The sequence below is a fragment of the Chlorocebus sabaeus genome, chromosome 17 (assembly GCF_047675955.1).
Source record: "Chlorocebus sabaeus isolate Y175 chromosome 17, mChlSab1.0.hap1, whole genome shotgun sequence".
In the NCBI taxonomy this organism is placed as follows: domain Eukaryota; kingdom Metazoa; phylum Chordata; class Mammalia; order Primates; family Cercopithecidae; genus Chlorocebus; species Chlorocebus sabaeus.
Window position 1 is genome coordinate 29,984,148 of NC_132920.1, and position 144,017 is coordinate 30,128,164.

At 43.5% G+C, this 144,017-nt stretch overlaps 3 protein-coding genes, 1 long non-coding RNA gene and 1 pseudogene across 15 annotated transcripts; 3 read left to right on the top strand and 2 right to left on the bottom strand.

The window, feature by feature from the left end:
- Positions 1-899: 899 nt before the first annotated feature.
- On the bottom strand, positions 900-38,077 carry LOC119626727 (uncharacterized). Of its 4 annotated transcripts, none has more exons than XR_005242871.2 (3): positions 37,971-38,077; positions 6,062-6,177; positions 900-4,881 (listed from the first exon to the last, which is right to left on the bottom strand). It is a non-coding gene; the product is annotated as an uncharacterized lncRNA (long non-coding RNA). The 4 variants fall into 4 exon arrangements; XR_005242869.2 differs by lacking the exon at positions 37,971-38,077 and adding an exon at positions 36,903-37,217; XR_005242870.2 differs by lacking the exon at positions 37,971-38,077 and adding an exon at positions 32,890-33,004.
- TRIM39 (tripartite motif containing 39) lies at positions 36,956-54,461 on the top strand. Of its 8 annotated transcripts, none has more exons than XM_073005784.1 (8): positions 36,956-36,973; positions 39,680-39,813; positions 40,080-40,539; positions 41,581-41,676; positions 46,160-46,390; positions 50,639-50,661; positions 51,251-51,366; positions 52,445-54,461. In XM_073005784.1, the coding sequence occupies exons 3-8, from the start codon at positions 40,087-40,089 to the stop codon at positions 52,990-52,992; spliced, it is 1,467 nt and encodes a 488-aa protein (XP_072861885.1). In that variant the 5' UTR covers positions 36,956-36,973; positions 39,680-39,813; positions 40,080-40,086; the 3' UTR covers positions 52,993-54,461. The 8 variants fall into 8 exon arrangements, with proteins under 8 accessions (XP_072861885.1, XP_007971482.1, XP_007971481.1 ...); XM_007973291.3 differs by lacking the exon at positions 36,956-36,973 and adding an exon at positions 37,529-37,637; XM_007973290.3 differs by lacking the exon at positions 36,956-36,973 and adding an exon at positions 37,534-37,637 and having other exon boundaries at positions 39,660-39,813.
- A 1,336-nt stretch (positions 54,462-55,797) lies between these two features.
- Positions 55,798-57,537, top strand: RPP21 (ribonuclease P subunit p21). Of its 2 annotated transcripts, none has more exons than XM_007973293.3 (5): positions 55,798-55,923; positions 55,994-56,094; positions 56,187-56,269; positions 57,115-57,245; positions 57,394-57,537. In XM_007973293.3, the coding sequence occupies exons 1-5, from the start codon at positions 55,867-55,869 to the stop codon at positions 57,454-57,456; spliced, it is 435 nt and encodes a 144-aa protein (XP_007971484.2). In that variant the 5' UTR covers positions 55,798-55,866; the 3' UTR covers positions 57,457-57,537. The 2 variants fall into 2 exon arrangements, with proteins under 2 accessions (XP_007971484.2, XP_007971483.2); XM_007973292.3 differs by having other exon boundaries at positions 57,115-57,240; positions 57,396-57,537.
- Positions 57,538-130,253: 72,716 nt separating this feature from the next.
- Positions 130,254-131,313, top strand: LOC119623282 (farnesyl pyrophosphate synthase pseudogene; annotated as a pseudogene).
- A 5,993-nt stretch (positions 131,314-137,306) lies between these two features.
- LOC140708937 (uncharacterized) lies at positions 137,307-140,347 on the bottom strand. Its single transcript, XM_073006199.1, has 3 exons — positions 139,736-140,347; positions 138,869-138,979; positions 137,307-137,683 (listed from the first exon to the last, which is right to left on the bottom strand). The coding sequence occupies exons 1-3, from the start codon at positions 139,772-139,774 to the stop codon at positions 137,510-137,512; spliced, it is 324 nt and encodes a 107-aa protein (XP_072862300.1). The 5' UTR covers positions 139,775-140,347; the 3' UTR covers positions 137,307-137,509.
- Positions 140,348-144,017: the final 3,670 nt, after the last annotated feature.

The following is a 144,017-nucleotide window of genomic DNA, read 5'->3' on the forward strand; positions in this document are numbered from 1 at the left end:
CCTCAGGTTCCATGCAAAGTTCCATCTCATTCATGAAACTCCCTGACCACTGGGATATCTGGCCTATGAACTTCAGCAAACTATTTCTCTGCATTTCATTTGGCATTTGAGGAGGGACTGGTCTCTGACGTCTCTTGGTATGCCTCACAGAGTCAGTAAAGTGTTCCCAGACCTATGGGTACCACCCCATATTGTTAGCTCTTTGAGGATACACACTAGATTATACTTCTCTGGTTCTCCACCCTGAGCACCCAAAAGGCAGATGATAGGTACATCTCGGCTCCAAAAAGACTGCTGAACATGGAATGAATTAATGTCACACAGAAACTGACCTGGTGACCAGTCTGGGCCAGTTCACTCACATGACTGTAGGGGCTGGCAAGTACATAATTTTCAGGTTAGACTGGCAGGCTGGAGATCCAGGGAAGAGCTGACGCTGCAGCCTGAGGTCACAGGTAGCAGTGTTGCTGGGCTGCTGCACATTCTTTACTGTGAGATTTAGAAAAACTGTCAATTTATCATTATCCTAATATTGTCAAAAATTTAGATAGCCTATTTGCTTTTCTTTTGTTCTTATTGTTGGTGTGTTGTTATTCCTGTGAAAATCATAATTGTGCAGTGTTTTGATATCTATGAATTCAAAAACTTAATCAGAATATTAGGAACAGTAATAATAAAGTGACAAGCTTTGGATACCTTTTTGTTTCTGAATATTGTAAACATGAATCTTCTGGATCTCAGAGGGAACAAGGAAGCAATGACATTAATAATGAATCATAATCTGGAACACCTGATATTGTACAAAAAGCATAACAACTGGAAATGCCTTTGCAACTGCATAAGTTAGTTCAAGGAAACAATTAATTTGCATTTCTAAAATTTAAAAAATCCCCAATAACTTTTGACAAAACTCACAGATGGCTTTTTATTGCTAGCAATGTCAATACTGGATGCAAATCATGCTCAAAAGCTGTGTGAATAGCCAAAAGTGCTAAGCACATTCTGTCAGTGCTCATAATTCAAGGAAAACATTAGCAAAATTCAAAGAGAAAAACTTGAAAAATATTAAGAACAGCTTTGTACAATAAAGTATTTGAAAAAAGCAACACACTGGAAAAATGCCATCAGATGTTAGTATACAGTTTAGCCAAATGTGTAATTAAATACAGCATGTTACATCATTAAGTAGAAGCTTTTAAACAATTATACATGGTGCATTTTATCACAGTATAGATTAATGGTTCTGCTGGTTGCAAACCATATTCTACATAATAAGACAACTTTTGGAAAATTTATTAATCCAAGCAATAAATCATTATCAGTGAAGTGTCAACCATTTCACACAATGTATTTAAGTTTTAGTTCCTTAAATACTAAACATAAGACTTACAGGGAAATGGGTTTTTGTTGATCTGAGGAACTCAAACATACCAACCTTACTCATCAGTGCTCAAGAAAAATAGCTTTAATGTGAGATAGTTGTATGATGGTACAGATAGGGCCAGTATATGCAATGAAGAAAGTTCAGGGTTTCACCAAAATTTTAGCAAAATTTCAGGGTTTAAAAATCTAGAATATTATCACAGAAGTCACATGACTGTCTCACATTTACTCTTCCTCCTGTCCTGATCCTGCTGACTTGTCCACATGGGCAACTAGGAAGCTGGCACAACTGTACTTCTTTGTTCACTTTGGTCACCACCATTAGCTCTGCTCTTGGGCTGCCCATGTGTAGGCAGATTTCATGAAAATATCAGGTTCCCTAAGCAACATGAACTGGGAGGCTCAGAGAGGGGAGATTTCCTTAGTCACTGACTTACTGAGGGACTGACTCAAGATTCCCAGGCACTAGACAAAAGTAGTCGGGAAAGGAATCATTTCCTGATTGCCTGTTGGGGAAAAAAGAAACTATTCTTTGGATAGAACCGTCTGGATGGACTCTAACACAGTAAAGTGAAGGCAGTGCATTCTTCTTCTCAGAAGGACGGCCGATGGGGCACCACGCATCCCCACACAGGGGCTGTCCTGCGGTCCTTACAGGAGTTGCCAAGCTCCCAGAATCTCCTCCTGCTGCTATCCCCACCCTGCCTGAAAGAGGTGAGGAGGATGATGGGGAGGGAGGCAAACAGACTCGGGATAAGAGGAGTGAGTGCCCTGGTAAAACCAATTACTTAGTTAAACCTCTGGCCAAAACTCTAGGAAGGGAGGCACAAAATGGAACAGTGTTTTTTTGTTTGTTTGTTTGTTTTGCTTCTCTAGGTAAAGGTTTAACTTCAGCATGGGTAAAACTATTCTTTCCTTCTTTTTTCTCTCCCAGAGTTCTCACCACCTCCTCCCAGGCTAAACCCTTCATGTTGCAGGAGACAGAGAATCCCAGGTAAGACCTGGACTTTTTCTCCCCGCTCCCTTCCTTCCTTTTTTCACCGTGTGTGTTCAGGATAAATTATCTTGGTTTTGTTTCCGGAGGGAAAAGGGCAGAGGCCCTGACTTGAATCTCAATCACATTTCTGCACACAGTAACTGAAAAGACAGAATAGCAGAGGGGTGGGAACAATTAACACTGCTCCATGGGCTTTAGAATGGAGAAAACATAATGCCCACTCTTTTTTCTTTTACCCAAATCCAACTTCAGTTTTCTCTCCAACTCTCTAAAACCACCACCAATACTATTATCATATCATGTGTAGCTACTTGCGGGGTGGTGAAAGGCTGAGTGTGAATCATGTTCAGATAGCAGGGTGTTAAACGAAATAGTTCCTCACATCAATGCCCAAAGTCATCCTTGGTCACAATAAAAGAGAATAGAGAGAAAAAAGTATGATTATTGTATTAGATAGTGGGGTTGCAGGGTTTTTTTTTTTTTATTTTATTTTAAAAATTATTTTGTTATGATGATGTCAATTTTTTAAGAAATAAAAGAATGGAAAAAGTTGACTTGGGATTTCATAATGCAAAGAAAAAAGCAAAACAAAAAACAACAAAAAGCAAACAAAATAAAAATTTATATGTAATACCAAATTTAATCCCTTCGTAACTCTGTGAAGTGGGTCAGTACTGATGGGTCAGCTTAACTAACAGGTACTAGGAATAGATCCAATAACCAGCCATGATCGCATAGCTTGTGGAACCCAAGTTCTCTGACACTCAGCCCAGTATTCCACGTACAATGGCAACCTAAGCGAGGAGGGGGCCTCAGAGATGAGGTGGTCGACCCTTGCAATGTCGATATTCTCCAGCTTTCTCAGAGCAAGTGGCTGAATCTCTTTCATGACAGACAACTCACCACCTACCAAAGCAGCCCATTTTATTAAGTCTAATTTTTAAAAAAGATCCTTATGATGAGCACAATTCTGTGTCTCTCATACTCTATGGAAACGACCAATTTCTAACCTCTATGTCACCAAGAGTAAGTATAAATCTTCACATAATAGCCCTCCAAATATTTGAAATCTCCATAGTCGTAGCCAGGTATATTGCATCAAAATAAATGGCTATTTTCTGCAGGAGGGTTGGTCCAAATGTCCTAGCCCACCATTACTAGAAACAAGAAGTCCTCCCTATTTTTTGAATAACCATATTTATTTGCTCAAATCATACTTATTAGGGGCCTGCTATCTGCCATGCAGTGGGGATGCAGCAATACACACGTCAAATAGACATGCATTTGAAGTGTGGAAGTGGGTGCCCACCCTAGTCGGGGAGCATCTCAGGATGTCCTCCTTGAGGAGATGACATGTCAACTGAGCCCAGAGGACAACAGGAGTTGACAGGGAAGAGTATTTCCTAGAGGGAGAAGCTGGAGGCAGCTGTAGTGAGGTGCTGATGGGTTCTGGCCACCACCTGGACCACCTAGATTTGATGTTTCTCCACCCCCACTTAGTTGTGTGACCCTGGACAAGTTCCTCACCCACTGCGTGCTTTAGAACCCTCACTGTGAAACAGGAGATGTGACAGGAATGTTGTGAGGATTGTTTGAGTGAATACATATGAAGGACTTAGGACAAGCCTGGCACATTGTTAATGCTCAATCAATGTTTGCTCTCGCGACTGGAGGGAAACAAGGTAGGAGGCAGGAGCGGGCAGTGTGCAGACAGTTCCTGCTTAGCCTTTTAAGTCATTCACGGCCCAGCACTGTAACCAGAGAAGTGAGGATGAGACTTCCACTTTGAGAAAGGCCTCTCTGGCCACAGCATGTAGAGGAATGGGAGGGGATTAGAATGTGTGTGCATGGACTAGGTGGGAGGTAACTGCAGGGCCAGCATCTGTGGCACAGATTATCTCTCCTCATCCTGAACCCCTCCCTCTTCCCGTCTTAAATCCTTTTCCCGTTCCTGACCACATCCTCCACCTGTCAGAAAGTCACAGGTGTTAAGGAGGAGATTTCTGAGCACACCTTGGACAGAAGTCATGATGATGGGGCCCATGACTAGGAACCTGCTGGGAGAGGTGGCCTGCAGTGTGTCTGGAGTACACGGGGGACCCTGGGAGCATCTTCTGTGGCTGTGGCCCAGGCAGGCCTGCATCACTTGGTGCTGTACCACTATCAGATCCACCACGGGAGCCATGTGCTGTCCATTCCACAAGGAGCTCTTTCAACAGGGACACGTCAGGCCCAACTGGATTCTAGCCACCTTGGTCTCCAGTCTCCTACTCTCAAGCCCATGAGTGACAATCCAGCACAAGAAATTTGGTTCTGTGAGCAGCATCTATTGGCAGGATGACCAGCAATTCTTGTGTGTGGTTTGCAAAGATCTTACGGAGCACAAATGTCACTTAGTGCCGCAGAAGAACAAGGCCAGGTTCCACAGGTAGTCTGTCCTTTTGTTGTCTTGTCTACACCACAGAACCTTTGGTTGACTTGCCTTGTTATTGGTTTCAGTCCTATTACAAAACAACAACAACAACAAATTATTGTATTCTAAACACAGTTCCAAATGCAACAATAGTTTATCTTTTAATCCTGTATTATACAGTTTACAATTACTTGCAAATGCATAGTACCTCACTCCAAAAAACCTCAGGCATCCAGGCATCACAATTTCTCTCTCTGCATGACATAGAAACTTCCATGTCACTAGAGGATTTCACAATCCATATATAAATCCCCTGAAGACTTCTAGGTGTAAAGGAAGCATCACTGGACACAACACTGAAAATGGCAATAGGCCAGGCATGGTGGCTCATGCCTATAATCCCAGAACTTTGGGAGGCTGAGGTGGGAGGATCACCTGAGGTCAGGAGTTTGAGACTAGCCTGGCCAACATGGTGAAACCCCGTTTCTACTAAAAATACAAAAATTAGGTGTGGTGGTGCATGCCTATAGTCCCAGCTACCAGGGATGATGAGGCAGGAGAACTGCTTGAACCCTGGAGGCAGAGGTTGCAGTGAGCCAAGATCGCACCACTGCATTCCAGCCTGGGCAACAGAGTGAGACTCTGTCTCAAAAAAAAACAGGCAACAAAAGCCCTGGATAGATAGGGTTTTGGTTTTTTTTTTTTAGGTGAGCTATAACATCTGGGCAAATAAAAACACTATGTTATTCCTAGAAAAATGATATAAATCTAACTTAACCTTGTCAACATGGGGATTCATTATGTTATTCAGCAAACTAAAGGAACAGTAAGAATGTAACTGCATCTCAGGTACAACTGGAACCAGGGCTTTGAATGCAACTAAGACTCCCCACCTTTTATTTTCTCTTCTCTAGATTAGCCCAATTTTTTACACATTTCCTGTATGAACTATAACTATAGCCATTTCTAGATTAATATCTCTTGTCAGCAAAGCAAGACAGAGTTATTCTCTGGTCATGAAGAAGAGAATTCCAGAAAAGAGCTCTGAGTCAAAGGCCAAAATCCTGGCATATCTGGTGCTGTGCAGAGCTGAGAGACTGGCTGAAGAGTGTGTCAGCAGTAAGCTATCCTAGGCATAGGGCCTGACCTAGAAATCAAAAACCCTAATGTAGCAGTATTGCATCATCTGTAGCCTAGATTATGCTGCAATGATATACAACTCCCATATCTCACTGATATAAACCAAAAAGGTTTTTTTTTCATGCTACCTGTTCATCAGGAGTTGCTGAGGGGGTCACTTGGAGTCACTTGGAGATCCAGGCTTGCCAAGCAGCCACTGTTTTCAACACCAGCTATTGCCCTGCTAGTGGGCAAAGAGGGAGCTCTGGAAGAATATAAATCAGCAATTAAATTCCCAGTCCAGAAGAAATACACATCACCCCTGCTAATACCTCATTACAGGGCACAGATGATGACAATAATGACCTCTCAGGCTTAAGGACCCTTCAACTCTGAGAGAGGATATCTAGTGGTCACTCAGTTACTATCCTGTCTTTCCCTCAGGTGGAAGTGGGTGTGGTTTCCAACACCCCTAGCTATGTCCCCTGTCTGTGACAAAATCTTTGTAATCAAAAGTTTGAAGTATTTTGGAGTTCACAAGGGTATTTGTTTGCTGTTAAGACTCTTGCTCTCACTTCTACCTGACAAGAGAGAATTTGTATAGACTATTAGACATGTGACTATTTTTTTAAAGCACTAGGTATTTGGGGCAGGTCAACATGTTTCCCTATCAGAAATCACTCATAGATATGTTCTTTGAGGTCATGAATTCTATGAAATAAAAATAAAGAAGTTATTGAGCCTCTCTTGGATGCCAGCACCATGCTCAGTACTTTCCTTTTTTTCAGTATACTCACATTACTGATTATCCTTCATTTTAGTTATCATCAAAGCAAGAGTTGAAGGAATGTCCTTGGTTTAAGGCTACACCCTAGGAGGCAGAGTCAGAATTTAAATCCAGCTTTCTTTCATTTGAAAGACTGTGCTCTGTGCTGGACCACACTGTACAGTTTTTAAAGTGATCTAACAATGAGAGCATCCATCAGTGAACTTTGAGTTTACCAAACAGGAAATTGCTTTTAATGGGTTCATCTAATGGCAGGGCTAGCTCAAGGCGAAATTTTTTGCCTCCTCTCCCTCTTTTTCATTCCATACGATTCTGCTCTATCATCCAGGCTGGACTGCAGTGGCATGGTCACAGCTCACTGCAGCCTCAAACCCCTGGCTCAAGTGATCCTCCCTCCTCATCTTCCCGGGTACCTGGGACTATGGGCACATGCCAACACACCTGCTGTTTAAAATTTTTTGTAAGGATGGGGTCTATGTTCCCTAAGGTGGTCTCAAACTCCTGGCCTCAAGCAATCCTCCTGCCTCAATCTTCTGAAGTGCTGGGATTATAGGTATGAGCCACCATGCCCAGTCCCCTTCTCCCTCATTAAAAATATATTTTTAAATTTTTTTTCACTATTCAACTTCTATTTTAGGTTCAAGGGGTAGATGTGTAGGTTTGTTATATAGGTAAACTACAATGCCATGGGGGTTTTGTATACAGATAATTTTGTCGCCCAGGTCATCAGCATAATACCCAAAAGGTAGTTTTTCAGTCTTTACCCTCCTTTCGCCCTCCACCCTCAGGTAGGTCCTGGTGTCTGTTGCTCCCTTATGTCCATGTGTACTCAATGTTTAGCTCCCATTTAAAAGTGACAACATACAGTATTTGGTTTTCTGTTCCTGCATCGTCTTAAGATAATGGCCTCCAGCTCCATCCATGTTGCTGCAAAGGACATTATCTCATTCTTTATAGTTGTGTAGTATTCTATTCCATGGTGTATACACACATTTTCTTTCTTTTTTTCTTTTTTTTTTTTTTTTTTTGAGACGGAGTCTCACCCTGTCTCCCAGGCTGGAGTGCAATGGCATGATTTTGGCTAACTGCAACCTCTGCTTCCTAGGTTCAAACGATTATCTTGCCTTGAGTAGCTGGGATTATAGGCGCCCGTCACCATGCCCAGCTAATTTTTGTATTTTTAGTAGAGACAAGGTTTCACCATGTTGGCCAGGCTGGTCTCAAACTCCTGACCTCGCCGAACTCCACCCGCCTCGGTCTCTCGAAGTGCTAGGATTACAGGCGTGAGCCACCACCCTGGGCTTCTAGGTTGATTCCATATCTTTGCCATTGTGAATAGTGCCACAGTAAATGTATATGTGCATGTGTCTTTATGTAGAACTATTTATATTCCTTTGGGTATAGTAAAGGGATTGCTGGGTTAAACGGTAGTTTTAAGTTATCTGAGAAATTTCCAGACTGCTTTCCACAATGGCTGAACTAATTTACATTCCTGTTTGCAGTGTATAAGCATTCTCTTTTCTCCACAACCTCACCAGCATCAGTTAGTTTTTGACTTTTTTAATAATAGCCTTTCTGACTGGTGTGAGATGGTATCTCATTGTGGTTTTGGTTTGCATTCCCCTAATTAGTGATATTAAGCATTTTTTTTCTTATGTTTCTTTTGAAAAGTGTTCATGTCCTTTGCCCATTTTTTAATGGAGTTCCTTTTTGCTTACTAAGTTCCTTATAGATTCTGGTTATTAAACCTTTGTCAGATGCACAGTTTGCAGATTATTTTCTCTCATTCTGTAGGCTGTTTACTCTGTTGACAGTTTCATTTTCTGTGCAGAAGCTCTTTAGTTTAATTAAGGCTTACTTGGCAATTTTTGGTTTTGTTGCAGTTGCTTTTGGAGTCTTCATCATGAAGTCTTTGCCAGGGCTGATGTTCAAAATGGTACTTGCTAGGTTTTCTTCTAGTATTTTCATAGTTTTAGGTTTTACATTTAAGCCTTTAATCCACTTTGAGTTGATTTTTATATATGGTGAAAGATAGGGGTTCAGTTTCATTCTTCTGCCTATGGCTATCCAATTATCCCAGCACCATTTATTGAATAGGGAGTTCTTTCCCCATTGCTTGTTATTGTCAATTTTGTTGAACATCAGATGGTTTTAGGTATGTGGCTTTACTTCTGAGTTCTCTAACCTGTTCCATTAGTCTATGTGTCCGTTTCTGTACCAGTGCCATGCTGTCTTGCTTACTGTAACCTTATAATTTGAAGACAGGTAGTGTGATGCCTCCAGCTTTGTTCTTTTTGCTTAGGATTGCTTTGGCTATTTGAGCTCCTTCTTGGTTCCATATGAATTTTTGAATGTTTTTTTCCTGTGAAAAATGTCATTAGCAGTTTGAAAAGAGTAACACTGAATGTGTAAATTGCTTTGACCAGTATGGCGGTTTTAACGATATTAATTCTTCCTATCCAGAAGCATGGAATATTTTTTCCATTTGTTTGTGTAATCTGATTTCTTTGTGCAGTGTCTTATAAAATTCTCATTGTAGAGATCGTTCACCTCTTTGGTTAGCCGTATTCCTAGGTATTTTATTCTTCTTGAGGCTACTGTGAATGAAACTGCATTCTTCACATGGTTCTCTGTTTAGATGTTACTGGTGTATAGAAATGCTACAGATTTTTGTAAACTGATTTTGTATCCTGAAACTCTGCTGACGTTCTTTTTCAGATCTAGAAGCCCTCGGGAAGAGACCATGGAGTTTTCTAGGTATAGAAACATTATCTGTGAAGAGAGATAATTTGACTTCCTCCCCTCCTATCTGGATGCCTTTTCTTTCTTTCTCTCACCTGACTGCTCCGAATAGAACTTCCAGTACTATGTTGAATAGGAGTAGTGAGACTGGGCATCCTTGTCTTGTTCCAGTTCCTAAATAGAATGCTTCTAGCTTTTGCCAATTCAATATTATATTGGCTTTGGGTTTGTCAGAGATGGCTCTTATTATTTTGAGGACTGTAACTTCAAACCTAGTTTGTTGAGGGTTTTTAACATGAATGAATGTTGAATTTTACCAAAAGCTTTTTCTGCATCTACATGTGGTTTTTGTTTTTAGTTCTCTTTATGTGATGAATCACATTTATTGATTTGGGTAGGTTGAGCAACTCTGCATTCCAGGGATAAAGCCTACTTGATCATGATGGATTAGCTTTTTGGTGTGCTGCTGGATTTCATTTGGTAGTATTTTGTTGAGGATTTTTGCACATATGTTCATCAGGGTTATTGGTCTGAAGTTCTTTTCTTCTGTTGTGTCTCTGCCAGGTTCTGGTATCGGAATGATGCTGGCCTCATAGACTGAGTTAGGGAGGCGTCCCTCTTTCTCCATTTTTTTGGAATAGTTTCAGTAGGAATGATACCAGCTCCTCTTTACATGTCTGGTAGAATTTGGCTCTGAATCCATCTGGTCCAGGACTTTTTCTGGTTAGTAGGCTTTTTATTACTGACTCAATTTTTGGACCTTGTTATTGGTCTGTTCGGGGTTTCAATTTCTGGTTCAATCTTGGGAGGTTGTATGTTCCCAGGAATTTATCCATTCTTCTGGGTTTTCTAGTTTGTGTGCATAGAGGTGTTCATAATAGTCTCCAAGCGTTTTTTTGTATTTTTGTGTGGTCAGTGACAACGTCCCCTTTGTCATTCCTGATTGTGTTTATTTGGATCTTCTCCCTCCTCTGTTTATTAGTCTAGTTAGTGGCCTATCAACTTTATTTATTCTTTCAAAGAACCAACTTTTGCTTTCTTTGATCTTTTGTATGGTTTTTCTCATCTCCATTTTGTTCAGTTCAGCTCTGATTTTGGGTATTCTCTTCTGCTGGCTTTGGGGTTGGTTTGCTCTTGTTTACTTAGTTCCTCTACATGTGATGTTAGGTTGAGATCTATCTTTTTGATGTGGGCATTTAGCACTATTGTTTTCCCTTAACACTGCTTTAGCTGTGTCCCAAAGATTCTGGTATGTTTTTATCTTTGTTTTCATTAGTTGTTAACAATTACTTGATTTCTGCCTTAATTTCTCTTTGTTTACCCAAAAGTCATTCAGGAGTAGATTAATTTCCATTATATGGTTTTGAGATATCTTCTTGGTGTTTATTTTTATGGCACTGTGACTTTTATGGCACTGTGACCCAGGAGTGTGGTTGGTATTTCAGGTTTTGTTTTTGTTTTTTGAGATGAGTCTCACTCTGTCAACCAGACTGGAGTGCAATGGCATGATCTCAGCTCATTGCAACCTCCTCCTCCCAGGTTCAAGTAATTCTCGTGACTCAGCCTCCCGAGTAGCTGGGATTACAGGCACATGCCACCATGCTTGGCTAAGTTTTATATTTTTCAGTAGAGATGGGTTTTCACCATGTTGGCCAGGCTGGTCTCGAACTCTTGACCTCAAGTGATTTGCCCACCTCAGCCTTCCAAAGTGTTGGGATTACACGTGTGAGCCACCACACCCGGCTGGTATTTCAGGTTTCTTGAATTTGTTGAGAATTGCCTTCTGGCCAAGAAAGCAATTGTGGTCAGTTTTAAGAGTATGTACCACCATGAGCAGCTGAGAAGAATGTATATTCTGTTTTTGTTGGATACAGAGTGCTGTTTCTGGTTTTCCATTTGCTTGATAGATAGATCTTTCTCCATCCCCTTACTTTGAGGCTATTGGTGTCTCTGCACATGAGATGGGTCTCTTGAAGACATACAGTTGGGTCTTGCTGCTTTGTCCGACTTGCCACTCTCTGCCTATTAATTGAGGCATTTAGCTCATTTACATTCAAGGTTAATACTGATAGGTGCAGATGTGATCCTATCATCATGTTGTTAGTTGGCTGCTACGTAGACTTCATTGTTCATTTGCCTTATAGTGTCAGTGGTCTATGTACTCAAGTGTATTTTTATGATGGCCAGTATTGGTCTGTACATCTCAGGGTGGCTTAAAGCACTAGGAGAAAGCATGCAGAACAGCCCAAGGTGAAGCTCATTTGGCAGCTGAGAGTGAGTTCACACCTTGTACTCTAAAATGAGGAGGTGCTCTTTTCTTCCCACTCTAATTAAAGAAGACTGAGAAACCCTTCAGCACTTCACCGCCCCCTCCCCCCCACCCCCACCCCAGCTACCGCCACCAACTTTGTGGTAGGTTCCTGGCACTTGAGCTCTCCACAGGCCCAGGATAAAACAGCTTTCTTGAGGTCCTAAGGATACCTGATAATCATTCTCAGAGTTAATGGAATCTTCTGTATTTTCTGTGGATTTTGATTATCAACTTTTTTTTCTAACTTCTATGAGATTAGAGAATTGAAAGGCTGTCATATCACTGGAACTCAGCCAAAATGTGTCTTCTCCAATATTGTCCAACTAGAAGATGTGGGAATCCCACCTGATATAAGAACTAAGAAATATGACTACAAACAAACTAAAGGGAAAATAAGAGAAGAACTTAAAGGAGAATATTTGGGAGTTTTAGGGAAGTCATAACTGTATTGAGCTAATGTCATCCATATGTCCAAGGGAAAGTGAACCTAAATTTACAGGGCAACTTCTGTGGGCCAGGTTCCTTCACACATAATTTCAAGTCATGCTAAAATGAATGCATCCAAGGAAAATTTTATCATACACAACTTATGATAAGGAAACTTATGCTTAGGAAGATTAATTAGGAGGTTAAGGTCACCAAGCCTCTAGACTGTTTAGCCAGGACCCAACCCAGGTCTGGCTTCTGTTTGGTTTTGGAGTATGTGTTATCCCCACTCCATCATGCTGCCTCTCCAACCTGCAGCCCAGTGCCCAGGGAACAGGGGTCAGGCCAAGATCAGAACAGGCACTAGCACCAATAGGCCTGGCAAGGTGGGAAGTACAGGGAAGGGGTGACTCCAGCTTACTCTTCTCTCCCTCCCAGAGGGACCATCAGGGCCATTGGCATTGTGGGTGATAGAAGTTGTAAATAGGAGGTAAGGGACAGGGATGAGATCATCTCCATATGAGTATGTGATATGAGTGGCAGGCCAGAAGTTAACAGCCGCATCCAGGGAGCCAAGGATACAGTTCCCAGTAATGGGGCTTGTGTTCTGCTCTCAAGGCTGATGCAAGAAGATGGAAGTTGTACTCTCTGTTTCTTTACTTCAATAGAAAGTAAGCTAAAAAGAGAAACTGGGAGACAGAGGTTTACAGAAGGAAATTTATAATGGGGTCATATCAAGATAATTCAAGAGGGAAAATAAGACAAGGTGACTCCTTCCCCAAATTGGTGACACAACACTAATCACTGTCCCCACAGAGTGGCTGGGCCTGCCCCCAACTACAGGAGCTCAGCTGTCTCTACCCTCTGGGCGTAGACAGGAGGCAGTGGTCATGCTGCTGCAGCCTAATGATTTGAGATTAGAATTGCCCACTGCCCCGCTGCAGGGTGTGTGCTCAGCACACTTTGACAGCTTCATTCTCTCTTCAGTCTTGAGAAAAAAATAACACTAAATAAGGAAGGTGAAGCTACAGAAAGTCCTGACTGTCAGAAAATGTTAAGATATCAGGGCAAGGAAAGACTTTAGAAATCATTCCAAATTTCATAATAGGGGTAAATCAATTGTAAGGGCCATTAAGGTTGTCAAGTGGCAGAACATGGATGCAAACCTAGGGCCCTTCACTCCTCCTCCAGTGCACTTTCCACCATGCCAGGAGGAAGGGTAAAGAGTAAAGGTGCCAGGGGAAGGGCTGAGGCTTGTCTCCTTCCACTTCTTTTCCTCACTGAAAATGTAGGATACAAATGGAGCCAAAAATTTAGGTCACTGAAAGCTACGGGTCTGCTTCAGATGGATCTATTCTTTTTCCTGGGCTCAGTGAAGTTATTTGGCCATAAAGCCCTAAGCCATGTATAATCATAACATTTTAAGAAATAGGAGCCAGGTATTAGAAGGTTCCGTTTTCTCTAAAAATAGTTCAAAGTATCTCAATGAAGTTTAGGTATCAAAAAAATAAAAATACCCCAACTTTTAAGAGCATTATGAGTAGTAAAATAAATACTTATAGCAATGGGGGTTTCAGGACAATTAACCTCTTGAACATAAGTAGATATGCTCAAGAAGGCTATCCCAAGGACAGGGCTGCATGCACAAAGATAAGAGACCAAGTTAAGTTCCAGTCAAAACAGACAGCCCTATTTCCTTCCTAGTAGCATCTGTACAGCATAGTGAATGAAGTCATGAAAAGATCCTCAAAGATCTGTGTTAGAGCAACTGTGGTTAAAATAGGAGAGTAGGAAAAGTGAGATTCTCCCGTTAAGTTACTAATAATTCAGACTTAAGACTTTTTAGAAAGACGATCATCTTTTATTTCTTTCAGGAGCCATGGCTGTAGACCTGGAGAGAGGCCAAAAAACACCTAGGCTTTTTTCAAAGGTTGGGGTATCCACATCAGTCAGCAGTGGCTTCTGCAGCAGCAGCCACAGAAAGTCAGTAATGGAAAGAGATGTACAGAAAGTCCTCTCTCCTCACCCAGAGAAGGAAGAAAACAGCAAAAAAATAAAGTCAACCCCACAATCAAGGTAGAGCTGCTTTAAAATCTGAGGTAGCCAATGACCAACACAAACCACCTTGCCCTTCTGAGACTTAGCTCTCCTGTAAAGGAGAAACCACACTGACCCTGGATCAAAATCCCCAGACAGTAGAAGTGACCTTGGATTTCAAGAAGGAGCAAATTACCTCTGCTAATGCAGATAAAGAGGCCACCATTTTTGGTTTTCAGAATTTCACAGCGAAAATAGTCCCATTCTTTGGCCTCTATTAGCCAGAGGCCCAGATGACCCTGTGTCCCTGAGATTGGACATGGCTTTCCCATGGCCTCTTATGAGAACCTGCCCAGAAATAAGTGTTTTGTTGTTGTTGTTGTTGTTGTTTGTTTGTTTTTTAGACAGAGTTTCACTCTTGCTGCCCAGGCTGGAGTGCAATGATGCAATCTCGGCTCACTGCAACTTCCACCTCCTGGGTTCAAGTGATTCTGTCTTAGCCTCCTGAGTAGCTGGAATTATAGGTGCCCACCACCACGCCCAGCTAATTTTGTATTTTTAGTAGAGACGGGGGTTTCACCATGTTGGCCAGCCTGGTCTTGAACTCCTGACCTTAGGTGATCTGTCCACCTTGGCCTCCCAAAGTGCTGGGATTTCAGGCATGGGCCACTGTGCCTGGCTGCAGTAAGTTTTTAATTACCAGAGTCAGTGGTTCCTATCATTGATTGAGCTTACTGATTGGACAATAAGAGGGTCATATGTGGCTGTCTCCAGCCATCACATTAAGGTGACACTTGAGTATGACATGAGGTCTGCATTCTCTACAATCAACTGGATTTGTCCCACTGCTTCCCAGCAAGAGCAGAAGCATGCTTGTGCCAGTTCCTAAACACCATCATTTCATTTTCAGCCCACATCCCTCCCCTGCTCAGATTTCCCACCATCTAAAGCAGCAATCCTCAAATGCTAGTGTGCACAAGGATCTAAGGCACTTGCTGAAAATGTAGATTCCTGCACCAACCCCAGAGAACCAGAAGCAACCCCTCTAGGGTAGAGCTTGAGAATTTGCTTTGAAAAAAGATCTTACATGTTTTTGGATAACACTTAAAGATGGTCCTAGAACAGTGCTTCTGGAAATTTTAATATGTAAGCAAATTAAGAGCAGCTTGTTAAAATGCAGACCTTTAAAAACTTTGTGCGGGCTTGAAATTCTGCACTCATATGTTCTCCCAGAGAAGCTGAAGCTGCTGGTTCTTTTGGCCACACTTTGAGTCACCAAAACCCAAAGGATTTCCAGCCTGTATCTGGGTCTAAGAGAGCAAAAATGTCACAAACACACATAGTTTTAACCTTCCCTGATTATCTGTGGACTAGAATCTCCTCCCTTACCTCCAGTCAGACAGGTCCCCATGGATGAGGGGGTACTGCTCTGCCTTGTGTGTCCTCAGTTTCCCTCTATGGAACTCTGTTCTGATCTCAAGCTCCCACTAGACCTGCTATTAGAAGTGCTGAATACTGATTTTCTGTGAGTATAAAGTAGTTAAGAGAAAAAAGAAACATATGTGAGGCTGTAGAGTTTCCATCTGTAGACATCAAGAAATGAGTATGAACTGTTAGGCATTCCCCAAGATTGTTGTTCAAAGATCCTCCCAAGTTTGAGACCTCAGATTCTTTCAGGTGATATTCATATCATTTACTCTTTTTTTGTTTTTTGTTTTCTTTTAACTTAGAAAGTGAATTACAGCAAGCTTTCTCCTGAAAGAACTGCAAAGATGAACCATGACCTCTTTCTATATTCATAATTTTTGTCTTAGGGTTAAAAAGACTCCTCCAAGGACAGAAAATTGTACCTAATGATACAGCCTACGGCGCATGCTGTTCCTTTTGTCTACAGTACCTTCTACCTCTGGCTCACATGCATTCTGGTCACTGATGCACCTCCAGTTCTCACAGCTTAGTAAATTACGGTGTAGTGATCACGTCTATGTCCCTACTTCCCCAATCAAATTCTCTGAGCTATGCCAGGGTGAGGATCTGGCCCTTTTCATCTTGTAATTCCCAAAAGTCTGTGGTGGAGTGCAGAGATGACCACTAAATGAAGGAATCACTTGTACTGGTTGAAACAATATTAATAAATACCTTAGGCTCTGTGGTGAACACAGATCAGTAAATAAATGTTGGGCAATCTTCCAGACTCTCAGTGACCCACAGGATATTTGTTCCCCCATAGGGAGCACAGCTAGAGGTCCTTTACCTACCCTGCAGAGACACTGATTTGCATGGGGAGGCCTGGTGCAAGGCCTCTGCTGGGTATGAGAAGCAGTACATGCCTTTGAAGAAGCAGTACACGCCTTTGTGTGCTGTTCAGAACTTGGAGCTGGTTGGGGGCCTCCAATGCCCTGTGCTGACAAGCTGGCCTGGGGCTTCTCCTCGCTAGGGTCTTCTCTCAGTGTCTCAAGGTGTGCACATCTCTTTCTGGGCACACAGACAATGCGCTAGACAAGCGTCTCTCTCCTCTAAGGCTTGTCACCAAGCATTCCTTCCAGGGGGTGGGGTTTGGGAATTCCCACTTAATATAGCCCACCTTCTGTCATTTGGTATTTTCTAACACTGGAGTGGTGGTTCCCAATCTCTTCACCATCAAGGAGGCTTAATTTCTACCCTATTTTAATACGGTTTTAACTACCAAACAGAATCCTCTAAGTGATCATTTGTTTTCTTATACTGTTCATCAGACAGATGTAAAGAAATAAGTGAGATATTGAGATCCTAGTCTGGGCTAGCTGAGTTACGAGGGCTGCTAAAACTCTAGTAATAGGAACAGCTGTCTGCCTTCCATTCTCCTGCTATGGCAGACACTTATTTCCTTTAGAATCAGACCCCCGAGATACACGATTCATAACCTTATGGCTAGAAATAAGAGGACATGATCATTCTACAGGTCCCTTGCTCCCTTGAATTACCTCTCCTGGGCCCATTAAGAACAGGCACATGAAGAAAGAAATCCAGGGTTGAGCCACAATCACACAAAAATCTGTCCACAGATAACACCTCAAGGAGGTAGGGCCTGCCCACCTGAGTCACTGTTGTCAACATAATGCAACCTAACCATCCTGTTTTGCATTTAGCTATTCAAGACTTTTGTAACCAGTCCCTGTGGTATGGGTTCTGTTTTCCCAATTGTACCCTGACTGAATCACTGGGTATCATGTCAGAGACGTGGGACCTACTTAACCTCTTTTCCCTGGTGTCCTGGAGCCCAGGGGCTCCTATGTGGTGATGGGTGCCAGATACCTTTCCTCAACTAGGAAATAGGGGTCCAAATTTCCATAATATGTATAGATTGATTTCTTTAAAACTTATTTGTTGTCAAAATACAAATACCCTGGGCTTAGGAAGAAATTAATACTTACCAAGACTATGTCAAATAAAAACAACTACCACTAACTGAAACTGCTTAGTTATCAGATATATTATACATATTACTCTATGTAATCCTCCCAACAAAATGATATCAGCTAAGAGATGAGAAACTGGTGCCCACACCAGTGAAGCCCCATGGCATAAGTCACACAGGCAGGAAATGGTAAAGCAAAAATCCACACCTAGGTCTTCCTGGGCTTTGCCACAATGCACACTGGCTTCTTCACTGTGGATATTGCCTGACAGAATGAGTCTCAAGTAATTACAAGGATTCATCAGAAGGGAAAAGCTGACATGACCAGAACTAGAACACAGCCCAGGGAATGCAAATCTGGGTAGATCATGGTACTCGAAGCCCAAAGATCATTTGAAAGAGGTCAAAAAAAAAAAAAAAAAAAAAGGAGCAAAACGCACAAGTGAAATGGAGGTAAAACTTAACTATAGCTTAATTTTTACTTCAAAGACTGCTCAGCTCATTTTGGGAATGTGAGGGGAATTAAGAAGATTCTGGATAGGTTTGTAGAAGAGGCAAGGTGTGTGTGGTATATGTGGGGACAAGGGGAGCAATTATATCCTAGACCATATCCAGTAATTTTCTGGGACGAAAGAGAGCAAATGTAGACGTGAGGAAGTAGTAGCTTGAGTGGTGTCAGGTGCCATAAAGGAGACCAAGGGAAAAACCTCTGATGACCATGGGGATAGTGTAAATTGAGTAGTAAAAGAAAGGAGGACTACAGAAGTTCAAGAATGATGAGAATTGAGGAAATGAAGACAAACACAGACAACTTCACTGCAGCAAAAGAGAAGATGGTGTTACACAGGTAAACAGGATCAAGAAATGGCTTCTTTTTTTTTTTTTTTAATTCGGAGTCTCGCTCTGTCGCCAGGCTGGAGTGCAGTGGCGTGATCTCAGTTCATTGCAACCCCCGACTCCCTGGTTCAAGTCTCCTGCCTCAGCCTCCGGAGTAGCTGGGATTACAGGCACGCGCCACCATGCCTGGCTAATTTTTGTATTTTTAGTAGTGATAGGGTTTTGTCATGTTGGTTAGCATGGTCTTGATCTCCTGACCTCATGATCTGCCCGCCTCAGCCTCCCAAAGTGCTGGGATTACAGGCGTAAGCTACCACACCCGGCCTGGCTTTTTTTTTTTTTTTTTTTTTTTTTTTTAATGGAGTCTAGCTCTATTGCTTAGGCTGGAGTGCAGCAGTGCAATCTCAGCTCACTGCAATCTCTGCCTCTCAGGTTCAAGCAAGTCTCCTGCCTCAGCCTCCTGAGTAGCTGGGACTACTGGCATACACCACCGCACCAGCTAATTTTTGTATTTTTAGTAGAGATGGGGGTTTTGCCAATTGGCCAGGCTGGTATCAAACTCCTGACCTCAGGTGATCCACCCGCCTTGGCTTCCCAAAGTGCTGGGATTACAGACATCAGCCATCGTGCCTGGCCAAGAAATGACTTTTAAAAATGCTGATTTGAAAGCAAAAGAGAAGGAAATGGAGAGAGATTTATGATTTTAAGAAAAAAGAGGAATATGAAAATATCCAACTTTAAAAGAGTTATGATCAAAACTATAGTTGGTGTGGAATAGGCTGTTTTCCTAGAGAAATATTTTGGAATCATTTGTCTGTCTTCCCAGATATGGGCTCAGCTTCCTATAACAAGAGATCATGTTGGTCTTGATTACCCTATATCCATGGGAACTAGCACAATGTCTAACACAGAACCTTAATAAAACTTGTTTCTTAGGAACTCTTTCAATATTTGGAAAGTGAACTCTTAATGGGTATCTTCAATGCTCCACGCCCTTCCTCTATTGCAGAGATATAGGGTAATTTCCATGAGGAGTTTGTAAAGTTCTGGGTTTCTGAAGAAGGTGCTGTCTCAGGTCAACAAAACAGAAGGATCAACTTTGCTCTTTTCACCAGCCAAAGGGCAGATTCTAGAAAGATGGTTTTAAACCTTCTCTTTCTGCATTTGTAAGTGCGCAAAGATCCCATACCTTTATTTCTCTAGAACTGGTTTTTCTTCCTCACAAGTCTCTAATCTATAACCTTAGTCCAGTCCAATGGACAAGACCATGAGGAACCTCAAACGCCTTTCCAAAGAGATTTAGATTTTACTCAAAAGGTGAAGGGGAATCATTAAAGATGAGTAGGGGAATACTACAGTCAGAGTTTTTTGTTAGAATATCACTGAGGAGGCCAAAGACTGGCAGTGTGACAAGGGAGTGAGACCAAATGCTCAGATAAAGGTAGGGAGGCAATTGTTATAGTCCAGAACTGAAACAGGACAGTGGAAGTGGAAATGCAGGGAGGGGACAACAAAGACATGTTTAGAGATATCAGAAATTGACAATTAAAATAGGCATACAGGAAGGGAAAACATATCTCATTCATTAACAAAGCACTGGCATACTGGATACCAACAGCAAATAGCAAAGAAATTGCTGTGTGTGTGTGTGTGTTTTTCTTAAGGGAAAAAAATGAGGATAAAGGGAAAAGAAAGTGATGTTACTAGCCCTCCATGTAATCTCCAAATATCTCTTCCCAGTAGTTCCATAACTGAAGGGTCAGGATCTCCATTCACGGATCTTTCTGTGGTGCTCTAAAGGGGCAGACTGAGGACTTTAAGGGCTATCACTTTCAGGTGGCTTTCTAAGCACGAGAATTCGTGGGATGAGGAGGACATGGTTATTCTTTACAGATTTACTGAAGTGAATCTGGGGGCTGATTGATGACAACACCGTGTTGATCACAGAGATAACAAAGGGGCTGAGTGTAAGATAATGGAGTTCCTGAAACCCCTATGATGAATATGTCCACCCTTCCTTTTCATCAACTGCTGGTCCCTATCTTATCCTTCTCCTATCCCAACACCATTATTCCTAAATCTTAGCTCAGGCTTGCCAGCACCTCTAGGAGTAAATCACAAGACTGAGACCAGAGCAACAAGCAAAGCAGAGATAAATGACTCAATAAGACAGCCACAGGAGGCAGGGCAAGGTGGCTCACGCTTGTAATCCCAGCACTTTGGGAGGCCGAGGCAGGCAGATCACGTGGTCAAGAGATTGAAACCATCCTGGCCAACATGGTGAAACCCTAGCTCTACTAAAAATACTAAAATTAGCTGGGCATGGTGGCATGTGCCTGTAGTCCCAGTTACTGGGAGGCAGAGGCAGGAGAATCACTTGAACCTAGGACGTGGAGGATGCAGTGAGCTGAGATCATGCCACTGCACTATAGCCTGGTGACAGAGTAAGACTCCGTCTGAAAAAAAAAAAAAAAGCCAAAGGAAAGGGACTAGAAGAGAGAGAAATACAAAAGAATAGAAAATCTGGGCCAGGTGTGGTGGCTCATGCCTGTAATCCTAGCACTTTGGGAGGCTGAGGCAGACAGATTGCCTGAACTCAGGAGTTCGAGACCAACCCAGGCAACATGGCAAAACCCCATACAAATACAAATACAAAACATTAGCTGGGCATGGTGGTGCATACCTATAGTCCTAGCTACTTGGGAGGCTGAGGCATGAGAATCACTTGAACGTGGGAGGCGGCGGAGGTTGCAGTGAGCCGAGAATTCGCCACTGCACCACTGCATTCCAGTCTGGGCAACAGAACAAGGCTCTGTCTAAAAATCAAATCAAATCAAATCAAACTCTATCACCATCACCTGGGTAGTTCCTTCCATTCTCCTATGACTTCCAATAAGTCATTAGCAGGTCACCTATCATCTCTTTAATTTCTTCAAAAACAAAATCTCAAACTTGCATTTGGGAAACTGAGAAACTTTCAGGAAACACAGAAACACGTCTTCAGGACCTTGGACAGCAGGGGGAAAAAAAAAAGCGCCCCCAGCCCAAAGCAGGACACTCACACCAGCAAGACTGCTGAGGAAATGTGACATCTCAACATGCTGATGAGGGAAAGAACGAATAAAGGGCCATACAGTCATCAATGGAGAGTGTTCAGGGGAGGTATGAAGACTCAGGCTACAACAGTCAAGAGGACCCCTGGGCCCTACAGAATGCCTAGTCCGACTTCCTAATACTCTAAGCCAGAGAAGGACATTCTCTACACCTACATTACACAGCCAACTTCCCTCTTCAGACATTGATTTTTAAAAGAATATGCAGAATAGAATATTGAGACTTTTTCAAATTCCTTAGGGAAAAATGCATAAAAACAGACCTTGCAGTTCATGGATCTAGAAATAGCCTTACAAATGATAAAGAAAATTTCACAAAGGTAAAATATCTCACCAAGGTAGAGTAACACAAGAGCTGTTGACCCAGGATTAGTCCTTGGACGGTTTTTGTTAATTTATAGTTGGTGAGTGGCTACAGATCTGGATGATTCTTCTAGCTCTGCCACACACCAGATGTGTGACCTTTGGCAAATTACTCAATCATGCTGGGTTCCTTCTTTGAACTGAGCCCCCACCCCCACCCCATGTGTTAGGCACTGTTAGGGAATGAAAAACAAAATCAATCTCCATGCTGAAGTAGCTCTCCAGTGTAGCACAGTTCAGACATGAAAATATCAATAATCCAACAATACTAGTTAAACATATAAAAGTAGTATAGAGAAAAACATTAACAACCTGACGTTTAGAGCAAGATTAGGAGGGCTTCACAATATAAGCAAAGGGAAGTCCAGGAAGAAGAAAGTAAAAGCATCAAGCGGTGCAAAAGGGCATTAGATTTAGGAAACCATCAATAATTTAGTTTTGATGGATGGCAATGGTGGGGAGAGATACAGGGTAACGAAACCTATCATATACTGATGTTGTGGAAGTCAAATGAGACAAGTCATTATAGATAATCATTAGCTACTATTATGCCAACAGCTATCCCTATGAGAAAAAAATTGCTTAATTTAATATTTATAGAAAACCTATTTGCTCACTATACTAGGGGCAGCTCCTTTTGGTCCCTTCCTAAAGAAATAGAGCCAGTTTGAAAAACAGGGAAATCAAGTTCCATAATTTCCTAGTCTATGAAACACCAGTCAAGAGGTAAAAGTGCTTCCTCTATCCATATCCTGATTCTTCCACTGAAATGTCACTTAGTGGAGCACATCTTTTACTTGTGTGATTTGAAAACAAGGCTTTGCCTATAGACCAGGGTATGCAAGGGATCACCTCTGGGACGATCTCATGGCACTGAGCACTCAAGCAAGGTGGTAACGTAAGAGTCAGACTTGATAAAGTCCATTTCCCAGGACCACTTGACAATAACGGCACAGAAAAGTGGTCTGAGGAATAATCTTCACGCTATTACCATTTTCAGCCTCTTGTACTTAATACTAATTTTCTTAGTTTCCTATAATTAGGTATGTACACATGAGCTAGTAGCAGCCACAGTCCTATAATCTGACTAGTTCATGCCCAACTCCATGCCTGCATCAGGGACATGTGGCTATTGTAGTGTCACAGAAAGTCTCTTCTCTGGTGAAGAGTATCTAGAGACACCCATGAATTTTAATATCTATACCCTGTACTGGTTTGAACAGTGTCCCCCAAACTCAGGTCCACCCAGAACCTCAGAATGTAATCTTATTTGGAAATAGGGTCTTTGAAGATACAATCAAGTTAAGATGAGGTCATACTGAATTAAAGGTGGACCCTTAATTCAACAACTAGTTTCCCTGTAAGAGGGAAACTTGGATGCAGAGAGACACACCCATAGAGATGGAGGGAGAGATTGGAGTGATGAGTCTACAAGCCAAAGAATGCCAAAGATTGCCGGCAAATGCCAAAAGCTGGGAGAGAGGCATGAAACAGATGCTCCCTCAGACCCTCCAGGGGGAACCAACCTGGCTGACACTTGGATTTCAGACTTCTGGCCTCCAGAATTTTGAGAGAATACATTTCTGTTGTTTTAAACCACCCAGTTTTTGGTAGCTTGTTAAAGCAGCCCTAGGAAATGAATGTATACCACCACCACTCCACAGTACATCTATTTTCCTTCTATGTGCCCAACTTTTTTATCTTCTCAGAGGATGGTTATAAACCCTAGTTATTGTATCAACACACGGGAAGGGACACTGAGCAGAACAGCAGGAGAATGAACAATTAGTATCAGATTAGCAACTTCACAGGTAAAGTAAAGGGCATGAGAATTTACTTCTGAAGGCTCTATAATATGACACTCTTTAAAAACCTTGTGGTTTTTGTATATACGTCTACACGTTCTTTGATATGCTTCCTTTGAAAAGGCAGAGCCTAATTCCCCTCCCTTTGAGTGTGGTCAGTGCTCGATGACTTGCTTCTAACAAACAGAAGTGATAGATATGAATTAGGTCATTAAAAACACTGTAGCTTTCTCCCTGCTCTCGCTCTTAAATCACTTGCTCTGGAGGATGCTAGCAGCCATGCCATGAAGACACTCTAAAAGGAGATTTATGTGACAGGAAACACACCTTCTGCCTCAGGTACACCCAGCACACTGCCAGGCACATGAGTGAACCACCTTGGAAGAGGATCCTCCAGCCCTGCTCACACTTTCAGAACTGCAGCCCCAGCTGATATCGACTGGAACCACATTAGACTCTGAGCCAGAGCCACTCAGCTATGCCATTTCCAGATTCCTAACCACGCAAACTGTAACCACGCAAAACAATAGACGCAAAGTCTATTGTTTTCAACCGTTAATCTTTGGAGAAAAACAGGGCAACAGATAACTAACACAAGAACCTTTAACATAGTCTTCAAGTCCTTGTAAGTACTCTTCCTGCCTACAAGATACCCACTATGTGATTTCTTCCTGCCTCTAACATACCTCTGGAACAAGTGCAATTCCAAATCCCTTAAACCAATACAGCACAGAATTCACAGGACCTCTGCCTTTGTCCTCCTCCAGCTCAGACACTGACGTCCATATCATGAATGCACTAAGAAAGGGAGAATCATGAGTGGAATCCAGTATCAGTAGCTGGGAGCAAAGGACACTTGAGGTAAGGGTCCTCGGGTTTTTCACTGTGCCTGTGAAAAAAATTAAAGTAGGAAAGAAAATTTAATCATTTAAAACAAACATTCACTGAGTATATTCAGTGGCAAGCATAGTACCAGACAGCAGGCATAAAAATGGTCCCTGCTTAGAAATTCACAGGAATGACAAATAGGTTTTGTAACAGAAGCTACTGCTTAAATAGGTTTTGTAACAGAAGCTACCATTTATATTCCCTTAGACCAAGATCTAGCTACAGAATTTGTGAATCCCTGTGCAAAACAAAAACGTGGGGTCCCTTGTTCAAGAATTTCAAGAGGATAGCAGTAGACCAGTAAACCAACTCCACAGGTATATGCCCATGGAGCTAGCCCTGCCTCAGGCATTTACCTCTGTGTGAAGGCTACTAACTGCTCTTTCAGTAAACTTTTTTCTGGCTGACTGGGATGCTTAATTTGCACCAAAGGAAAGCTTAATATCCCTGAAAGCAGCACTCAACCAATGGCAAAATGGCAGTTGGCAAATAAATGCTCCAGCTTCTTCCCCACTTGGATGGTATAACTGAGAACTATTCCAGTGTTGAGTTTTTCAGTGGGATTGAGATACAAATGTCCACAGTGTAACTGGGAGATTTCTTAAAATCACCTCTAAAATAAACTATTTATACTCACATTCTTATCTCACAGTCTGCTTCTTGGTAAACCCAAACCATGACATCTTTCATCTTTTGAGCCAACTCTAACTTGGAATACAGTACAGTGAAAAAAATCTAAAGCTGCATCTCATTCAACAGGAATGAATGTAATATAGTAACACTGGTCCTCACCATGGCAAGGAAAGTGGTGGCTCTTCAAATCTGAATGATGAAAGACCTGTGTTTGGACTTTGAGACAAAAAGCTGTTAATGAAGGTTGTTAACCAGCAGTTACAGTGTCTTATTTGTTTTAGAGTTACTTCTTTCCATAATGTACAAGTGGATCAAAGGGTGGCAAGACTGAAGGTAGGAAAACCAATTAGGAAGTGAGAAACTCGCAACTGGTAAATAGGACAGGATATCTACCTGGATGACCACCCACATCATTGACCAAAATGGAGAAAGCGCACTAAGTTATCAAGAATAAATCAATCTGTGTTGCATAAGTGGCCACAAGTACCGGGATCACCTACCCATTGAGCCCCTAAATTTAACTAGCAAAGAGTGGGAAATAAAGAAGGCCAAGGGACCAATGATGAGCACCGGGAACTGATGGCTCTTTTTGATACTAAGACCAAATTAGGAACACGAAGCACTTACAATGCTGCCCCATCCACCACTGATTTTTACCAAGGAGTACTTAGCAAAATCAAAAGAAGAACTTGTATCCTAAAGATGGTATCACAATGGGCCTACTGAAAACTAAATCTTATGACTTCTTAGGAATTTAGAGATGATCACTCCACGAGACACTGAAATAGTGTCTAGCTTGGCAAGGTAGAAGTCTGTTTCTCTGACATGTGATGGTCTTGTTGTAAGTAGTCCTGGACTAAAATGCTGTTAGCAACATAGACTTCCTCAGTGTTCCTGCTCTGGAACTCCCAAGGCAGTGGTTCCCAAACTGCTGCACACTGAAATCACTTGATTTTTTAAAACAATGATATCTGGCTTCCACCCTGAGACATTCTCATTTGATTGGTACACATGGTGTGACCTGGGAACTGGGATTTTTAAAGTTCCCCAGGTAATTCTAACATGCAGCAAAGTCTGGAGATGACTACCCTAAGGAACTGGGCCCACCACATGGTCTGAGAGGGCTTACCGCCATACCTGCACTGCACTCCAAACAGTGGGACAAAGCAAGGGGCATGAACCAGAAGCTGCACACACCATCTCTGCTCACCCTCACTGGCCAGTCACATGGCCATACCTGGTTGCATGAGATTCTGAAAAATGTAACTTGTATTCATCCAGCCATGTGCCCAGCTAAAAATTTTTATTCAGCAAGAAAAGGAAGGCAGGTATTGGAAGATAACCAGCAATCTCTCCCACCCCGACACTTGTTTTTTTCAAACAGAAGCAGCCCAATGTGGCAAAAGTACTGATCCTTAGATTTGGAGACAAAACTCAACAACGGGCTTCTCTGACTTTTGTCAGACATCTTACACATCACATGTAGATATAGTCAGAGACTGTAACGAATCATTGTCAGTGGGAGGAAGATACAAGCTTGGAGATATGCATCAGAATGACTACCCATGCAAATTCCTGAATTTGAGTGAGGTGTTGGAGGAATAAATTGTTCTATGGGACAAAATCAGGTGCAATATCAAAATTCCATGTACCCACTCAGTTGACTGAATACAGTGAAACATTTCCAGTACAACAATATAGAAAAACTTCAAATAATGGGGTATTCTCGAAATTCCATTAAACACATCATCTCTGGCCTGAAACTATCTTGTTAAACTACTTGTTGAGACTCTTCACTCTAGATTTGCTTGGTGCTGCCTTTGCATTCAAGTCCTGTTTTCCAGAAGAAATACAGACATAATCCAATTGTAATTTCATCACCATGCATCTTGGATGCTGCAGTTAGCCTAAATAAAATATACTAATCATATGAGTGACAGTGATTTTTTTTTAATCATAAAAAGTATTATCAAGCTCTTTATAAATAACTTTCATATTATAAATATGGCATTAACTAAACCATTGCTTTACAGAAAATCACTTTTATGACACTAGTATTATACACTGTTTAAAAGTTTAAAAAGGTAATTTGTTTGAAGTCACATAACTAGTAAATTACTAGTTATAACAAGAATAAATTGAATTAAGTTATAACTAGTAAAGGACTAAACTTCTAGACTTGAACTTCTGATGGTCTGACTTCAAAAATCTCTTATTTTTAAAATTACAGCATGGAGCACCGTGTATATCATGATATAGCTATATTACTTTTCAGGGTTTTTATATCTAAGTAATTTTCTCCTCCTGTTCCACTTCCACCCTCCCATTCACTCTCTTCTCTCCTAGTAGACAAAGTCCTTACCTGTCTGCCAGTCCCCAGCCCCATGCATGCACTACCTCATGGAAGGACGGAAGGCAGGCAGGGAAGAGAGGACCTCCTAGCCCGCCACCTTCCAACACACCTCTGCAAAGCCCAGGCCCTTTCAGGCACCCCAGTCACAGCCACACCAAGCTTCTAGCTACTGCTGAGCACACACTTACACCTGGTTTCCCTGTACTTCTCATTTGTAGTTTTGGTTTTTAGTCTAGTTCAGACATTCCTTCAATTCACATTAAGTATCCATTTCCTCTCTGATAGTCTTGTCTCTGGTCCCTTTTTTTGTCTTATCCATTTGGACTTCTATTCCTAAGCAAAATATTCTAAATTCTATTTTCATACTCTTACTCCTTAGCCCAGATCACCAGAAGTTCCCTACTATCAATACAAATTGGAAAATCTCTGGTGTGATTATGAGGAGATCATTCAGTATTTTCTTTGACATTATTAAACAACATTGAGTTTGCCTAACGTCAGTACTAAAGGCCAGGTTGTAAAATAGTAAAACCTGCAGCAGTCTCTAAGGCAAGTAGCTGTTTATTATAGTAGTTATGCGTTGGGGAAAGGAAGATTTAAAAAATCTTCTAAGGAACATTTTCATAGATCTGTTTACTTAAGTAAAGCATATACAGGAAGATGCAGGAATCATAATAAATGCTTATGAAGCAAAACTAAATGCACTGTACTACTACATCCAGATTCACATACAAAGGACAAAGAGCTTATATCCAGACTGTATGTGTCTGTTTTCGCACTGCTATAAAGAAATACCTGAGACTGGGTAGTTCAGTTTATAAAGAAAACAGGTTTAATTGGCTCACGGTTCTATGACCTATACAGGAAGCACAGTAGCTTCTGCTTCTGAGGAGTCCTCAGGAAATTTACAATCATGGCCAAAGGTGAACAGAAAGCAGGCACATCTTAAATGACAGAAGTAGGACAGAGAGAGAGAGCGGGGAGGTGCTATACATTTAAGCAACCAGATCTCACAAGAACTCACTATCACAAGAACAGCACCAAGGGGAAAATCCACCCCCAAGATTCAATCACCTCCCACCAGGCCCCACTTCCAACATTGGGGATTTTAATTCGACAGGAGATTTGGGAAGGGACACAAATCCGTATTACAGACTGTATAAAGAATCCCTCCAGTCCAGGCGTAGTGGCTCATGCCTGTAATCCCAGGGCTCTGGGACGCCAAGGTAAGAAGAGTGCTTGAGGCCAGGGGTTTGACACCAGCCTGGGCAACACAGTAAGACTCTGTCTCTATAAAAGGAAAAAAAAAAAGGAACGCCTCCAGGTACAGGGGATGCTGGATACAGAGTCAAGGGTGATTATTTTTTTTTTTTTTTTTTTTTTTTTTTTTGAGACGGAGTCTCGCTCTGTCACCCAGGCTGGAGTGCAGTGGCCCGCTCTCTGCTCACTGCAAGCTCCGCCTCCCGGGTTCGCGCAATTCTCCTGCCTCAGCCTCCCGAGCAGCTGGGACTACAGGCGCCCGCCACCTCGCCCGGCTTATTTTTTGTATTTTTAGTAGAGACGGGGTTTCACCATGTTAGCCAGGATGGTCTCGATCTCCTGACCTCGTGATCCGCCCGTCTCGGCCTCCCAAAGTGCTGGGATTACAGGCTTGAGCCACCGCGCCCGGCCAAGGGGTGATTATTTCCCAGTTTTAAGATTTAATGTCTGTCCTCTTAGGCTTTGGACTTGCTTGGGGCTTGTTAACCCTTTCTTTTGGCTTACTTTTCCCTTTTCAAATGGGAATGTGTATCCTATGCCCATCCTGCCATTGTACCTTAGAAGTAGATAACTTGTTTTGATTTCACAGATGGAACTTTGGACTTCTGAGGTGATGCTGAAACAAGTTAGGACCTTGTGGACATGGGGATTAAATAAATGTAGTTGTATGTAAGAAGAACATGGGTTTGGGGGACCACAGGCAGAATGCAATGGTTTGAATGTCTGTCCCTTCCAAAACTCATGTTGAAACTTAACCTTCAATGTGGCAATATTGACAGGTGGGGTCTTTAAGAGATGTTCACGGATTAATGGGTTATCATGGGAGTTAGACCAGTGGCTTTATAAGAGGAAAAGAGACTTCAGCCAGCATGCTCTGCTCCTTTGCCATGTGATGCCCCATACCACCTCAGGATTCTGCAGAGTTCCCATGGGTAAGGAGGCTCTGACTAGATGCATCCCCTTGACCTTGGACTTCCCAGCCTCCGGAACTGTCAGAAATGAATGTTATTTTTTTTCTAAAAAATAAACAAAAAACTCCTTCATAAGAAAAAGGTTGATGACTCAATGGAAAAATGTGAGCAAAACAGATGTTTCAGAATACCAAATAGAGAATACCAAATGGCCTATAAACATAGGACAATATATACTATCTTATTTGTAATCATGGAAAATACTCAGTAAAAATGGCCAAAATTCAAGTCCGAAAACACCAAGAACTGAGAGAATGTGAAGCAATGGGGACTCTGCGCTGCTTGGAGGAGCTGCTGTGAGCTGACACTAGGGAGAATGAATGGATCTGGGAACAAAAATTAACATGTAAATAGTTCTCTTTGACAGTGAAAGGGTCTGTTCAGGTGTGGGTACGTTCTGAGTCTTACAAAGGAGGGCAAGAAAAAACAACAGTTCCCCTTGGTGGGTGTAGATCTCAGGCAGATAAAGAAACTTCAACTTATTTGAGAGAGGAGGTAGGGGATGGGGAGATCCCAGAGAACTTTGGGTTTCTTCAGTTCACTATGCCACAGTACCATATTTTTGAGTATGAGTTCTGAGCCCCACAAATAGCACTTAACCATAGACACAGTGATGTAAGTATAACATATACACTAGGTTTCAAAGACTTAGTATACAAAAGAACATAAAATATTTGTAATTGTTTAAAATTGATTACATGTTAAAATGATAATATTTTAAATATAATGGGTTAGCTTGGTAAAATAAAATATATTATTAAAGTTAATTTTACCTGTTTTTCTTTACCTTTTTAAACACAGCTATAATCAAAAACCTAAAATCACATAAGCAGCTTGCATTATATTTCCTTTTCTGAGACAGTCTCGCTGTCACCAAGGTTGGAGTACAGTCGCGCAATCTGGGCTTACTGCAACCTCTGCCTCCTGGGTTCAAGTGATTCTCCTGCCTCAGCCTCCCAAGTAGCTGGAATGAATTACAGGCTTAAGCCACCAGGCCTGGCTAATTTTTTTGTATTTTTAGTAGAGATGGGGTTTTGCCATGTTGGCCAGGCTGGTCTCAAACCCCAGACCTCAAGTGATCAACCTACCTTGGCCTCCCAAAGTGCTGGCATCACAGATGTGAGCCACCGCACCTGGCTCGCTTCCATTGTATTTCTATTGGACAGCACTGCTCTGGAGAAAAATTAAGATTCTCCTTTTATATGATATTTTTAAAAACAAATATTTAAATGTAAGGAATAAAAAATATTGTAAGAAAACCCAAGAAAGCAAATTAGAATCTGGAGGTCAGGGTGGATTTCTTAATGAGGACAGGTAGGGGTGTGTGTGTGTGTGTGTTTGCATGCACGGACACACGGATAGGGCAAGCACACATGCATGTGTGTAAATGTATGCAGACTGATAAAATCAACAATCCAACAGGAAAAATGGTCAAAGGATAGAATTGAAAATGCACAGAAAAACAAATCTGAATGGCAAACAGTAACATAATCAAAATTACTAAAGGAAGAGAAAACATAATTAAAAGTAACTAAGACTTCTCTTTACTGGCTGGAAAAAATAACACAAATAATATGTATCTTTGCTGGGCAAGTGGGAAGGGGACAGGATCATACATTGTTGTAAGGAAGTGTAAAGGTTAACAGCCTACTGAGAAAGCAATATGGCAACATCCATCAAATTAGAAATATGCCATATCCTTCAACCCAGAAACCTTTTTCACAAAAATCTACCAGCATATGACATGTCTTCAGAAAGTTATTATTGTAATACTGTGTAGCAGAAAAAAGAGGCAACTAAGTATCAATAGGAAATGAAGTAAATGCCTATCTACTGACAAAAGGTTAAAAAAATTACCTGCAAAACAAGATCTGCTATGGAATTATTAAGGATTATAAATAAAAATATTAGCAAATTTTTAAAAATATGAAAATATCAGCAATAGCACCACTGTAGGAAAACAGACTACAGTAGTTCCCTCTTATTCTTGGGAGATACGTTCCAAGATCCCTGGATGTCTGAAACCACTGATAGTACTGAACCCGACTGCTGTCAATAGGAACTTTTTTTGGTGATGTTTCCACCCACAATTTTAATGACTTTTCTATCTTAACTAAGTGCTTAACGTGCACTGTGGCTGCAACTTTTTCATTTTGAAGTGTGACAGCAAAACTAGCAAAAATTTCTTTTTTCCTTTATAATTTCGGGGATAGAAGATTTGTTCTGACCATGGATCTTAGCAAACTCAGCATTTAAAAAATTTCCTTATTAAGTCAAGAACCTTTTTACCTTTCACTTAAAAGAAGCACTTTATGGCTTCTCTTTTGTATATCCAAGTTGCCACCATTAGTACTCTTGCACTTTGGAGCCACTATCATGTAAAATAAGGGTTCCATGAATATAAGCACTGTGATACTTAGGCAGTAAAACTGATAACCAAGAAGGCTATTAAGTGACTAATAGGCAGGTTGTATATACAGTGTGGATACTGGGCAAAGGGATGATGCAAATCCTGGGGAGGGATGGAGTGGTATGGCATGAGATTTAATCATGTTCATCAGAATGGTGCAGTGTGCAATTTAAAACAGGAATTGTTTAGGTGCCCATTTAAAACTCAGGAATTATTTCTGATATTTTCCACTTAAAATGTTCAGATTGTGGTTGCCAAGAGTAATGAAACCTTAAGAAATGAAACCGAGGATAAGGGGAGGACTACTGTATTTCATGATATGCTGGTGTGGATCAAAATAGGTGCAACCTTACTGAGGCAAGGAAAATCACCTGTTGACCACTGAATAGGCCCCACAGACAAAAGCTCCTTATCTGAGGAATTTCGAGGGGAACAAAGACTACCTGGTGACCACCAAATGGGCCAGACCGAGGTGAAACTCCTTTTCTGGGAATTCAGAAGTAATTAAACTTTCCTAGTATCAAAAGTCTGGTTCCAGGCCTCTTTCAACTTTTACAAGTAACTAAAATTTCCATACATCTCTGAAATGCCGTGCCAAAACTCATTTTACTATCCTAAGCTCCTGCCTTAAGGTTCATAAATACCTCTAAAGAAAAATCCAACGCCGGGCGCGGTGGCTCACGCCTGTAATTCTAGCACTTTGGGAGGTGGAGGCGGGCGGATCACGAGGTCAGGAGATCGAGACCATCTTGGCGAACACGGTGAAACCCTGTCTCTACTAAAAACGCAAAAAAAAATTAGCCGAGTGTGGTGGCGGGCACCTGTAGTCCCAGCTACTCGGGAGGCTAAGGCAGGAGAATGGCGTGAACCCGGGAGGCGGAGCTTGCAGTGAGCCGAGATCGTGCCACTGCCTCCAGCCTGGGTGACAGGTCTCAAAAAAAAAAAAAAAGAAAAAAAGAAAAATCCATGGCAGCACACTCAGTCCTCTTGCTGAGACGCGCCACTACACTCTTCTGCAGTGTTCTGTTACCGCCTAAGGGGTTCACCTTGCCCCTGCCTAGACAGAGTCAATTCTTTGAGACAGGGGAATTGTGATAGAGAAAGAGTAATTCACGCAGAACCAGCAGTGTGGGAGATCAGACTCCCTGAGCATGGGGGAGCAGAGTTTTAAAAGATAACTTGGTGGGTGGGGGGAAGTCAGTGAGCCAGGAGTGCTGATTGGTCAGGGATGAAATCACAGAGAGTCAAAACAGTCTTCCTGCACTGAGTCAGTTCCTGGGTAGGGGCCACAACATCAGATGAGCCACTTTGGGCAGCCAAGCTGGGTGGATCACTGGAAGTCGGGAATTGGAGACAAGCCTGGTCAACATTGTGAAACCCTGTCTCTACTAAAAATACAAAAATAAAAATAAAAAAATAAAATTAGCCAGGCGTGGTAGCAGGTGCCTGTAATCCCAGCTACTCAAAATTTTGGCTGAGACAGGAGAATCACTTGAACCTGGGAGGTAGAGGTTGCAGTGAGCTGAGATCATGCCATTTACACTCCAGCCTGGGCGACAAGAGCAAGACTCCGTCTCAAAAAGGAAAAAAAAAAAAAAAAAAGATGAGCCAGTTTATTGATCTAGGTAGTGCCAGCTGACCCATCAAGTACAGGGTCTGCAAAATACCTCAAGCACTGATCACAGGAGCAGTTTAGGGAGGGTCAGAATCTTGTAGCCTCCAGCTGCATGATTCCTAAACCAAAAATTCTAATCTTGTGGCTAATGTTAGTCTAGTCCTCAGGTAAGAAGGAAGTCTGCTTTGGGAAAGGGCTGTTATCCTCTTTGTTTAAACTATAAACTAAGTTTCTCCCAAAGTTAGTTCGGCCTACGCCCAGGAATGAACAAAAACAGCTTGGAGGTTAGAAGCAAGATGGAGTTGGTTAAGTTAGAGCTCTTTCACTGTCTCAGTCATCATTTTGCAAAGGGAGTTTCAGTTCTTCCTCTCTAATAAACTTTCCTTTTTTCAAACCTATACTCTTTGTATGTATGGTAAATTCATTTTACCAACCTGTGAGTTGACCACTTCCCGGTGCCAAGGCTCTGACACCTTGCCAGGCACTTAGGGAAAGATAATTGGAAGAATCTAATAGAATTTTAAATTTCCATGCCTTCCAACCCAGCAAACTTCCAGGAATTGATCCTACTAATATAATGGCACGACGATCTAAAGATATATTTGCAAGGATGTTCTCCACAGCCTTTATTTAATAAAATGTGGAAAGAACCTTAAATGTCTACTCAAAATTGTTGAATAAATCATGTCTACAAAATGAATAATGCAGACTTGAAAAAGAGTGAGGTAGCTCTATGTCACCAAACTGGAACAATGAAAGATAGCCACTATAAAGTATAAAAAGCAAGCTGAAGACTGTCTCTATGTTTGAAATTTTTCATAATAAAAAAATGAAAAAAAAATGGAGGACGATTAGATATATTGCCTTTTCATGAGTAAGAATCTCACAAGTCTTGGACAATTAAACCCTGCCTTCATCCCTCCCATCTCATCATATCTGACTTCAACCAGTTTCCTACCTACACTGCTTATATGCCCATTTGCTCTATATGACTCAGTCATTTCAAGATTGCTTCTGTTTTCCCTTCTTGATATAAAAACAATATTAAAAATGTATATTTAAAATTTGTTTAATTACATCCCATTATTACAGTTCATTTTTGCATATTCCTGTGTTGAAAATCCTTTGGTATAAATCAACATCAAAACTCAGTGTTATTCCACTTTTCTTGAACTGTAATCCTTTCTAAACAAGGAATATAGCCTTTCTTGTTTAGAGAATGTAAGCACATTCATAAATCTTGGCAACTTTGAAAGGCCATAACAAATTTGTGGTAAGAACTCAGATCCCCTTTATTACTGTAGTAAATAGACAGATGAAATTAAGAGATTATAGTTTGTTTTCACTTTCCCAATTACTATCGCTTGAAAAATACTGGATATTTCATTATTATCCTGTTGGGAGTCGGCAAACTACGGTCTACTACCTGTGTTGGTATGAGTCAAAACCTAAGAACGGTTTTTACATTTTTAAATGATTGGGGAGAAAGGGCCAGAATCCAAGGGAAGTATTTCATGACATTTGAAAACGTTATTAAATTCAAATTTTAGCATCCATAATAAAGTTTTATTGGAACACAGCCATTCTCATTTGGCTTTTGTTTTTGGAGACAGAGTATGGCTGTTGCCCAGGCTGGAGGGCGGTGGCGCGATCTCGGCTCACTGCAACCTCTGCCTCCTGCGTTCAAGCGATTCTCACGCCTCAGCCTCCCAAGCAGCTGGGATTACAGGTGCGCGCCACACGCCCGGATAATTTTTGTATTTTTAGTAGAGACAGCGTTTCGCTATGTTGGCCAGGCTGGTCTCAAACTCCTGACCTCAGGTGATCCACCCACCTCGGCCTCCCAAAGTGCTAGGATTACAGGCGTGAGCCACCGCGACCAGCCTTCATTTAGTATTGTCTAATGATGTTTTCATACTGCAAGAAAAAAGTTCAGTATGGACCACAAAGCCAAAAAGATGTCCTCTCTGGCTCTACAGCAAAGATTTGCCAAGCCCTGTTATATGTCATACTATTTGCGCTTCATAATTTTTTAGTTTTACCTAGGCAGTCTCCATTTTTTCCTTCCATATTCAGCGTAAAATCCCCTTAAGATCAGTCTCTAGGCAAGCTCATTCTTCATAATCCTTAGAATTGGACCTCCTCTTGTTAATTTCCTTAGTCTAATCACAATCCTCCTGGTTATTTACAAACCGAACGCCAGAAAGGAGGGTTATCAACATCTTATGCGCCACAAATTAACAAATCAAAACCAAATCTCACTCTCCCTCCGAAGCCAAGGCTAAGGAGGCTCACCGCCCAGTTAGTGGCTTTCAAACTACTCTTACAAGTGAGGCATCTTGTGAATTAGAACAAGTGCTGCTGCTAAAATCCCTAATGGCTACATAGCAATGTGAAAAAAGGTATCAAATGTAATTTTCTCAAATTTAATCTTCTTCAATTGTTGGCACAAAAAAAGGAACAATAAAGGTAGACAACTGTAATTAGCATGTGGGATCCCAAATCTTTATACCTTAGATACTGGATATTTTCTACAAGTAAATAGTTTCTGGCTCCCAAGATGAGAGGTTAAATAATGCAGGGTGTTTGTAAACAGCAGCACAACTTACACCGGAAATTAGGGCACTTATCTCACCAAGGAGAGCACATCAAAATTTGCTCATCTCTTTCAATCAATGTTCTCCAGGACTAGTGCTCGGGGCGGGGAGGCGGAGCAAGCTATTTTTTCTACCAGCCGTGTCACACCCCTCCTAGCACTAACCCCTCCTCCTCAGCCTCTTCACACCTCTACCCACTACTAACCCCTCCCCAGCCCCATCACCTCTTCCCGGGCCCCTGACACCTCTCCCAGCATACTCTTCCCGGCCTCATCACCTCACCCACTTCCTCCAAAATCACACGACCTGCTAAGCTTCCAGCAGCAAGCGAGCAAAGCAGGGAGGCTGTAATGCAAAAGTCCGCAGTCCCTACACAAACACTATCTGCTCGGGCGGAGAAACTCAAGTCACGGCCCCAGAAGAAAGAACAGGCCTGGGCTCTCACCCAGTTAACCAGCGTTTATCCAGCGCACGTGTTGCGGTCGGACCCCATGCGAAGGAGCTAAGGACACAAAGGTGAGCAGCAGAGTCGCGGTTCCAGCTCTCTCCCGGCTCCCACTCCAGCGGGGTAGATAATTTCGGTAAACTTCGCCAAGCAGGGGCAGGACAAAGAGTATTTGAAGTCTACCCGGGGTAGAACTTACCTAATCCTTGAATGTTAAAAGGCTAAAACTCCACCAGTCGGAAGTGACGTGCCAGCTGAGCCCCGCAGGTCCGCCACGTAATTGGCCGCCGCCACAGCTAGCCACCCTCTCCCCGGACTGGCCCGAAGAGAGGAAAAGTGTGGAAGTCCACAAGCCGTCCTCGCCCCGCCCTCTTCGTCGACTTTCAGCTGCACCGGGGAGCGGCGGCGCCTGGCCAGAGCCGGGGCCTGGAGCCTGGACGGGACAGCCTCGCCGGCCGGGGCGCCCGTCCAGCGCCCTGCGGGCCATGGGCTTCAGCGCTCGAGCACGCGCATGCGCGGGCCTCTATCTCCAGAGGATTCCTCGGGTCACCTGGACGCCAGCATCTCAGCCACCTGTCCCTCTGGGTCCCTTCTTGTCCTTGATTCCTCCTGCTGGTTCTCATCGCCAGCCCTCCTCCACCTCCTCCTTCCGCAGCCACCGCTAGACCCGGCCGCTGCCGCCTGCCGACACCCCAGCTTCCACTGACACTAGCCTCGGCGCGGCTTCCGCTTCCGGCGAGTATTGTGTGTCGCGCCGCGGGGCGGGGGCGAGGGGAGGAGGAAGGAGGGAGGCAGCGCTCCGGCGGCTCCGCGCCCCGCACTCCCGGACCCGAAGCCGGGAAGGTAGGTGCTGTCCCGCCGCCGCGCCCGAGCCTGGGGCCTGCCCCCGCCGGCCGGCTCCGCAAGTCGCGTCCCAGCGCCCCGCGACTGCGTCACCGGCCCCCCGCACGTAACCACAGCTGCCTCCGCCCGCCTCGGGCCCGGGCGGACGTTTTGCCGCCCCGGCGACGTCAGCGCGTCCGGCGTTGCTTGGCTACCCCGCCGTTCCCCCGTCCCGCTGCTGCTCACCTCCCCGGGTGAAACTCTGACGCAGTCACCGCGGGTCTCGGCTGCGTCATAGCGGCGGGCATCCCACCTTCACGTCACACCTCTTCCTCACCTGGACACGCATCCCTCCCTACCCTGCCAGCCACGACGTTTCCTCTTTCCCCTCTCCAATCCCCCTGCCCCAGATCTGGCGGAAGAAGATGGAGACGGGGGTGGGACAGAGTTGTGGACAACCTCTCAGGAGAGGGTCGCAAGGTGGGACCCTAAACAGTGGTTGAAACAAAATGAGATCGTCTCTGAAGTTTGCCCTTCAGCTGAGACACAAGGAGTAGAGGGAGACGAAGGACTAACCCAGAGGCACTCAAGGTCTCACTATGACTGTAGTTTAGAGTCCTCTCCATTCTTCCCTAACCCTTTCCCCATTTCTTTCACCACTTCTTTGCCAGTCTAGATCTGTCCTGGTGCCTTACTGTGCATACAGTTCTACTCATCTCAGGTGAGGAGGCCACCTAATTTGTAAAAGACTGAGGAAGGGGTAGAGTCACCACAAGTCAAAGTTGGATTCCCACAGGTAGAGAGAAGTCATCTGACTGAACTTCTCTCCTATTGCTGACAGAAAAAATTCAAGTCCAAAGAAGTTATCAGCTCCTACTCCAAATCAAACACATTTGTGTGTGCCAACAATATATACAGGAACAATTGTTGTTAACCTACCTCATTACATGGCCACTTATCTCTCAGCACATAGATCTACCAAATTTCCTTCCTTCCAGTAGGTCCCTAGAGAAGGATGGGGGTCAGGAGGAGAAAGGGTTATGGGGATAGATACATCAACTTACCCATGGCTAAAAGTATCGACGTTTTAAGATGGAGTTGGGGACCAGCGTTGTGTTTTATACATCTCTCTTATGCATTTCCAGTTCTTCTGAGGCTGCACTTGAGGGAGATCTCATTGCCTCTTTTCTGTCTCTTAATTCCCAACCACTCCAGAACCTATTAGTTGGAGACACAGTATGCCCAGGATGTTAGTTATCAATAGCTGTATTGAAGGATTCCAGTCACTATAAATAGACTTGTTGTTCTCTTTACAAGAAGTTGTTGGCCTGAGCTCAGTAATGTACTATTTAATATAGTTGCCATAATTTATCAGTTTTCAGCAGTTCTGAGTGTCCACATGAACACAATAGAAATGGAATGTTGCATGAAATATGTCATTCCAAGAAGAGAGCAGACTTCCTTTAGGCTAGTCTGATGGATAAAAGGAAGACTAATTTCAGATTTTCCTGGAAAGAGAAGGTTGCCTTTGCTTCATTCATTCCATTTGTTAGCCTTTAGAACACCTGGTATCTAACCTTTTGAATGGGAGGACTCTTTTTACTTATCTGTGGTGGCTGATAAAACAAAAATTATGCATGGACCTTTTGTGGTGGCTGATGGAACAAAAGTTATGCATGGACTTTTTTTTTTTTTTAGCTTATCAGCTGTCATTAGTGTCAATGTATTTTATGTCTGGCCCAAGATACTTTTTTTTCCAATGGGCCCAGGGAAGCCAAAAGATTGGATACTATGATTTAGAAGAATGAGAGAACAGTGTCAGAGAATCAAGCTTAGACTCCAGTGGATTCATCATAAAGCCCTTATAACATTAAACTTTAAAATATGCTTAATTTAAGAAATGTTAATATTTTTATGACATTTTTTACTTCTCAGATTCCTTTCTTATCTATTAGAAACGTATGTCAAACGAGGATACAGTGGTCTGGAACTATTGGTTCTAAGATACAAGTGGAATGAACCTGGATCAGGAGAAGTATGCTGAGCTAGAGTTGAAGGAAGCTTCTCTTTCTAACAAGAGAAAGCAGAGGTAAGAGACAAGATAGATAAATTGGGGGTTGTGTGTCAGTTTACTAACAAGAAAAAAAGTTAATGGCTGGGAGTCACAAGTTTTGGCAATGGAGAAACAAAGAGATTGAATTGATTGAAAGAGAAGAGGGAGAATAACAAGATTGGGCAAATCTGGAGTTAGGACTTAACAGGGATAAATGTTGGGCCAGGGATGCAAAAAAAAAAAAAAAAAAAAAACCTCCAATTAATATTTTTATTTTTTCTGTCCTCTTCCCCACTTCCAAGTTAAATTATGGCAGAGACAAGTCTGTTAGAGGCTGGGGCCTCTGCAGCCTCTACAGCCGCGGCTTTGGAGAACTTACAGGTGGAGGCAAGCTGCTCTGTGTGCCTGGAGTATCTGAAGGAACCTGTCATCATTGAGTGTGGGCACAACTTCTGCAAAGCTTGCATCACCCGCTGGTGGGAAGACCTAGAGAGGGACTTCCCTTGTCCTGTCTGTCGAAAAACATCCCGCTACCGCAGTCTCCGACCTAATCGGCAACTAGGCAGTATGGTAGAAATTGCCAAGCAGCTCCAGGCCGTCAAGCGGAAGATCCGGGATGAAAGCCTCTGCCCCCAACACCATGAGGCCCTCAGCCTTTTCTGTTATGAGGACCAGGAGGCTGTATGCTTAATCTGTGCAATTTCCCACACCCACCGGGCCCACACCGTTGTGCCACTGGATGACGCTACACAGGAGTACAAGGTGGGGAAGCAGACGCATGATGTCAGTGTGGGTAAAAAAGGAGGAGTGGCAGAGGATGAAATACTCCCTAGGTAGAGATCATAAGCTCCTACTACTCACTTTGTATTCTCAGAGCTGCATATGCAGGGGCACACAGTATGTGTGATCAGTTGTCCTCTAGCCTGAAAAAGAACAATGGTGAGAAGTGTCCTAAAATTTCTATCTGACTTTTGCAATACATATGAGTCTTTTGGGTGAATATTACGAGTCTTATGGGTGAATATTGGTATGTGTGGTCTTGGAAAGTATCATATTTTTCATAAATGAATGAAACCACATGGAAAAGATTAAACTTAGGAGGAACTGAAAAGTCTCATTTCTTCATTCTGCCTGCCTGCTCAGAATGCTCCTTGTTTTCACATTGGTTATTGGGCATAGGTAATATCACTTGAGACTGATACCTGCCAGACTAAGCTGAACCATTCTGTTGTTTGTAGCTTCTCCAGGTAATGGTTAACATGGCATATCATTTAACTTACTGCTGAGACAAAGGAAAATGTTTGAATAAAGGGAACAGAGATTAATGTGTTGGCATTTTATCATATACTTTGCTTAATTATGTTACTCTTGAAAACAAGATTTCAGGTAACTTACAGTATAATAACCATGTTTTACAGTATAATGACCATGTTTTTATTTTAGGTGGATAGAGGTGGATGGGAGGACAGGTTTAAAGAAAAATATTAGGTTACAGAAGGTTGCTTTGATGGTAATAGGCAGTTGTCTCAGTAAGAAAGTGGAAAGAGTTGAGAAAGGACACAGAGTTGGTGACAGCTATCTCAAATTCAGTAAGAGGACAGTTGGGTGAGCAGAGAAGATGATGTGGACAGACTGTAGGAAATTGACATCCCAAATGACAGGCAAGGAAGGAAGTCAGATCAAGAGGCAGTAAGATGGCTAGGAAGCAAATAAATGGTTTAAAACAAACGGTTTAATCTCTGAATGAGAAATGTACCAGTCAACCCCAAATGTCACCTCTCCCACTTCTTCCCTACCCCTCAGGAAAAACTGCAGAAGTGTCTGGAGCCCCTGGAACAGAAGCTGCAGGAGATCACTCGCTGCAAGTCCTCTGAGGAGAAGAAGCCTGGTGAGCTCAAGGTAAAGGCAGGCAATCCCATGTAGGCTGCTCTGAAGGGTATTTGTCTATGAGGGTATTAACTATACACTATTTAATCCACCAGTTCCAGTTCATTAGTAAAATGCAGTTCTTGGCCAGGCATGCTGGCTCACACCTGTAATCCCAGCAATTCTGGAGGCCAAGGTGGACAGATTGCTTGAGCTCAGGAGTTTGAAACCACCCTGGGCAACATGATGAAACCCTGTCTTTACTAAAAACAAAAAATTAGCCAGGTCTGGTGGCACGTACCTGTGTAAAGGTCCCAGCTACTTGGGCGGCTGAGGCAGGAAAATTGCTTGAACCTGGGAAGTGGAGGTTGCAGTGAGCCGAGATCGTACCATTGCACTCCAGCCTGGGCAACAGAGCAAGATTCTGTCTCAAAAAAGAAAGAAAGAAAGAAAGAACAATGTAGTTCTCTCAAAAATGATGGTATTTTATTAGACTTGATTGTCATTAAACATTGTACTTAAATTACTTGTCATGAATTAAGTATTAAGAGGGATTTAAGAGATGAAGAACAGACAGAATATCTTACATCTGGTGAGCTGAGAGAGTTCGTGCCTCTTGGTCTCCTTTTTCTGTTAAAGCAGCAAAGGAGGCTTTCTGCTGAGAAGGCAGGGATGGGAGTTTCTTAGAGGACTTGAAGAGAGGAGAATGTGGAAGATTCACTGGGGAGAAAGGGAAAAGGAGCTGACCAAGAGTCTCAGAAGAACTATCCAATGACATTAGGACCACATTCTTAAAACTCAAGTAAGCTTAAGTATGCTAGATGATGTTGGTCCTAGAATGTTCTTCCCCTCCCCATCCTCCACCATAGGATCCTATTCTCTCAGACGGGATGAAAGCCACTTCCTATGCAGCCTTTCCTGACCCTTCAGAAATTAACGTTCTTAATTTTCATACAATTTTGCACCTCTTTTGTAGCATTGCCTTATTTTTAGCATGGTATTTTGGTGTCTTGTCTTTCTTCTATTGAACAGTGAATAATTATCATTTGTTGCAAAAATAACTAGAATTGAGTCCTATGCATTAATTCAGTAGATATCCATGACATTCCAGATTTATAGGGTTGTTAGGGTCTTGAAGTTCAGGCCAAATTGGGATAAGTGAGACATAGAAAAGCTACGAGAAAGAGACAGAAGGAACTCCTGCGGCCATCTTTAGTAAGATGTAGAAGTAAACTTAGATATTCTTTAAGGTAGGTATTATTACCTTCAGCTTACACAGAAGGAAATGGACCTTGAGTAAGTGACTAGTCCAAGATCATGAAGCCAGTAAGTGGCAAAACCAGGAATGCTAGTTCTTCGTGAATCAGTAAATATTTGTTAAGCTCCTGGTTTAGGCCAAACCCTGTATCACTGGGGAACAATGATGAGCCAAAACACAGTTCCTGCCCTCCTTGAGCTTAAAATTAAGTTGAGAAAATTAGTAATGGCACAAAATGCACAGGTGCAAGTTCATAAGAAGACAACATAGAAATTTGGCCTCCTTAAAGGTTTCCCAAAGAAGTGATGAGTTTTTAAGAGTTGACGTAGGGATCACCAGAAGCTAAATACAAGTTTTGATTCATAGAAACATGAATTTTTAAATGAATGACAACATTTCATCAGAAAGCAAGTATTATTACCTTAGTGCCTTACACATTTTAGCAAAGTAAACATTTGAAATTTTTAAAATTTGAACCAATTTTGGTTACAAATGTGAACTTTTAGTTTTTTGTTCTTTTAGAGGCCTTCTGAGAAATCTAAAAATATGAAAATGGTGCTTATTGCTAGTCATTAGCTTTCTTCTTCATGTTGGTCACCTTCTTGAAGGTAAAGAATAGAGATGGAAATATACTTTTTTAAAACCTTCTAAATGCTTAAACAGAAATGTCATGTTTTTTTTTTAAATTGTAAATTGTCATGTCAGTGATCTCCAAAACTACCACCAACATTCCTCTTGTGACCATTTGAATTCTCCCTCCTTCTCCCTCATCAGACTCAATGCCCCTTTTAAAAATAATTTGTAATTATGCTGAACTGAAAATTGCAGGTAAAATAACCTATGTGCATAATTTTAAATTTTAAAGAGTCTATCATGTCCAAATATAATGAAACATAATTGATGATAAAATGTGGTATGTAATATTTGGGCATGACTACCCTGAAAGACTTTACAGTGTAGCTGGTTATATGCTTGCACCTGTATGTGTCATTATCAGCAACACATAAATACAGATTCAGACTGAGATGGATGTGTGCCAGTGTGATTGAAACACTAAGTAGCTTAGCTCTTGGTGATATGATTTTTCATAATAATAACTTTTGGTAAAGTTCTAAGTATAACAGAATATAATCTTGTGTTTTATTTAGCTATTGCTGAAAACTTTATGTATGGTAAAACCATGTAAGAATTACTCTGTGTTTATACTACATAAAATGGTATTCAAGCCCAGGCCTATGTTTTTGAATATCCAGCAGAACATTAGAAAATGTTGCAGGTCAGTTCACTATGCCGGATTGTCATTGGAGGAGCGTCATTGTCAGGAACTTCCCAAACTATGGAAAACAAGAAGATGTGCCCATTTCCAGAATATCCTCAGAGGGTGATAACACCTTCATTAAGAACCACTGCCCTAAAATATAGAGTGAAAAAAAGAGAAGAGATTACTGGTTTATAAGAGGAAGAGCCTTTTTGCTTCCTATTTATCACAGTCATGAATGTTAAACTTGCACCCCTACCTAAACAAACACACATGTATACACACACACACACACACACACACAAAGGCTGTGTTTTATTGAGGGCAAATGTGAGAATATGTTTTGTTCAGATGTACACTGAGAAGGCAGTGGTGGAAAGTGAAGCAGCAAGTGGCCCTAAACTAGAAGAGCTAGTCAGCTTCTGCCAGGAACTAGCTTGAATCCACAAATGCCACGCTTGTCAGGCCCATCCTGGCTTTGCGTCCCCACCCTCTCTTCACCCTCAGGCCTGCCTTTGGTTCCCTATCCACTTCCTTCTAGAGTCCCAGTCTCTGCTTCTCGCTTTGCTTCACCATCAGTCACATGATGCTTGGGGAATTCTTTCTTTAGGGAGATCACTATTTGTTGTAGTGTAGATGCAGAAGAGAGAATGTACTGATAATTCTCAGAAAGTGTTATGGCTGGTGTTTGAATCCTATATTACCAAATTTCAGAAATGTTAGAGGCTCAAAAGTCTATGTGCTGGCTTAGAGAAAGCATGTTTCAAATTTCAAGAAACTAAATTACTAACAAACTTCTGTAACCTGTTCCTGGGGTAGGAATTGCCAGTTCTCTGAAGTGACTTGAAACAATTTTACAAGTTCAGCCCTGAAATCTACATATGTATATTTTATAATAACCCATAGAATTCTTACTGATTCTTGTATTTTCACAGTTCTCTGGTTTTTATCTGTGGATGTGTTGCAATATGCAAAAGATGACAATCTTATTTTTAACTTTTTAGTATTTGTACTTTCCTTTTCATTTGATTGTTTTTCATGTTTGTTTTGAGATAGAATCTCACCCAGGCTGGAGTGCAGTAGTAATCACAGCACACTAACTCAAACTCCAGGGTTCCAGCCATCCATCCTCTTGTCTCAGCTTTTTGAGTAGCTAGGACTGCAGATGTGCATTGCCACGCCCGACTAATTTTTTTTTCTTTTTAGTTGAAACAAGGTCTCACTATGTTTTCTAGGTTGGTCTTGGACTCTTGGCCTCAAGTGATCCCCTCACCTGGGCCTCCTAAGCACTAAGTTTACAGGCATGAGCCACCATGCTCAGCCTGTACTTTCCTTTTCTCGACCGATTGAATTAACTAGAACTTTACAGTTGATAATAACACAGATATCTCTGATATCTGTAATAGTGCATGTCATCATATTATTGAGCTTTTTATCTTAAGTTAAAATATATATATATATATATGTCCCCAGTGGTCTTCACTACCAAGTCATCAGTAGGGGAGTGATAGTGATGGAGCCATTCTTTACAGAAGGAAATTCCAGTGGAATAAAACATGAGTGTTCTGTTAAACCATTTTCTCTCATTTTCTTTCTTCCTTTCTGTCTGTCCGTCTTTCTGTCTTTCTGTCTTGTCATTCTTGTCTCTCTTGTCTTTGTCTTTCTTATCTTCCCTGTCTTGTTAAACCATTTTCTCTCGTTTTCTTTCTTTCTTTCTTTTTTCTTTCTTTCTTTCTGTCTTTCTGTCTGTCTGTCTGTCTTATCTATTTTTTGTAGAGTTGGGGTTTCACCATGTTGCCTAGGCTGGTCTCGAACTCCTGATCCCAAGCAATCCACCTCCCTTAGCCTGGAATTACAGGCATGCGTCACCACACCCAGCCCTTGTTAAACCATTTTCAATGAAACTGGAAGTCTGTGTTAATTCATACATATGGTGGGTGAGAGAAAGGCTTCCTTATACCACACTGACCCTGCTGATATAACATCTTCCCTCTTCTCAGAGACTAGTGGAAAGTCGCCGACAGCAGATCTTAAGGGAGTTTGAAGAGCTTCATAGGCGGCTGGATGAAGAGCAGCAGGTGTTGCTTTCACGACTAGAAGAAGAGGAACAGGACATTCTGCAGCGACTCCGAGAAAATGCTGCCCACCTTGGGGACAAGCGCCGGGACCTGGCCCACTTGGCTGCAGAGGTGGAGGGCAAGTGCTTACAGTCGGGCTTCGAGATGCTTAAGGTTCGACCTTTGCCCCTGCATAGCCCCCCAGGCCGAGTGCAGTGTAGCTTTGCATAGGCTGTTTTGTCAGCCTGGGATACTCATTCTTCTGCTCTGCTTCCCTAAATCCCGTTCTTTCTGCCAGGTGTACTTAAAGGGTCTTTGTTACAGAAAAGCTGATCTGATTTCTCCCATCCCCTTCTAATCATTTTTGTGTTCTTACCTCTTGTCAGCAATTATGTGCTTAATCTGTTCCAAAGAAAAGATTCATTCTTTTGAAAGGAGGGAAGTCTAGCCTGAGTTAGTGAAAAACTATGCATTAAAAATTTTGTAAATGCAGTTACCATTACTTTTAAGTCCTGAAATTTGATTTATGTACTGCTGAAAAGAACAGAAACATAGTTTAAAGGATACAGGCATGCCTCAGAGATATTGTGGGTTCAGTTCCAGACCACTTCAATAAAGCGAGTATCTTGATAAAGCAAGTCACATTAATTTGTTGGGTTTCCTAGTGGAATAATAATCTTTTTGCTGGTGGAGGGTCTTGTATCAGTATTGACTGATCAAGGTGGTGGTTGCTGAAGATTGGGGTGACTGTGATAATTTCTTAAAATAAGACAACAACGAAGTTTACTTTCGACTCTTCCTTTTATGAAAGATATCTCTGAGCATGTGATGCTGTTTAATAGCATTTTACTCACAGTAGAACTTCTTTGAAAATCTTTGAAAACCCACATTTGTAGTTACTTACACCACTGAAGTCTTGAACCCCTAAAAGTCATCCATAATGGTTGGAATAGACTTCTTCTAAATGCCTGTTAATATTGATATTTTGGCTTCCTTTCACAAATCACAAATGTTCTTAATGTCATCTAGAATGGTGAATCCTTACTAGAAAGCCTTCAGTTTACTTTGCCCAGTTCTATCAGAAAAATCACTATTTATAGCAGCTTTATGAAATATATTTATTAAGTAAGACTTGAAAGTCAAAATTACTTCTTGATCCATGGGCTGCCAACTGGATGTTGTATTAGCAGACATGAAAACAACTTGAGTCTCATTTTACATCTCTATCGGAACTTTTGGGTGATCAAGTGCCTTGTCAATGAGCAGTAATATTTTGAAAGGAATCTTTTTTCTGAGCAGTAGGTCTCAACTTAAAATTTTCAGTGAAGGGTTGAGCACAGTGGCTTATCCCTGTAATCCTAGCACTTTGGTAGACCAAGGCAGGTGGATTGCCTGAGGTCAGGAGTTTGAGACCAGCCTGGCCAACATGGTGAAACCCCATCTCTACTAAAAATACAAAAATTAGTTGGGCATGGTGGCGGGCGCCTGTAATCCCAGCTACTTGGGAGACTAAGGCAGGAGAATCACTTGAACCCGAGAGGCGGAGGTTGCAGTGAGGTAAGATCATGCCATTGCACTCCCGCCTGGGTGACAAGAGTGAAACTCCATCCCCCAAAAAAAAATTTTAGTAAAGGCTAGGCACAGTGGCTCACATCTGTAATCCCAGCACTCTGGGAGGTCGAGCCAGGAGGATTACTTAAGGCCAGGAATTTGAGACCAGTCTGGGCAATATAGCAGGACCCTATCTGTACAAAAAGTAATTTTTTTTAATTTAAAACATTCAGTATACCATGCTGTAAACAGGCTTTGTTGTTCCATTTCTAGAGCACAGGGGAAGTAGATTTAGCATAATTCTTTTTTTTTTTTTTTTTTTTGAGACGGAGTGTTGCTCTGTTGCCCAGGCTGGAGTGCAGTGGCTGGATCTCAGCTCACTGCAAGCTCCGCCTCCCGGGTTCACGCCATTCTCCTGCCTCAGCCTCCCAAGTAGCTGGGACTACAGGCGCCTGCCACCGCATCTGGTTAATTTTTTGTATTTTTAGTGAAGACTGGGTTTCACCATGTTAGCCAGGATGGTCTCGATCTCCTGACCTCGTGATCCACCCGTCTCGGCCTCCCAAAGTGCTGGGATTACAGGCTTGAGCCATTGCACCTGGCCAGCATAATTCTTAAGAGTCTTAGGATTTTTGAAATGGTAAGTGAGCACTGGTTTCAACTTAAACTCACCAGCTGCCCTTGCTTCTAATAAGAGAGTCATCCTGTCCTTTAAAGCTTTGAAGCCAGGCATTGACTTCTCTCTAACTGTGAAAGCCCTGGATAGCACCTCCTTCAATAGAAGGCTGTTTTGTTTACATTGAAAATGTGTTGTTTAGTGTAGCCACCTTCATCAATAATCTTGGCAAGATCTTCTAGATAACTTGCTGCAGCTTCTGCATCAGCACTTGCTGCTTCTCCTTGCACATTTTTGTTACAGAGATGGCTTCTTTTCTTGAACCTTTTGCCTTCAAACTAATACCTAACTTTAAACTTTTCTTCTGCAGCTTCCTTACCTCTCTCAGCTTTCATAGAACTGAAGAGAGTTAGAGCCTTGCTGTGGATTGGGCTTTGGCTTAAGAGAATCATGTGATCTTATATCCAGATCACTAAAATTTTCTCCATCTCAGCAATAAAGCTGTTTCACTTTATCACCATTCATGTGTTCACTGGAGTAGCACTTTTAAGTTTCTTCAGTAACTTTTCCTTAGCATTCACAGCCTGGCTTGCTGTTTGGCACAATAGGCCTAGCTTTTAGCCCATCTTGGCTTTCAATGTGCCTTTCTCACTAAGCTTAAACATTTCTAGGTTTTGATTTAAAGTGAGAGACATTTGACTCTTCTTTCACTTGAACACTTAGAGGCCATTGCAGGATTATTAATTGATATAATTTTAATATTGTTGTGTGTGTCTCAGGGAATAGGGAGGCCAGGGGAGATGGAGAAAGATGAGGGAATGGCTGGTAGTGGATCAGTTAGAACACATAAAATATCATATTTATCAATTAAGTTGTTTGTCTTATATGGATGCAGTTCACAGTGCCCCAAAACGATTACAATAGTAACATCAAAGATCACTGATCACAGATCATACTAGATATAATAATGAAAAAGTGTGAAATATTGTGGGAATTATCAAAATGTGACACAGAGACACGAAGTGAGCACATGCTGTTGGAAAACATGGTGCCAGTAGACTTGCTCAACACAGATTGCCACAAACCATCTAGCTGAAAAACACTCAGTGTCAACAAAACACAATAAAATGAAGTGCAATAAAATGAGGTATGCCTGAAATTATGTTTAAATAATATATTGCTTTTGTTATGTATATATCAATAATACCTCTAAAATATTTGAAATACTTTGTTCTCTTCAGTAAATGAATAGTGTTAGCAAAACTGTAGGGAGCATATTTTTTATCTTAGAGATTAGATTACCAGCATTTGAATCAGTGAGGCTTCATCGTACACTTATTTTTGTGTTACGTATTGCTTGGTGTTTGTTCCTGTGTCCTTTCATGTGTGTGTGTTCTGCCTTCCACATTAAACTGGGAAATCCTTGTGGGACAGAGATTTGTCTTCTTTGTCTTCTGGATCCCAAATATTCACAAATCAGTATTAGCACACCGTTATTAATGTGTTTATTCTTCCTTTTTTTTTTCTTTTTTTTGAGATGGAGTCTTGCTCTGTTGCTCAGGCTGGAGTGCAGTGGTGCGATCTTGGCTCACTGCAACCTTTGCCTCCCGGGTTCAAGCAATTCTTCTGCCTCAGCCTCCCGAGTAACTGGGATTACAGGCACACACCCCCACACCTGGCCAATTTTGTATTTTTAGTAGAGACAGGGTTTCACCATGTTGGCCATGACCTCAAGTGATCCACCCGCCTTGGCCTCCCAAAGTGCTCGGATTGCAGGCGTGAGCTACTGTGCCTGGCCAGTTATTAATGTTTATTAACCAATGCAAGACAGGGAATACCAAACCGTAACAGGAATGTGTGATTTGTTCCTATGCCACCAGTCTGGATCTCTATACTGATCCTCAAGGAGACTGAGATATGTGGTTGGTACTTGGGGGACCAGAGTAAAGAACTGGCACAATCCCTGTCCCCGGTAGGGAGCTCCCAGCATCCTTAAGGAGCAAAGAGAGCATAAAAGAAATCATTTGGAAGTGATATAAATGACCAGGCTTCATGATGACCGAAAGTTGAAAGTAGGGATTAGGTTGGGAGAAGTGCACTCAGGTCCCCCTGGAGCTCTTCTTGCATTGCGTGACCCTCAGTTTATCCTATGCCTGTTTTATAGCTGTGGAACTTTTGGGAGGAGGGGGAATCTTTTGCCTTCAGGACCACTGAATACCAGGACCAATACTGCTTTCTTTTCTCCTTCCTTCTAGGATGTCAAAAGTACCCTGGAAAAGTAAGTGATTGTTGTATCTCTTTGAGTGAGTTAGGTCTTGGCTTAGAGAGGAGGGGTACAGTCAGGAGTTTGGGTTGGGGGTTGGGTTGGGGGTAAGGTTGGGAAAGTCATGTAGTGTCTGAGCAGGGTATGGGAGAATGTTCATTGTGCCCATGATGCCAGGTAGAGAACAAATTATTGGGAAGAATAATCCCTTTTCCCCTTTGAACATCAGGACTTCTTGAGAAGGAGAATGATAAGGCAGAACCAGATTCTACTTGTGCCAGTGGGTGGAATTATGTCCGAACAAGATGGAAGGAGGAAGGGGTTGGGAGAACAGGGAGGGCAATCATCCATTTGCATGAAATATAGGAATATTCCTAGAAAGTTCAGAGGCTCACTCTCAAAATGAGGATCTGTCCACGGGATCATAAGGCTCTCCTTGGATTAGTAAAAGAAAGCAACAGGTGAGCTCTTCAGGGAGGAGGAAGAAAGTGGAAAGATGGAGAATTTTCATTTCTCCCTAAAGATGTTAACATCTGAATAGTCACTTGGCTGGAGCTTCTCCCTAACCCTGCCCTTTCTTCCCCTATCTCCCTATCCCTCCTAGATGTGAGAAGGTGAAGACCATGGAGGTGACTTCAGTATCCATAGAGCTGGAAAAGAACTTCAGCAATTTCCCCCGACAGTACTTTGCCCTGAGGAAAATCCTTAAACAGCTAATTGGTGAGTTGTTCCCAAAAGGAGACTAGAAGGAACCACTAGAGAGAAGAAAGCTTTTAGGTCCTGCCTTCTATGGCTTTCAGTTATCCCATCTCTCACTTTTCTTACTCCCACCCACACCTACCCCTTTATCTGGCTTTTAGTCTCACCCTGAGTCACAGAACTTGGAGTGAGAGGAAGCCTTAAGTGTTACCTACTCTTAGGTGCATACTTTTTCAAGGCCCAGAAAGGTTAAATAATTTGCCAAAGATCGGGTAGAGTGATTATATAATTTACCATGTAAACTTGCATAACCTTGAATGGCCGGGCGCGGTGGCTCACATCTGTAATCCCAGCACTTTGGGAGGCCAAGACTGGTGGGTCACTTGAGGTCAGGAGTTTGAGATCAGCCTGGCCAACATGGTGAAACCCCATCTCTGCTAAAAATATAAAAATTAGCCAGATGTGGTAGTGGGCGCCTGTAATCCCAACTCCTCTGGCGGCTAAGGCAGGAGGACTGCTTGAACCTCGGAAGCAGAGGTTGCAGTGAGCTGAGATCGCACCACTGCACTCCAGACTAGGGGATAGAGTGAGACTCCATCTCAAAAAAAAAAAAAGAAAAGAAAGAAAGAAACTGAAAGGGAGTGTCATATTAATGTGAATATGCAGGGATAAATAGTCATAAACCAGGCCAGTGACACGTGGTCACCCTATCCCTAGACCATATGCTGTCTTGCTCTGCATCCTTCTTAACACTTTCCGTTTTTTCTGCCTCTCAGACTACACCTTGTACTTCTCTATGTAGTTAGATAAATGATAATGTCAGAGGGAGATGAAGAGAGGACCAGGCGGGAACCTACATTACCAGCCACTGCAGACTCAAGAGATTATTATCTGTTTACTTTAGGGTCAGTGTGAGAAGTGAGCCATTGCTTTCTCCCCTCCCTTAGGTGACACCATGGATTGAGAAAGTTAACCAAACCGTGTTGTTTTGGGGACCTTTAAGGGACCAGGCTCTGTAAAGGCAGGCTGGAAGAGTGAGGCAGGGGCATTTAGCTATTCCCATCCTCATCTAGCTCCCCACTCTGGCTTCTCCCGCCAGCGGATGTGACCCTGGACCCTGAGACAGCTCATCCTAACCTAGTCCTGTCGGAGGATCGTAAGAGCGTCAAGTTCGTGGAGACAAGACTCCGGGATCTCCCTGACACACCAAGGCGTTTCACCTTCTACCCTTGCGTCCTGGCTACTGAGGGTTTCACCTCAGGTCGACACTACTGGGAGGTGGAGGTGGGCGACAAGACCCACTGGGCAGTGGGTGTATGCCGGGACTCCGTGAGCCGAAAGGGCGAGTTGACTCCACTCCCTGAGACTGGCTACTGGCGGGTGCGGCTATGGAATGGGGACAAATATGCGGCCACCACCACACCTTTTACCCCTTTGCACATCAAAGTGAAACCCAAGCGGGTAGGCATATTCCTGGACTATGAGGCCGGCACACTGTCTTTCTACAATGTCACAGACCGCTCTCATATCTACACGTTCACTGATACTTTTACTGAGAAACTTTGGCCCCTCTTCTACCCAGGCATCCGGGCTGGACGGAAGAATGCTGCACCACTTACCATCAGGCCCCCAACAGATTGGGAGTGACAGGTTGGGATGTGGGAATAATTGGGGTGAGGCAGGGTCAAGTGCTACGGGCCTCCTTCCTGTGTCCTGCTGGAACGTCTTCGTGTCCACCTGGTTCCAGTCCTGAATCATCGTGGAGAAACACCTCGGTTTCTAGGATGGTTTTGTGTGGAGGGGGAGGTAGGACTGGGCTGGATGAGACAGCACAGCTGTGACTCCCTCCTAACTGTCAGGGTGGGGAGCTGGTTCCCAGAGGATTGTCTACCCTGAAGTCCATCAGGTTTTCTGTTGCACAAGGACGGGTTGGAAAGGAAGGAGAGGCTTTTCCAGAAACAAAATCTGTGAGGGTCTGACTTGCTCAAACCAGAGGAGGAAACAGAAACCCCTGCACATCTTTTTAGGGAGTTCTTTGACCCAGGATAGTCTTGCTGCTTGAGGTAGATCACAGGGGTCTGTGTACCTCTAAATTCAAGAAAGATGAATGACAGATGCTCTCATGGGTCTAGATGTTGAGTTTTTTTGAGGGCAGAGATTGGACATCAACAAGGCTAGAAGGAAGGTCAGGGAAGTGGGCTAAAGGAACAGATTCCTAGAGATTAATGAAGGGGAGGGAGGTTTCTTTGGTCTTCTATTTTAAAGGTAAGATTGCCATTATGGGTAGGATTGACCAGAGGTAGGAATGTGGGGAGAAGGAGAGGTTGAAAGGAAAGCAGAGAACCCAGGTCCCTGCCTCAGCCTTCAGCAGAGTTGGCTTATTGCCTGCCTCTTTATACCAATAAGTCAGTCACTTTGCTCCTCTCCAGGGGCAAGGTGGAAGAGATCCTGCAAGACACATCTATCCTCTCACGGTGTTCCCAAGGGAACTTGGAAAGGAGAGTCAGGTATTAGAGGAAAGAGAAGGGTATTTGTATCCAAAGCCCTGGCCTTAAAGAATGTTACTAAGTAGCTACCCCCAAATTGTCAGCCTTGTTACCTGGCCAAGGTGTCCAAGCCAGAAAGGAAGAAAGGTAGTGGAGTCCTTCTCACTCTAAGACAGTGGGAGAGGGTGGTATATAGGGAAGGGCCAGAAAGGCAACTTCCTTTGGCCTGTGTGCATCTGGCCTGGAACTGGTGTTAACAAAAGCCAGGTTTTTGCTTGTTTGTTGCCATCCCTCACCCTTTGCCATTTCCCTTTTCAGAGAATGTAAATGATTTTCATGTTAGGCCAAAATAAACAACTTATAGGGTACATATGTTGTCATAAAAGGTAAAAGTGATGCATGCCAAACCAAACTAAACCAATTTGGATTATCTGCTGTTCGGGTAATCTTCACAGAAATGACTGAGAGAAGAATCTGCAGTTTATTGAGGGCATTTCAGTTCCTCCTACCACCTCAACAGGACTTTGTCCAGACTCTCCTCCTCTTACCTTTGTGCCTTGACTGTGGTTCTTTGTGGCAAGATACTTTGGTTGGTTAAAATAATATGGAACAAAGGATCCACTGAAGTGATCTCTGTGTTGTGTGGTAATTTGGTGACAGCCTTGTACTGATGTATAAGAATCACTGGGTGTTCACATGCATGTTCCTGGGTCTCACCCTTAGTGGTTAGTCAAGGTCTGGGGTGGGCCTGGGCATCTACATTTTATTTATTTATGAGACAGAGTCTCACTCTGTCGCCCAGGCTGGAGTGCAGTGGTGTGATCTCAGCTTACTGCAACCTCCGCCTCCCAGGTTCAAGCGACTCTCCTGTCTCAGCCTCCAGAGTAGCTGGGACTGTAGGCATGCAGTACCACACCCGACTAATTTTAGTAGAGACAGGGTTTTGCTATGTTGGCCAGACTGGTCTCGAACCCCTGAACTCAAGTAATCTGCCTGCCTCCACCACCCAAAGTGCTGGGATTACAGGTGTGAGCCACCGCACCCAGCCTACATCTACATTTTAAACACACCTCTCTCATTTGAGTCTGAGGACCCTTGTGAAACTAGTTCCAGAGGAGGTTTCAGCCTGTCCTTCCTCCCAGCTGGAGCCCTGCTTGTCTGCCCCCGCCTGGCACCAGGTCTGAGAGTGGAGAGAAGTCTTATCCTCTCCTGACTTATGCTGCCCTCCCCATCTCAGGGTTCATTCATCTTCTCCAATTCACGTCCCTCTGCTTCTCACTTCAGTAACTGATAGTCACTGTGAGTCACAGGACACCAGACAGAAGAAATGGAAGATAGAAGAGGTCAGAGGGAGGGGTGTGAGGTGAAGTTTCAGGGACAGGGGATGCTGTTGACAGTTTTCTGTGCTGTACCTAAGCCTAGGAAACCATTCACTCAGAAAGTGAAGATCACCTACTGTGTGTCCAGCACTGCATAACAGGAAGTGTGTTTCTTTGGTAGGTGGAATAGTAGGAGTAAACTGCTTTCTGAGGATCAGGAGTCCTTTTCCCTCCCTCCAGCACCCTTATGATCCTTCCCACTTTCACCCCCACTGGCACCAGTGCTTTTTTTTTAAATGTATTACCTCTGTGCTGTCCCTCTGTAGATCTTACAGGCATCTGCCTCTGACTTCAGGAGAGTAGAGCAGAAGTTCTAGCTGGGTATAAATTGCACATAACCATCTCCCTTACCTAGCTACATAAAGAGACCAGCCTTCTGTCCTGAAAATGTCTAGCCGATATAAGATCCTCACCTGCTGCACTAGGTCTCTACGTGATATAATTGGTCATGAGCTTGAGGAAGACAAAAGCACTGAAAACATAAAGGGACCCTGGGCATGGATTGCTGGGGATGGATTTCGGAACAGATGAGTCTGTGAGGCCTGGGGGAGGCGCCCGAGGGCGCGAGGACTACGCTTCCCAGGAGGCCTCGCGCGGACGCCCGGGTGGGGCTGTGCGAGGGGCGGGTCTGCGGGCGGCCCTGGAGCGCGGCGCTGATGGCGGGGCCGGTGAAGGACCGCGAGGCCTTCCAGAGGCTCAACTTCCTGTACCAGGTGAGTCTGCGACAAGCGCCCCAAAGGGGACGGTGCTTGGCGCCCCAGAGTGACCGCTCCCCTCCCGCAGGCCGCCCATTGTGTCCTTGCCCAGGACCCCGAGAACCAGGCGCTAGCGAGGTTTTACTGCCACACTGAGAGGACCATCGCGAAGCGGCTCGTACTCCGGCGGTGAGACATTCACGGGGTCGGCGGCGGGCGGGACGCGGGAGGAACGCGAGAGGGAGCGCGGACGCCGGACCACTGTCCTCCTCCGCCCCCAGGGACCCCTCGGTGAAGAGGACTCTCTGTCGAGGCTGCTCTTCCCTCCTCGTCCCGGGCCTCACCTGCACCCAGCGCCAGAGACGTGAGTGCTCCCGCCGAGGTGGACGATTGTGGAGCATTGGGGGCGGGGCGGGGGGAGAGGGCCCACTGGAGGCCAACAGCGCCTTTCTCGCTCTTGATGGATGTTGGGTGTGGGATTCGCAGGAGTCTTCCTTCTTCGGGTTTGAATTAAGTTGCTAACTCCACTTGCACAAAGTAGGATTTGGGCTTGGCTTTTTTTCTTTCCAATGTGGGCAGTAGAGAATAGCTGTTACTTTAAGAGGCATCCCCACCCATGCACAATAATAGATGTTATTTGGCTTTGTGGAGGACGTGATTCCCATCACCATTCATTTATTAAGCAAATACTTACTTTCTAAAATGTGTCAGGTACTGTGCTAGATTCATTATTCTCATTGAAATTATGGATTGATGGGACAGACTAAGAAACAAAATGGTGTAGAAAAAAATTAACTGGGGGAGTAGAATGCTCACTTATTCTTGCCAGTGGTGAAGTTCATGATAAGCAAAGGGAGTGAGAGATGGAAATTCTAGGCATGTGTGAAGACTCCGAGACCAGAGAGCTTGTGGTGCTGTCAAGGAAATGAGAGTTCAGGAGGCTGGACTTTGAGATAGGAGGGCAAGACATGAGACTGGAGAGGGGAACAGGCCGGTTCTTGAAGTCTAGTTAAGGAGTTTGAACTTTATCTTAAAGAGTTCCAGGAAATCGATGGAGCTTATGCCAGGGCCTGACACCATCAAATGTGCATTCAAATTGGGGGTGTGGTGGGGGAGCGGGGATACCTACTGAAAAACACTGGAGGCAAAACTGGCAGCAAGAGACCGTTACTTCTGAAATGGACACGCTTTTTCCCATGTTCACCCTAGGCTGCAGGGGACAGCGCTGGACAGTACAGACCTGCCTAACATGCCAGCGCAGCCAACGCTTCCTCAATGATCCCGGGCATTTACTCTGGGGAGACCGGCCTGAGGCCCAGCTCGGGAACCAAGCAGGTGAGAGATAAGGGAAAAAATGGAGGACACCTCAGAGGATCGGGACAACGGAGAACATAGAGTGAAGAGGACCCATGGACAGGTTTTGGGTTTGTGTGAGAGGTACCACAGTCAGAAAACTAATTCCACTCCTCTGATTCTGCTCATTTACCCAGATTCCAAACCACTACAGCCCTTGCCAAACACAGCACACTCCATTTCAGACCACCTTCCTGAGGAGAAAATGCAGATTCAGGGTTCCAGTGACCAGTGATGGATTCACTAGTCTCCCAAATAAAGTTTACTTGTTTTACATTCCATGATTCTGTTCTGTGGGAACTTCAACTCTTAATTCCCTTTTCTTCTGTTTCTGTCTGTGTTTCTTGGTCACCTTTGTAATCCCACCATGCGGGGAGATCATGATTTCCATAGACCACTTGGCCTCACTCAGCAGCTCGCATTTCCAAGGCCATGCCTCCAGTTCCCTATCCATGTCCTGAGCCACCTGAGGGCAGTCCCTGTTTGGGCAGCCATAACTGCTGACTGGAGAGCTGGAGAGAATGATGCCACTGCTGCTGTTTTTAAACAAGGGGAAAAATATGGGGCAGCAGAGAATGTTCATATCCTCTAGGCCCACTCAGAGTCAGAAAAGACTCAGGTCTTTTCCCAATCTCAAAGTTATCTTTAATAAAATTCTAACAAAGGAAATGGCACACACCTGAACTAACAAAGTCAAAGATGCTAACAAAGGACACCAACAGACATTTCGCAATTGTGTCCCATAGGTAAACTCTCAGAGTTTTCTTAAGAATAAGCAACTAAAATGTTTTCTTCCATATCCCTAGAAAGCCTACTGAAGTACAGAATTCCTAGACTGACCTTTTTGCTAATTGCCAGCTAATCAGGTTATGCCAAAAGTGTACAAACCAAATTTACTATTCCCAGAATGCAGTTTTATTTCTCTTATAAACCCTGTGTTTGCTTATCAATTGCTGTATAAAAAAATCACTTCATGTTGGAGCTTAAAACATAATGATTTATTTCCTCTGGTTCTGTGAACTAGGAATTCTGAAAGACTTTGACTGGGTGGTTTTTCTGTTCCATATGAAATCAGCTTACATACCTTCATTTAGCTGGTGTCTGGTAGGTGGTCTGGAAGACCCAAGAAATTTCACTCGCATGTTTAGCACCTCATTGCTTCTCCAGGTATCCTTGCTCCCTAGCTAGCTTTGATGTTCTCACAACGTGGTTGTCTCGGAGTAGTTGTATTTCTTACATCCCCTCTGGCTTCTACAAAAGCATCCCAATATGTAAGTGTTTGGGCGCAGTGGCTCATGCCTGTGATCCCAGCACTTTGTGAGGCCAAGGCAGGTGGATCACTTGAGTTCAGGAGTTTGAGACCAGCCTGGCCAACATGGTGGAACCCTGTCTCTACTAAAAATACCAAAAAATTAGCAGGTGCATGTAATTCCAGCTACTCGGGAGGCTGAGGCAGGAGAATCACTTGAACCCAGGAGGCAGAGTTGCTGTGAGCCAAGATCGCGCCGCTGACCCTTATCAGATACATGATTTGCAAACATTTTCTTTCATTCCATGGATTGTCTTTTTACTCTCTTGATAGTATATTTTGATGCATAAAAGTTTTTAATTTTCATGATCTTGCAGCTACTTCCTGAAGAACCGAACTGTCTCTCTCAGACCTTTTGCTTCCATCCTGATTCTTTTTGGAGCTCGTTCTAACCCTGGCCCTGCTCAGTGTGACCTTGACACTACTTAATTAGGACCCCCTCACCTTCTTTCAGACCTGGTGCCCACAACTATATCCTGCCTCACTCTGCTTTGAAAAAGGAAAATGTTCCCCCTGGACTCTTAGAGTAGATGTTGGTGTCTGGGTTTCTCTTCCTAAAATCCTTTCCTTCTTAGGGCAATCAGTGAGCCTTATTGAATGGCCTATGGAAGGAAAATGAATGTTCTAAATTTCCTCTGACCCTTTTCTTCAGATCCCCAAAGGTACTCCCCATCAGCACCCACTATGACCCCATCTCTGACTGTAATATCACCCTGAGGTGCTGGGCCCTGGGCTTCCACCCTGCAGAGATCACACTGATCTGGCAGCAGGATAGGAAGGACATGGAGCTTGCAGAGACCATTTTATCTTTTTGACAACATTTTTTAAGCTCCATGTACTATATATAAATCTAATTCAGTGTTTTGGACTGTCATAGATTATGCTTTTAAAATATTTTGTTTATCTCTTATGGATAGTCAACTAGTTTGCTTCCAATATATGTTACCATATATATCTCTGTAGTAGAATTCTAGACTGTGGACCTATGAGAGTGGGCCTCTGGAGTACTTATACACAATTACAAATTGGATTCTGGGTTTTTGTATATGGAAATTACCTGAGGAAAGACAAACTTTCCTTCAACTTCCACAGTCTACACTCCCCAGCAATATACCAAGTTCATCTTTCTTTACATGCTCAGTTGATTTTAACTGACTTCTTCATCTTTGTCACAATCTGATCAGTATCCAGTGTTGCCCTTTCTTGTTGTAACCTGAGTTTCTCTTATTGCCAGTGATACTGCATAGCTTCAAATAAGTCATCATCATTTATTTTTCTCTTTATTTGAACTGCCTATTCAAATGTTTTCCCCTATTTTTCTACTGGATTGCATGGTGTTCTTTTCTTTTTGATTCGAAGGGTGTTATGGGCTAAATGTTTGTGTTTCCCCAAAATTCATATGTTGAAGCCCTAACCCCCAGTGTGGTGGTATTTGGAGGGGGTACCCTGGGGAGGTAATTAAGTTTAGATGAGGTCAGGAGGGTGGGGCCTCCGTGATGGGATTAGTGCTCTTTTAAGAAGAGTGAGATTGGAGCTCTCTTTCCCTACCTTGTGAGGACACTGAAAGAAGGCAGTCATCTGTACGCCAGGAGGAGGGTCCTCACTGGAACTATATCTGCTGTAACCTCCAAAACTGTGAGAGATAAATGTCTTGTATAAGCCACCCAGTCTGTGGTATTTGTTACAGCAGCCAGAGCCGAGTAAGACCTAAGGTTTTTGTTTTTTGTTTTTTGTTTTTTCTTGTAATGGAAAAGAATTCTTTTAGAGTTTTACCTGGCACATTTGTGCCTTTAATACATTTTGAGTTGATTTCTACAGATTGTGTGAAGTAATTTGCTGGTTCACTAAGGCTTTAGTGAATGCCTTCTCTCCCAAGCTGTACTTGAGTCCTCCCAATTGCCTGGGCCTGGAGCTTCTTATGAAGCCTCATCTCCAAGCAGTGGTCAGTGGCAATTTCTTGCAGGAGAGAGCCTGCCTTCAGTCAGTCCTGACAAACAGCATGCTGGAAGTGTCACCCCTTCCCACTGCCTTTGCTTTCTGTTGATGACCCATTCTTCATGGAGAGTGGTGTTTCTCTTGTCCTTAACTAAACTATAACTTTTTTCTTTTTATGTTTTTCTTATTGCCGTGTAACTTGGGGCAGAGAGTCTTTGCCCAAGCGTGAACGTATTGTGCCATCCTGACCAAAGCCTGTCATTTAGGGATCCTGTCCTGCTTTGTGGTGGGTCATTCTGAAATTACCCCTGTTTTGGCCCAGTGGAATTTCACCAAAACTGTGGGATTGAAACTGTCTCTTGAAGAGGAACTGTGGGGAAAATGAACAAACCAACATTCAGTCTCAGTTGGAGTATGCTTTTAGGCTTTCCCAGATTATGGAGTATAAAGCTAATTGTTGATTCATTCCTTCTTCGCTTTACAGTTGTAGAAAGAGATCTGGCCTAAAATCCCTATAACTGGAATGGGCTGAGTCCAGGCTCTGACATTGGCTAGCTGTGCGACTGGGCAATATTTTGTTTCACTCTCTAGCCTCATTTTCAATAGGTAATACGTGCAAGTAGTAGGAAATTCAGAAAGTATGCAAATAGATAGGGGAATTAATTTTCCAGCTACCCATTTTATCTCCCAAAGGAGAATACTGTAAAAACATTCTGGATATTTTTGTAAATATATATAAACAAGTTGGTCTTGATTTAAATTTTTCTTTCATATAAATGGTAGAATACTATTATATGGGTCATATACTGCTTTTTATTTAGCAAAAAAGCTTAGTGCTCTTACCATTTTAGTATCTAACATCAGCTTCATTATTTTTCATCACTGCATAATATTCTATTATGTGGATATACCATAATTTATTTAGTCTGCTCCCTGTTGAGTATTTACATTCTTTCAAGTGTTCTGCCCATAAACAATATGTAAAGCTTAGGTATGGCTATACATCCAGCATGGGTGAGTCTTCAAAACATACTATTCAGTGACTGGGTGCGGTAGCTCACGCCTGTAATCCCAGCACTTTGGGAAGCTGAGGCTGGTGGATCACCTGAGGTCAGGAGTTCGAGACCCACCTGACCAACATGGAGAAACTTCGTCTCTACTAAAAATACAAAATTAGCCGGGTATGGTGGCACATGCCCGTAATCCCAGCTACTCAGGAGGCTGAGGCAGGAGAATTGCTTGAACCCGGGAGGCAGAGGTTGCGGTGAGCCGTGATCACGCCGTTGCTCTCCAGCCTGGGCAACAAGAGTGAAACTCTGTCTCAAAAAAAAAAAGAAAAGAAAAAACAAACAAACCAAAAAAAACATACTGTTCAGCAGAACTCCACATACAAAAGAACACATATTTTGTGAGTCCATTTATGTACTGTTCAAAAACAATAAAATATTAATATACATACAGACATATAATTTACTGTTTAGGAATCTCTACTTAGGTGGGAAAACTTTGAAAATAAAGCAAGAAAACATTGCCTGAAAATTCAGGGTAGTAGCCAATTGGGAGGGTATGTGATTGCTGGAGTAGAGGCATCTGGGCTGCCAGCAACATTTAATTTCTCAAGTAAGATAGTAGGTACATTGCATATATGCTTCATTTAGCTGTACTTTTTTGCATTTATGTTATTGTTCACGATAAAAACAACTTTAAAGTGAAGTGAAAAGAGTACTATGCTTAATATTTTTGCTCACATTTTATTTTACACCTGGATCTGTATCCACATGATAAATTCCTAAAGATTAAATTGCCAGATCAAATACTTTTGCAGTTACATTTTGATTGAAAATACCAGTTGCCTTTCACAGAAATTACATCAATTTACTCCCCATACAAAACAACACACAAAATATTGTCTGATTACGTTACCTTCACCAACACAATAAGGCATCATCAAATCTCTGGGTTTTGACCACTTGATAAATAACAGTTTCTATGTGTGTGTGTGTGAGTGTTTCTGTTATAGGGCCCTAATCATGATTTGTGTAAATGTGTACAGAAGTAACTCTTTCAAGTGGTCAGGCTCAAATGGGTGGGAAACACCTTTATAAAAAAATCAAGTAATTTGGTAGTCTTATTCCAGCCTAATGTAAAAAAAAAAAATCAAGAACTACACAAATGTGATTTATGGGTATTATATCCCAAACTGTCCCATCTCTAGTTAACAAATGGATTGACCCATCCTGATTTGTCTATTTTTTTATTTCCTAAAATAAACGAGGCTTAACTTCTCTGACCCAAATTGTCCTTGCTGTGCTTCAAGGGGACCCTAGGCGAGGATGTGGGTCAGGGATAGATGGACTGAAAATGTGTGCAGTGAGTGAGCAAATCATGTTTTAGGAAGATTAAAGTTCCTGAGACAGAGGACTCCTAGGCAGAGATGGCAGCGAGTTCCCTAGCTCAGGCTCTTAGCACCGCCGACTCTGGTAAAAGCAGCTGCACCTATCTCTTCCCTTCACTCTCACCTCCTATATTCTTGGGCATCAAATGTAATTTTGCTTCTTAGCTCAAGGGCAGTGCAGCCTAAGGAAAACTTGTAAGAATTCCTCAGTCTTGAAGTCCTTTGCCTGAGACCCAAGGAGAAGTCAAGGCCTAGGGAGAAGAAGGGGAACATTCTCTTTGGATTGCTGGGCATTTCTAAGCAGGAGTAGGGGACCCTGCCCTGAAGGGTAGGTTTGCCTTGAACTGCTCTGCCTGCGCCCTGCCCCAAACTGCACTCTCCAGGTCCTAATCCAAACAAGTAAACAGGAGGCTGAGTTTGCAGTGGAGAGTGAAACAGCATGATAGTTACAAAATTGTCAGGACTTGTATGTGGTGGGATGCTATTTTTATTTTCTTTCATTCACTGTTTTCTGCAGTTATCACTTTTGCCCAAATATATTTAAAGAATTGTATCTCTACTTTCAATTTAAAACTAGTATTTTTCTAACACATTAAAATAACTAAGGAACCAATTATATATTAATATAAACAAAAAACTAAATTAAAAACTAACTTGAGCCATGTGTGTCTATAATCCTAGCACTTTGGGGGGGCTGAGGCAAAAGAATCACTTGAGGCCAGGAGTTTAGGACCAATCTGGGCAACATATTGAGGCTCTATCTCTACAAAAATTAAAAAAAAAAAAATCAGCCGGTCCTGGTGGGTGCATAGTCCCGGCTACTTGGCAGGCTGAGGCAGGAGGATCGCTTGAACCCAGGAGTTCCAGGTTACAGTGAGGTATGATCTTGCCACTGCACTCCAGCCTGGGCAACAGAGTGAAATCCTGTCTTTAAAAATAAGAAAAACTAATCTGTCATTCTGCCAAATAAAGATGCCTCTGGGAAATCCAACTGTGAATGATGTCTCAGCTATCTTCTACACATTAGTTCTCAAGTGAACCCCCTTCCCTCAGGACATGTAGCAATGTCTGGATATATTTTGGGGTTGTCACAATCAGGAAGGTATTGTTGTTACAGGCATCTAGTGGATAGAAGCTAGGAATGTTGCTAAACATCCTACAATTTACAGGACAACCTCCACAATAAAGAGTTATCTGGCCTGAAACATCAAGTACTCACTATAATGCTGAGGTTGAGAATCCCTGCTGTACCCAGATCCTCTGAGCTTGATGCTCCAGGCAGGTTTCCTTCCCTGTAATACCCACAACACCTGCATAAATTGCTGTGTTAGCTCCTGTCACACTGCAATATCATTGCATTTATTTTCTCCTCTTTACAACTGTGGGTTTCTGGAAAGCGGGAGCTGTTTCTGATAGCTATGTTTTGTAACTGTGTGTTTTATGCCTTATATTTTTCTCAGCACTTGAACATAGCCTGGCACATAATATTTGCTCCATAAATGACTGCTAGAGGCATGAGTTTAGTTTTGAGACACCTAGGAAACAGCAGAAATTAACAATGATTAGTGAGATAAAGAGGTTATTAATAAAGCCCTCCCTTTATTACATCGGTCCTTCCTAAAACCCCAGTGTGGATGGTAACATGATTACATCCATTTTATACATAAGTTAATTAACGCTTAGATAATTTACATGACGTGTCCAAGATCTCATGACTGGACAGCGGACTAGTTGAGACTCTCACACAACTTATCTGACTTTAAAAGTTCAATTCTCCTATTACTATTGCAAAGATTGCCCCTTAAATATACTGCTACTAAAAGACTATGAGTGGCCGCGTGCGGTGATTTGCACCTGTAATCCCAGCAGTTTGGGAGGCCGAGGAGGGCGGATCACTTGAGGTCAGGAGTTCGAGACTAGCCTGGCCAACATGATGAAACCCCGTCTCTACTAAAAACACAAAAATTAGCCGGGCATGGTGGCGTGTACCTGTAGTCCCAGTTACCTGGAAGGCTGAGGTGGGAGAATCGCTTGAACCCGGGAGGCGGAGGTTGCAGTGAGCCCAGAGGGCACCACTGCACTCCAGCCTGGGCGACAGAGCAAGACCCTTTCTCAAAAAAAAAAAAAAAAAAAAAGAAGAAAAAGAAAGACCATGACAGACGCCTCTGGCTTCCAGGTGGCCAACTGGACACAAAAGCTTTCCTCCTTGCCGCTTAAGATATTGTTAAAAACGTTATTAGGGGAACTGAAATCCAAATTGTAAAGAAGGATGAGTCCAGTGGTGAAAAATTTCCACAAATATTAGAAAAAAACCCTTACTGATCTATGAAAGAAAGCAGAAGTCCCAGCGCATAAGAAACGCTAGAGGGGGCTAGGCCGGGCGCGGTGGCTCACTCTTGTAATCCCAGCACTTTGGGAGGCCGAGGCGGGCGGATCACGAAGTCAGGAGATCGAGACCATCCTGGCTAACACGGTGAAACTCCGTCTCTATTAAACATACAAAAAAACTAGCTGGGCATGGTGGCAGGCGCCTGTAGTCCCAGCTACTTGGGAGGCTTGAGGCAGGAGAATGGCGTGAACCCGGCAAGCGGAGCTTGCAGTGAGCCGTGATCGCGCCACTGCACTCCAGCCTGGGCAACAGAGCGAGACTCCGTCTCCCAAAAAGAAGAAAGAAGGGGAGGGGAGGAAAGGGGAGGTGAGGAGGGGAAGGGAGGGGAGGGGAGGGAAGGGAAAAAGAGAGGGGAAGGGAAGGGAAAAAGGGAGGGAGGGAGGGAAAGAAAGAGGAGAGAGAGAGAGAAGGAAAGAAAGAAAAAAAGGAAAGAAAGAAAAGAAAGAAAAAGACAGAAAGAAGAAAGAAAGAAAAGAAAATAAGAGAAAAAGAGAAAGAGGAAGAAAGACACAAACGCTAGAGGGGGCTGTAGCCCAGAGAAAAGCAATCAGCCTGCTAAATACAGCCCCAGAAAGAAACCTCACCCCTCCGCCTTCCTCTCTGTTCCTGCCGCTCTTCCCTTCCTTCTTTGGAAGACACCGCCCTTCATCGAGGCTACCTACCAAATCCGCTATGGGGTGTGGTCCAGGGTCGAGTGGGTCGAGTTATCACAGACCTGTCTCCCCAAGGTCCCCGCGTCGCGTATCTAGGCAGAAGCGCTGACCTCACATCCCTCCCTCGGGACCCCACGCGCTGCCCCAGTGAAATGAAATCCTGGTGCTTGTGGCGTGCGCTGTGCGGTTCTGCTCCGCTGTGCCTCCCTTTCCGCCCGCCCCCGACGGCTGGACGCTCCTCTGTCGCTTGGAGCGGTCCTCAGTGCTACGTGTCCTGGGATCCCCAAAGTTGACCGCCCCCACAGGGTGTGCCAAAGCTTATCAAGCGCCATTCCAGTCTCAACCTTTATCTTTTACAATTTAAAATTTATTTATTATCCGTGTAGGGAAAATAACTGATACACTCAGCTCAGTTCTGCATATACATAAGCCATAACAGGAAATGAAGCTTGCGTGACACTTTCGGTGAAAGCACTAGCACCGAATTGCAAGTCAAACTATATCTTAGCCGATCTCCTGAAGAAGAGGAAACGCCTTGCCAAATGCGTCTTCCCAGCAGGATGCAAACCTACTTCAGCAAACACCGAGTCAATCTGGGAGTGCTGAGACATAGTACAATGCGAGTTTTCAGTATAATTGAAAAAAAAAACCAAATTAAGATTTTCTACTATGTTTTCAAGGACAGTATCGAGGCAGGACTTTTGCAGAGTGATATTTTTCAAAAATGCTGTAAGAAACTATAAAATCAGCGGGAGATAATTCTGTTGAAATGTGTTTTCCTACAAAGCAGAGTCACAAAAACACAAGCTATGTAGTACACAAAGTGGAAGCTGTTGATACAGGTACAAATATAAAAGATTTTGCTTACACAAAAAATATTCCAATATCTCAATATGCAACATTGCTGAACAAATATGGAGCTAAACAACTGGCTTCCAATTAATTATTCTAATAAATTTTACTCCGATAAATTACATACTTAAAATATTATATTTAAAAACAAACTAGAGAGCTGTAGAAGAAACCCTATTTATCCTCATGTGAAGTTTAAGATTTGTTTGTAATTTTTTTTTTTAATAAATGCAGGAGAGAAGTGCGTGATTAGAACAACCACCCCGAGTAAAACAGCATTTCTTCTCACCATACAACAAAACAAAAACCCCACTTGCTGCACTTCAGTTTAGAATTTATTGTGTTCGCTTTAAGCAGGAAATGCATGAAAACTCAAAATTTAGCAGACATTTTAATGATTTAAGAACTATTATAGAAAATATTTTTTTCCAGGAATAAGTTGCTATATCTTTATTACTAAGTAATCCCAATTCCTATTGCTTTTAGAACTTCCCAGTTTGCTTCAGAGTTCAACAGCCCAGTGTGCAAAACTGACTTGTGAATTTTGTAGGTGAGGTGGATTCACCTGTCCAGCAGCAGTCTGCAGCACTGGCTGAAAAAACTGTTTCTGTGGTGCCTGATGAGAGACTTACGCTTTTGACAACTTTGTACCTAGATACATCACCCTGTAGAGACTTCACTGCTTCCCAATCCACACCTCACTCCCACCTAATCCCTGACCAGGAGTAAACCCCAAGATGAGCTTAGAGGCTCCTGTGGCTAAGGGCAGTGAAATCCACCAAAGTGTGTCAGGGCTGAGAGAATATCAGAATTCTGCAACTGTGCCCCGAATTCAGGATTCTCTATTCTCAGTGCATCGTGGCTCTTGTGGAGCAGGGGCTACATACTGTGGGTAATCTGTGGGGTTTCAGTTACCTATTGCAAGACGTTGTTTACTCTGCTCACTCCATGTCCTTTATATGATGCAGTAAGACTCTAGTGGGGGCTGCTGGTGTTGGGGGCGCCTCCTACCCAGCTGCTGCTGCTGCTACAGCTGAGCTGTGGAAGTTTGCTGTGGGCCGTGGATTGGGTAATGTGTGTCTAGGTTCTATGTAGGAAGGCTGACCACTTCCACCTGGAGCCATAGCTCAGGAAGGAGGCAGATGAAGCAGATGAATAATCACCAGTGTGTCTGGAAAGAGTGGGACGGACTCAAGGGACAGTGTTGGTGATTTATTGGAGGTTTGCAGTATCACAGTAGGAGGGTTTCTCAATAGGAGGAAAACACGATCCAACTGAAGAAAGGGCCAGAAGGAAGAAAAGAGGAAGACGGGCTCCAGTGCTGGAAAAGAGAGACCAAATACAGTCAAAAAAGCAGAGGAATGTATTTTCCCTCAAGTTCTTCTGCTGTCACTTTCACCACAGATCTCAGCTTTGCTTTCCCAGAGTCCCTCCTTTGGCACTGCACTGCAGCCCGCTAGCCGATGGAGGGCAGCTCCTGTTCTCTCTGCAGACTGCACATCCCTGTCCTCGCTCAGTGCTCCCCATCTGCTGTCGCTCCTTCCAAGTGCACGAATACTTAGAGCTTAATCCCTGCAAACCTAGTTTGCGTTGACAGTGCCCCAAGCCGGGAGACCGGCCTCTCCTTTCCCTCTGTACCTCTCACTGACCTGCAGCAGTGGGCTTGGTACTCAGCTCAGCGCCCTCCTGGTCTCTGGTTCAGCCTTCTCTCCCACCTAGGCCTGTGGAGCAACTCCATCTCAGGCTTCTGCTCTTGTCTAGGGTGCGAATCACAGAGTGCGGCCACTTCCCTAGCTCAGATCATCATTGCCTGTCCCTGGGATTTCTGCCAACATTTCCCAACACATTTCTTTGCCTTAGTCTTGCTCTCCTCCAAAGACTGCCTGCAACCAGAGAGATCTTTGTAAAGGAAAATGTCATCTGTCTCTCCCCTACTTCAAAACTTTCATGGTCTACATAATCATCTCGATTGACACAGAGAAGCATTTAACAGAATTCAACATGCTTTCTGCTAAAAACATTCAACAACCTAGGAATAGAAGGAAACTACCTCAACACAATCAAGGCCATATATGAGAAGCCCATCGCTAACATCACACTCAAGGTGAAAGAATAAGGAAGACTACTTTTTTTCTACCATCAGAAACAAGACAAAGATACCTACTCACCACATGTGTTCAACTTAGTATTGGAAGTTCTAGCCAGAGAACTAGGCAAGGAAAATAAAGTAAAACATCCAAAATGGAAAGGAAGAAGTAAAATTATCTTTGTTAGCAGATAGCATGATCATCTATGCAGAAAACCCTAAGGATTACACACACACACACACACACACAGAGAGAGAGCGCGCTAATAAACCAATTCAGCAAAGTTGCAGGATATAAAATCAACATGTAGCAGTCAGTTGTATTTGTATACCATGCCTTGCAACATGGTATTTCTTCTAGTCCTAAAGAGGCAAGTTGACCCAGTCCAGGTAGAGCACCGACTTAGAAAGAGAAAGAAGAAAACAGCTGAAAAAATCTGAGAAGGCATATCAACTTGTGAGACAAATATAAATCATAATGTGTGTTAGATTAATGAAGTGTACTTTCTCATAGTAATACAGTATTTCTAAGTTCTGCTCAGATACTCTGTTACTGTGTAGGTTTCTAGAAAACACAGCCCCAAATCTGCATAGTCTTGAATACAAAAGAATCAAAAGCCATCAATATGTAGTATAAATCCTCAAAGCATTTTAATTGCTAAAAATACATGCCAAAGTCACAGTAAACAACATTGCTCTTCTAACTGTAGGATATAAATAATTTGCCTCTCTATAATAATTTTACCCACAAACTACTACCTGAGTAATCTCGTTAATGGCCCCTAATCTCATCCTAATTCCCAGAAACTGTGAGTGTTGCCTTATTTGGGAAAAAGGACTTTGTAAATGTGATTAAGAATTTTGAGGCCGGGCGCGGTGGCTCAAGCCTGTAATCCCAGCACTTTGGGAGGCCGAGACGGGCGGATCACGAGATCAGGAGATCGAGACCATCCTGGCTAACACGGTGAAACCTGTTTCTACTAAAAAATACAAAAAACTAGCCGGGCGAGGTGGCGGGCGCCTCTAGTCCCAGCTACTTGGGAGGCTGAGGCAGGAGAATGGCGTAAACCCGGGAGGCGGAGCTTGCAGTGAGCTGAGATCCGGCCACTGCACTCCAGCCTGGGCGACCCAGCGAGACTCCGTCTCAAAAAAAAAAAAAAAAAAAAAAAAAAGAATTTTGAGACAGAGAGATTATCTTGGATTTGCTGGGTGGGCCTAATATAATCACAGTGGTCCTTATCAGAGGAGGCAGGAAGTGTCAGAGTCAGAGAAGAAGGGGATGTGATGATGCCAGGAGAGACTGAGTGATTCATTTTGAAGGTGGAGGAAGGGCTTATCAGCCAAGGAACATAAACAGTCTTCGAAACTGGACAGGGTTAGGGAATGGGTTCTCCCCTACAGCCTACAGAAGGAACCAGCCCATCTGACATCTTGATTTTAGTCCACTGAAAGTAATTTTGAGTGCACTAAAGTCCACTCAAAATTATTTTAATTTGCTGATTTCAAGAGCAGTAAGTGAATAAATATGTTTTATATTAAGTCACCAAATTTGTGGTAATTTGTCATAACAGACAAAGGAAACTAATATACTACTTTGGTAGTCTGGAAGATGACCCTTCCAAGGATATCCATGTCAAATTCCTGGAACATTTAACTATTACTTTGTATGGCAAAAGATATGATGAATTTAAGGATGTTGAGAGGATGAGCTAGCCTGGAGTATCTGGGTGAGCCCCAAATGCAATCACATGTATTTTTATAAAAGAAAAGGAGAGAGAATTTTTAAAAAGTTTTATTTTAGGTTTGAGGGTACACGTTGAAGGTTTGTTACATAGGTGAACCTGTGTCATGGGGGTTTGTTGTACAGATTATTTCATCACCCAGGTATTAAACCCAGTACCAATACAGAGTTTGAGGTTCACAGACACACAGAGGAGAAGGTGATGTGAAGATAGAGACAGAGATTGGAGTGATGCAGCCACAAGCCAAGGAATGCCTGCAGCCACCAGAATCTGAAAGTCACAAGGAACTGATTCTCCCCTAGATCCTCTGGAAGGAGCACAGCCCTACTGAGACCTTGATTTGGGGCTCCTGGCCTCCAAGGTTGTGAGAAGATAGATTTTCTGTTGTTTAAACCATCAAATTTGTGGCAATTTGTTGCAGCAACCACAGGAAACTAATACAACTATCACAATCTAATGTTTAAAAAGCAATTATTTGGATGGTTGCAAGGCAAAATTATGTATCTCAAATTTAAAAGTTGATACCTGTTTGCAAGAATCTCATTAAATGCCAAAGAAGTACTTGATTCAAACAAGTTCCTTGAATGCAAAATCAATTATTTGCATCTAAAAGTATAAATTGCATTCTATCTGCATCACCATATGTTAACAAGACAATGCAAAGCTCAAAATGTAACACTGTATTATTTTAAGTATTTGTGAAACATTATACAAATTAAATAACTTTGTTTTTAAAAAACAGAAACATTGCTATGGTGCAGTATTCCAAAACTTCCACAGATCCTACTGACCCACTTATGTTGTTATTAGACATTATAAATTTGCTTTTTGATTCAAAAATTTCACTGTAGTAAACAGATCTATTTGTTCCTGAAAACTAACTTTTAGAGTTTGTACAAGTGAGAACTTTCTCTTTCAGGAACCTGTAGTATGTGTTGACAAAATCACATTCTGTGATGCCTGGTCTGGAACTTCTGTTTCCTCCAGGGTGACAGATGGTCACATTGTTCTCTGCAGAGCTCCAATGCGTCCCTATCTCCAATCCCTCCAGGCCAAAAGCAATCCCTAAGTCTGGGTCTTTGTGGCTGATGTTTGTAAACTATGTTGAACCTGTAATGAGACCTCTGTTTCCGTTTAGGCTTTGACATGGTTCAAAGTGTATCACAATTGTGGATCAATGATTAAGTTAAACTTCTCATTAAGTGGATTATAAGCAGATTATATGCTGTGCCTGGTGGTGAGGTTTCAGGTTCCTGCTGCTAAAGCTCTGCATCCCTTCCACTGCAGGCCCTTACTTGGGGGCAACAGTACTTGTCCTGTGAGGACCTGTCAGTGTCACCCCCAGTGCTGGTGGTGCTCAATGGTTGTTATGGAAACCAGGGATTAGGTAATGTTCTCTAGTTTCTACATAGGAAAACTGACCACCTTCAACTGAGGAAACATTGTTCATTAAGGAAACGGATGGATCCCCACCAAACTTTTCTTGAACGGCACTCAACATTGGTCCCTCAATGTTAGAGTACATGTTCAACAGGGTAAAATATGCCCCTGGGATTCTCTCAAAATTGCTCAAGGCTTTACTTTGGTATGTCATCATTTTACACATCATTGTTAGATGCAAGAAAAGTTTTAACAATTGTCATATTATATCCAGAGTATAAAGCTGAATCTAATATCTAGATTTCTATGTATCAACTGGCAGTGTTTGGGAACCAGCAGTACTTAAGAACCTTATAAAGTCAGGACTTTGAAGTGTGCTTTAAAATAGATTTCCCATCCTCTGAAGCACACAAAGATCTTTCCAAAGGCACCTAACCCGCAAGGATTCCTCTTGATAGAACCAGATGTGAAGTTGCTACAAAGAAATGATGGTGTATGAGAAACCATGACTTCCCAGGGTCTGTGTTTGCTGAAGTCACCGATCATGAAATCATTTTCTCTTTGGGTTTGGGTGATAGGAAGAATCCACTGTGACTCCACTGTGGATCCATGCTCACTCAAGATTCAGAAAATCAGCAGCACAATTTGGTCAACATGGTATCTTTCCCTTGCACTGCTGGTTGGAGCTAGACCAGGCAACATGAACTTCCTTTTCTCTCTCTCTCTCTCTCTCTTTTTTTTTTTTTAAGACAGAGTCTCGCTCTGTTGCCAGGCTGGAGTGCAGTGGCTCAATCTTGGCTTACTGCAACCTCCGCCTCCCAGGTTCAAGCGATTCTCCTGCCTCAGCCTTCTGAGTAGCCCAGATAATTTTGTATTTTTAGTAGAGATGGGGTTTCACCATGCTGGCCAGGATGGTCTCAATCGCCTGACCTCGTGATCTGCCTTCCTCGCCCTCCCAAAGTGCTGGCCTTTTCTCTTTTGTAGTCTTCACAGTGTCTTTTGATCTTGGGCTCCACAGAGTGGCATCTACAGGGCATAGTTGTCAGTGACTCAGGGAGACCATGAGGCGGTAGGCAAGTGAGGGGAACCCAGAAGTAGCCAGTACCTGTTCAATGCCAGAAAAACCTGGGCCAGGACATGCTCTTCAGTATTGAGGGACACGATGGCAGCTCCAGTGCGAACTGTGGAAACCAGTATAAAGCTATATTATGAATCAGTATATGTGGTCCAGTACACACTGCTTCCAGGCTCTCTGTGGTCACAATCCCAATCAGAATTGGATTATAATTAAATCCAAGTCTCTTTGAGCATTACATTGTCACAGTCTATCACTGTCTCTAGAGGAAATTAAATAAATATTACACCATATACAAAAATTAACTCGAGATGGATTAAAGACTTAAATGTAAAACCCCAAACTATAAAAACACTAAAAGACAACATAGGCAATACCATTCAGGGCAAAGAATGAGAAGAGATTTCATGATGAAGACACCAAAAGCAATTACCACAAAAGCAAAAATTGACAAATGGGATCTAGTTAATCTAAAGAGCTGGTGTCTGGCCATCTTGGACTCTAGGCTGCAGTTTCTCTCCTACGTAAATGCAGTCATTTCTGAGTCTCCAAGAGTTTTTTGTAAGATTCATGTCCACTTCTTGGATCTATGATCTTCTTTCCACCTTGTCTTATAGTTCTGCACTTACCTTTTCTTCTCACCTGCTGCTGTAGTCCTGCCTTGATTCTTCCGCCATTGTCCTCTTTTCACCCTGTGTATGCTTAAGCCAATTCTCCAAGAAGAATTTCCAGATGGCTCTTTATTGCTTGTTTGTTTGTTACTATTTTTTATTTGACTGCAGAGCTTTCAAGATTCTTAACTTTCTATTTTTAAATTTTTAGTGTAAAAATAATACATGCTTAGAGTTAGAAATGAAATCATCACAATATGTATAAATACATTTTAAAATATCTTCTATCTCTAAATCTATGCCCACTTTACTAAGGTAATTTATGTTATCAATCTACCCTCTATGTGTCTACTTTCTCCATTTTCATACAAACATAGGCACCTATATTGAATGTTGAGTGTTTTTACCTTGTAGCTTTTTTATTTTAGCAAAAGTCCTCAAATTTTACTTGTAGTTTAATCATTTTACAACAACTTGAAATATAATTTACATACCATAAAATTCACACATTCATTACATACAAGTCAGTGGTTTTTAGTATATTCACAGAGTTGTGCCAACATTACCATAATCAATCCCAGAATATTTTCATCACCCCACAAAAAACCCCGTACCCATTGGCAGTCGCTCCTCATTTCCTCTCAACTCCCCCAGCCCTAGGCAGCCACTAACCTGTGTTCCACATCTACAGATTTGCCTATTCTGGAAATTTCACGTAAGTGAAATTATACAACATGTGGCCTTTTGTGTCTGGCTTCTTTCACTTACCACAACATTTTCAAGATTCATCTGGGTTGTAGCATGTGGCAAAACTTCACGTCTTTTTTATTACTGAATAATATTTCATTGTATGGATATATCACAATTTGCCTATTCATTTACTAGTTGATGGACATTTGGGTTCTTTCTGTTTTGTACTATTATTAATAATGCAGCTATAAGCATTTGTGTATAGGTGTTTGTGTGGACAGATGTTTTTGTTTCTCTTGGGTATGCTGTATACCTAGGAGGGGACTGCTGGGTCATATGCTAACTTAGCATTTGACATTTTGAGGAACTGCTGGCCTGTTTTCTAAAGAAGCTACACCTCTTTATATTCCCACCAGCAGTGTGTGAAGGTTCTAGTTTCTCTGCATCCTCACCCATGTTCACTATTATCTTTTTATGGTAGCCATTCTAGTGCGTGGTTACAACTAAGGGGAAAAAAACAAACTTTAAAGAATTAACTTAGTTTTATTTGGAAATCTTACTGAGGACTATAGACTGAAGGCTACAACCCAACAGCAGCCCTTTAGAGAGGCCCTATCAGACTGTACCAGCTCAGTATTTCAGCCCATTGCTTATATTATAGGTGTTCTGTATTGCAATATCACATCACACTTGGTGAGAAGTTACATTGAAGCAGAATCACACCAAAGTTTGGAAGCAGGAATTCATCCAGTGTAGATAACAGAAGCATGATCACTATGCCTGTCAGACATTATGTTATGTGCAGGGAAAGGCAAGGGCATTCATCTTTTAAGGAATGTAGTGGCTTAGGCAAGAGGCGTTGGGAGCTATGTGCTCTATCCTGTTTTGTCCTCAAAGCATCTTTCCAGAGAGGTGCACATCCTCACAGTCAGGGACTTTGTGAAATTATGCTGGCAAGTAAAAATCAGCTTCTGACATTTACTACTTTGTCTCACAGTGTGAAATACTATCTCATTGTAGGGTTGATTTGCATTTCCCTGATGGTTAATGATGTTGAACATGTTTCCATGTGCTTATTGGCCTTTTGTATTGGAGAGCTGTAAATCAAAATCCTTTATTTCAAAATTTGATTATTTGACTTTTTATTATTGAGTTATAACCAGTTTTATATATTATAGACATAAGTTTCTCTTTTACCATATGTATGATTTGCAAAAATGTTCTCCCATTTTGTGGGTTTTTTTTTTTTTTCCACTTTCTTGATGGCATCTGTAAACACACAAAAGTTTTTAAATGTGATGATATCCAATTTATCTTTTTCTTCTTTTTTTCGCTTATGCTTTTGGTGTCACATTTAAGATTAGGTGTCTTTACTTAATCTAAAGCCATGAAGATTTATGCCTATGTTTTATTTTCTTTCTTTCTTTCCTTCCTTCTTTCCTTCTTCCTTTCTTTTTTCTTTCTCTCTTTCTCTTTCTCTTTTTCTTTCTTTCTCCCTCTCTCTCTCTCTCTCTCTCTCTCTCTCTCTCTCTCTCTCTCTCTGTCTTTCTTTCTTTCTTTCCTTCCTACCAGCACATCAAACATGTGCTCACCACATCTCATCGAAGCAAAGTGTAAAACATTCTCAGGGACCTATAAAGCTAAAATGTCACCTTCTATGTTCAAGATATATGTTGAATTATATGTCCAATTCTCTTCTCATTATTGTACTTAATTCTGTAAAACTTGAGGCTCGAACTTTTCATGAACTGATTGGTGTATCCTCTGCTTAATTGATTTTCTTCCCATTTGACTTGGAGGATGGTGCTGGCCAGAGGCCCTTTCTTGCAGAGGCCTTTAAAGATATTTATTGGGAAGAGTGTACTACATGGGGCATTTGACTAAAAAAAAACACTGTTATTAACACTGACAATAAGCAAACACATATTTCTTTAGCTGCCTTGCAATTGGTACATTCTCCTGTTTCCATTGAGGAAGTATCTGCTCTACCCTTGCTTCAGAGATTAAACATTTTGAAACTCTCAGTTTTAATATTATTAAGCCATATTATTATTGAAATAATTCTTTTCCCAAAGAACCAGGACTACACTAAAACTCCAGAAGATGCCCCTAACCAAGACTAATATTCTGACATCAAAGGAAATCTGTGGATAAGATATTGGGAACTTCTGAAAAATGTTAGTAGGGCTATGACTGGAGAATTTTCACAATCTTAACAAATCTTGCTCATTCAACAAGCCCTTGGAGAGCCTTCATGGGAACCTGTGAAAAAGAAACTCCTCAATGTATTACATGGAAAATAACAATAGCAACAACTATAATAATAATAGTGGCTGCATTTAAAGGGCACTGGCTGTATTCTAGGCATTGGCTTAAGTACCTACATAGGTTATTTTGTTCAGTATTTATCACAACCATATGAAAAGAATGTTCTTATCCACAATAAAGAAATGAAGTTTAGGCTGGGTGTGGTGGCTCACACATGTAATTCCAGCACTTTGGGAGGTTGAGAAGGGCAGATCACCTGAGGTCAGGAGTTCAAGACAAGCCTGGCCAACATGATGAAACCCCGTCTCTACTAAAAATACAAAATTAGCCAGGCGTGGTAGCACACACCTGTAATTCCAGCTACTCAGGAGGCTGAGGCGAGAGAATCACTGGAACCCGGGAGGCGGAGGTTGCAGTGAGCTGAGATTGCACCATTGCACTCCAGGCTAGGCAAAAAGAGCAAAACTCTGAAAGAAACAAGAAAGACAGACAGACAGAAAGAAAGAAAGAAAGAAAGAAAGAAAGAAAGAAAGAAAGAAAGAAAGAAAGAAAGAAAGAAAGAAAGAAGAGAGAGAGAGAGAGAGAGGAGAGAGGGAGAGAGGGAGAAAGAGAAAGAAAGAAAGAAAGAAAGAAAGAAAGAAAGAAAGAAAGAAAGAAAGAAAGAAAGAAAGAAAGAAAGAAAGAGAAGGCGGGAAGGAAGGAAGGAAGGAAGGAAGGAAGGAAGGAAGGAAGGAAGGAAGGAAGGAAGGAAGGAAGGAAGGGAGGAAGGAAAGAAGGAAGGAAGGAAGTCTATAAGGTATAGGTAACTTGCTCAAGAAAATTGGGTTCAGAAAGGTTAAGTAACTCGCCCATGGTAACACAATTATGAAGATCTGAGGCCAGAATTGAGTTCCAGGCAGTTTTGTTCTAGATCTATTGCTCTTCAGCCACTATAGTGTCATGCCAAAACTGGCCTAAACTCGTCTCTTCTGCTCAAACAGGCCCTTCTATGGTCATGATCATGAAATACATGGCTAATAAAGTATTAGGGGCAGGAAGAGGGGCGAGAAGAATGCAGTATTTGAGACTATGGTCACTGACCATATTTAAAATCACAATTTCATGACTATTAAGATTCCTCTTAAACTTTTCTCCCTCATGTTTCAGGGTATCCAGGTGAAAGAAGATCTGGCTCTCTACATCCCAGGACGTGTGGAACTGTCCATGGTTCTGAAAGACAAACAGGCAGGTTCCACCACCTTCACAAATGGCATTCTTACTGTGGAAAACTGCACTGGTGAAAACTCTACATATGACTTTGTACGTGCATCACTTACAAGGATTCAGCAACCCTTGGAAAGATGACACAGAAAGACCCACAGAATATTCCCTTTATATGCCCTATACTAAAATGTGCAAAACAAAATCAAATTAGACGACACTATGAGTTAGAAGTTTATCTTGAAATTTTAGATCAGAATGTAAAGAAAAGAAATCCAGCATTATTCTATGGACAAGAGAGAATGGATATAGATTTTAACTAACTATATATTCCCTCAAAACACATATGCTATCCTTTTTAACCTCACCTTAATTTAAATTTAACCACACATTTACTTTCATTTTTGTTTTTTATTTGTTTTGTATTTATATTTTCTTTTATCTTGTATCTTCCAACCAAGATTTCCCCTTTTGCCTGAAGCATATTCTTTAGAACTCTCTTCAGTAAAGGCGTGTTTGTGCCAAATTGTCTTTGGAAAAAATCCACTGAGACTTGATTTTTATATTATTATATTTTCATTTCTAAATGTTGTATATTTGTCTTTTCAAATTTTCCTGAACATTATTTGTAGTTTCTGATTAACTGAAAGTCTTTTAAATCATGTTTTTTAATCACAGTAAGCAGAGCTATTTTATATCTTACTCTTATTATTCTGCTGTATAGTGTTTCTGCTTAGTCTTTCATAGTGACTTGTATCTTGTGAACAGTTTTGTTGTTGTTTTCGTAGTAAGTGCTCATTTTGCTTATGGAATAATTTTAGGAAATTTTGAAAGTGTGGATTATGGGATCTTCCTCCAGAGAGGGTTTGTGTTTGTTTCGCGTATTATTTGCATTTGTTTTCTGACAGGTTCCTTGGAGCCTGGCCCACTATAAACTGAATTCACAACTTGATGATTGTCAGACAATCCAGGTAGTGAGAACTTGGGCTGCAAGTACATGTGCAGGGCCACTGTGTTTACTCCCAGTTCCACTCAGCACCAAGGCAGCTGTCCCTGCAGTCCTTTGAGCATGGGGCATTTCCCTTACACTGAGGAAATGACCTCAGGGGTCCCAGCAAAATGGAGGAGCTCATCCTAGGAGATTTCCCACTTTGAGTGCTATTTGAGCTTTGCCTCCTATTCCAAATGCCCTATGAGGCCGTGGAAACTAAAGCTTAACTTGTCTACATTGAGCAAATGAGCTCAGGACAAAAGTAAATTCAGAGCTCCCTGATATTTATTAGACAGTTTTCACTGACGTGAAAGCCTCTCAGTGCTTTTATGATGTATTTTATCTTTTGATAACCCATTTTTTGTTAGCATGAGAGTAGATGTGGATACCTAATATGCCACATTAGTGGTTCACACCTTATTCTTAAAGCTCCTTATCACAAACCTTCCCATCTTGTTCCTTTGAAGTCTGAATATCTGAGCAAACTATTAGCCACTACCCATGCATTGATAAGGATCTAGCAATAAGACATTTCTTTAGGCAAAATGAACTTCCAGATGGTCTGATTGAAAATCTTCCTGCTGGAAGTACTTTCCTTTCCACTCTTCTTTATGACAATTCCTGAAAAGGGCTGTAATGCTGCAAAGGACACTTTTGGGTATTCAAAGTATATTCAAATTTCTTCTTCTATAGTCAACAGTCCTTAGGGAACTCCTCAGGACTTCAAGGATGAGACAAGGGAGAATGGATTTACCAGTGGTAATAATACTAGGAATATAGTACACATTATGAGGCAACTTAGCTGGCCTTGCTAAGGATAAGATCAAGTCTGATACTGTATGTATATACAGTATATTTATCCACTGCCTTCTGATGACTGAGTGCTGGTGACCGACCATAAGAGAATAAATAAAATCCAGGTCATGATGGACATCTCAAGTCACTTGGTAACTTGCTGTATCATGATCATGGCATTCAGAATCTACCAGGGCCCAATAGCAAGCCAAGAACAGTTATTTAGTGGAAGAATAAAGAATAAAGCTTTTCTTCAAAGCTTTGAAGTAGTAGTGAACTTGAGTAGTGAGCTTCTATGCCTGTTTCTCACACACGCACACACATACACACACACATCCAAGGAAGCATTTAGGCCAAATGGCAGATATGTTTGATGCCTGCCTGGATCAGAATGACATTTCCATTTCTTATGGAACATTTTGCACTTGTACTAACTTACCAGATTTTGGTTTAGAGAAATCCCCTCACAAGATAAGAAATCACAATTTTTCTTTGTTGAAATTATTTATCTTCATTAACGTTTAATAACACCGGTGCGGTTATTTTTCAAAGAGCTTGTACTCCAATCTTGGAGGAATTCCTTAAGTTGAAAAGCCCAGGACCTGAATAATGAGGAAGTCTCATTTCCAACAGCTTCCAATCAGCTTAGGATTGAATGAAGACACGTGATTGCATGGTTTTAAGAGAGGGTAGGGGACATGGGCAGTGCTTGTTTCATACTTAACTGAACTACTTCCTTGGCCTCCATTCAAATTTAACTGCAGCGTTGGTGACTTGATTTACAGAGTCAGAAATTTCTCAGGTATGGAATGTGCTGTCTTAAATAGTAATGAGGCCAATCTATATAGACTGTCCTTCTTTATCATTGGGGGTCATATAAAGTCAGTGATTCCTTTAGAAATTTGGGGTTACAAACACAAGGCCTCAACTCACTTCAATTTGAAAAACCCAAACAAGGAATATCTGGTGCCTGGATCCTTATTTGTCTCACAAAACTGAATTGTGAGCTGTGACATTTTCTCCCAAAAGTATCTTTTGGGACAGAACTTCTGGTAATGGCAACATGAAAAGATAGATCAGCAAGTATTCCTCTAAATAGCAATATGAAAACTGGACAAAATACTAAAAATAATTATTTGAAGTCACTGGAAAACAAGAAAAGGCAAGCAGAAATGTAATAGCGCTTTGATCTTGAGAGACTACTCTATTGGGTAAAAGCTGTAAATTGGTGGCCTTTCCTCCTTACCTATGAGTTCACTCCAACCTCATAGCAGGTAACTGCAGCCCTAATGGCTCAAGAGGGCAGTTTATAGAGTTAAAAGTCAAAATAAGCTAAAAATGTAAAAGACAATTTTGAAAGAGATCTGCTGAAGAATTCAGATTCAAAATCTGAATACAAACTATGCTCACATCCATGTGTTCTCATCATTCAGCTCCCACTTATAAGTGAGAACAAGTGGTATTTGGTTTTCTCCTCCTGCATTAATTTGCTAAGGATAATGGCCTCCAACTCCATCCATGCTCCTGCAAAGGACATGATCTCATTCTTTTTTATGGCCACATAGTATTCCATGATGTATATGCACTACATTTTCTTAAAAGCGAGCAGGAGTAGCTGTTCTTATATAAAACAAAAACAGGCTTTAAAACAACAACAGTAAAAAAAAAAAAAAAAAAAAAAAAAAAAAAAAGACAAAGGACATTATATAATGATAGAATGATCATTTCAACAATAAGATATCACAATCGTAAATTTATATGCACTTAATAGTGGAGCTCCCAACTTTATAAAACAATTACTACCAGACTTAAGAAATGAGATAGACAGCAAGACAATAATAGCAGGGGACATCAATACTCCACTGACAGCTCTAGATAGATCATCAAGACACAAAGTCGACAAAGAAACAACGATCTTAAACCGTATCCTATAACAAATGGACTTAACAGATATTTACAGAACATTTCTTCCCAACAACTGTAGAATATGCATTCTTCTCAACAGCACATGGAACATTCTCCAAGATAGACCATATAATAGGCCTCAATACAAGTCTCAATAAATTTAAGAAAATTGAAATCCTATCAAGTATCTTCACAGACCAGAGTGGAATAAAACTGGAAATCAACTCCAAAAGGAAACTTAAAAAACTATATGAGTACATGGAAATTAAATAATCTATTCTTGGGTGATTTTTCAGTTATCAATGTAATCAAAACCTCTGGGATATAGCCAAAGCAGTGAAAATAGGAAAGTTCATAGCATTAAGTGCTGACATCAAAAAATCTGAAAGAGGCTGGGTGCAGTGGCTCACGCCTGTAATCCCAGCACTTTGGAAGGCTGAGGTTGGTGGATCACTTAAAGTCAGGAGTTTGAGACCAGCCTGACCAACATGGTGAAACCCCATCTCTACTAAAAATACAAAAATTAGCCGGGCTTGGTGGCACACACCTTTAATCCCAGCTACTCAGGAGGCTGAGGCAGGAGAATCGCTTGAACCTGGGAGGTGGAGGTTGCAGTGAGCCGAGATCGCACCACTGCACTCCAGCCTGGGCGACAGAGCAAGACTCCATCTTAAAAAAAAAAAAAAAAAAAAAAAAAAAAAAAAAAAAAAAAAAGTCTGAAAGAGCACAAACTGAAAACCTAATGTCACACCTCAAGGAACTGGAGAAATATGAACAAATAAAACCCAAAGCCAGCATAAAAAAAGAAATAACAGGCTGGGTGCAGTGGTTCACGCCTGTAATCCCAGCACTTTGGGAGGCCGAGGCGGGCACATCACGAAGTCAGGAGATCAAGACCATCCTGGCTAACACGGTGAAACCCCGTCTCCACTAAAAAATACAAAAAATTATCCGGGCGTGGTGGCGGGCGCCTGTAGTCCCAGCTACTCAGGAGGCTGAGGCAGGAGAATGGCGTGAACCCGGGAGGCGGAGCTTGCAGTAAGCGGAGATGGTGCCACTGCACTCCAGTCTGGGCGACAGAGTGAGACTCTGTCTCAAAAAAAAAAAAAAAGAAAGAAAAAAAAAAAGAAATAGCAAAGATCAGAGCAGAACAAAATGAAACTGAAACAAAAATAATATAAGAGATAAATGAAACAAAAAACTGGGTGTTTGTAAAGGAAAACAAAATTGATAGACCATTGGTGAGGTTAACCAAGAAAAGCAGAGAAGATCCAAATAAGCTCAATTAGAAAATAAACTGGAGATATTACAACTAATACCACAGAAACACAAAAGATAATTTAAGGCCACTATGAACACCTTTACACACACCAGCTAGAAAATCTAGAGAAAATGGATAAATTCCTGGAAACATACAACCCTCCTAGACTAAATCAGGAAGAAACAGAAATCTTGAACAGACCAATAAATAACAAGCAGTGAGACTGAAACAGTAATAAAAAAATTGTCAACAATAACAACAAAAAGAGTCCAGGACCAGATGGGTTCACAGACAAATTCCATTAGACATTCAAAAAATTGGTACCAATCCTACTGAAACTATTCCAAAAGATAGAAAAAAGGGAATCCTCCATAAATCATTCAATGAAGCCAGTATCACCCTAATGCCAAAAGTAGGAAAGGACATAACAAAAAAAAAGAAAAATACAGACCAATATCCTCAATGAGCATAGATGCAAAAATCTTCAACAAAATACTAGCTAACCAAATCCAGTAGCCTATCAAAAAAATAATACATCATGATGAAGTAGGTTTCATCCCAAGGATGCAGGGATGGTTTAATATATGCAAGTTAATAAATGTGATACACCACATAAACAGAATTAAAAACAAATATCATATGATTATCTCAACAGATGCAGAAAAAGCATTTGATAAAATCCAGCATGCTTTATGATAAAAAACCTTCAACAAAATAGGCATAGAAGGGACTTACCTCAAAGTCATGAAAGTCATATATGATAAACTCACAGCCAACATCATAGTGAATGGGGAAAAGTTGAAAGCATTCCTCCGAGGACTGAAACAAGACAAGGATGTCCATGTGCACCACTTCTATTCAACATAGTACTGAAAGTCCTAGCCAGAACATCAGGCAAGAGAACGAAATAATGGGCATCCAAATTAGAAAAGAGGAAGTCAAAATGTACCTGTTCACTGAGGATATGATCGTATAACTAGAAAATACTAAGACTCATCCAAAAGGCCCCTAGAACTGATAAACAAATTTGGTAAAGTCTCAGGTTACAAAATCAATATACACAAATCAGGAGCATTGCTATACACCAACGACGACCAAGTGAGAATCAAATCAAGACCTCAATCCCTTTTACAACAGCTGCAAAACCAAAAAGCAACAACAAAAAAACCTCCGAAAAAACAACATCCCCCAAAACCTAGGAATACACTTAACCAAGGAGGTGAAAGATGCCTACAAGGAAAATTAAAATCATAGATGACACAAACACATGGAAACACATCCCATGCTCATAGATGAATAGAATCAATATTGTGAAAATGACCATACTGCCCAAAGCAAGCTATACATTCAGTGCAATGTTCATCAAAATACCATTGTCATTCTTCACAGAACTGGAACAAACAACCCCAAAATTCATATGGAACCAAAAAAGAGTCCACATATCCAAAGCAATACTAAGCAAAAGTAACAAATCTGGAAGCGTCACATTAACGGACTTCAAGTTATACTACAAGACTATTGTTACCAAAGCAGCATCGTACTGGTATAAAATAGGCACTTCAGCTGGGCACGGTGGCTCACGCCTGTAATCCCAGCACTTTGGGAGGTAGAGGCGGACAAATCACTTGAGGTCAAGAGTTCAAGACTAGCCTGGCCAACATGATGAAACACCATCTCTACTAAAAATACAGAAAATTAGCTAGGCATGGTGATGGACGCCTGTAATCACAGCTACTCGGGAGGCTGAGGCAGGAGAATCACTTGAACCTGGGAGGCAGAGGTTGCAGTGAGTCGAGATGGTGCCATTGCACTCCAGTCTGGGCAACGAGAGCAAAACTCCATCTCAAAATAAAACAAAATAGGCACTTAGACCAATGGAATGGAATAGACAATCCAGAAATAAAGCCAGATGCTAACAGCTAACTGATCTCTGACAAAGCATACAAAAAAAACAAATTGGGAAAAGCACATCCTATTTAATAGATGGTGCAGGGAAAACTGGCAAGCCACATGTAGAATGAAACTGTATCTCCATCTCTCACTTTGTATAAATGTCAACTCAAAATGGATCAAAGACTTAAACCTAAGACTTAAACCATAAAAATCCTAGAAGATAACATTTAAAAACCCTTCTGGACATTTGCTTAGGCAAAGAATTCATGACTAAGAACCCAAAAGCAAACACAACAAAAATAAAAATAAATAAATGAGACCTGGTTGAATGATAAAGCTTCTGCACAGCAAAAGAAATAATTAGCAGAGTAAACAGACAACCCACACAGTAGGGGAAAATATTCACAGTCCATACATCCAATGAAGGACTAATATCCAGAATCCACAAGGAATGCAAAGAAATCAGCGAGAAAAAAAACAAATAATCCCATCAAAAAGTGGGCAAAAGACATGAATTGACATTTCTCAAAAGAAGATATACAAACAGCCAACAAACATGAAGTGCATCACAGAGGTCTGTTACTGTTCTGACCCCAAAGCTCAGCACCCCATGCAGCACGTGGCAAGACCTCAGCAAATACATCAGTTGGCTGGATGAAGGAGGACAGGTGTGAGCTGACAAGGAAAATCTTGTGATTTTTGTTGGCGGATGAATGTAAAAGTGTTGATGTACCTCCCTTGTAAGGAGATAGAAAGGTAGAGAGCAGACAGACGCAAGCATGGATGAATGCACGTATGGATGGAAGGATGGATGGACAGACGGACGGACGGACGGATGCATGGATGGATGGATGGATGGATGGATGTTCATTTTCTGTGTGTGTTTCTATCACTGTTCTGCCTTTCTGTTTTGTCTCTGGCTCTGTGTCTGCCATTGTCCCTTCACAATCGTGCCTTCATTATTTCAGTAACATCTTTTACCTGGTCTTACAGGATCTTGCCTGTGTTGTATTAGTAGTCACAGGACAGAAAAAGGAAAGAAGTCTGTGGAAAACAAAATAAGGGAAACAGATGCTTCGGACATAGGGCAGTGGGAGGCTGTGTGGACCTGAGGCCCCCAGGGAGACAGGGGCTGCACCTCACTGCAGAGTCAATCCTGCTGAACACAGAGGGGAAAAGCGCTCAGACAGCCGTGCCCGTGCTGATCAGAAGAGAGGGCTGCGCCTCCAGATCCTTCTCCTTGTGTTCTTCAGGGCCCAGCCCTGGGAGTTCCAGGGTCCCACTTTCTGAGTTAGGACCTCAAGGCCCTATCAGAGTCCAGCCCCAGGAAGCCTGCAGTCATAGCACTGGGCTAGTCCGAGTTACTGCCATGAAAAGGGATTTGATAATTCCCAGAGGAGCCTTTCAGCCTCTTTCCATGGCTGTTTCTGCCCTTTCAAAGGCACAGCCAGAGACATCAGAAATGAAATTGTGTATAATTATATGGACTTTTCGACAATCATTGAAATTTCTGTAAGCCCCAGTTACATTTTGGCAACCCCATCAAAGCCAGGTGTGCCCAGGGCAGTCAACTCAGGCCCTGGACTCTCATTCAGATTGGATTCTATGAGAACCGTATTCGCGGTGAGAATTCTAGAGCCAGATCTTGCTTCTCCACAATTGCCTCACGTTGCAAGACAAGCAAATCTAGCCTGAGTCTGCGGATTCCAGAGCTGCTTAGGAGGAACCTCCATTCCCGCGTGGATGACCTCAGGCTCCGACCCCCCTGCCCCACTCAGCCCTCACCCAATACCCGAGAGCGCTCAGTCAGAATCCGAGAGCAGCGCGGCGGCGCCCCCGTGTGGCCACAGGGCCGAGGACAGAGGACCCCGCTCCCCTTTCTCACCAGCCGGGACCTCCAAGGCTCTCCCTCTGCTCCCAGCACCTGGACAGGGCTCTGCACATAAGGGGCCTCCGGGTCTCAAGTCAGGCTCTGAGTCCATTCAGCTTCCCAAAATCCATGTTGACGATGACATTTCCTCTCACCACTGAGTGAATGGACTTTTGCCTCAGGGAAGAGAGAGGCCTCCAGGGCAAAACAGTGGGATCAGATTTGGGGATGACCCACCCCAAACCCTTGCTACCACAGGACCCAGTCTCTCAGCCACCAGATGGGGCCTTGGCCTCCCGTCCCCTCGTTTGTTCCTGCTGCTGTTCCTGCAGGTGGAGGCTGCTCATCCCAGGGATCAGCCTGTGAGCCTCCAACCCTGGGGTCCGGGGACAGCAGCTCCTGGTGCCTCCGTCCAGGAAGAAAGGAGCCTCCAGAGAGCAGAAGGGAGAAAAAAATGGATCACAGGAGAAGAGGGCAGGGGGGAAGGAAGAGAGTGAAAGGAGCCAGGGAGGGGAGAAAAATGGAAAACATTCTATTAGGAGTGTGTGTGTGTGTGTTTGTGTGTGTGTGTGTGTGTGTGTGTGTAGACCAGGAGAGTTTCTAGGGTTCTGAGGAAAAGAGAGCTGCTATACAGATGCTAAGGGCCCAGCCCTGGGAGTTTCAGGGTCCCACTTTCTTAGCTAGGATCTTAAGGCCCTATCAGAGTCCACCCTCAGGAAGCCTGCAGTCATAGCACTGGGCTAGCTGGACGGCTGCCTCTTCTTTGCCTTTGACAGCAGGAGCTGCCATGCCAGGCCCAGGGGCCCTGGGGTCATGGGCAGAGAGCAGGTCCCTCTGCTGGCAGCCAAGGAGACGTTGTTCTTGGAGGGTGCGTCAAAGACTTACTTAGCTGGGAGTCTGAAGGTGGTCATGGGTTACAAAGAGCTCAGGGGTGAGCCTGGCCCAAGCTTCTGACCTCTTTCTTTGGATCTCAAGGGCTCATCATTCCCTATTCCCAATGGATCTCAAGAATGCGCCTATTTACCTCCTGCCCCAGACTCTCCCCACTTTGATACCTTGGGACGCAGGCATCTTCTTTCCTTCTCCTCCAGCTACCCAAGCACCTCCAGGCCCTACTCTCTGCCAACCTGAACTCCAGGACCCTGCAGCCCCACCCCCAAATTGCTAGATAATATAGTGATTCTATTTTTAGTGTTTTGAATAGTCTCTATACTGTTTTCTATAGTTGCTGTACTAATTTTACACACTGTGTGTAAGAGTGCCCTTTTCTCCAGATCCTCACAAGCATCTGTTTTTGCTTTTGTTTTTGTTTCTGTTTTGTCTTTTTAGTTGTACCCATTCTATCTGGGGTAAGATGATATTTCATTGTGGTTTTGATTTGCATTTCCCTGAAGATCAGTGATGTTGAGCATTTTTCAGGTACCTGTTGGCTATTTGTATGTCTTCTTTTGAGAAATGTCTATTCCTGTCCTTTGTCTACTTCTCAATAGAATTTTTTGGGTTTTTTCTTTTAACCCTTGAGTTGATTCCTTATATATTCTGGATATCAGTCCCTTGTCAGATAAATTGTTTGAAAATATTTTCTCCCATTCAAGATGTTGTCTCTCTACTCTTTTGATGGTTTTCTTTGCTGTGCAGAAGTATTTTAGTTTATTATAGTCCCATTTGTCTGTTTTGTTTGGGTTGTCTGTGCTTTTGAAGTCTTAGCCAAAAAATCTTTGCCCAGACCAATGTCCTAGAATGTTTCTCATAAGTTTTCTTCCAGTTGTTTTATAGTTTTGGATCTTATATCTAAGTGTTTAATCCATCTTGAGTTGATATTTATATAGGATGAGAGACAGGGATCTAATTTCATTCTTCTACATATGGATATCCCATTTCCCCAGCACCATTTATTTAAGAAGGTGTCCTTTCCCCAAATGTATGTTCTTGGCACCTTTGTCAAGAATCAGTTGGCTGTAAATATGTGGATTTATTTCCAGATTCTCTATTATGTTGCATTGATTGACATGTGTTTGTAGAGACGAAGTCTCAGTATGTTTCCCAGACTGGTCTAAAACATCTGGGCTCAAGTGGTTCACTCTCCTCAGCCTCCCAAAGTGCTGGGATTACAGGAGTGAGCCACAGTACCTGGCCTCTATGCTGTGTTTTGATTAATCATTATCTCCTAAGCCCTTTCCCCACATTGATATTCTAGTAAACATCCCATGTTTAAATTATATCTCTACACCTTGAGATAAACAAAAAATTATTTAAGCAGTAAAGAAAAATATGAAAAAATAAAACTACTACCAATGTTATTAGGAGGATAACCTTAAAACATTTCAGTAAGAAAATTTTTCTTTCATTTTTTTTAGCTACACCTGCTGGAATGGAAAATGTTTCTTAAATGAGACAAATATATGAAATTGAAAATGCTTAAACTTCAAAGGACTTACATTACATATATAGTCATTTTTTCTTAATGATGAGATAGGTTCTGAGAAATGTGTCCTTAGGTGATTTGGTCTTATGTGAACATCATAGAGTGTCCTTACACAAAGCCAGATGGTATAGCCTACTGCACACCTAGGCTACATGATAAAGCCTATTGCTCCTAGGATACAAACTTGGATAGCATGTTACTGTAGTGAGTACTGTAGGCAACTGTAACACAATGGTAGGTATTTGTGGATCTAAACATATGTAAACAGAAAAAATACAGTAAAAATGTGGTAAAAAGATTTTTTAAATGGTACACCTGTATAACTTACTTACCATGAATGGAGCTTACAGGATGGGAAGTTGCTCTGGGTGAGTCAGAAAGTGAGTGGTGAGTGAATGTGAGGGTCTAGGCCATTACTGTGCACTACTGTAGATTTTATAAATGCTGTACACTTAGGTTACACTAAATTGATTTTAAAAGTCATTTTCTTTCTTTAATAATAAATTAACCTTAATTTAGTGTAACTTTTTTAACTTTGTAAACTTTAATTTTTTAAACTTTTCAGCTTTTGTAATAGCACTTAGCTTAAAAGACCAACATGTTACAAAGCTGTACAAAAATATTGTACAAAAATATTGTTCCTTATATTTTCATTCTAGAAACTTATTTCTATTCAATTTTTTTTACTTTTAAATCTTTTCTGTTAAAAACAAAGACATACATTAGCCTAGGCTGACAAAGGGTCAGGATCAACAATATCACCATCTTCAGCCTTCACATCTTATCCCACTGGAAGATTTTCAGGAATAACATACATGGAGCTGCCATCTCCTGTGATAACAATGCCTTCTGGAATACCTCCTAAAGGACCTGCATGAGGCTGTTTTAAGTTAACATTTTTTAATAATTAGAAGGAGCACACTCTAAAATAACAATTAAAAAGTATAGTAAATACATAAACAAGTAACAGTCATTTATTATTATCAAGGATTATGTATTGTACATAACTGTATGTGCTAGACTTTTATAGGATTGATAGTGCAGTAGGTTTGTTTACACCAGCATTACCACAAACATATGATTAATGCATTGTACTATGACATACAATGTCACCTACAATGTCACTACAGAGAAGAAACCCCCAAAATCTGCGCTCCTAAGTTGCATATGCTTCAGGTGATACTCTAGGAGGCCCACCAGAGAACAGTTGCTTGGAGATTGCATGCTAAGTAGAAATGCCAAAGGCTTTGGAGTATGACGAGATGTTGGAATTCTAGCCCAGCCAAACCTGGGCTGAGCCAACAGGGTGGTGAAGCACTATGAGTGAGGACCCTTGCCTTGGAGGAAGGACCACACTGAACTAGACTCATGTTAACAAAGGCTAAAATCAAGCCTAAGTAGAATCAAAGTGGGTCTGATTTTTATTATAATTAATGAACTGTCAAGCAGTTAGCAGTCTTAGGAGGAAGGTAGCAAAATCCAGAACCTTTATAACGCATCACCCAGAATATGTGGCATGCCAAGCAGCAGAAAAATGCAACAAGTACAGATAAAATAATCAACAGAAGCACACGCAGATGATCTGGATACTGAAGCCAGTGAGCAAGGACATTCTTTAAAATATTTATTATTAATATGTTAAGGATAATAAAGGAAAAGATGAGCAAACTATTTCACAATCCCCAGAAAGATCAATCACAAAAAGAGAAAACATGAATGAACACTGTGAGAAGGGACAACTTATAAAACCACAGATTTTATTAAAATAAAAATAAGAGAATATTAGACACAACTTCATGACAATACCTTTTAAAATTTAGGTGCAATAAAATGAATTCTTGAATAACACAACTGAATAAAGCCAACAGAAAACTAGATAGAAAATATAAATAGTCCTCTATCCATTAAGAAATTGAATTCTAATTAAATTCCTTCCCACCAGAAAAACTTATTGACCACATTTCTTCCCGTCAATTCTTTCAAAAACTTAAAAAAAGAAGGTCAGTCTTATATAGTCATCCCTTGGTATCCTTTTGGGATGGGTTCTAGGACCCCTGTGGATACCAAAATCTATGGATGCTCTGGTCTCATGTATAAAATAGCCTAGTATTTGCCTACTACCTATGTGCATCATCCTATATACTTTAAATCATCTTAGATTACTTACAACACCTAGTGCAATGTACATGATTGTAAACAATAGTTACACTATAATGTTTAGGAAATGATGACAAGAAAATGTCTGTACATCTTCAGTACAGATGTAACCACTGTAGGTAGCCCTAACTACATAGTACACATCAGCGGCAACACAACCTTTCCAATCCTCAGGCAGCTGAATTCACAGATGTGGAACACACAGACATAGAGGACAGACTGTCTTATATTTTACATAATAAAGAGTGGCCAGGCGCGGTGGCTCATGCCTGTAATCCCCGCGCTTTGGGGGAGGCCAAGGTGGGCAGATCACCTGAGGTCAGGAGTTCGAGACCAGCCTAGCCAACATGGTGAAATCTCATCTCTACTAAAAATACAAAAAAATTAGCTGGGTGTGATGACAGGTGCCTGTAATCCCAGCTACTCACGAGACTAAGGCAGGAGAATCGCTTGAACCTGATAATTGCTAGGCTTTGAGTAAAGTAGATTGACCTCTATAATGTGACCCTCCCCAAACAAGATAGAACTCTGCAGCAGACATCCTGGGATTTGAACTGCAATATCAGTCACCTGACCCACAAAGAGTTGGTTGGTTTGTGTACAGCATTTGCAAGATGAGTGGACAACATCCTGTTTGGAAGTCCACCCCTTTGATCAAAAAAGTTAAAAACAGGACAGTTTTTTTTTGGTTTTTTTTTTTGTTTTTTTTTTGGTTGAATTGCATGATGTTTTCTGAGAAGTGATGAAAGAATTGAACAATGACAGAAGTGCCTATGTTTTAGTTTTTCTGACTTATGGGCAGTGACTGATGGCCTGGCCATATAATTAAGAGAGCAATGAAAAACTGGCCTATGAAAAGAAAACCCACATAGGACACAGTCCTATGGAAATCACTATGGTAATTTGAGGGGTGCATTAATGTAAGACATGTTGATGTCTGATATAAATTGGATGTTGTCCCCACCCAAATCGCATGTTGAGATATAATCCCCAGTGTTGGAGGTGAGGCCTGGATGGAGGTGATTGGATCATGGAGGTGGCTTCTCATGAATGGTTTAGTACCATCCCCTCAGTGCTGTTCAATGCCCCTCAGAATAACTTCCCTCCAGGTTTGGAAGGTGATTGAAATCAACAAGCATTTATTTCTAAGTGCTTTCCGGGTGTACCTGTAATTCCGGCTACAAGAAGAGCTGAGGCAGAAGGATCTCTTGAGCCCAGGAGTTTCAGTTTTGCCTCAGCAACTTTTGAGTCCAACCAGGGAAAATATCAATACCACATCTCAAAAAAAATCCACGTTTGCTTGTGGTGATCACCTGATTCCATGAAATAAGTAGACACTGAGGGCTGCAGCAATGCAGAGATGGGCTGAATCAAGACATATTCCTTTTACATCCTCCACCTCACAGGCACGAAATACCCCTAAGGACTGTTCTGTTTAAGAAGAGAGAGAGACAGCATATGGCTATGTGGCAGATTCTCTCATGGGAAGGGCTTGGAAATAGATAGCTGGCAAATTAGACTGATACCAGTATCCCTAGGAGGCAGCAAATGGGTCTTGGCAGGAATAGATACTGACCCTGGAGTGAGCATTGATCAGCTGGTGGTAGATATGTTATCAAACTGAACTGGGGCCACTCGCCTGGTGCAACAAAGGTAAACATCCACACTGAGATTTTGTAGTGGGAGAAAGGAAGGCATTTATTTGCAAGGCACCAAGCAAGGAGAATTGGGCAGCTCACACTTAAGAGCTTACAAGTAAGAGTTTTTAAGACAGGGGCAAAGTTCAGGAAAGTAGAGTTACAGGCAATATCAAAAATCAATGCATAGAAATTACACACTGGTTTGGCCTAAAAAGGTGGGGTACCCTGATGAGGGATCTTACAGGTCATAGGTGGATTGAAAGATTCTCTGATTTGTGATTGGATAAGGAGCTAAAGCTTTGTCTACACACTTGAGGGCAGAAGGGAGGAATGTTCAGGTATGGTCTGTGGACCTGATTCTCTCCAGGCCCTTCAGGAACAAATTTAGAACAAAGAATCACAGTCAGCATTGAGTCCTCATTTTCCCCTTTTCTGAGGTCTCCTCATCCCTGGCTCTGTTTGGTGAGAGGTTGGATTCTTGAAAAACTACTCAAGATGTTAAGATGTTCTCTTTAGTTTCTATAAAGAATCAAACATCTTGTAACTCTAGCTCCCTTGGCTATTGTTTTAAGCTATTTTTACCTGCTTGCTTATAAGTTCACTCACTTGCTTTTTAGGGCTGGCTAGATGCCTGGAATTTCTCTTGAAGGAACTCAACATTTTCCTTTATTTCCATGTTAGGGAAGCCTGGCAGGCTTCTAAGAGAAATCCCTACTTCATCTCAGATGCAAATGCTTCGAGTACTATTATAGAACCTGGATGGGAGATACTGCAACCATTTGCATCACTGAGTCACATTTCTTCACAGCAGGAAACACACTTGCCCAAAATGTCCAACAGTGTTCAGAAAAATATTTTGCTCAGAGGAATAGTTTCATAGAGAATAAAAATGGTCAGTTGACCCATTGCTTTTATAAAGCAGGAGTGGGGAGACATAAGCATGAAGGGCGGGCTTACACACCTTCATGAGTGTGCTCACACTGGACACAAGTGTGGACAAAGGAGTGTCCCCACTAGAGAGTGTCCTCTTTTTTCCTGCTGGATCAGGGAAAGGTGCTGGTGTGACTCTACATACAATTTTTCCCATGGCAAGAGGACACTGGAGTGATGACTATACTTCACCTCAACTCTCCTTTCTCATACCTGATGCAGTGGTCTTACAACTAGGGATGCAAATAAAAGTTCCAGAAACAGGAATTATTCCTAAGCAAGAAACTGTAAATATATTTTAAAACCATTATGCAAGAATTCCTAAGGGCCTGGAGGAGTAGGTTGTACATTCACTGCATCTGGCAAAGTTGGGGATAACACTGAGTGCAGCTGTATTGCCCGGGGTCAGATAGCCGCTCAGTTCTCCACCTGCATAACCCTAACCTCTACAAACTGGAATGGACTGACAGGAGACACTTGCTAGAACAGTATTGCTCCCTTCAGTCTAGGCCAGCACAGTAGCAGAACCTAATGTTCCTTCCAAAACTAGAAATGTTTGGTATAAATGAAGAGGAGGAGGATTAGTAGCTGAGGGTAAATGAATGAATAAACTGGTTGTGTAATAAGGAAAATCCAATGTTACATGAACTCCTAAAAAAAAAGAGGTATAAGCAAGAGATGATACTGTCTCTTGACAGTGATGGTGCACCCCATCTCCGTGGGGACAGAGGGTTCTGTGCTCAGGGTGCTTCCAGACGTCACCCCCTGCACTTCATCTGGCTGCTCATTTGTATCCTTTAAAACTGCTATTGTTTGAATGTTTCCCCAGAAAAGCATCTGTTGGAAACTTAATCCCCAATGCAACAATGTTAAGAGATGGGACCTTTGAGAGGTGATTGGACTATCGGAGCTCTGCCTTCATTAATGAACTGACTAAGGCTGCCCTCATTAAGGCTGATCATAAAGGACCTGAGCCTGTGAGTTCGACCTCTTACTCCCTTTAGCGCTCACCATCTCTTGCACCTCTCCCTTCTGCCAGATACAGTCCCTTGATGCTGGAATTCCCATCCTCGACAACCATGAGCCAATTAAATTTTTGTTCGTTGTAAGTTATCCAGTCTCAGGTGTTCTGTTATAGTGGCATAATTTAAACCAGGGGTCCCTAACTCCCCTGCAGTGGACCGGTACAAGTTTGTGGCCTGTTAGGATCCAGACTACACAGCAGGAGGTGAGGGGTGGGGGAGAGAGCATAAGCATGACAGCCTGAGCTCCGCCTCCAGTCAGATCAGTGGTGGCATTAAGTTCTCATGGGAGCACGAACCCTACTGTAAACTGTGCATGCGAGGGATCTAGGCTGCACGCTCCTTTATAAGATTCTAATGCCTGGGGTGGAATTCTGAGGTGGAACAGTTTCATTCCAAAACCAATCCCTCCCCACTTGCGCCACCTGCCCTGGTCAGTGGAAAAAGTTTGTTCCATGAATCCAGTCCTTGGTGCCAAAATAGGTTGAGGTAAGCTATGATTACTGCTGATTTAAGCTATGACAATAATAAACTGCAATACTGAGTGTGAAAGAAAAATAAAATCTTGGGACCCCAAACTCACAATGCCAAAGGGAAAAGTTAAGTTTGGGAGCTGAGTCATGGAAAAATTGCCTTTCTTTTGTTCCTAAACAAATACCTGCAAAGACAGAAGACCACATATCTCCCCAGGTGGCCTCCCTCACAAATTGCTCACAAGGTAATTCCTTGTGGGCCCCAACATCTTTACCCTAAAACAGAGTTTTGTTGAATTTCCCCCAACAATGTAAATTGACAGCTTATCTTCACAGGTACAGGACAAAGACAAGACTAGAAACCATCCCTCCACCCACCTGGAGACAAGTGCGTATTTGACTACTGTGTATTTACTTTAGCTTATGTAAAATGCAGATTTACTGAGCACAAGATGAATGCATAGTTGACCGATTTTTCCCCTTCTGCCTGCTCTTTCCCCTGTAAGTATTGAAGTCCGCAAAACCCTCTCAGGAAAAAGCATGGGCCACAGATGGTAGTGGTTTGTGTCTTTTTTTCCAAGGTGTATCTTGAAACGGGAGACTGGAGGCACCCATGGATCCCAGCCCTGGACCTGGTTCCCTCAGTACGAGCCATGAGCCAGTTGAATCTGAATGCGAAGATGGAATGAGGACTGACCGGAGTCACACTGACATCAACCCCCATAACATGGGGACAGATCAAGAAAACCACACAGGAAGCTGAGAAACTGCTGGGGCGCCAGGGTTTCACCTTTTGCTGGAACTCAGAAGTACCATCGATGCTTAATGAACTGATGCTTTCTGACTGAGCTCCTCTCTACCCTGAATACAAGAGACCCTAATAGTTAGGCAGGATTATCATTGCCCTTATTCAGTATGAAGAAGTTGCAGAAAACAGACCTTCATCCTTCTGCAACCCTTAGGATTAAGGGGCCTCTTGTAAAAGGGAAGGGGGAAATATGTAAGAAGCATTCAAACCCCAGCGACTCCATTTTGAATAAGGGCTAAGAAAAATGAAGCTGGATCACCAACCGGCAATTAAAAGCTGCACAGCCTGCAATTGCGTTGCTCAATTAATTTAAAAACAAAAAGGAGATGTTGGAGGCCACACGAATGTTTCGTATGATTAGGCACAACTGAAGCCTGCCAGTAACGATATGAACCTGTGATCAATTAAGCAGCTCAATTTTGCATCCTCCTCCTTGCTCTTGTTACCCAATAAATATGAAGGGCTGAGAAGCTCGGGCGGCAGTCTTCGCTCACTAGAAACAGGGAGCTCTTCTCTTCTCTTCTCTCTTCTTCCCCATGCTAGCTTTTCTTTAAAATGACTTAGGGTATCTGGCAGATAAAATTTCTAAGCAGCAAAGCATTCAAAGAGTGACTTGGGTGCTCTTAAAAGCATTCCATTTTAAAAGGGAAACAGAGTATAAAAGTTCAGAAAATTTACAGCCCTGCAATGCAGTAGAAAAGAAAAACCCATTTTTTGAGGAGAAACTCAAGCTAGCTGCAGAAATTTGCATAAGTAACAATGAGCCAAGTGTTGATCCCCAAGACAATGGGGAAAATATCTCTAGGGCATGCCATAGGTCTTCATGGCAGCCCCTCCCATCACAGATCCAGAAGCATAGGAGGAAAAAATGGTTTTGTGGGTCCCGCCCAGGGTCCTCATGCTGTGTTCAGCTTAGGGACTTGGTGCCCTGCGTCCCAGATGCTCCCACTCCTGCCAAAAGGGGCCAAGGTACAGCTTGGCCCATGGCTCCAGAGGATGCAAGCTTTAAACCTTGGCAGTTTCCACATGGTTTTGAGCCTGCAAGTGCACAGAAGTCAAGAATGGAAGTTTGGGAACCTCCACCTAGATTTCAGAAGATGTATGGAAATGCTAGGATGCCCAGGCAAAGTTTGCTGCAGGGGTAGGGCCCTCATGGAGAACCTCTGCTAGGGCAGCGTGAAAGGGAAATGTGGGGCTGGAGCCCCCACACAGAGTCCCTACCAGGGCACTGCCTAGTGGAGCTACGAGAAGACGGCTACCGTGTTCCAGACCCCAAAATGGTAGATCCACCAACAGCTTGCACTGTGCATCTGGAAAAGACACAGACACTCAGGCCACACTGTGAAAGCAGCCAGGAGGGAGCATATACCCTGCAAAGCCACAGGGGCAGAGCTGCCCAAGATACGGGGACCTACCTTTTGCATCAGCGTGACCTGGATGTGAGACACGGAGTCAAAAGAGATCATCTTGGAGCTTTAGAATTTGACTGCCCCACTGGATTTAGGACTTGCATGGGCCCTGTAACTCCTTCGTTTTGGCCAATTTCTCCCATTTGCAATGGCTGTATTTACCCAATACCTGTACCTGCATTGTGTCTAAGAAGTAACTAGCCTGAGTTTGATTTTACACGCTAATAGGTGGAAGGGACTTGGCTTGTCTCAGATGAGATTTTGGACTGTGGACTTTTGGGTTAATACTGAGATGAGGAAAGACTTTGGGGGATTGTTGGGAAGACATGATTGGTTTTGAAATGCAAGGACATGAGATTCGGAGGGGCCAGGGGCAGAATGATATGATTGGGCTCTGTGTCCCCACCCAAATCTCATCTTGAATTGTACTCCTATAATTCTTACATGTTGTAGGAGGGACCCAGTGGGAGATCATTTGAATCATGGGGGCAGTTTCCCCCACACGGTTCTTGTGGTATCGAATCAGGCTCACAAGATCTGATGATTTTATCAGGGGTTTCTGCTTTTGTATCTTACTCATTTTCTCTTGCCACTGCCATGTAAAAAGTGCCTTTCACCTTCTGCCATGATTCTGAGGCCTCCCCAGCCATGTGGAATTGTAAGTCCAATTAAACTTCTTTTTCTTCCTAGTCTTCAGTATGTCTTTATCAGCAGCGAGAAATTGGACTAATACAGCTGGCTTCATAGATTGAATTGAAAAAAGCTGCCTCCTTTAATTTCTAAAAGGTATGTGTAAAATTGATGTTATTTCTGAATTTTATGTTTGATACAATTCATCAGTGAAGCCTCCTGGAGTTTCCTATATGAGAAGGATTTTGATTACAAATTCAATTTCTACAATCAATATATGGCTGACCACATTATCTATCTCTTCTCAGGTCAGTTTTCATAAGTTTTCCCTCTAAAGGAAATTGTTCATTTCATTTGCTTGTCAAACTTATTGACATGAGATTATCAATATTTCTTTTTGAGATCTAGAGTGTGTACTGATGTTCTCTCTACAGAGAAAGGAGACTCGAGTTCAGAACATGTCTGTATCTCAACTAAGAAATGTTTTTGTGACCACAAAGGGGAGGAAACAGGAAGATGTGGTCAACTGTGGCAGAAGTTAAGGCTAAAAAAAAGAGAGAAACCGTGAATTTAAAGATACTAAACAGACATAATGACAAAAATTAATAAATGCATCCCTTTGGATTGTGATTTAAACACATCCATTTTTAGAAATGGTCATTTATTGTAATTATGAAGTTCATAAAGTTCTCTTAGAGCCACATTTAAAAATATTTACTGATGAAGTATGTCTGAAATTTTCTTCAAAATATCCAACATGTATTGGGGGCGGGAACCAGGTGAAGGTATAAATGATGCAAGATTTGCTATGAGTTGATGATTATTGAAGGTAATTCATGGTCGATACATATGTGATGGTTCATTGTACTATTTTCCCTACTTATGTCATACTTGAAGTCTCAATAATAATATTTTTCCAAAGAAAGACGCTGAAAGCCAAGATCCTTGAAAATCATTTACCTTTTTCCAGGGGCAAGCTCTGTGAGGAAATATGATGGGATCATTCCTGAGGAGGTCTACTAAGGAGGTCTACTGAGATGAGGGGAACCTCTGCTGAGGGCCCCAGAGGTATAATTTGCCCACCTGATTGGACAGTTTCACTCCTCTTGTACCCTGATGACATTTTCACAACTGTGTGCTCAGAAAAGCATCCTTGCAGGAGGAAGGTTCAGTCACATGGAGGGAGAAGGGAGAAATAATAGACAAGGAGAGCAGAAACTCCCATGTAAGATTTCCCAGCAACCTCTGAGAAAGAAGGTCAGGAACGAAAGGTCAGCCTGGGCCTTCCCCCAGGCTCCCCAGCCTTGGTTCCCTGATTAGTGCTCCTGATTCAAGGAAGCAAGCTGCAGGGCCTGGCACTGTCTTCTATTTGGAGCTGATTATGGCAATGTACCACAGTGTACTATTGCTCAGACTAAAAGTGGTTTCTTATGTTTTTTAATTCCCCTTGAAAATCTCTTGTGACAAAAAAAAAAAAAAAAAAAAAAGTCTCTGGGTATACAGAAAATAGATTGATAGATTGTGTCATAAACTGTAACTAATGTGAACTTCCAAGATACAAATGTATTCACAACTTTATTTTTCCAGTGATTCATTCTAATGCCTCTTGAGGCTTCCTGTGAAATGTCTAAGCACCCTACAGCCAAAGGCGATACTCACAGTCTTCTTTAGTCCTAAGAACCGAAAAGAAGAAAGGAAGCTGTTGCCCTTCTCTGCTATAGGTGTTGCTGTTGAAAACTCATCCCACACAACTGATGTTGATAATTTTTCACTGCCTTAGTCACCTAAAAAGGCCTTGCTGATCCACATTCCTGTCCAGCTTACTACGATTCTCTAAGGGAGGGACGATTGTTGCAACTGAGTGATGGAAACACTTTGCTATTCTTTCTAATTTTTTATGTTTAAAGTTTTCCATAATAAAAAGTTAAAAACCAAAAATTGAAAGAATCTGACAGGCTGGGCACAGTGGCTCACGTCTATAATTCCAGCATTTTGGGAGGCCAAGGCAGATAGATCACTTGAGCCTTGGCATTCAAGACCAGCCTGGGCAACATGGAGAAACCCCATCTTCACAAAAAACAAATACAAAAATTAGCTGAGTATGGTGGCAGGCTCCTGTAGTTCCAGCTACTCAGGGGGCTGAGGCAGGAGGATCACTTAAGCCCAGGAGGCAGAGGCTGCATTGAGCTGAGATAGCACCATTGCACTCCAGCCTGGGCAACAGAGTGAGACCCTGTCTCAAAACAAAACGAAAACTAAACACAAACCACTAAAATTCCATAAAATAAAGAAAGTAGAAAAAATTAATAGGACCCAGTCAGAGTCCACAGGAGATGTGGCTAAAGGAAAAATTTTGGGTTGGGTGAACTCTCCCATGGGCTCTCGAACACAATATCCCAAGGATCTCAGGGATTAGCGCCCTTCATATTTACCTGCAGCCTGAGAGTAGCTCCCTCCTTTTCCACCTGTTGGAAGAAAATGTCCTGTGAGAGGCCAGGGAAGAGGCAGGGCCATGACGTCCTAGGCCATGAGTCCTAGACTTGGATCCCAGAGAACTTTGCAAAACTGTGACTGCAGACCCAGGGCAATGTCAGGAAACATCAAGAAAGGTGATGTGGGTCCTGGACCAACTGCCTTCCTGAGGTCTGTCCTCAGCAGGAACCTTTCTCTAACTTGTGACTGCTGAGATCAGGTCGCCATCACTACAATCATCAAGGTAATAAATTTGTCCTTCATTTTCACAGGTGCTTTACAAAAGAGTAAATGCTGGCACACAGGGTCCCAGGCTGGTACTTCCAAGTTACGAGGTAGGGCACACCTCTACCTGGCGCTGTTAGAAGGAGTAAATGTGGTTTTTCCATTTTCCGTGTGTTTTGCTTGTTTGTTTATTTGTTTGTTGAGACAAAGTTTCACTCTTGTTGCCCAGGCTGGAGTACAGTGGTGTAATCTCGGCTCACTGCAACCTCTGCCTCCCAGGTTCAAGTGATTCTTCTGCCTCAGCTCCCCGAGTAGCTCAGATTACGGATGCCTGCCACCATGCCTGGCTAATTTTTGTATTTTTAGTAGAGATGAGGTTTCACCATGTTGACCAGGAGCATCTGGAACTCCTGACCTCAGGTGATCCTAAGTGCCTCCCAAAGTGCTGGGATTACAGATGTGAGCCACCGCATCTGGCCAGATTAAATGTGTTTTAATGCATCAAAAGCACCTAGAACAGTGCCTGAGACATAGTAAGTTCTAGAGCTTCTATTAAATAAATAAAATATATACAAAAGTGATGCTAAATTCAAGGTCCTGATCCTTTGAAACACCCAACATGTTTAGAATTGTGTTCAACTTCCACTTACACATTCACAGTGAAATGTTTCTGGATAACTGAATGATCTGTGTGAGGTGTCCATCTTTTACATTAAACTTGGTACAGCATACAACAATATTCTCTTATATCATAATAAATAATTTGCCAAGCTAACACAAGCTTGCTTTTTTGAATTCTTTTTTTCCACACAGCATAGAATTACACTGCTATATTTTTAAATTACAGATAATTTGAAAATATTTACACTGTAGTGCCCAAATATGATAATTATGATATATATTTATGTATATAAATAAATTTTATTTACATACATTTATTTAACATAAATATGTTTATTTAATTATAAATAAGATAATTGTAATTATAAATATTATAATTATAAAATTGGGTTAAATGTTTGCAAATTAAAAATTATACTTAGAATAAATTTCTCACTTTACATCTTGAAATATGCTAGTAGTTGCAGTGTCTTTTCCTTGATATATGTTTTATTTTATCATGGGAAGTAAAGGGAAAAGAAGGGAAACTTCATAAGTGAAAACAGGCGCCTGTCAGCCCAGGTACCTGAATTTTCAAAACCCTTTACCCAGGTGTGAGCCTTCTGACTTCCTGGATTCTCCACACTCCAGCACCGAGTTCCCTCTCCTATGATGAACTGGGATCAGGAGAGGAGACGGACAGATGGGCCCATGCTGAAGGGCAGTCAGTCACCTGTGCCTGCAGATGAGAAACCGCAGCCGAACCTGACGGGACCTCATGCGGAAATGAGTTTCCACAGACGGCCTCCAGCTCAGGGTTTCCATCCCAACTCGAGATCCCTAAATACCGAGGGCTCTGCCCAGTGTGGTTTGATCATGCCCCTCCTTCCCCACACTGTGGCTTTCCCTCCCAACTCCACACCCCCGGATGCTGGTACCAGGCTGGTACCAGGTGTTCATCGTGGACACCGCTCCCTCCGACATGGGAACACTTTTGATCCAGCCGCTTTGACAACCTCGTCCAGTCTCCTCTGGAGAGAGCCACCGAGCCCTTTACTGAGGAGCTGGGACTGACAGGGAACAGGGTTGCGATCTCGGATGGGGTTGGGGATGGACACCAAAGTCGTCTTCTAACCACCAAGCAGGCTCTAACCACGGAATTCGTCTCTAACCACTGACTCCTCCAGAAGAGGAAGAAAGAAGCCTCTCTACACTAAACTGAAACACTTAACACACTAAGTGTTACAGTACTAAGTGTTAAACTTAGTACTAAGTGGTACACGAAGCTGAAACAGCAAACTGCAGCCATGGCAGAGGAACCTCAACTTAAATAGTGCGGAGTTGCCACTTGGTTTCAGCGGCTTGTAGTCGAGGAGGAAGCGCGAGGCTTTAGCGGCTGCAAGATCCAAGCGCGCTCCCTCCCAGCGGTGCCCCGGGCTCAGGGAACCAGGGCTGCTTCTCTCCGAGGCTCGCCGCCTGAGAAACCCTCCGCTCCGAATCCGGGCTGGCCTCTCCGGGAAGCGTTGAAACTCAACTCCCGGGTGGGCCAGGAAGGCTGTCCAAGTTGGGCAGCGCCGAGCTGGGGCCTCCCTCAGAGCCGAGCTGCTCGCAGCCCTCCAAGGCCCAGCCGAGCCTGGAGGAGAGACCAGGTCTACGCGGGTGGGGCCCTTGGTGACTGGCGACCCCATGAGCCCCCACCCTCCAGCTTGGGGCGGGATAGCCCAATCGGATGCTGGGGGTGGGGGTCCGTTTGGAAACCACTCTCTGCTTTGAGGACACGCGGGGAGCTTCCCCGGGAGGAGGAGGCTCTGAAGGAAGAGTGGATGAACACTGGGCAGGCCGAGACCATTCTGCCCCAAGAAAACCTGGAGGTGAGGATGCCTTTGAGAGAATAATAAAATGAAAAAGTCAATTTGGATTGTGCCATCCCCTAAAAAGTCCAGCTTGTCAGTTAAACTTGCCCCCGGAGGATGGTGCCTGAACTAGAACGGGCCTCCTCAGATCTTATCTAGCTCCTCTCCTCTAAAAGCAAGTCTCTCCTCCTCTTGAAAAATAGCAAACACCCAGCAGAGGATCCCAGCTCCCAAGCCACTAATTGAGCTGCCAGTGTCCTGCCACTCTGACTGATGAAACACTGCCCAGGAGTTTATAACAGCTGGAGAGGGTCTTAAAGTTAGAGCCAGGAAAGGTGTCCTGGGGAAAGGTGAGTGAGTAGAGAGACACCGGAAGCTGGGTTGTTCCCTGGGGCTGACAGGCATGCAGGCTGTCCAGCAGGTCCCCACCAGACAGAGTCAGGAGGTGAAAAGATTTGTCCTGCAGAGGATGAAGAGGCATCGGAGGGGAAAGGCATGTTTGGGGTCACCTGGATTCTGCTGAACCAGAGAGGGAGGTGGAGATAGAAAGACACCCCAAACTACCAAGTAAAAAGAGATTATGTGTTTTAGTCACTCAAGGTTTTCTCAGTCATGACAGGAGCCCAAGAGGTAGCTTCCCCGTAGTTTGTGGTGGGAAGAATGACAAGATGGGAAGAATATCACCAGGGAAAGGGGTCAGTGGTTGGGAGTGAGGAGACAGGAAGGGAGTAAAGAAAGAACTAGGGGCTGGATGACAGCACCAGTCTCAGAACCAGGTGCTGGGTTCTGCTTCATCAGGTTATAATCACGTTGGTGAGAGACTCCAGCAAGTGGAGAAATCGAAGCTATGAGACCAGCCAAATGTGGGCTCATGATGGTATTCCCTGGCCCCATTCCTCTGCCACACTTGCTAGGAAGGAATCCGGAATCCTGAATCCTGGGATCCCTCTGTGTGCTGACACCAACCTGCCCTCCCTCCTCTTCTCCTCTCACCCTTTCCCTCCCTCCTCTGTTCTCCTGGCCTGGAGCCCCACTCACAATGCCTCTCCCTTCTCTTTCCCTCTGATAGCTTAGGAAGAACCAGATGCAGGCTGAGGTCAGGTGTTTTAATAATTTACTCAGTACTCTCTGAAAGTGTATTTGAGGACAATGACATTGTCCTTGGTCTCAAAGCATTTTCCCCACATCTGATCCTCAGCTATGAGAAGGCCATCAGATTGACTCAATGCCTGGGGAAGGAAATGCCTGAGTTCATCCAACCCTTCAGCTGAACCTCCAGAACAACATCTTACAAGAGCCCTCACAGTAGAAAGCCCAACTTTTAGCTCAAAACAGGAGACTCCAGCCCCTGGTGTTTTATTCTGCTGCCTGCTGGGGAAATTGGATAGGAACGATTTAGATATTTTGTGCATCAAAGAGGCCACCTACGCCCTTGGAGGAGCTTCTCCTGTGGCCCCAGTTGCTCCGGCCAAAGATGACCTCATCTCTACAATCCATCTCTGTAAAATGGGAAGAAATTCAAACATGCAATACATCAAGAATTGAATCCTTTTTCAGGAAATGTTGGGATATGTTCCAGAAAGGAAGACCTATACCCAAAGAGGAAGATTTTGGATCTGGGGAACTGCGGCACTGGTAAGAGGGGATGAAACTCACCAGGGAAGTAGGTGGGGGTAGGAGAAGAGTTGACAAGGCAGCAGGCCCAGAAAGTGACAAGGAGGCCGGGCGGGTGGGAAGGCAGAGAGAGTCTTCCCCAAGAAAATGACCTTGACAACAACCTCCATGAGTGTGAAGATACCGAGAAGAGATTTACTCAACTAGGGTAGACTTGGGGGATACATTTATTAAAGTAGCAGAACATGGTAAGAAAGAAAATGAAAACACCAGGTAATTATTAAATCCCTGGAAAACATCAGTATGTGTGCATGGAAAAGACAAGTGAAGGGAGTTTAACATGCAGCTCAGGTTTGGCTAATATTCACATGCATAAATAATTGTATCTCTGACTCCCAATCAAGTAAAAATTACCATATATTCACTGGAAGGATGAAATTGTATATGTTGGGGCCAGATACCAAGGGTGAAAGCAATATTGAAAAATCAGTACAGAGTGCCTGAAACTGAAATGTTTTCAGTCACTCCAATGTATGCGGTTAAGAGACATGGAGAGAAAGAAGAAAACAAACATAAGCCAGAAATCTTGAAAGGGGCTGTCTACTTGAAAGGCAATGGGTGGGAATGGTTGAGAGGGAGTAGAGGGGAACTAGTATTTTGCAACTGGTAAAAAAAAAAAAAAAAAAAAAAAAAAGCACGCAGCCTCTGGAGCCAGTTCGACTCAGAAAACAGACGGTTCCAGGAAGTGCTGGCAGGTCCCTGAGATCCCAAATTCTCTTCATTTAATCTGAGCAGCTGGGCTTAGTCTAGTCTCCCTCACGGCTCCTTTTCCAAGCATTATGTGACAAATTCTCTCTAAATTCATTTCCCCTTGAGTGGAATTCCTCCCCTCATTTCCCGTACCCACACCACCAACATTTCATCAAAACATTGTTCTGCACATACTCTGGGGTTTGTTTTTACCTGTTGGTGACAAGGGCGCCTGGCCCAGCCAGAGCAGGAGTGAATCAGGGACTGCCCCAGGGACCAGAGCTCACCATGTCCGGGGCTCCAGGTCCACAGTGAGGGTGTCAGCTCCTAGGAAAAATTTTTCTGTGGGTGGAAAGGAAAAGCCAGAATGACAAAGCTATCCCTTGTTTCATAGAGAGTGCAAACATCATGGGAAAACACAGAGAAACATGAAGAAATTACCTCTAAACAGAAGCAGGCTTAGTCAGGATGGTTCCGGGGCAAGGAAGAAGGTGGTGATGGGGGAGAGACATGACTTCTGGGCCCTGGCAGGGTGGGCATGGGCGAGGGGTGGGGGTAGCAGGTATAACTCTTGACTATGAGATGGATAATAGAGGGTTCAGAATAATTACTAAATGAAGTTTACATACATGTTTTAAGGAGCTTGATTATGTAAATATAATAACACTGATTTTCCTCTTCCAACTCCAGACCGGCAGATCCATATGCCAGTCAAGCTCCGTGCACACCGCTGTCTTGAACTTGGCAAAACCTCGGGTCCAGTGGTTCTCCAAGATCTCCTCCAGACTCCACTGGAGACCCCCTTCTCCCTACTGTTGTGCTCTTTGCTAATAAGCTTGAACTGATTGGGGGAATTGAGCTGAGACCTCAGAAAAAATTGAGAATAAACACCAAAGTCCTTTTCTAACCACAGATGCCTCCAGAACAAGAAGAAACCTGTAGGTTTTTCCTTTTACCTGCAGTGTCTTTCTCCTCTTCTCTCATGCACAGACTCATAAACACTCAAATACCACTGAAGTTTCATTCCATGTCTTTGCTGTCCTTTGATCTCTTCATTCCTTCATCCCTATTGTAATGAAAAAAAGTAGTCCTCCCTCAGTGGTTTTCCCTTGGCAAACACTGGATGTACTGTACATTGCAGTTTGGAGGCCCCAGGCCCAACTGCAGCCATCTGCTGAGGAACCAAAAGCTCAACACCTGTAAAGCTGCCCACTTGGCTTCTGCAGCTGGTAGCTGAGGAAGAGTGGGTGACAATTTAGCAGACCCAGGATCTGAGGGCCTCTCTAGCAGCATTTGGACCTGGGCTCAGGGAACCAGGGCTCCTTCTCTCTCGGGCTGAGTGGGGCTTGCAGCATAGGCAACACTTCCACTCCAAATTCACGCTGGCCTCTCCAGGAAGCCTTGGAACAGCGAGACCAGGTGGACAGAGTTGGGCTGGGTGGGCTGGGATCTCCTGCAGGGCCCAGCTGCTTGTGGCTCACGGAAACAGAGGAGAATCTAAAGAAAGATGCAGTCGGTGTCCAGGTGTGAAGGGCGGTGCAGCTCCCAGGGGCCTGGAGACCCCATCATCCTCACACTTTGCCTGTGGACCAGGTACAATCGGGTGCCTAGGGTACTGGATCCGTATTCCAAGGGTTTGAGAACCAATCTCTTTTCCAGGACAAACACTGGGCTTCCCTGGGAGAAGCCTGTAAAGCCTCCAGCACTGTGAAGAAGGAGTGGGAGACCTGTGGCCTCTGGTCAGCCCCGCGTCAAGGCCAGGCTTCCCTATTTCTATTTCTGGTCTCCAGGTTTGTCACAACAGTGAACTTGAAAGGACTTTCATTCTGCTGCTCTGTCCAGTCCCCTCTTTCCCCTTTGGTGATCAAGGGAGCAGACCTCACTGTTGGCTTCAGGGTGTGGGTGTCAGTGTGGGCCACGAGAAAGAAGTGGGAAACCTCTCTCGGTTGGCTCTGGGGTTTGGATCTCCGATCCTGCGGGCAATCTCTGAAGAACACTCCATTGCCCAGATGAAAAAAGGCAAGGTCAGGCCACCCCCATGCCCAAGGAAAGAAGCCTGGGGGTGACAGTGTCTTTGAGAATAGTTTTTTTATTTGTGTGTGTGTGTGTGTGTGTGTGTGTGTTGGTTTGGTTTGGTTTTTTTGAGACGGAGTTTCACTCTTGTTGCCCAGGCTGGAGTGCAATGGCGTGATCTCAGCTCACTGCAACCTCCGCCTCCTGAATTCAAGTGATTCTCCTGCCTCAGCCTCCCGAGTAGCTGGGATTACAGGCACGTGCTACCACGTCCGGCTAATTTTTGTATTTTTATTAGAGACAGGGTTTCATAATAGTCAGGCCGGTCTTGGACTCCTCACCTCAGGTGATCTGCCCACCTCGGCCCTCCCAAAGTGCTAGGATTACAGGCATGAGCCACCGTGCCCGGCCAAGAATGTTTTTTTTTTAAAGTCCAAGGTGGTTTTTGCTTTCTTCTATTGAATGCAATTGGTATATTAACTATTTCCAGGGGGAACAGTGCTTAGACTATACCTGGTCTCCTGGGTTCCCATCAAGGGCCTTCAACATAAAGCATTAATCATAAAAATGATTAGGAGATGGATATGTTTGGGGGCCATTATTTAGCTATCACACTGGCCTTGTGGGCTAGCATTCTCCTAGCAAAAAAAAAAAAAAAATGCTCTCCTAGAAGTACATCCAGGGCTGGGCACGGTGGCTCATGCCTGTAATCCTAGTACTTTGGGGGGCCGAGGCAGGCGGATCACAAGGTCAGGAGGTTGAGACCATCCTGGCTAACGCAGTGAAACCCTGTCTCCACTAAAATTATAAAAAGTTAGCCAGGCGTGGTGGCGGGCGCCTGTAGTCCCAGCTACTCGGAAGGCTGAGGTAGGAGAATTGCATGAACCCGGGAGACCGAGCTTTCAGTGAGCCGAGATCACGCCACAGCACTCCAGCCTGGGGAACAAAAAAAAAAAGAAAAAAAGAAAGAAAAAAAGTACACCCAATGTTTGCTAAGGGGAAACCACTGAGGGAGGTCTAAATTTTGTCATTACAATAGGGATGCAGGGATTAGGAGGTCAAAGGAAAGCAAAGACATGGAATGAAACTTCAGTGGTCTTTGAGTGTTTATGAGTCTGTGCATGGCAGAAGAGAAGAAAGATATTCTAGGTGAAAGGAAAAAGCTGAGTTAATGGCCCAGGTGCCAGAAAGTATATAATGTGCTTTGAGGACAGATTAATTAACAGAATAGAACACTTGCCTGTAGAGTTGATGGTGCATTTGGAACCTAAGGCAGCTTTATGTAAGTATTTATTTATTTAGAGACAGGGTCTCCCTCTGTCACCCAGGCTGGAGTGCAGTGGCATGATCATAGCTCACTGCAGCCCGGACCTACTGGGTCCAAGAGATCCTCCCACCTCAGCCTGCTGAGTATTTGTGACTACAGACATGTGCCACCAAGAACAGCTTGTTTATTTATTTATTTATTTTTATTGCAGAGCTGAGGAGTTACTATTTTTCATTTTTGTTGGGGTGTGGGAGTTGGAGAGAATCTCACCATGTTGCCCGGGCTGATCTCGAATCAAAGTCTCAGCTGGGATTATAAGACTGAGCCATCTTACCAGGCCCTAAGGTACCTTTTAAAGCACCTAAGGAAGGAATCTGGTTTTAACCATTAAACAATAGAAGTGGATTATGACTGAATCCCACCAAGGCAGAATGCAGCCACAGCAGGGAGCCTTGTTTGGACTTGGATATCCCATCCCCGTCTCCATGATTGTTCAGGAGCCAATTCAGTGCAAAAACCCCTCATCCTGAGACACAAGGCTAGACCAGAAAGGTGGCCTCTCCCTTGCCCATCGGGCAATTTGCACTTTGGTGGGGAAACCTGATCCTGAACCTTTGTAGAGGACCTGCTTCTGGGTCAGGGCTCTCAGGAAGCAAAGCAGCTCCCTTGCTGCGGTCTATGGAAAGTCAGCCCTCCGCACCAGGGATTGTCTGACTGCACCTGTCCATTCCATCATTCCTCCACTCCGGAGCAGGCTTCTCCCATCGCCCCCTCCCTGCTCGGCCTGGAGCAGGTGTCAGACCTTCCGAGCGCTCACATACTTGCCCGATCATGCTGTCAGGAGGCGCCCCTTTCGGCCCATGGGCTGCTTGAGGGGACAAGGGATGTATTTGGTAGAAACATTTCTCTCTTGGGAATTTTACCAAGCCCAAGTTGCAGTGATAGAAAACAATTTTTAAAGAAAGTCATAGGTGTGCACTATGCACAATAGCCAAGATTTGGAAGCAATACAAGTGTTCATCGGTAGACAAATGGATAAAGAAAATGTGGTACATATGCACAATGGAATATTATTCAGTCATGAAAAAGAATGAGGTCCTATCATTTGCAACAACATGGATGGAACTGGAGGTTTTTACGTTAAGTGAAATGAGCCAGACACAGAAAGACAAACTTCACACACTCTCACTTATTTGTGGGGCTAAAAATTAAAACAATTGAACTCATGGAGATGGAGAGTAGAAAGATTTTCTATTTTCTCTATTGCTACCTGGTTTCTCTATTTATTTGATTTCTTTTCTCATATTTATGATTTCCTTCCTTTGCTTACTTTTGGTTTGTTTTTGCTTTTCCGTTTCTAGTTTCCTAGAGTGGAAGTGATATTAGATCTTTCCTCCCTTCCAATGTAAGCACTTAAAGTTTCACATTTGCCTCAGAGCACTGCTTCAACTGTGCTCCACACATTTGGATATGTTGTTTTTGTGATTATTCAATTCAAAATATTTTCTTAATCCCTGGTGATTTTGTCTTTGGTCATTCATTTATATAGAAATATGTGGTTTCATTCCACATATTTGGAGTTTCCAAAATATCTCATTGGTATTAGTTTCTAATTTAATATTATCAACATCAGAGAACACACTCTGATGACTGTTATGCTGTTAAATTCATTGAGACCTGTTTTCCAGCTCAGCACATTGCCCTGGAATTGCAGTGAATCTACCTCATACACCGGGGAGAAATAAAGGTTTGTTCTCCCATTCCAGGAAGTAATGGTGCAGAAATGAAAATTAGATCCGGGTGGTTAAGATTATCTGTCTCTCCTGACACTTTGTTTAACTTAATTGCAGAGAGGGGTGATATCTCTTCTACTGATTGTGGAAATGGAGAGGCAGTCCTTGTTTATCTATATCAGACCACAAAGCATCTGTAACCCTCTCTGGGTTAGGTTCGGGCTGCTTCCTGAGAAGACACAGCCTAGGAGACTTCTCAGTTTCCCCAGATGAACCCCGTGCCAGGGAGGCCCTCTCTGAGCCCTGGGAAGCTTAGGGGTAAGCGTGTCTTTCCAGGGAATTGTACAAAGAAAAAACGACTCGTTCCCTTTCGCTGGTTCTACCGAACAGAAGGTATCCATAAGCCAGACCCAGGGAATCCGTCTGTAGACCAGGACCGACACAGGGCTCTTGTGCAGCTCCTCCCCAGTGATGTGAGGTTCCTCCGCTCTGCAGAGAGCAAGTTCCCCGCACAGGAACTGTGCCCGCGAGCAGATGAGGGCAGATGACTCCTTTGGAGCCCAGAAGGCTCCTGCACTGTCCTGCAAGTCCCGGTCTGTCTGTGAGTAGAAAAAGCCTTCCTGGCGGGGCACCGCGGTATCTGGGAGCTCACTGAGCCCGGAGCATCCACTGTAGAATGTTCTGTCGAGGGGGGAGGTAGAGACAGGTGACAAGCTGAGGTGGGAACTCTTGACCACCATATGAAGAGGCGTCACGCGACGTAGTGACTCGCTGTTTTAGGAGCCAAGGAAGCTAAAGAAGTGGCAGCCCAGCCCACCTTGACGAATAAGGAGGAATAGGTTGGGGAGGAGAGACAAAGAAACGAGACAGAGAGAGAGAGAGAGAGAGAGAGAGAGAGAGAGAGAGAGAGGTGGGGTGAAGGAACAGCCTGGGAACCTGGTGCCAGGTGCGTGTTACTGGGTCTCTGCCAACTTGGGGAGGAGACCAGGCCGCAGGTGCGCAGCCTGGAGGCGTGGGTGAGCCCCGCCCCGAGTGAGTCACCGGCCACTCACCGCCGCGCTCTGCTCCCCACGTGGCTCTCTTCTTCCCAGCCCCTTCCTCCGCCTGCTCCACTCATCCCGACTCAGGTTTCTTTCCCTTAGGAATTCCGGAAGGGACAGAACTAAGGATGAAGTGTGGCATTTGAACAGAGTTTTACGGCTAGATCCTAGGGGGGTCATTCTAAGGGTTTACATTGCATCTCCGTCTCTGGTTACAAAGAGCTTTCCGGGAGAACTTTCCATTTGGAGGTTTGGTCAGGGAGACCCTGTGATCGCCCCAGTGCCCAGGGAAGGAAACTGAGGCCCAGATTTCTGAAGAGGCTTGCCCAGGCTACAAAGATCTTCAGCTAGATTCGAATAGAGTTAAAAATCTAGGTGATCGGGCCGGGCGCGGTGGCTCACACCTGTAATCCCAGCACTTTGGGAGGCCGAGGCGGGGGGATCACGGGTTAGGAGATCAAGACCACGGTGAAACCCCGTCTCTACTAAAAATACAAAAAAAAAAAAAAAAAAAAAAATTATCCTGGCGTAGTGGCGGGCACCTGTAGTCCCAGCTACTCGGGAGTCTGAGGCAGGAGAATGGCGTGAACCTAGGGGGCGGAGCTTGCAGTGAGCCGAGATCTCGACACTGCACTCCAGCCTGGGAGACAGAGCAAAACTCTGTCTCAAAAAAAAAAAAAAAATTCCAGATGATTAAAGATGGAGAAGTGTCTTCCAAGAGCCCCTAGAGAGAGAGGACACTCCATTCCTGGACGTTATATTCTGCAGCCAGCTGCTGGGAAATCCCAAGGGCAATGCCACCAGGTTGGGGTATTCTGGGCCCAGGGCACACAAAAATGGCTTCCACTGTTGGAGAAGATCTTGAATCCAGAATCTGTCCCCCAAAAAGAGAAAGAAAAGCAGATTTGGGTGACCTCAAAAGTTTCACATATCAAAAAAACAAACAAACAAAAACCCCTTCATTTTTAATATATAAAGACACTGAAAATTCAACAGTCTAAAAAATCAATAAAATAGGAAAGTGGACAAAGCACATGACAAATATTTCCTTTAAAAGGATATGCAGATGGGAAGTAAGGACGTAAAAATACGGTCCATATGTGGAGCTTGCAGTGAGCTGAGATCGGGCCACTGCACTCCAGCCTGGGCGACAAAGTGAGACTCTGTCTCAAAAAAAAAAAATGTGGTCCACATGATTCATTATTGTGGAAATGCAATTAAAACCATTATGAGATATTACTACACCCCTGTCAGATTGAATAAAATAAGAAATAGAAACAACACCACATGCTGGATGTGGAGAAAATGACTGAATCACTCATTGCTGGTGGGAATGTAAAATTGTACAGGCACTCTAGAAACTAGAGTATGACACACACACACACACACAAAAAAACTAAACATGCCATTGCACTCTAGAGCATTTATCCCAGGGAAATGAACACTTAAGTTCACACAGAAATCAACGTACAGCATATAAAGGTTCGTAGCAGAGCAGAGACCTGAGTGGAAAAAACAAAACAAAACAAAACAAAACCAAAAACCCTCACTGGCACAGTCAGACAGAATCAGTTCTGAACTAGAAGCCACCAAGACCAGCAGCCCACCTTGGGGAGTGACAGTTTCTGCTCAAGGGAGACACAACCTGAAGAAGGAAAACAAAACTGAGAAGCAATCTTTTAATCACAGCGATTGCAAACACATTGGGGGACGGGGGAGAATGTTAGCACAGAGGTCAGAAATGTGGTCACTCCTGGAGCTAGGAAACGGAAGGGGTGTGATGGGAGAGGGGTAAGCAAGGCATTTGTGGGACACTGGACAATCTTGCTTCCTGATCTGGGTGGTACTTGCGTGGTCATAGTCACTAAATATTGCATATGTTTGTAAGTAACTTTTCTGCATATATTTTATATCCCACAATGTAAAAAAAGAAAAGAAAGAGATCAGACTTCTCCCAGAAAAACAATGAAAGAAGGAGGTGTCATACTAAGATCAGTCAAACCTGCTTCTTGCATTTACAAATCCATCCAAGCACTAGCTCTGTGACCCTCAGTTTCCTCATCTGTATTGAGACCCAGCATCTGCAAGGGTTTAAAAACAAGACCATGAGTAGATCATACAATCATAAAATAGAATCTGTTTCTTGTGATTCAACATGAGAGACCCCACCTCATCCCCCAAAATAGGTACTGAACAAAGGTTCCTATCCCCAGAACCCCCTCCTCTGTCTTTAGATTCATCCCTGAGATTGCAGAATGCTTCTTGCTGAAGGCAAAGCCCCATCTTTACGATTCCTCTCCTCCTTCCTCCACCTATCCAAGATCCAGGCTTCTTCCTCATGCGTCAGATTCCAGGGCCTGCTCCAGGGTCAGGATCATCAGTTCCCTTCTTCAGAGAGGAACTCTTAATGAAGCTGACCCAATTTCCTCTGGAGATCACTGGAGGCACCCTCTAAGCCTCTCCCTTCAGTGGAGAGAAATTTCAGTGGAATCCCAGAGACTCTTGGCAAACCCACTGCAGACTACGCTGCTGAACCCATCTTCACACTCACCACTGAAAGGAAACTTCAAACTGAGTTCTACTAAAAAGCAATTCGGCTCTTACACTTCCTCTTTAGTGTTCTTCTAGCTTACTAGGCAAGTAACCACACTGTGCCTCCATTAATTAATAAATCCCCAAAACACTGGTGTTATGAACAGTGTATTGATCAAGGCTCTCCAAAGAAGCAGAATGAATAGGAGACATATATCTCCAATTGATCTGATGAGGCCCACTGACATTATGGAGGGCAATGTACATTAGTCAATTCCACTGATTTAAATGTAAATCATTTTTCGAACACACTCACAGGAATACCTAGAATAATGTTTGGCCAAATATCTGGGCTCCCTTGTGACCCAGTCACATTGAGAAATCAAATTAATCATCACAAGGAACAAATCAGATAACATTTACTTGGATATTAGACTAGAGTATTGGACATACTGAGTGCTCTGTAAATGTTAGCCTTACAAATGTAAAGCGGTGTTTTAGATTTACAGAACACAGTAGATCCTAAGGTATCACAGGCTTGTTGATTAACTCTGTTGGGAAAAGTAATACATCGGAAATTTAGTTGTGGAGATTGAATTTTGTTACTTTGTTTTTGTCTTTGCTTTTCTGTGTGAGTGAAGGAGTATCAGACAAATTTCTGAGTACATGGGGCATGCACTAAACCGGTTTCATTTGGCATTTGGAGCCAGTTTTGTCACACTATAGGAAAAATAAACCGTTATTTAAGAACTTCCCTGCCAGCTCTCACGTTGGGGACTGGCTGGTCCATCTAACCTGGTTGATTGATTCCAAAAATATGTGTAGGGAGGTGCAGTGACTAAACGTGAAGAATTGGGAACTCTGGAAGTGCAGAATTGAAGCCCACAAGGAAACAGAAGCCTCCCTCTACTTCACAGAAGATGAGAGGAGATGCTCATCCCTGGGATAGAAAATCCATTGGACTCAGAGACTCAGTGAGTTGTGTTCCGGATCTCACCACTGGAGGGAGGTGGGAGAGGGGTATGAGTGAGTGTGGAGGGGCTCAGAAGCCCAGCCAGCTAGTGTGCAGGCTGCCCTGCAGATTCTCACCAGGGCTGTTTGAAGCCCAGAGGGCACCCCAGAGGAAGAAGGGAAGGACAAAGCCTGCCTGGGGTCACAGGAAAAGAGGAGAGAGGCAGACTGAAGGAAGCCCAAGACTACAAAGTAAAAGAAAATGCCTCTTTTAGTCACTCAAGACTTTGTCAGACACAGACTGGGAGGAGTGGCTCACACCTATAATATTAGCACTATGGGAGGCTGAGGTGAGGCCAGGAGTTCAAGACCAGCCTGGACAACAATGCAAGACCCTATCTCTATGAGAAATAAATTAATAAAAGACTTTGTTGAACATGACTAGAACCCAAGAGGTGGGCACCTGGAAGAGTCATATAGGAAGAATGGAGCGATGGGTTTGGCAGTTGGGGTGGGGAAACAGGGAGGAAGGGAATGAAAAAAAACTCTTGAGGGTAGATGATGGTGCCAGTCTGAGAATCAAGTGCCAGTTCCATTCTACTGTGCGTCTAGTCAGATTGGCGTAGACGTCCAGGCAGGAGGAGGAGCAAGCTGTGGGATCAGCTACGTGTGGGCTTCCAAAGGTAATCCCAGGTGCCACCTCTCCTCCATACTTACTAGGAATCCCAGGCCCTTCCCTAAAGTGACACCATCCTGCATCCTTTGTACCTCTCTTTCCACTTCTTATCACAGCCTTTCCTTCCTTCCTACATTCTCCTGGCCAGAACCCACACTTACCCCACCTCACATCTCTTTTTTGATCAGTCCCATAGTTCAGAAAGGAACAGAAATGCCTGCTGAATAAAAATTTATTTAGTGCTCTCTGGGCATGTATTTGAGAACAATAACATTGTTTCCAGTCTCACTGCACTTTCACCACATCTGATTTTTAGCTATGTGAGGAAGGCCATCTATATGATCAACCCATTACCCAGTGAAGGAAACTGAGGCCCAGAGCCCTGAGGATGCTTGCCCAAATCACCCTGCCCTTCAGCTAAATCACCCAGAACAGGACCTTGCAAGGGAAGGGCCCTAAGAGTCAGAGAAGACCGCAGTCCCTCGTGTTGGATTCTGCTGCCTGCCCAGGAAACTGGATGGGAACCATTCAGATTCTTCCTGTATGAGAAGGGTGACCTGTGCCTTCGGGGATCCTCCAGTGGCCCCAGTTGTTCCTGCTGGGGATGACCTCGACTCCCAAATCCAACCCTGTAAAATGAGAAGAAATTCAGACATTGCAAGGCATGGAACATTTTCTCCAGTAGCAAAGTTGAAGGATGTACTCAGAGAGGAGGGAACATAGCAAGAAGAGAAGGAAGGAATATATATTAAAAGAATACAAAACAAAAATAAGCAGACTAAGACGCGGAATGTATAGAATCAGGCATCAACCCATGGAAAGGTGAAAGGGCAACAGGACCAGAAAGGAAGAGGGTCACCTGGGTGGGTGAATGGCAGAGGGGAAGCCATCTCCAAGAAGATGACCTTGACAACAGCCACCATAAGTTTAAACGTATTGAGAAGACATTTACTCATCTAAGGGACAGTTGGTGAATTCATTTATTAAGGTTCATGGAAAGTCAGAAAATGAAAATGCCAGGCAATTATCAATTCTCTGAAAACATCAACAAGTATAGAAAGAAAGACTAAGAGAGTTTAACATGTGGCTCAGGTCTGAGTAGCATTCACATAAGTCAGTAATTTTAACTTTGGCTTTCAATGCACTCAAAATCTCCACCTGCCTACACGAGGAGGATGAAAATGTCTGTGCTGGGGAAGGTACTATGGATTGAAGGGATATTGAAAAGTCAATACATAATATCTAAAATTGAAACATTTGAAGTGGCATAAATGTATATTATCAAAAGACATAAAGATAAAGAACAACATATGAACAAAAAGGCTTCTGTGTGGTTGTTTGCCAGGAAGCTGGTGGCTAGGAAGGATTGAGAGGGAGTAGAGGGGAGACCATGTTTTGGAATAGGGGAAATTAAAGGGAAGCAGGTAGCACCTGGAGCCTGCCTCATGCAGAGAACAGGGTTCCACGCAGTGGTCCAGGATCTCAGGGCTTACTGTGGCTGAGGCCACCTGCCCCCAGGACAAGCCCTTGGCACTGAGTCTACTGAAATGTAAGGAGGGACAAGAGGAGGCCTTCGAACCTTTGACCTGAGCAGCCTGGCTTACTCTAGGCTGTCTTGGCTTCTGTCCAGAGATTAATGTAACAAATTGTCTCCAAATTCATCCAAGGGAGTGGAGTTCCTTCCCCTACTCCCTATCCCCCTCAACATCACCCTTTCTGGAAGTGTTATTCTGAACATGTTCTCGGATTTGTTTTTATCAGTGGAGAAAGAGAGGATAGAAGAGCACTCACCCAGCAAAGCCAGAGGGAGGCAGCTCCAAGGACTCCAGTGGCCACCAGAGTCCACCATGATCCAGGGCTGGAGGTGCACAGTGAGATCCTCAGCACAGAGGGAGAAATCTCCTGGGGTAGGAAAGAAAAACAGAATTGGGGAGCATTTCCTTACTTCACAGCAAGTGTAAACATGATGGGAAGGCACAGAGAAAAAGGAAGAAATTATAGAGAAAGGTGCTTGTTTAGGGGGAGGTGATACTGCGGGAGGGGTACACCAGACCCAGCACTGGTGGGGGGTAGGAGAAATAGGTATAACCCTTGACTAGAGAATGGATACTTGAGGTCAGAATAGTTACTAAATGAAGAGGATTGCATACGTTTTAAGGACGTTGATTTATGTTATAGTTTGTCATTGGAATTTAAGGGAGAAGAAAGGAAACTCATAAATAAAAACAGGCTGCATGTGATAAAATCAACAGTCAGCCCTGGGACTTGTGTTTGCAAAATGCTTTATCCAGGTGCGACCCCCTCTGACTTCCTGGATTCCCCACCCTCTAGCACCCAGTTCCCTCTCCTGTAATGAGACCGGGTCAGGAGGAGAGATGGACACATGGGCCCATGCTGAAGGCAGTCAGTCACCTGTGCCCGCAGATGAGAAACTGCAGCCTAACCTCATGGAACCTCATGTGGAAAAAGAATTTGAACCACTAGCCTCCAGCACAGAGAATCCATCCCAGCTCAGTATTTAGTATTTAGAGATGTAGTGTTTAGTATTTAGAAATTCCTAAACACTGAGGGCTCTGCCCAGTCTGGTTTGACCATGCGCCTCCTTCCTCACACTGTGGGGCCTTGGCTTTCCCTCCCAATTCCACACCCCCAGATGCTGGTACCATGCTCAGGTTCATCGTGGACACCGCTCCATCCGACATGGCAACACTTCTGATCCAGCTGCTTTGACAACCTCGTCCAGTCTCCTCTGGAGAGAGCCACCGAGCCCTTTGCTGATGAGTTGACACTGACGACGGGGAACAGGGTTGCGATATCGGATGCGGTTGGGGATCAACACCAAAGTCGTCTCCTAACGACCAAGTAGGCTCTAACCACGGAAGTCGTCTCCAACCACTGATTCCCCCAGAAGAGGAAGAAGCCTTTTCTCTAAGTACACTAAGCCGAAAAACTAAGCGGAAATACTAAGCTGAAATAATAAGTACATTAAGCTTACAAAATAAGTTGAAACAGCAAACCGCTGAAAGAGCAAACCTCAGACATGACTGAAAAACCTCAACTTAAATAGTGCGGAGCTGCCACTTGTTTTCCGCGGCTTGTGGTCGAGGAGGAGCCCGCCAGGCTTTAGCGGCTGCAAGATCCAAGCGCGCTCCCTCCCAGCGGTGGCCCCGGGCTCAGGGAACCGGGGCTGCTTCTCTCCGAGGCTCGTCGCCTGAGAAATCCTTCGCTCCGAATCCGAATCCGGGCTGGCCTCTCCGGGAAGCCTTGAAACTCAACTCACGGGTGGGCCAGGAAGGCTGTCCAAGTTGGGCAGCGCCGGCCGGCCGGGGCCTCCCTCAGAGCCGAGCTGCTCGCCGCCCTCAAGGCCCAGCTGAGCCTGGAGGAGAGACTGGGTCCGCGCGGGTGGGGCCCTTGGTGCCGGGCGACCCCATGAGCACCCACCCTCCAGCCTGGGGCGGGATGGCTCAATTGGATGCTGGGGGGTGATCTGTTTGGAAACCACTCTCCGCTTTGAGGAGACGCGCAGAGGTTCCCTGGGAGGAGGAGGCTCTGAAGGAAGAGGGGCAGAGGTGAGGCCTCTCGCCAGCCGCGCCTCCAGTCCAGGCCTCCCTGTGTCCACATCAGGTCTCCCGGCTTTTCACAACACTGACCTTGACAGTGCCCAAATTCCGCGGCTTCCATCCAGTGCTCTCTTGCCCTGCGTGGCCGAGAGGGTGCAGCGCTGGTGACTTCAGGATGTGGCTGTGAGCGCGGGTCTGGGGCCAAGAGCAGAGGACAGGAGAAGACCTGCCAGGCCACCACTGGTCCTTCGACAGCTTCACCGGCTCCAGATTCGGGTTTGCCCAGCAGGCGTTCGGTGTCCATGCTCCCTCTCCACCTCCCTGCCTCTCTAAGGAGGACCTGGCCCATTTGGAAGCTGGGGCGTTCTGTGGGCTGGGTGGTCAAAAAGTGTGTGTGGAGGAGGGGGTGAATTGAGATCAGAGGTGAAAAACGGGGAACCTGGGGACCGCAGGGTTGGAGCCCAGGAGGGAACCTAAGCTTCCATCCAAGACTAAGTGAGGAACACTGCAGCAAGAGGAGGAAAGATTGATTCACAATTGACTTGTAGATGTGATCGGTTTTAGTCCCTGTGTGACCGCCAGAAGTCTGCAGCTTTATCCTTGGTGAGTTCTGAAGGCCCCTGGGGAGAGCTGAGCCCAAGATACTTTTTAATTCTGCAAAGGTACTTCGCATGAGGCAGGTCTCCTCTATGCCCAGGGAAGGAAGGCTGGGTGAGAGGGTGTCTGAAAAAATTAACAGGAGAAAAGGTCAAGTCCATTTTTGATATCCTGTACTGAACGCAGATCAATTAACTGGTCCCAGGATTGATGGCAACAGGCCTATAACTGGTCTCCTAGTTCCTATCCAGTCCTTCCCCCATAAACTCAGAACCCTGTCCTCTTGGAACAGTGAATCCCCAGCAGAGGACCTCAGCTCCCAAGCTCCATTCAGCCTGGGCTGCCTGGAACCCGCTACCCTGCCCTGGAGCTATTAACACCTGGAGCTCGATGCAGGAAGAATGCAGGGGGCTTGGTGGAGAGGTGAGTGAGTGCAGAGGGGTTCCAGGAACTCCTTTGGCCCTTGGAGTAGCTCCCACTCAGGCTGTCCTGCAAGTCCTCACAAGGCCCACCACTGAGCAGGAAGAATGTCCCCAGGAGAGGCAAGGGGTGGGGCAAAGGCAGGTGTGGGGCCACTTGCACTTTGCGGCAAACTGGAGAGGGAGAGGAGAGGCAAGGAGTACTGGTCCTTACGTGGAAACCTAGAGCACATTGCCTAAAGGGAATGGGAAGGGAACCACAGCCATGCTCATCCACAGAATACCTGGTAGATGGGAGAAGGTAGCTTTGAGGACTGAAATCCCTAACTCACAGGACTCTGGATTACTTGGACACTTGCTTCCTCCTGTGCTTCTCTATGAATCTCAGGACTATGTTTGGGACACTGTCTACTTTCTTATTCTAGTAATTCTCTTCTCTCTGGATGGCCTCCTTTCCCTTGGAGTGCAGCAGTGGCCATCAGATTCTTGGGCTGAAGGTCACTGAGTAACTCTGGGTGACTGTGGGATTCTGGGGCCATTACTTCCCTTTCTTAGCCACCCCATGCTTCACAAAACTAAGCTCCAGAGTAATGTGCATCTCTCCCTGCGCAGCACAAAGGAATTATTAATTTAAATAAGACATGGAATGGAATGGTGTTTATGGAATGGAATGGTGTTTATGGAACCAATTGGTTAACATGGAAAAGTATGGACTTCCCAGTTTTCTGCCTTTCGTGAGAACTTAATCCTAAAACATTGATCTCATGTCAGTCTTCTGCCTTAATGGGAATTGCTGTAGCCAGTCTGTTCTAAGGGCGTCCCGTGAGCCCCAAGGGTTGGAGAAGACGAGGCCACTTTTCCTAAACACATACATGGTTCTGTCCTGGCCAGATCAGTGGACTTCCAGTGTCCTTCCTGAGTCACACCGAGGTAAACTGCACAGACCAGAAACCCACATTTAAAAAAAAAATAAAATAAGTGGCCTGTAGTGTGTGGGCTGGGGTTGGTGCGGGCTTCCGGCTTGGCCACCGGTGTCCGTGGTTCAGCCCCGGGGCTTTTCTGGCGTGGCTTTGAGAGTTTTTGCCCTGTTCGGCGGGCGCTCCTCCTGGGCGGGAGCCGCGAGGCCCGGGCGAGCTCGGGCGGGACCAGCGGCTGTAAAGCCTGCGGGGAGGGGGACTCGCAGCTCCTGGAGTTGCAGGCATTCCTAGAAGACCCCTGGGTCCTGACAAAAGACAAGTTGAAGAGTGAGTTGGTCGCCATTAAAGTGAGGCTCCCGGCCCGAAGCAGCGCAGAGACTAGTTCGCACAGCTGCGCCTGCAGCACTCGGCGCTGGAGCCACCGGCCGGGGCGCGGACAGCGAGGGCCCCGCCTCCCCCAGCTGCGCGGAACTCGAGCTCACCCTGGTCCTGGCTCCGGAGCCGGGCCTCCCGCAGCAGGAAAGCCACGAAGGAAACGGATCAAACCAGACCGAAAAATAAAGCTGATCTCGAGGTAACGACACTCACTAATGAAGATCTTGTGGACCCGCTTGCGAGGTATGGAGAGAAACCTAGTCCTACTGGAGAACAACTAGGAAGCGATGTGAGAAAAAAAAAACACTTGAAACCGAAGGAACGAGTATGATCTGTCGCCCAGGCTGGCGTGCAGTGGTGCGATCTCGGCTCACTGCAGCCTCCGCCTCCCTGGTTCAAGAGATTCTCGTGCCTCAGCCTCCCGAGTGGCTAAAAACACAGGCATGCGCCACCTCGCCAGGCTTTTTTTCTTTTCTTTTCTTTTCTTTTTTTTTTTTTTTTTTTTTGTATTTTTGGTAGGGACGGGTTTTCCCCGTGTTGTCCAGGCTGGTCTCCAATTCCTGAGCTCAAGGGATCCGCCCACCTCGGCGGATTAACAATTTAATCTTCAGCAGAAAATGCAAAGCAGAATGGAAATAAAGGTTCTAATAGATACCGTGACAATGAAAAGGACTGAAGCAGAGATCAAGCTTGAGAAGAGAGAACCACTAAAGGGCAGAGCAAAGACTCCAGTAACACTGAAGCAAAGAAGACTTGAGATAGAGCTATTCTCAAGCCGGAATAACTGAGGCTGAACGCACAAGTGGAGCGTCAGAAGGTGGAGCTCTGCAGGACTGGAGTAGAGAGTCTACCAGATACTGGAGGAGAAGGCCAAGGAAGAGGGTGGAAACCAGAATATTTTTGCATAGATGGTGCACTAATTTCAGAGAGCTGCAACTCTTAGACTTCAGGACACAAAAACTTGGTTGTCAGTAGGGTAACTGGAAATTTCAAGCATGCAGCTCCTATTCCGCAACTCACCAAATTCTCAGACATACCCAGAACTCCAAAGAAACTATTGACAAAAAAAAAAAAAAAAGCAGAGGAAAGAAGAGTAGAAAGGGATATTGATGATATTCTTAAGGAAATGTTGCCCTATGAAGCACCTACACCAAAAGGAATTAGTGCAGACCAGTCAAAGGGGCTACAGGCAGGCCATTAGAACTCAGTGAGTTCACGGTGGCAGAATCTTTTTCATCTAAATATGTTCCTAAGTGTGTTCCCTTAGCAGATATCAACTCAGAAAAGACAAAAAAAAAAAGAATGAGCCTTTTCCGTATGTACAAAAATTTTGCTGTTTGTTATTGTGGTAGGTTTTGTTTGTTTGTTTTTTGGTCTATCAAGCTATAGAAACCAACCACGGAAATCCTTTCTCTAATGTTCTTCCTGATGACTCTAGAAACCCAACTGAATGGAATCCATTTGGCACATTCAACTTGGTCTCCTATTTTTAATAACTGTATTGAAAAACACTTGTGTACACTTGTTGACTTAGATAACTTTAAAAAAGGTGATTTCACCTCAATAAATGTAGTATTCCATGAAAAGCAAACAAAATATGTGTAAATGAACTTCATTAGAGTGTTTTTGGACTCTGGACTAGCAGGAGATCACTTGAAGCCATAGGAAAATCTTTTTTAGCTCTGTAACTTTTTTAGTTACAGTAGTTTAGTTTAGTAGGCTTTTTAAATATTTTTTCTTCTCACTTCTCACTGCTCACTTTTTATATTTAAAACTCATACAGGGTTGTTAAATATGTGGACATCTGGATTTGTTTTTGAAAATATATATATATATATGTTTTGTGGAAACAAGAAGGGCAAAACATGGTAGTATAGTATGAAGTTACACATTTAAATACTTTGAATACTTACAGAAAAGAGTGTAAGAATTATCTTCTGCTGAATAAAAACTTTACAGACATGGGAGACAATGAAATTTGGTAAGAGAAAAAGTAACGCGGGAGGCAGAGCTTGCAGTGAGCTGAGATCCGGCCATTGCACTCCAGCCTGGGTGACAGAGCGAGACTCCCCATCTCAAAAAAAAAAAAAAAGTAACATGGTTGTACTTTTTGTAACTGCAACACAATTTGATGGTATTTATGAGGAAAAGTACAGGAATAATCTCTTCTGTAACTTTTATTAATAGTAATGTTATTACTGTAGCCCTATCATACTCACTTTTTGAAAGACTGGCTTTTTAGAGTATCATGAAAGTCCTACTTCAGTAAGACCCATTTAAATACCATTGATGTTTAGCAGGGATCTTTTAATGTAGCATATACATGTTTTAGAGAACTGTTGGCTGGCTGTACATGTGTTTAAAAGCTGTTAGCTAGCTATGAGGCCACAGTTGAAAGTTACACTTTTTATTAGAAATTGTAAACACTGGTCTTATGTTTCATTTGGATTCCTTATTGCATCGTTTTATGTTAACAAAAACAAATTTTGCCAATATTTTTGCCTTTTATTTCCCAACACAATTTGATTTAAAAGTACAAAAAGTGTTTGCTTTCAAATTGCATCATAAGCAGCAGTTAACACTTAAAGATGGCCGGGTGCAGTGGCTCATGCCTGTAATCCCAGCACTTTGAGAGGCCAAAGTGGGCACATCCCTTGAGCCCAGAAGTTCCAGACCAGGAGTTCTGAGTACCCGACAGAACCCTCTCTCTACCAAAATACAAGAAAATTAGCCAGACGTGGTGGCACATGCCTTTAGTTCCAGCTACTCAGGAGGCTGAGGTGGGAGGACCACCTAAACCCAAGAGCTCAGGCTGCAGTGAGCCATGACCATGCCACAGCCGCTGTACTCCAGCCTGGGTGATAGAGTGAGACCCTGTCTCAAATAATAATAACGATGATAATAACAATAATAATAATTAAAGTTGTATACTTAGCGGTATAAACTCTGAATATGAAGTGGGCATTGTGATTTTGTGTACTCTTGAAATGATTATCTTTGTGATTGGTTTTTTTTTTTAAGCTGCAACTTACCTTATGAATAACTTGATTACATAAACTAGTAGGTGATTGAAATTTGAACGGAATCGAGTAATGAACATTTTAAACTGACTCATTTCAGTTTCAACTTTCTAGTCATTGACCATAAAGCACATTAAGAATGTAAATTAGTCTTCATATCATCTGAAATGAAAAGATACTTTTTTAAAAAAGGAAGGTAAGACATATATTTAGAACAGCACACAATTTCGATTTGAATTAGTCCTATTCTGATGTTTAGCTTTTAGATATTCCGAAGATATTTCACTGACTTTGCAATTGAGACCAGAAGGACTTGTAGGTCTGGCCCTGCAGAGTAAGTGGAAAAGTCCTGTTTGCCATATTAGGGAACATTTTCATAGGCTCCAAGGCTTAGGATATGGACATTTTGGGAGCCCATTCTTCTGCTTACCATATTACTTCAATGATGTTTGCTCCCCTAGATTTTCACTAATAGTAAAAAGTAAACAAACAGATCTGGAGAAAAATGGAAGATAAGAGGCAGGACTGACTGCAGCTCTTCCCTGGGGTGGACAGAACAGCATGTAGAGACTCACATCGTGAACTTTTGGTTCAAGAACCACCACAGGATCGTATCAGGAAAACCAACAGAATTCTCAGACTCTTTGAAATAAGTGACTTGCTGCTGCAAACTCTGTGAGACAGCTGAAAACTGTGAGTTCCCAAAGGGTGAGAGAGGGAAAGTCTGCCTCCAAACACACATCCTCACTGAGGAACCTGAAAATCTGGATCAGGGGAGAAGTATTTAACCTTACCTAGAGCTGAAACAAATTTAGAGAGCCCCGTGAAATATAAAGGTAGAAGAAGCAGTGGGAAGAGCCCTGTAGGCACTCCTGGGCCCAGGGAAGTCATTTCTGACTATATCTCACAGCGGTCCCTTGGGAGGGCAGACAGTGGGATTGAGGAAGGGCCACAGGGAGAAGGAGGCTTCCAGTGAAACTTTGTAACAGTTCTGACCAAGCCTGAATTTTCTTGGGCAATATCAAGTGTGGACAGGGTGAACGATAAGGGCAGATATGAGCACAGAAGCCATGACAGGCAGGGAGGGGTGAGACCTGAAAGATCTGCTTGCTTTCTCAGTAGGGAGGCTTATAGCCTGGGGCAAGATGGGAGCTGTCACTACAGTGACAGTGAGACCTTTCACTCCAGACTTTCACGTACTTCCCTGGTGACCTGTATGAAGCAGCAGAGGCAGCCATAATCCCAATTGGAATATAACTCCATTGGCCTGAGAACCAGCCTTCCATCCCACACAATGACCACAGCAAGCCCCATCGAAGGAGAGTCTGAGCATGACCAGCATTTGAGAAAATCAGCATACTATACAAAACTGAAACCAAGGATTCTCAGAGATTCCACTTCACTCCCCTGCTACCTCCACCAGAGCAGGTGCTGGTATCCATGGCTAAGAGACCTAAGAGAAGATGGATCACATCACAGGACTCTGAAGACACTCCCCATTATCAGCCTGGAGACCAGTAGCTTCGCTGGGTGGTTAGACCCAGAAGAACAATAATGATAATTGCAGTCCAGCTCTCAGGAAGCCCCATCCCAAGGGGAAAAGGGAGAGCACCACATCAAGGGATCACCCCATGGGACAAAAGAATCTGAACAGGAGCCTTCGAGTCCCAGATCTTTCCTCTGACATAGTCTACCCAAATGAGAAGGAACCAGAAAAACAATTCTGGTAATATGACAAAGCAGAGTTCTTTAACACCCCAAAGAGATCACACCAGTTCACCAGCAATGGACCCAAACCAAGAGGATATCTCTGAATTGCCAGAATAAGAATTCAGAAGGTCAATTATTAAGCTACCTAAGGAGGCACGACAGAAAAGTGAAAACTACCAAAAAAAAGTTTTAATAATATAGAATATAGATGAAAAATCTTCAGAGAAAGAGATATCATAAATAAAACACAAACGCAACTTCTGGAAATGAAGGACATGCTTAGAGAAATGCAAAATACACTGGCAAGTTTCACCAGTAGAATCAAACAACTAGAAGAAAGAACTTCAGAGCTCCAAGACAAGGCTTTCAAATTACTCTGATAAAAACAAAACAAAAAAAAGAATCAAAGGAACAAAGCCTCCAAGAAGTTTGGGATGATGTTAAATGACCAAACTTAAGAATAATTGGTGTTCCTGAGAAAGAAGAGAAATCCAAAAGTTTGAAAATTTTGTTTGAGGGAATAATTGAGGAAAACTTCCCTGGCCTTGCTAGGGATCTGGACATTCAAATACAAGAAGCTCAAAGAACACCTGGGACATTCATCTCAAAAAGATCCTCACCTCTGCACATAGTCATCAGGTTATCCAGGGCCAAGATGAAGGAAAGAATCTTAAGAGTTGTGAGGCAAAAGCATCAAGTAACCTGTAAAGGAAAACCTATCAGATTAACAGCAGATTTATCAGCAGAAACCCTACAGGCTAGAAGGGATTGGGGTCCAATCTTTAGACACCTTAAACAAAATAATTATCAGCCAACAAATTTGTATCCAGTAAAAGTAAGTTTTATAAATGAAGGAAAGATAAAGTATTTTTCAGATACACAAATGCTGAGAGAACTTGCCACTGTCTAGCCAGCACTACAAGAACTGCTAAAAGATGCCCTAAATCTTGAAACAAAACCTTGAAATACACCAAAATTTGACCTCTTTAAAGCATAAATTTCACAGGGCCTATAAAACAATCATACTATAAAAAAAAAAAAAAAAAAGGTATTTAGGCAACAACTAGCACAATGAGTAGAATAGTACCTCACATCTCAATACTAACACTGAATGTAAATGGTCTAAATGCTCCTATGAAAAGACACAGAATTGCAATATGGATAAGAATTCACCAATTAACCATCTGCTGTCTTCAAGAGACTCACCTAACACATAAGGACACATGTAAACTTAAGATAAAGTGATGGGAAAAGATGTTCCATGCAAATGGACACCAAAAGCAAACAGGAGTAGCTATTCTTATGTCAGACAAAACAGACTTTAAAGCAACAACAGTTAAGAAAAACAAATTGGGGCATTATATTATGACAAAAGGACTAGTCCGACAGGAAGACATCACAATCCTAAATATATATGCACCTAATACTGGAGCTCCCAAATTTATAAAACAATTACTACTAGACTTAAGAAACGAAATAGATGGCAACAGAACAACAGTGGGGGACATTAATACTCTACTGACAGCACTAGACAGGTCATCAAGATAGAAAGTCTACAAAGAAATAATGGACTTAAACTATGTCCTTGAACAAATGGATTTAACAGATATTTATAAAACATTCCACCCAACAACTGCAGAATATACATTCTATTCATTAACACATGGAACACTTTCCAAGACAGATCATACAATAGGCCACAAAACAAGTCTCAACAAATTTGAGAACACTGAAATTTTGTCAGGTACTCTCTCAGACCACAGGGGAATAAAATTGGAATTCAACTCCAAAAGGAGTCCTCAAAACCATGTACATACAGGAAACTAAATAACCTACTCCTGAATGATAATTGGGTCAACAATACAATCAAAATGGAAATAGAAAAATTTCTTGAACTGGCCGGTGCAGTGGCTCACGCCTGTAATCCGAGCACTTTGGGAGGCCAAGGCAGGTGGATCACCTGAGGTCAGGAGTTTGAGACCAGCTAGACTGATATGGTGAAACACTGTCTCTACTAAAAATACAAAAATTAGCTGGGCCTCATGGCAGGTACCTGTAGTACCAGCTACTCAGGAGGCTGAGACAGGAGAATTGCTTTGCTTGAACCCAGGAGGCAGAGGTTGCAGTGAGTGGAGATCCCGCCACTGTACTCTAGCCTGTGTGACAGAGCGAGACTCCTTTCAAGAGAAAAAAAAAGAAAAAAGAAAATATTCCTCGAACTGAACGGTAATAGTGACACAAACTATCAAAATCTCTGGGATACAGAAAAGATGGTGCTAAGAGGAAAGTTCATAGCATTAAATGTCTACATCAAAACATCTGAAAGAGCACAAATAGACCATCTAGGGTCACACCTCCAGGAACTAGAGAAAGAAAAACAAAACAACCCCAAACCCAGTAAGAGAAAAAAATTAGCAAGATCAGAGCAAAACTAAATAAAATTGAAACAAAAAATTACAAAAGATAAATGAAGCAATAAGCTGGTTGTTTGAAAAGATAAATCTAATTGATAGACAATTAGCAAGATTAACCAAGAAAAGAATAGAGAACATCCAAATAAGCTCAATTAGAAACAAAACGGGAGCTATTACAACCAATACCACAGAAATACAAAAGATCATTCAAGGCTACTATGAACACCTTTATGCACATAAACTAGAAAACCTCGAGAACATGGATAAATTCCTGGAAATATGCAGCCCTCCTAGATTAAACCAGGAAGAAATGGAAACCTTGAACACACCAATAACAAGCAATGAGATTAAAATGGTAATTTTAAAAGTTACCCACAAAAAAATACTCCAGGACCAAACGGATTCACAGCTGAATTATATCAGATATTAAAAGAAATGGTACCAATCCCATTGACACTATTCCAAAAGATAGAGAAGAGGGGAATCCTCTCTAAATTATTCTATGAAGCCAGTATCACCCTAATGCCAAAACCAAGAAAACACATAAAAAAACAAAACTACAGACCAATATCCCTAATGAACATAGATGCAAAAATCCTCAAAAAATTCTAGCTAACAGAATCCAACAGCATATCAAAATGATAATCCACCATGATCAAGTGAGTTTCCTACTAGAGATTCAGGGATGGTTTAACATATGCAAGTCAATAAATGTAATATACCACATAAACTGCATTAAAAACAAAAACCACATGATCATCTCAATAGATGTAGAAAAACCATTTCACAAATACTAGCATCCCTTTATGATTAAAACCCTCAGCAAAATCAGCATAGAAGGGACATACTTTAAGGAAATAAAAGACAGCTATTACAAACCCACAGCCAATATTATACTGAATGGAGAGAAGTTGAAACCATTACCACTGAGAACTGGGACAAGTCAAGGATTCCCACTTTCACCACTTCTATTCAACATAGTGCTGGAAGTCCTAACCAGAGCAATCAGACATGAGAAAGAAATAAAGGGCATCTAAATTAGTAATGAGGAAGTCAAACTGTTATTGTTTGCTGATGGCATGATTATACACCTAGAAAATTTTAAGGACTCATCCAAAAAGTTCCTCAACGGGTGAATGAATTCAGCACAGTTTTAGGAAACAAAATTAATACACACAGATCAGTAGCTCTGCTCTACACCAACCACGACCAAGCTGAGAAGCAAATCAAGAGCTCAACCCCTTTTAAAATAGCTGCAAAACAAATAATAAAATACTTAGAAATATACCTAACCAAGGAGGTGGAAGATGTCCACAAGGAAAACTACAAAACACTGCTGAAAGTAATCACACATGACACAGGCAAATGGAAACACATCCCACACTCACGGATGGGTAGAATCAATATTGTGAAAATGGGACTGGGCAGGAACCCGCATCCAGGAACAGATCCCTTTCTCCTCCCTCAGAATGAATGGAGACCAGAAATCAGATGGTTATGCCCAAGAAAAGCAGGATTTTGTTCAGCACTTCTCCCAGATCATTAGGGTGCTGACTGAGGATGAGATGGAGCACACAGAGACAGATGCTATTGCCCGGCTCAAGGAGATCCTGGAGCATAATGCCATTGGAGGCAAGTATCACAGGGGTTTGACTGTGCTAGCCTTCCGGGAGCTGGTGGAGCCAAGGAAACAGGATGCTGAGAGTCTCCAGCGGGCCCTGACTGTGGACTGGCATGTGGAACTGCTGCAAGCTTTCTTCCTGGTGGCAGATGACATCATGGATTCATCCCTCACCTGCCGGGGACAGAACTGCTGGTATCAGAAGCCAGACATGGGGTAGGATGCCATCAATGATGCTATCCTTATGGGAGCATGTATCTACCGCCTGCTGAAGCTCTATTGCCGGGAGCAGCCCTATTACCTGAACCTGATTGAGCTCTTCCTGCAGAGTTCCTATCAGACTGAGACTGGGAAGACCCTGGACCTCATCACAGCCCCACAGGGCAATGTGGATCTTGGCAGATTCACTGAAAGGAGGTACAAATCTATCAAAAAGTACAAGATAGCTTTCTACTCCTTCTACCTTCCTGTAGCTACAGTCATGTACATGGCAAGAATTAACGGTGAGAAGGAGCACGCCAATGCCAAGAAGATCCTGCTGGAAATGGGAGCGTTCTTTCAGATTCAGGATGATTACCTTGACCTCTTTGGGGACCCCAGTGTGACCGGCAAATTTGGCACTGACATCCAGGACAACAAATTCTGCTGGCTAGTGGTTCAGTGTCTGCAATGGGCCACTCTGGAACAGTAGGAGATCCTGAAGGAAAACTACGGGCAGAAGGAGGCCGAGAAGGTGGCCCAGGTGAAGGCACTGTATGAGGAGTTGGATCTGCCGGCCAAGTTCTTGCAGTATGAGGAAGACAGTCACACACTTTATGGGTCTCATTGAACAGTATGCAGTGCCCCTGCCTGCAGCCATCTTTCTGGGGCTTGCACGCAAAATCTACTAGCGGAAAAAGTGACCTAGAGACTGCAAGGGCGGGGAGAGGAGGCTCTCGAGGAATAAATTATTGTATAACCAAAATATATGTATAGATACATATATTGTGAAAATGACAATACTGCCCAAAGCAATCTACAAATTCAATGCAACTCCCATCAAAAATACCACCATCTTTCTTCAAAGAACTAGAAAAAATAATCCTAAAATTAATGTGGAACAAAAAAAGACCCTGCATAGCCAAAGTAAGACTAACCAAAAAGAACAAATCTGGAGGCATTACATTACCCGACTTCAAAATATACTATAAGGCCACAGTCACCAAAACAGCATGGTGCTGGTATAAAAATAGGCATATAGACCAATGGAACAGAATAGAGAACCCAGAAATAAAGCCAAGTATCTAATGTTCAACTGATTTCCGACAAAGCAAACAAAAACATAAACTAGGGAAAGGACACCCTATTCAACAAATGGTGCTGGGTTAATTGGCAGTCCACGTATAGAAGAATGAAAGTGTATCCTCATCTCCCACCCTGTATAAAAATCAACTCAAGGTGAATCGAAGACCTAAATCTAAGACATGAAACCATAAAAATTTTAAAAGACCACAGTTTAAAAACCCTTCGAGACATTGGCTTAGGCAAAGACTTCATGACCAAGAACCCAAAAGCAAATGCAACAAAAACAAAGATAAATAGATAGGACTTAGACTAAAAGCCTCTGTACAGCAAACAAACAATCAGCAGAGTAAACAGACAACCCACAGAGTGAAAGAAAATCTTCAGTCTACACTTCCGATATCCAGAATCTACAAAGAATTCAAACAAATCGAAAAGAACAAAACAAACAATTCCATCAAAAAATGCACTAAGGACATGAATAGAAAATTCTCAAAAGAAATATACAAATGGCCAACAAACACTAATGCCCAACATCACTAATGATCAGGGAAATGCAGATCAAAACCGCAATGCAATAACACCTGACTCCTGCAAGAATGACTATAATCAAAATAACAAAAAAACAATAGATGTTGGCATGGATGTGGTGAAAAGGAACACTTTTACACGGCTGGTGGGAATGTAAACTAGTACAACAACTGTGGAAAACAGTATGGAGATTCCTTAAATAACAAAAAGTAGATCTACTGTTTGATCCATCAATCCCACTATTGGGTATCTACCCAGAGGAAAAGAGATTCTTATACGAAGAAGATACCTGCATACGCATGTTAATAACAGCACAATTCGCAATTGCAAAAATATGGAATCAGTCCAAAAGCCCATCAATCAATGAATAAAGAAAATGATATATATATATATATGGGGTGTGTGTGTGTGTATATATATATGTGTGTGTGTGTGTGTGTGTGTATATATACACACACACCATACAATACTATCCAGCCATAAAAAGGAATGCAATAATGGCATTTGCAGGAAACTGGATGGAAATGGAGACCATTATTCTGAGTAAAGTAACTCAGGAATGGAAAACCAACATGGTATGTCCTCACTCATTAAGTGGGAGCTAAGCTATGAGAACGCAAAGGTGTAAGAATGATAAAATGGACTTTTAGGACTCGGGGGAAAGAGGGGTAGGGAGGTGAAAAATAAAAGACTACACACTGGGTACATTGTATGCTGTTCAAGTGATGGGTGCACCAAAATCTCAGAAATCAGCGCTAAAGAACTTACTCATGTAACCAAACACCACCTGTTCCTTCAAAAACCTATTGAAATAAAAAGAAAAATTAAAAACAAAGCAACTCCACCCCCCACCAAAAAGAAATAAAGAAGACCTAAATAAGTGGGGAGAAATACTGTGTTCAAAGATTGGAATATTCAGTATTGTAGATTAAATGCAATTCCAATCAAGTTCCTCTCAGGCCTGAACCTAAAAGTTTAAAAAATAAAAATAAATTCTGGCAGGCTTTTTTAAAAAAGAAATTAACAAGCTGATTTTTCAATGTATATGGAAATATGAAGGACTTTGAATAGCCATCATAATTTTTTACAAAGAAGAAACTTGGAAAACACACACTACCTGATTACAAGACTTACTATAAAGCTCCATGAATCAAAGCAGCATTATTGGCATAAAGATAGCCATGAATCAGTGGAATAGAATAAAGAGTTCATGAATAAAGCCACACATGTATGTCTCTAAAAAATGCTTCAAGGGGAAAGGATAGTGTTTTCAACAAATGGTGTTGGAAAAAAATGACAAGAAAAAGAAGGAACACCGTATCCAAAAACTCACTTGATAGGAATCACAGATACAAACATAAGAGCTAAAGTTGCTAGCCTTCTAAAACACTGCTACCCAATAGGCTATAATCTGAGTCACAAATGTGAGCCACATCGGTAATCTTTACTTTTCTAGTAGCTGCATTTTTAAAAGTAAAAAGTAATCAGTGAAATTAATTTTAACAATATGTTTTATTTAATCCAATACATCCAAAATATAATTTTAGCATGGAATCAAAATAAAAGATTATTGGCGTATTTAACATTTTTTCTCATACTTAGTCTTTCTTGAAATTATTCTTTTGAGCCTCCAAGGCTTAGAAATTCCTTACAACCTGCCATGTCAAGATTTTCCTCCAGTTCGGAGGATTCTGGGATTGGCAGAAGACATCAGTACCATTTACATTTCCAACTCTGGGTCCAGGAAAGAAAGAGTACAGAGACACAGTCCGGACTCGGACGCACCTTAGCCTCTTCGTCTCCCATCCTTCCTCCACGTGCCAGACCCCTGATGCTCCTGACAAGCTCAGGGTTTCATGAAGTGTCAGCCACAGGTGGGAGGCAGACACGAGATACACAAACCCAGACCTCTGCAACCCGCCTCAGGAAGTCCTTCTGAAACCTACCCAGCCCCATTCCTGCCGCAGCCTGGGTGCTTTCCCCGGCGGAGCTCCACGTCTGCAGAGGGTGATTCTAGAACACCCTTCCTCCCAATAACCCAGGGCTCCCTCCTTCATCTGCTTCAGGACTCAACTCGCAGGGTGCCTCTCGGGAAATCTCACACCAATGATAATAACTTAAAATTGCCCCGGCTCCTTTCATCTTCTGTGCCTTGCTTTTCTCTTAATAATCCTTTACTTTCGGACACCCCTATAGTTGACTTCGGTGGTTTTTTATTGGCCGTATCTTTCAACTGAACGTAAATTCCTTGAGGGCCATGATTTTTTCTGTTTGGATCTGACCCAAGCGCCTAGAATAGCGCCTGACGAAGAGTAGATGCTCAACAAACAGTTAAGGGCTCCTCCCAGCATATGATTTTTGAGGTACACAGGGGAGGGGTGGGGGGAGTCTTACCCAGGGCAGCGAGTGCAGCCTCAGTGGCAGAAATCCCAGCGCGCCCCCTCCTGCAGCAGACCCCGCTTCTCCTGCGAGGCCCCAGATGAAGCCCAACCCCCAGCTGCCTGCGCAGCCTCCTGGCAGGGGTCGCGGGGCGCTTCTGCGAGGGAGTCTGGGCCAAAGCGCCAAAATCCGCCGCTGTCGCTCAGCCGCAGCCTGTTTGGGGCTGGGGAGCCTCTCCTGGTCGGTGACTGTCGCGGACAATAGACGAGACCAGAAATTAGATTTGGTTCCAGGATCAAGGACCTTTAATCAGGGAATGGAGATGGCAGGGGACGAGGCCTAAGAGATGTAGACAGCAAGTCCTGTCTGCTTAGGTCGCAAAGAGGAAAAAGAGATGGGACTCGGGGTCCTGGACTGGGACTAGGAAGGGGCGGCTCCAAGAGGGTGCGGGTTCCCATGCCAGGGTCCTGGAGGTCCAGGGAGTTGCGGAGGGACCGCCCTCCGGTAACCGAGGGACTGGGGGCAAATGCTTGGCCCAGTCTGATCCCAGACATTCTTGTAACCCAATATAGTTACAGCTCGGACGCCATGTTCTTCCTGGGTCTCTCCAAACTAGGGTTGGAGGATCAACTAGTGGATTCCGGGGAGGAGGAACCTTCCTCCCTGGAAGCAGCAGAACAAATTTCAGGGACTCGGGGGTCCAAGGCCTCATTCCAAAAAACACTGAGAGATTGCGTACTGGGCGCACAGTATGTCTGTGGGGTCACACGGACCCGGGAACAAGATCTTAGGGCCCGCAGGCTTCCCTCTGCCTTGAGATCAGAGTTCACCGCCAGTAACTGTGAGGAAACATCTGTACTCCAGGATTTGGAGACACCGACGCGGGAGCCGGGCGCCCCGTGTGCACAGAGCCCTGTTCTGCAGCTGGGAACCGAACGGGACCCTGTGGAAGTCGCGGGTGGGGAAGCTAAAGGGGACCTGAGTGTCTGTCCTCAGTCCTTCGGCCACACGGGGGCGCTGCCGCTATGCGCTCGGATTCTGACGAGCCGCTCTGGAGAGGACTGGTCGGTGGTCTGAGTAAGACAGAGATTGTTGATCCAGAAAGGATGTGTCAATGAGGTGGGGCTGGAGTTGTCCAGAGGGTGGAAAGGCCTTCTGAGAAGCCCTGGACCAGGCGCGGTTCCGGTTCTGCGGAACAGAGGAGGGCTCTGGAGCTGCCTGTCTTGCAAACCCTCTCTCCAGCCTTTTCATGGTAACACTCTAGGAAAATGGAAAATTGATCATTTTTTTCTTCCACTCCTTAATCCTTTCCTGAGTGCTACTTTTAAATAATTTTATTTTAGAAGAGTTTTAAATTTACGTAAAAGCTGCAATGGTAGTACAGAGTTACCATCCGCTCCAGTCAGTTTCCCCTGGTGTGAACATCTCTCATTCCTATGGTCCGTTTGTCACAGCTAATGAAGTCATTTTCATACCTTATTATTTACTAAACTGCAGACTTTATTTGGAGTTCATTAGCGTTCCCCTAATGTCCTTTCTGTGTTCCAGGATTCCATCGAGAATATCACATTACATTTAGTCTCCTTCATGCCTCCTTGGCCTCCTCTGGTCTGTGATAGTTCCTGAGATTTTCCTAATTTTTGATGCCCTTCACAATATTGGGAAGAACTGACCAGATATATTGTAAAATGTCCCTCAAACTGAATTTATTTGGGGTTTAGATCATGGTTAGACTACGGTTATGGATGTTTAGATGAGGTGAAGTGCGATTCTCCAAACACTTTGTCAAGGTTATAGAATATCAATTTGATGTACCACTGTTGTTGTTGAAGTTGAACACCTGGTATATTAGCTTCAATATACCTCCCGGGTATATTGAACCCAGGAGGCAGAGGTTGCAGTGAGTCGAGATCATGCCATTGCACTCCAGCCTGGGAGAAAAGAGGGAAACTTCATGTCAAAAAAAAAAAAAAAGTTAAAATAAATAAGAAAAGAAAAAAATTAAGGTCATCTCTTGTGTACTTTTTAAAATCAATGGATAGAGTATAGCAAAGTTATGTGAGCACTCACAATACCTGGTTTTCAACTGAAAGAAACACTGAAAAGGGCAAGATATTGTCTCAAACTGCCAATGCCGCCCCAGCCCCATCCTCCAGCAGCAGCTCTGCAGTGCGGAGAATCATGCACTTGGGAGAGGGAGAACACAGAAATTGTGAGACATTGCGTTGAACTCAGTGGTGCCTTGATATAGAGTTATATTGGAAGAATGGAGCAATGGGTTTGGTTGTTGGTGTCGGGAAACGGGGAGGAAAGGAATGAAAAAAATAATCGGGGGTAGATGATGATACCAGTCTGAGAATCAGGTGCCAGTTCCATTCTACTGTGCATCTAGTCACATTGGCGTAGACGTCCAGGCAGGAGGAGGAGCAAGGTGTGGGATCAGCTACATGGGCTTCCAAAGGTAATCCCAGGTGCCACCTCTCCTCCATACTTACTAGGAATCCCAGGCCCTTCCCTGAAGTGACATCCTCCTGCAACCTTTGTACCCCTCTTTCCACTTCTTCTCACAGCCTTTCCCTCCTCCCTCCTTCATTCTCCTGGCCAGGACCCACACTCACCCCACCTCACCTCTCTCTTTTGATCAGTCCCATAGTTTAGAAAGGAACAGAAATGCCAGCTGAGGTCAGGTCTTTTAAAAATTTATTCAGTGTTCTCTGGGCATGCATTTGAGGATGATAACATTGTTTCTGGTCTCAGTGCACTTTCACCACATCTGATTTTCAGCTATGTGAGTCAGGACGTCTATATGATCAATCAACCAACCAGGGAAAGAAACTAAGGTCCAGAGCCCTGAGGATGCTTGTGCAAATCACCCTGATTTGGACAGAACAGGATCTTGTAAGGGTCCTAAGAGTCAGAGAAGACTGCAGCCCCTTGTGTTGTATTCTGCTGCATGCCGGGGAAACTGGATGGAAACGATTCAGATTCTTCCTGCATGAAAACGGCAACTTGTGTCCTTGGGGATCCTCCAGTGGCCCCAGTTGTTCCTGCTGGGGGTGACCTCGACTCTCGAATCCAGCCCTGTAAAATAGGGAGAAATTCAGACATTGCAAGGCATGAAAAATTTTCTCCTGAGAGCAAAGTCGAAGGATAACAAAATTGAAGGAGGGAACATATCGAAAAGAGGAGGAAGGAATATACAAAAACAAAAAACAAAAAACCAGCAACAACCAACAACAAGAACAAAAAAAAAAAATACCAAGACATGGGATGTATGAAATCAAGCATCAACCCATGAAAAGGTGAAAGGGCAACAGGACCAGAAAGGAAGAGGGTCACCTGGGTGGGTGGACGGCAGAGGGGAAGCCATCTCCAAGAAGATGACCTTGACAACAGGTACCATAAGTTTAAACGTATTGAGAAGACATTTACTCAACTAAGGGACAGTTGGTGAATTCATTTATTAAGGTTCATGGAAAGTAAGAAAATGAGAATACCAGGCAATTATCAAATCTTGAAAACTTCAACATGTATGGAAAGAAAAACTAAGAGAGTTTAACATGTGGCTCAGGTCTGAGTAGCATTCACATAAGTCAACAATTTTAACTCTGGCTCTCAGTGCACTCAAAATCTCCACCTGCCTACACGAGGAGGATGAAAATGTGTGTGCTGGGGAAGGTACTATGGATGAAGGGATATTGAAAAGTCAATACATAATATCTAAAATGGAAACATTTGAAGTGGCATAAATGTATATTATCAAGAAACATAAAGAACAACATATGAACGAAAAGGCTTCTGTGTGGTTGTTTGCCAGGAAGCTGGTGGCTAGGAAGGATTGAGAGGGAGTAGAGGGGAGACCATGTTTTGGAACAGGGGAAATGAAAGGGAAGCAGGTAGCACCTTGACCCTGCCTCATGCGGAGAACAGGGTTCCACGCAGCGGTCCAGGATCTCAGGGACTTACTGTGGCTGAGGCCACCTGCCCCCAGGACAAGCCCTTGGCATTGAGTCTACTGAAATGTGGGGAGGGACAAGAGGAGGTCTTCGGACCTTTGACCTGAGCAGCCTGGCTTACTCTAGACTCTGTCTTGGCTTCTGTCCAGAGATTAATGTAATAAATTGTCTCCAAATTCACCCAAGGGAGCGGAGTTCCTTCCTCTGCTCCTTATCCCCTTCAACACCATCATTTCTGGAAGTGTTATTCTGAATATGTTCTCGGATTTGTTTTTATCAGTGGAGAAAGAGAAGATAAAAGAGCACTCACCCAGCACAGCCAGAGGGAGGCAGCTCCAAGGACTCCAGTAGCCACCAGAGTCCACCATGATCCAGGGCTGGACATGCACAGTGAGATCCTCAGCGCAGAGGGAGAAATCTCCTAAGGGTAAGAAGGAAAAACAGCGTTGGAAAGCGTTTCCTTACTTCACAGTGAGTGCAAACATGATAGGAAGGCATAGAGAAAAAGGAAGAAATTATAGGGAAAGGTGCTTGTTTACGGGGAGGTGATGCTGCGGGAGGGATGCACCAGACCCAGCACTGGTGGGGGGTAGGAGAAACAGGTATAACCCTTGACTAGAGAATGGATACTTAAGGATCAGTATAGTTACTAGGTGAGGAGGACAACATACGTTTTAAGGACGTTGATGTACATTATAGTGTACCATTGGAAGTTAAGGGGAAAAAAAAGAAACTTCATTAATAAAAACAGGCTGCATGTAGTAAAATCAATAATCAGCCCTGGGACTTGTGTTTGCAAAATGCTTTATCCAGGTGCGACCCCTCTGACTTCCTGGATTCCCCACCCTCTAGCACCCGGTTCCCTCTCCTGTAATGAGACGGGGTTAGGAGGAGAGATGGACACATGGGCCCACGCTGAAGGCAGTCAGTCACCTGTGCCTGCAGATGAGAAACCGCAGCCTAACCTGACCGAACCTCAAGCGGAAAAAGAGTTTGAACCACTAGCCTCCAGCACAGGGATTCCATCCCAGCTCAGTATTTAGTATTTAGAGATGTACTATTTCAAGATTCCTAAATACTGAGGACTCTGGCCAGTCTGGTTTGACCATGTGCCTCCTTCCTCACACTGTGGGGCCCCAGCTTTCCCTCCCAATTCCACACCCCCAGATGCTGGTACCATGCTCAGGTTCATCGTGGACACCGCTCCATCCGACATGGCAACACTTCTGATCCAGCCGCTTTGACAGCCTCGTTCAGTCTCCTCTGGAGAGAGCCACCGAGCCCTTTGCTGAGGAGCTGGGACTGACAGGGAACAGGGCTGCGATCTCGGATGGGGTTGGGGATGGACACCAAAGTCGTCTTCTAAAGACCAAGTGGGCTCTAACCACGGAATTCGTCTCTAACCACTGACTCCTCCAGAAGAGGAAGAAAGAAGCCTCTCTACACTAAGCTGAAACACTAAATACACTGTTATACTAAATACACTGGTACACTAAGTGGTAAACCTGGTCAACTTAGAGCACTATGTGCAATAAGTACACTAAGTAATAATATGAGTAATAAGTGGTACACTAAGCTGAAACCACTAACCGCAGCCGAACGGCAGAGGAACCTCAACTTAAATAGTGTGGAGCTGCCGCTAGGTTTCCGCTGCTCCTAGTCGTCCCCAAGAAGAAGCGCCGGTGAGGCTTTAGCAGTGGCCCCGGGCTCAGGGAACCAGGGCTGCTTCTCTCCGAGGTTCAGGTTCGCGGCCTTACAAACCCTCCGCTCCGACTCTGGACTGGCCTATCCGGGAAGCCTTGAAACTCAACTCCCGGGTGGACCAGGAAGGCTGCCCGAGTTGGGCAGCGCCGGCCAGCGCCTTCCTCAGAGCCGAGCTGCTCGCCGCCCTCGAGGCCCAGCCGAGCCTGGAGGAGAGACCGGGTCCACTCAGGTGGGGCCCTTGGTGCCTGGCGACCCCATGAGCACCCACCCTCCAGCCTGGGGCGGGATGGCCCAATCAGGCGCTGTGAGGGTCCGTTTGGAAACCACTCTCTGCTTTGAGGACACACGCGGGGCTTCCCTGGGAGAAGGAGGCAGTGAAAAGGGGCAGACACGAGGCCTCTGGCCAGCCGCGCCTCGGGTCCAGGCCTCCCTGTGTCCACATCTGGTCTCCCGGCTTTTCACAACAGTGACCTTGACAGCGCCCAGAGTCCGCTGCTTCTGTCCAGTCCGCTCTTACCCTGCGTGGCCCAGAGGGCGCAGCACTGGTGGCTTCAGGAGGTGGCTGTGAGCGCGGGGCTGGGGCTGAGAGCATAGGACCAGAGAGGAGTCGCCAAGCCACCACCGGCCCCGGGGCACCATCACCGGCTACCGGCTAGGTCAAGCCCCAGATTCGGGTTTGCCCAGCAGGCGCTGGGCGTCCATGCTCCCTCTCCACCTCCCTGCCTCTCTAAGGAGAACCTAGCCCATTAGAAAGCCCCTGGTTGGTCAAAAATGGTGTGTGGGGGAGGGGGTCAATTGAGATCAGACGTGAAAAACGGGAAACCTGGGGACCATAGGGTTGGGGCCCAGGAGGGGGTCGAAGCTTCTATTTAAGACAGGTGACTAAGTGAGGGGCACTGCCGCAACAGGAAGAAAGATTGATTTGCAATTGATTTGCAGGCGTGATCAGTTTTAGTTCCTATTTGACAACCAGAAGTCTGCAGCTCTATCCTTGGTGAGTTCTGAAGGCCTCTGGGGACAGCTGAGCCCAAAAGACTTTTTAATTCCACAGAGAACTTCCCCTGAGGCAGGTCTCCTCTGTGCCCAGGGAAGGAAGGCTGGGTGTGATGGTTTCTGAAAAAAGTTACACAGAGAAAAGGCCAAGTTCATTTGTGCTACCCTGAACTGAACACAGATCAATTAACTGGTCCCAGGATTGATGGCAACAGGCCTATAACTGGTCTCCTAGTTCCTATCCAGTCCTTCCCCCATAAACTCAGAACCCTGTCCTCTTGGAACAGTGAATCCCCAGCAGAGGACCTCAGCTCCCAAGCTCCATTCAACCTGGGCTGCCTGGAACCCGCTACCCTGCCCAGGAGCTGTCAACACCTGGAGCTCGGTGCAGGAAGAAGGCAGGGGGCTTGGTGGGGAGGTGAGTGAGTGCTGAGGGGTTCCGGGAACTCCTTTGGCCCTTGGAGTAGCTCCCACTCAGGCTGTCCTGCAAGTCCTCACAAGGCCCACTAGTGAGCAGGAAGAATGTCCCCAGGAGAGGCAAGGGTGGGGCAAAGGTGAGTATGGGGTCCCTTGCATTTGCAGCAAACTGGAGAGGGAGATGAGAGGCAAGGAGTACTGGTCCTCACGTGGAAACCTACAGCACACTGCCCTGAGGGAATGGGAAGGGAACCACAGCCACCCACGTCCACAGAAGACTTGGCAGATGGGAGAGGGTATCCTTGAGGACTGAAATCCCTACCTCATAGGACTCTGGATACTTGGACACTTGCTTCCTCCTGTGCTTCTCTATGAATCTCAGGACTGTGTGTGGGACACTCTCCGCACTCTTATTCTTGTAATTCTCTTCTCTCTGGATGGCCTCCTTTCCCTTGGAGTGAAGGCGTGGCCATCAGATTCTTGGGCTGAAGGTCACTGGGTGACTGTGAGATTCTGGGGCCAGTTACTTCCCTTTCTTAGCCACCCTGTGCTTTACAAAACGGAGCTCCGCAGTCATACTCATCTCTCCCAGTGAAGCTCAAAGGAATTATTAATAAAAAACACAAAAACATAAATGAAATGATGTTTATGGAGCCAACGGATTAACATGGAAAAGCACGGGCTTCCCACTTTTCTGCCCTTCGTGAGAACTTAATCCTAAAACACTGATGTCATGTCAACCTTCTGCCTTAACTGGGAATTGCTGTAGTCAGTCTGTTCTAAGGGCATCCCGTGAGCCCCTAGGGTTGGAAAAATAAGGCCACTTTTCCTAAACATACATGTGGTTCTGTCCTGGCCAGATCAGTGGACTTCCAGTGTCCTTCCTGAGTCACACCGAGGTAAACTGCACAGACCAGAAACCAACATTTTATAAAGAATAAAATAAAATAAGTGGCCTGTAGTGTGTGGGCTGGGGTTGGTGCGGGCTTCCGGCTTGGCCATCGGTGTCCGTGGTTCAGCCCCGGGGCTTTTGTGTCGGGTCTGGCTTGGCTTTGTGTTCCAGAGTTTTTGCCCTGCTCCGCGGCGCTTCTCCGGGGCGGGAGCCGCGAGGCCGGGGCGAGCTCGGGCGGGACCGGCGGCTGTGAAGGCTGCGGGGAGCGGGACTTGCAGCTCCTGGTGATGCCAGCGTTCCTGGAAGGCTCCTGGGACCTGACGAAGGACAAGTTGAAGAGTGAGTTGGTCGCCATTAAAGTGAAGCTCCCGGCCCGGAGCAGCGCGCAGACCAGGACGCACAGCTCCGCCTGCAGCACTGGGCGCTACCTCTACCCGCCCGGGCGCCGACAGCGAGGGCCCCGCCTCCCCCAGCTGCGAGGAACTCGCAGCTGCGAGTGCACCCTGGTCCTGGCTTCGGAGCCGGGCCTCGCGGAGCAGGAAAGCCACAAAGAAAATGGATCAACTCAGACCAAAAGATAAAGCTGATCTCGAGGTAATCGCGCTCACTAATGAAGATCTCGTGGACCCGCTTGCGAGGTATGGAGAGAAACCTAGTCCCACTGGAGAACAACCAGGAAGCGATGTGAGAAAAAAACCCTTGAAACCAAGGAACAAGGACGATCTGTCGCCCAGGCTGGCGTGCAGTGGTGCGATCTCGGCTCACTGCAGCCTCCGCCTCCCTGGTTCAAGAGATTCTCGTGCCTCAGCCTCCCAAGTGGCTAGAAACACAGGCATGCGCCACCTCACCCGGCTACTGTTTTTTTATTTTTATTTTTGGTAGGGACGGGTTTTCCCCGTGTTGTCCAGGCTGGTCTCCAACTCCTGAGCTCAAGGGATCCGCCCATCTCGGCGGATTAAGGATTAACAATTTAATCTTCAGCAGAAAATGGAAGACCGAATTTAAATAAAGGTTCTAGTAGATACTGTGACAATGAAGAAGACTAAAGTAGAGATCAAGCTTGAGAAGAGAGAACCACTAAAGGGCAGAGCAAAGATTCCAGTAACACTAAAGCAAAGAAGACTTGAGACACAGCTATTCTCACGCCGGAATAACTGAGGCTGAACGCACAAGTGGAGCTTCGGAAGGCGGAGCTCTGCAGGCCTGGAGTAGGGACTTGGAGCAGGGTCTCTACCAGAGACCTGAGGAGAAGGCCAAGGAAGAGGTGGAAACCAGAACATTTTCGAATAGACCATGCAGTAATTTCACAGAGTGCTCCCACAGCTGAAAATCTAGTGGCTTCAGGACACAAAGCCTTAGTTGTCAGTAGGTGACTGGAAATTTCAAGCATGCAGCTCCTATTCTGCAATTCAGTAAATTTTCAAACATACCCCAAACTCCAAAGAGACCATTG

Excerpts from the sequence above, each read along its gene's own strand:
- TRIM39 (XM_073005784.1), top strand. The coding sequence starts at position 40,087 with ATGGCAGAGACAAGTCTGTTAGAGGCTGGGGCCTCTGCAGCCTCTACA. Across the intron at positions 40,540-41,580 it reads ACGCTACACAGGAGTACAAG|GAAAAACTGCAGAAGTGTCT; the intron begins GTGGGGAAGCAG and ends CCTACCCCTCAG. Across the intron at positions 50,662-51,250 it reads GTCAAAAGTACCCTGGAAAA|ATGTGAGAAGGTGAAGACCA; the intron begins GTAAGTGATTGT and ends TATCCCTCCTAG.
- LOC140708937 (XM_073006199.1), bottom strand. The coding sequence starts at position 139,774 with ATGTCGGATGGAGCGGTGTCCACGATGAACCTGAGCATG. Across the intron at positions 138,980-139,735 it reads CCACGATGAACCTGAGCATG|GAGATTTCTCCCTCTGCGCT; the intron begins GTACCAGCATCT and ends TCTTACCCTTAG. Across the intron at positions 137,684-138,868 it reads CCTCCCTCTGGCTGTGCTGG|GGCTGGATTCGAGAGTCGAG; the intron begins GTGAGTGCTCTT and ends CCTATTTTACAG.
- RPP21 (XM_007973292.3), top strand. The coding sequence starts at position 55,867 with ATGGCGGGGCCGGTGAAGGACCGCGAGGCCTTCCAGAGGCTCAACTTC. Across the intron at positions 56,270-57,114 it reads CTGCACCCAGCGCCAGAGAC|GCTGCAGGGGACAGCGCTGG; the intron begins GTGAGTGCTCCC and ends TGTTCACCCTAG. Across the intron at positions 57,241-57,395 it reads CCAGCTCGGGAACCAAGCAG|ATTCCAAACCACTACAGCCC; the intron begins GTGAGAGATAAG and ends TCATTTACCCAG.